The sequence below is a fragment of the Chiloscyllium punctatum genome, chromosome 39 (genome assembly GCF_047496795.1).
Source record: "Chiloscyllium punctatum isolate Juve2018m chromosome 39, sChiPun1.3, whole genome shotgun sequence".
NCBI classification, from domain to species: Eukaryota; Metazoa; Chordata; class Chondrichthyes; order Orectolobiformes; family Hemiscylliidae; genus Chiloscyllium; species Chiloscyllium punctatum.
Window position 1 is genome coordinate 26,326,523 of NC_092777.1, and position 144,179 is coordinate 26,470,701.

The 144,179-nt window shown below is 42.3% G+C and overlaps 2 protein-coding genes across 4 annotated transcripts; both read left to right on the top strand.

Moving 5' to 3' along the window:
- Positions 1–34,230: 34,230 nt before the first annotated feature.
- trim16 (tripartite motif containing 16) lies at positions 34,231–59,819 on the top strand. Its single transcript, XM_072558333.1, has 6 exons — positions 34,231–34,980; positions 38,643–38,738; positions 48,185–48,418; positions 52,948–53,119; positions 55,060–55,155; positions 58,749–59,819. Exons 1-6 carry the CDS (start codon positions 34,240–34,242, stop codon positions 59,312–59,314), a joined length of 1,905 nt encoding a protein of 634 aa, XP_072414434.1. The 5' UTR covers positions 34,231–34,239; the 3' UTR covers positions 59,315–59,819.
- Positions 59,820–71,600: 11,781 nt separating this feature from the next.
- Positions 71,601–101,650, top strand: LOC140463888 (E3 ubiquitin/ISG15 ligase TRIM25-like). 3 transcript variants are annotated; one of them, XM_072558335.1, is made up of 12 exons: positions 71,604–72,342; positions 80,295–80,390; positions 80,488–80,718; positions 82,249–82,420; positions 84,630–84,704; positions 85,288–85,392; positions 88,177–88,278; positions 89,450–89,560; positions 91,897–91,988; positions 93,397–93,484; positions 97,286–97,416; positions 100,004–101,650. In XM_072558335.1, the coding sequence occupies exons 1-12, from the start codon at positions 71,755–71,757 to the stop codon at positions 100,100–100,102; spliced, it is 1,890 nt and encodes a 629-aa protein (XP_072414436.1). In that variant the 5' UTR covers positions 71,604–71,754; the 3' UTR covers positions 100,103–101,650. The 3 variants fall into 3 exon arrangements, with proteins under 3 accessions (XP_072414438.1, XP_072414437.1, XP_072414436.1); XM_072558336.1 differs by lacking the exon at positions 97,286–97,416 and having other exon boundaries at positions 71,603–72,342; XM_072558337.1 differs by lacking the exons at positions 91,897–91,988; positions 97,286–97,416; positions 100,004–101,650 and having other exon boundaries at positions 71,601–72,342.
- The last annotated feature ends 42,529 nt before the right edge of the window (positions 101,651–144,179 follow it).

Consider the following 144,179-nt stretch of genomic DNA (forward strand, 5'->3'; position numbering starts at 1 on the left):
TACTCTGTAGTGGAGAAGCCAAATGCAGACGGGGTGACCGTTTTGCAGAATACCTCTGGTCCGTACCCAAGATTCTGAAAGGAGAATATAGAAAGTTAGGCAGGAATTTAAAAAGGAGGTTCTCGAGAGTAGTAATATCTGGATTATTCCCAGTGCGATGAGCTAGTGAGGTTAGGAATAGGAGGATAGTGCAGATGAAAGTGTGGCTGAGGAGCTGGTGTATTGGAGAAGGATTCACATTTTTGGATCATTAGAATTTCTTCTGGGGTAGAAGTGACCTGTATAAGAAGGACAGATTGCACCTGAATTGGAAGGGGACTAATATATAGGCAGGGAGATTTGCCAGAACTGCTCAGAAGGATTTCAACTAGTAAGGTGGGGTGGGGTGGGACCCAGGGAGATAGTGAGGAAAGAGATCAAGCTGAGACTGGTACAGTTGAGAAAAAATGTGAGTCAAACAGTCAGGGCAGGCAGGGACAAAGCAGAGAACAAGGTAGGACTGATAAATTAAACTGCATTCATTTCAATGCAAGAGTCTAACAGGAAAGGGAGATGAACTCAGGGCATGGGTAGGAACATGGGACTGGGATATCATAGCAATTATAGAAACATGGCTCAGGGATGGGCAGGACTGGCAGCTTAATGTTCCAGGATACAAATGCTACAGGAAGAACAGAAAGGGAGGCAAGAGAGGAGGGGGAGTGTCATTTTTGATAAGGGATAGCATTACAGCTGTGCTGAGGGAGGATATTCCCGGAAATACATCCAGGGAAGTTTTTTGAGTGGGACTGAGAAATAAGAAAGGGATGATCACCTAATTGGGATTGTATTAGAGACCCCCTAATAGTCAGAGGGAAATTGAGAAACAAACTTGTAAGGAGATCTCAGCTATCTGTAAGAATAACAGGGTAGTTATGGTAGGGGATTTTAACTTTCCAAACATCAACTGGGACTGCCATAGTGTTAAAGGTTTAGATGGAGAGGAATTTCTTAAGTGTGCACAAGACAATTTCCTGATTCAGTATGTGGATGTACCTACTAGAGAAGGTGCAAAACTTGACCAACTCTTGGGAAATAAGGCAGGGCAGGTGACTGAGGTGTCAGTGGGGGAGCACTTTGGGGCCAGTGACCATAATTCTATTTGTTTTAAAATAGTGATGGAAAAGGATAGACCAGATCTAAAAGTTGAAGTTCTAAATTGGAGGAAGGCTAAGTTTTGTGGCCTTAGGCAAGAACTTTCAAAAGCTGATTGGGGGCAGATGTTCGCAGGAAAAGGGACGGCTGGAAAATGGGAAGCCTTCAGAAATGAGATAACGAGTGTCCAGATATTCCTGTTAGGGTGAAAGGGAAGGCTGGTGGGTAAAAGGAATGCTGGATGACAAAAGGAATTGAGGGTTTGGTTAAGAAAAAGAAGGATGCATATGTCAGATCGAATAGATAGATCGAATTAATCCTTAGAAGAGTATAAAGGCAATAAGGGTATACTTAAGAGGGAAATCAGGAGGGCAAAAAGGGGACATTAGGTAGCTCTGGCAAATAGAATTAAGGAGAATTCAAAGGGTGTTTGCAAATACATAAAGGACAAAAGGGTAACTAGAGAGAGAATGGGGCCCTCAAAGATCAGTAAGGCGGCCTTTGTGTGGAGCCACAGGAAATGGGGAAGATTTTAAACAAGTATTTTGCATCAGTGTTTACTGTGGAAAAGAATGAGGAAGATATAGAATGTAGGGAAATAGATGGTGTCATATTGAAAAATGTCCATATTACATAGGTGGAGGTGTTGGATGTCTTGAAATGCATAAAAGTGGATAAATCCCCAGGACCTGATCAGGTGTACCCGAGAACTCTGTGGGAAGCTAGGGAAGATTGTTGGGCCTCTTGCTGAGATATTTGTATCATTGACAGTCACAGGTGAGGTGCCGGAAGACTGGAGGTTGGCTAAAGTGGTGCCACTGTTTAAGAAGGGTGGGAAGGATAGGCCAGGGAACTATAGACCAGGGAGCCTGATGAAAGTGGTGGGTAAGTTATTGGAGGGAACCATGAGGGACAGGATGTACATGTATTTGGAAAGGCAGGGACTGATTAGGGATAGTCAGCATGGCTTTGTGCGTGGGAATCATGTTTCACAAACTTGATTGTTTTGAAGAAGTAACAAAGAGGGTTGATGAGGGCAGAGCGGTGGATGTGATCTATATGGACTTCAGTAAGGCATTCAACAAAGTTCCTCATGGAAGACTGGTTAGCAAGGTTAGATCTCTTGGAATACAAGGAGAACTAGCCATTTGGATATAGAATTGTCTCAAAGGTAGAAGACAGAGGTTGGTGCTGGAGGTTGTTTTTTGGACTGGATGTCTGTGACCAGTGGAGTGCCACACGGATCAGTGCTGGGTCCTCTACTTTTTGTCGTTTATATAAATGATTTGGATGTGAGCACAAGAGGTATAGTTAATAAGAGTGCAGATGACACCAAACAGTGAAGAAGATTACCTCATATTACAATGTGATCTTGATTAGATGGGCCAATGGGCTGAGGAGTGGCAGATGAAGTTTAACTTAGATAAATGCGAGGTGCTGCATTTTTGGGAAAGCAAATCTTAGCAGAACTTATGGTAAAGTCCAAGAGAGTGTTGCTGAACAAAGAGACCTTGGAGTGCAGGTGCATAACTACCACCCTCACCCCCACTACAGCGTAAATGCTACCCCTCCACACTTCACATCAGCTTTGATGAAGAGTCATCTCGAGTCAAAATGTTAGATTGTGCTCTCTCCATGGATGCTGCCCAATCCACTGGAATCTCCAGCAATTTTTGTTTTCAGTCAGAACATTTCCCTCATTATTGACACTCTCATTCTCTCCTTCCCTGTCTTCCACTATCTAAGTGTTAGGATAACCATGGTTCTGAGCTAACATAAAATGGTTCACTTTGCTTTTTAGTTGAGATAAAAAGAGCTGAAGAACAATATTAGCTGAAGCAGTAATTATAGTCAGAACTGTGACCTTTATATTCATAGCAACCAGATAAAGTGTGTCATAGAAATCACAGAATGAAGAAGAAGCAAAAATGTCGCCATTACTTACACTGAGACCATTTTGATAAGAGAAGCAAAGCTTGTATTGCAAGCTAATTTAAAACTTACTATTTAATATGGGAAAAGCTTGAAGCTCGTTCATTCAGACCCTTTCGGTAAATGTAATCACATATACATCTACATTTTAATGTATTTATTCGCAAGAGGTTTAATTGGGTTCCTGTACAGCCAGCTTTAGACACAGTCCTGAAGTAGGGTTGTACCTGAAATGTTGCCTTTTCCACTTCCTGATGCTGCCTGGCTTGCTGTGCACTTCCAGCCTCCTGCTTGTCTACTTTAGAGACAGAGACTGTGTTGTTAAAAACCACCCTTGAAAAATCTGGAAAGAGTTGAATCCCAATGTTGATCTTAATAGCCAAATGTGTTCTTAATGCAGTGAAACAGTTTGAGAATTAGTTTGCAAATCCTTCCAACACAAAGCAGCATGTGGTAAGAGTGGGAGAAATTCCTGGCGTCAAAGAAACAATGTTAGCTCTGACGATCATCACCCATAATTCCATACTAGAAGATAAATGTGACAAGGGTAAAAAGATGTGAAAGGGCACATTTTCACAGCAACCTGGGAGATACATAGCACATCACCACCATTGTTGGCATTGAACTAAGATAGGCAAAGTTTCTCTTGTGTTGATGAATTGTAGAGATTTTGATTCTCATGTTATGTTGTGATCCCACCTGAATGATTTCATTATAACAATAGCAAAATACTGTAGATGCTGGGATTCTGAAATAAATAGAAAGTACAAGAGAAACTCAGCAGGACTGGCAGCATCAATGGAGAGCCAAACAGTGTTGGCCTTTCAAGTTGATGATTGCCCACCCCTGGGCGGCACGGTGACACAGTGGTTAGCACTGTTGCTTCACAGCGCTAGAGACCCGGGTTCAATCCCCGCCTCAGGCGACTGATGTGTGGAGTTTGCACGTTCTCCCTGTGTCTGCGTGGGTTTCCTCCAGGTGCTCCAGTTTCCTCCCACAGTCCAAAAATGTGCAGGGTAGGTGAATTGGCCATGCTAAATTGCCTATAGTGTTAGGTAAGGGGTAGATGTAGGGGTATGGGTGGGTTGCGCTTCGGCGGGTCAGTGTGGACTTGTTGGGCCGAAGGGCCTGTTTCCACACTGTAAGTAATCTAATCTAATATCTGAAACACAGACGCTTGGTTGGAGTTTCAATCCTCTCCAGGACTGTTATCAGATGAAAGTTTGCTCAAAATAGTCGTGTCCACTAGAATGCAGTTTCCCAGCTCCTTCCCACCAGGAAGCAGGGTTATAGAAGTGGGAGGGAGAGACAGCAGAACTAGTAGCCTACATACCACAAGTACCCAACATCACTCATTAAGAGAGTGCAATGTTTCCCAGTTAAAAATCACACAACACCAGGTTATAGTCCAACAGGTTTATTTGGAAGCTCTAGCTTTCACCTGATGAAGGAGCGTCGCTCCGAAAGCTAGTGTTTCCAATTAAACCTGTTGGACTATAACCTGGTGTTGTATGATTTTTAACTTTGTACACCCCAGTCCAACACCGGCATCTCCAAATCATTTTTTCCCAGTAAGTCTGCAGGTCCCCACAGCTGGTGAAGAACAGTTTAGTTGTCTGGACCCTCACTGCTTGCCTGAAGGCAGGAGCAATCATAGGTTTCCCTGTAGAGACAGACCCCTTGCTTCTAAATTGTTGCCTGGCTAAAAGATTTTTATATTTAAGTTTACAACATTAGAGAGAAGGCAGGTCAATATTGAATCACCTGCTCTCTTAGGTATTCTCTACTGCAGCTTGCTCATCCCTTTAAGTTGGGTGGTCTCTGACTGGCTGCCCAGCTTTAAACAACTTGCTCCCCAGCATTAATGGAGCTCATCTTCAGATGGATGAAGGAAATGTCTTTGTAAAAGTCACAACAAGTGATTGATTCACCCTGTGGGTGGGTTCAGGGCACTGAAACTGCCCTGTCATCTATTTTCCATCCTCAGTTGGAAATGTAGTCCTCTTTTTCTTTTGGGTATTTTCGCATTTTGTATAGTTATTTAGGATTTCACACAGCTAACATACAGAGATTTGTTCTTGGCTTACATGATCACTTTAATAACATCTCATCATAAAAACATGACCAGAACAAATATTACCCATCATACTTCCCTGTTTTTGTTTGTCTGAAGCTTTCCAGTTTCTGGAATAATACAGCAAACAATTTAAACCAAACACTGGATCCCTCTGTCTTTGATGACAAGGTAATCTCAGTGGTTATCCTTGGGAAGTTACTAGATTTAAAATTGGTATGTATTTTTCTAACAAAAATCATCATGTGGAATGGGATGCTCTCACATCTTTGAACTTGTTTAAAATATAGGGGACTGTCTTCTTCTGTGTGCTAACAATCCTGAAATCATATATAGGTAAAGTTATCATGATCGCACCAGACCCTAGGGCTGTTCTCTGTATTGGAGAGAGAGAAATGACTAGTGGTGGTTTACCCTGAGGGTCACCATGCCTCAGGTAAGAGAAAAGGTTGAGAAGGAGAGTCCTTCATGGTATCTCATCAGGTGCAGGAATCAAACCCATACTGTGCCTCACACTGCATTGTAAATCAGCCATCCAAGCTCACCAACAGCACCCCCACCCCTCTGCACCATGAAATTATACACATACTTATACAGGTTGGATTTCTAAATTCAGCAACAGGTAGTGCCTTTAGTCTATGGAACTGAAGGGAGAATGCACCCCAATCAAACTAAAATACCTCACAGGTTCCATGGAAAGCTGGGATGGAGGAGCAAAATGGAAACACGTGCTGAGGGAATTCTCGAGATTACAATCCACAGATTTAAAGAGTAAACATAGCAGAATGCAAGAATTTAGGATAAACAGAAGGATAGAATCAGAGGACCAAATGGCCTGAGATGGAATTTAAGATGAGAACAGCTGGTACCATCAAAGTTGTGTGAAACTGGAAAGATAGGATTGAATGAATATGATGTTGAGCTTCTGAGGTAAGATGTGATGTAACTGATGTCAGCAGACATGGGCTAGTACTCTGCGAGGAGGTTGGAATCTGTTCAGCACAACGTGTGCTGTCCTGTATCCTTCATGTGCAGTCTCTTCATAACTGCTATTCATAATTAACTGAACTTGTCTGAAGCTCTGAAGAACCCATATGAGAATGGAAACTATGAATAAATTGAGAAAAAGTTTACAATTTTGAATAAAATGCATTGGAAGACAAGCAAGTAGCACAAGGCAGCTGAGTAAGTTGCAAGTATCAAATTGCAGGTGATGAGGTTGGGGTTTGTAGATGGTGGTGTTTAGATTCCTGAATACCTGGCAGAGCTCTCCCCTCAAGATTAGTACAAAAATAATGATGGATTTTGCCTGGCAGGGATCTCCGAACTTATCCTACTGAATATTTATTTTTGCAAGATGTTTGTAATGCTTAACTAATCTAATTGGTGGCATCGTACAGATTTGAGATTTTAAACACTTGAGATTATAAAGTGTATTATTATATTTTGCAGGAACAATTAAAGTACATCACCCAAAATGATGTCTTTTTTTCCAGCTATTGCTGTATAGGTCAGCACAGCAGCAAGACCACACTGATGTGAGGGAGGTGAATACCCAATGATTTGGCTTGTTAGACCTGTTGGGTTGGGAGGAATGTTGGCTGAGCTTTCTAGGGAATTCTTCACAATCTTTCCAAAAGGGAATGAGAGGTTGTTCCAGTTGAACAGTAGATAGGATGTCAGATTACCGTTCCATCCGAAGGATGGTACATCTGAAAATACAGTAAGCTCAGTTTAACACTGACCTGCTGAAGCCCTGGGACCAACAATTACTGACTCTGAGGCAATCCAGCTACCAAGAGAGCAAAACTGGGCAACTCCAGTTTGCAACCCTGTCAGAAACTTGCTTAAAACAATAACAAAAAAAGAAATGAAAAATACAGCTGGAACTTGAAATTTGAAACATCTTTTTTTTTCAACCAGCTTCAAGACGAAAGGGTTTGAGCCATTCGTGGCTGGAGGCCAGAAGCCATGCTGGCTTCGTCGCTGCTTCTTTCTTTCCCTTGCTGAGGTCTTTGTAAACGGGGAACAACAGACACTTTTTGGCAAGGCCTGTTGTGCCGTGACCCTGTAATCCCATCACAATACGTGAACAACCTTCCAAGGAAAAGGATAATACAACTCTTTCAATCTGTGGGCAATTTCTCTTACTTCTCGAGAATAAACATGACTCACGCAGCTGTGCAGGGAGCATATAAGTGGAGATTCTCTCAATTCCTTTTGCCTATTTTTTGTTATTCCTCAGCTAGCCAGTTCTGTTGCTGTCTCTTCAGAATGCCAGCATCAAGGTCTGTGACTAATTGGCCCAGCTGGAGATAGACTGTTTTGTTCATTAATGATATTTGGCTTGAGACTTTCTGAAACTGTTTATGTGACTATGTATGTCCTGCTGACATATTTAATGAAAAAAGCCTTTTCTTTGCTTCCCCAATTGAATGTCCTATTTAGGAGAGTTCTGTGTAGCGTGGTGAACTCTGTTCAGCATTTACAGAAACATATGACTGTTGTCATCAGCCAAGCTTCTACTAGTTTTGATGGTGACTCCTATTTCATTCACGAGAAAGGGAAGGGGTGTGGAATACTTGCAATATCAATGAGGAAGGATTATTGAAACAAAAGAGAACTTCAAATTGTTTATGTGAAACAAAAACATCTTGGATACATCCAGCATCTGAAAGGCCTCAATACATTGATAAGTCATGTTCACTTCTCAAATGATCTTTATTCCTAAGGCTTTCCAACATCTCTGCTCACTTCCAGATCAGCTCTTTGGCACTTCCCTGATTTTCATCGCTTCACATTTGCTAGAAGTTCCTTCAGCTACCCTGGTCCCAAAGCTCTGGAATTCACTCCTTTAACCTCATCAATTCACTGCCTCCCTTGATCAAAAAGTCAAGGTGCTGTATGAAAGTTAGTTAACTTAAAGGGAATTTCCATAATTTCTTTCATTCCAGTGTTCCGGCACGTATTTTTGTTTCTTTTCAAATCATGAGCCATAAAATCCTAGAAATCACACACATGATTGGATGAAAATCTAACTATATGCTGATTCAAGTTTATGTAACTTCTGCGCTTTGGAACACTATGACCTTACATATAAAACCCAGGATCCTGTATGATTCATTAACTGCTCTCTCAACTTCTCTTGCTACTCTCAATGCTTTGTGTGTTTACACACCCAGATCCCTTTGCTTCTGCACCCCATTTAGAATTATATCCTTAACTTTGTATTGTCTCTACACATTCCTCCTACTGAGGTGAATCAATTCGCTCTTAAATTTCATCCGCGATATTTCTGCACGGTCCACCAAGTTGCCTGCACTTCAGAAATTCTGCACTGTCCTCCTCAATACTTTGTATCATCCACAAGTTTTGTAATAGTGCAGCAAGAGGGAGAGCTGGGAGCCTTACACAGACTCTTGGGGAATTCCGCTATAAATCTTCCTCCAGTCTGAAAAACAACTGTTCATCGCCATTTCTTGTCTTTGAAATAATTTACCATCACTACCATTGCTACTGTCACTTTTATCCCATGAGCTTTAAATGTTCTCAGAAACCTGCTGTGCAGCACTTCATCAGCTGCCTCTTGGAAATCTATACAAACGCTTATCTCGTCAGTTTTCTCATTTGTTGACCTTTCGTTGTGCCATATTTGTCTATTGATGCCTCAATGATTTGGAGCATTACGATGACGTGAAAGGCATTACATAATGCAATTTTTTTCTCGTTTTTTTGGAAGTATTGCATGGAACTAAGAGGTTTATAAAATCATGAGGGGCATGTATATCATAAATAGATAAGGTCTTTTCCCTGGGATTTGGGAGTCCAGAACTAGAGGGCATAGGTTTAAGGTGAGAGGGGAAGAACTTAAAAGAAATCTAAGGGGCAATGTTTTCACACAGAGGGTGGTGCGTGTATAGAATGAGCTGTCAGAGGAAGTGGTGGAGGTTGATACAATTACAACATTTAAAAGGCTATATGAATAGGAAGGGTTTCGAGGGATATGGGCCCAGTGCTGGTAAATGAGACTAGATTAGGTTGGGATATCAGGTCGGCGTAGATGAGTTGGACCGAAGGGTCTGTCTCCATACTGTACTTCTCTATGATTCTATGACTTTCAATACTTTACGAAGCTGTTGCAGATTATCGAAAGAAAACAGCACTGGCCCATGTTCATGCAAAAAGCAGAGAATGAGAGAGGTAGGTCTGATGGTCTAGTAACCAGCAAATGCAAGAAGCAGAAATGGAGTCAGCTAATTTCTGGTTGTTTTAGAAGGTCCAGTATGCTGAGATGGGGGAGGGTTTTGACTGGCCACCGTTATAAATTGTTAATTCTGATGAAGTCTGACTGGTCTAAAGGGATTTAGTGAAATTATTGATTGCATGCCTTTCAAGTCTGCCATATTTCTGGACTAATCCAGTTTAAGCCTGTAATGTCTCACAAGCCTTTGATCAGTCATAGGCAGAAAATCCAAATAACCCTTGCCCAACAAGGCCTGGCTCTAGGGAGAATTCAGCTCTCCAGTGGTATGCATGGGCTGGTAAATCATTGTGAATTCACAAACCAGTCTCTTAGACTCAGAGCAGATTGGATGATTGCTGCTCTGTCTGGTTCACTGTAATGCTGTCAGAATGATGAGTAATCAAAGGGGATAATTAAAAAGGCAGGATTGTCAATCAGTAGAGGTGAAACTCTAAAAATGTCTTTGATCATTGCTTAACTATCTTGTGTAGGTAATGTAGATATTTTTGAAAGGACAGTTTCACGGTCTTCAGTTATAGCTGCAAAGATTACACAAAATGTATCAGCAAGGGGGAGATCTATTCTCGAGAGTAAGTATGACAATGGTTACTTAGTATCAGTCTCACAAGGTTCCTCGTACATTCCTCACTATCTGCATGTCAGTTTCAGCATACACAATATCGCTTACTTTCCCCACAGGAATAAAAAGGAGATTTTCTAACGCGATGGTCAAATTTCTTTCTTGGAACAGTTTTGCGAATGTCACTCATGAACATTTAAGATCCTGAATGTGTGGGGATTAGCGAGTCACTGTATGACAGGTGGAATCTCTTCTTCTCCTGGGATTTTTGGCAATTTCTTTCTTTAGCCTCTTTGCTTTAAAGACTTGTGTCGATCCACAAGGCTGGCTCTCCAAACATTAAATGCCCACACACAATTTTAATTTACTCACATGAGCTTTTGTGGCTGTTTTGGCCATTAAAGTTAGCCCACCTCATTCTGAATTATACTGTCAGATGTTAGAAATGGCCACATTTTCTAAGTCTGAACAGAAGATATTAATAATGTTTGAGGAATATACATAATGGAATTTTGAAGTGTTGATGGGCAGATTGTGTTCCTTTTCTTTCATCTTTGACACGTTTAACCTGTTTATAATATGGGTGGAGCTCTTAGCATTCAATGTGTGTCCATTCAGCTTTGTGGGTCAGTAACTTCATTCAAGAATGACGGTTCCTGTAATTACTGTACGTCACAGTGTAAACATTAGAAAAAATACATAACTTACATTTATATGGCACCTGTAAAGTGAAACAACCCAAGGCTTTACGCACGAGTGTTATCAAACATGGTTTGGCACTGAGTTATAGAGGTTCCAATCAGGCACGATATAGGCAAGTTTTAAGGAGAGAGTGCTGAGGTTTATGGAGGAATTTCAAAATTTAGGGTCTAGGAAGCTGAACGCATGGCCATTAATGCAAAAGGGATAGAAATTCAGGCTATCAAAAGGCCTGAACTGGAGGAGCACAAGAGTTCTCAGAAAGCTGTAGGGATGGAGACACTGAGATAGCCAAAATGATATCATGGAAGGTTTTGAGGACCAAAGAGGAGCATTTTGAAATGGAATCAGTACTGGACCTGAAACTAATGTTTAGTCAGTAAGCAGGTGATAACGGGACAGGGATATCATGGAACTATGAATAACAGGTAAAAAGAAAGAATCAAACTTCACGACCTCAGGATGTCCCAGAACACTCTACAGCGCAAAAAGTACTTTTCAACTCATTGTAGTAATGTAGCATGTGTGGCAGCTAATTCGCAAACAATTTGTCCACACAAACAACAATGTGATAATCACCAGATGGTCTGTTTCTGAAGTTGAGGGATACATATTAGTTAGAACACCAGAGAATACCTTAACCTTCTTTGAGAATTGATAGTGAGATCGTCTATCTCATCCTTAGGGAACAGATAGGACTATAGATCAACATTGCAACTGAAATATGGCACACCTGAATGTACAGCCTTCCCTGAATGATCAGCTTGGAATGCTGTGTTTAAATCTCTGGATTGAGACTTGAACCCAAGAACTTCAAAGAGTGAGGAGAGCAGTGAAGAGTGCACTGTAATCTGGGACACACTGTAAACTGGGATACACTGTAAACTGGGATACACTGTAATCTGGGACATACTGTCAACTGGGATACACTGTAATCTGGGACGCACTGTAATCTGGGGCACACTGTAAACTGGGATACACTGTAATCTGGGGCACACTGTAAACTGGGATACACTGTAATCTGGGATGCACTGTAATCTGGGGCACACTGTAAACTGGGATACACTGTAATCTGGGGCACACTGTAAACTGGGATACACTGTAATCTGGAACACACTGTAATGTGGGATACACTGTAAACTGGACACACTGTAATGTGGGATACACTGTAAACTGGGATACACTGTAATCTGGGGCACACTGTAAACTGGGATACACTGTAATCTGGGACACACTGTAATCTGGGACACACTGTAATGTGGGATACACTGTAAACTGGGATACACTATAATCTAGGGCACACTGTAATGTGGGATACACTGTAAACTGGGATACACTGTAATCTGGGACACACTGTAATGTGGGATACACTGTAATCTGGGACACACTGTAATCTGGGACACACTGTAATGTGGGATACACTGTAATCTGAGGCACACTGTAAACTGGGATACACTGTAAACTGGGATACACTTAATCTGGGACACACTGTAATCTGGGACACACTGTAAACTGGGATACACTGTAATCTGGGACACACTAATCTGGGATACACTGTAATCTGGGGCACACTGTAATGTGGGATACACTGTAAACTGGGACACACTGTAATCTGGGACACACTGTAAACTGGGATACACTGTAATCTGGGATACACTGTAAACTGGGATACACTGCAAACTGGGATACAATATAAATATGTGAGAAAATAACAACAAGTGCCAAAATGAGGAAAACAGCTTCCTTAATGATGTGGGTTCTGGGTAAAACACCACTGTCAGAGTGATATGTTCTAAGTACTCCCCATACATAAGCTCTTGGGACACAGAAGAAAGACTGGTTTCTTGTTGAGATATCTTATTAACCACAGCATTTACACTGCTGTAAGATGTCAGATTTACACATGATCTAAATGTTGTGCTTACTGACTGCATAGAGCAAAGATACAGTCAATGCAAACTGGCTACTCCTACTGCCACTGTCACAGGAAGTGAGACAGGTGTCTTTACATTGTAAACTCACATGTTGTGATGTCATCAAGCTATCTTAAAGGTATACTGCCTGTCTGCTCCAGGATCTATACAATAATGCAACATTCCCCCATTCTTCTTTAAGAATAGGATCCCTTTCCTGATTGATATGTACAAGGATGCAGATGGATAGATTATATCTACATAGTAAACTCCTCTTCTTTAGCAGTTCTTCAGGAATGGAGATGATCTGCATTCCCTCCATTGGGCATTGGGTTCTGCAGTGGTTGAATTGTTCAGTCCTGGAACTGCTGACCCTGTCACAGATGTGGTCATTCAGGTGGCTGAATGGGACACTCGGGATTCTCCGCTGAGTGGGATAGGTGGTGTCCCGGTGGGATACTCGGGATTCTCCGCCGATTGTGCAGGGTCTCCTCATGGTCCAGTGATTCTCCAAGTGATCGGTGCCTTTGCGAATGCTGCTTTTTCAGTTTGTATATTCCAGAGTCAGCGGTTCCCTTGTGTGGGTGGGCATGTTACACTTGTTCCAGGAGCTTTTCCGGTTGTCCTTGTAGCATTTCCTCTTCCCTCCTAGTGATGAGTTCCCATTGTAGCACTTGTTGAGGGAATCTTGTGCTGGGCACAGGGACATTGGGGCTTGCCCTGGTCGTGCATGCCCCATGCCTCAACATTAGGCTTAGAATAGGATGGTCAGGTGAGTGCTCCTACCCTGTCAATAGATTTTGTGAAGGCAGTGCTGGTCATAATTCTGCAGGGATGTAAGGATTCTGCTCTACACGGGAGAGTGGGAATCACAGTTGCTTTGTAGACCATCTGCTTGGTGCTGGGTTTGAGTTCTCGAAGGCCCAGCACTCCGTTCTTCAGGTCACTGAAGGCCACACTGGGGTTCACTGCCGGATTTCATCATCATTGTCTGCTTGTACTGAAAGGTCGCTGCAAGGGAACACACATTAAGATAATGCCTTGGTAGATGTACATAATGACCAGCAGTTCGAAGCTACTTGGATGCTGCCTAAACTGCTGTGCTCTTCCAGCACCACTAATCCAGAATCTGGTTTCCAGCATCTGCAGTCATTGTTTTTACCTCTACATAATGACCAGACCAAGTCCCTATTCAACCCAAAGGTGCAGTTTACTCTGTGGTGTGCTGAATAGTAATGGATTATTTGTGGTAGAGCTGTGGGTGTCATCTGGCACCAGTATTTCCTGTTCATCATCCTGTGTGATGCCTGCAAAAAGACAACATTTATAAAGCAGTGTTTCCACATGATGCACCATTGATTGCTAAAGCAATGCAAAAACAAAACTCCCCACTGTATCAACAAGACCTTTTAGAAACAAATTCTGTACAAGTCCATTGGCATTGGGTGACTAATTGTCCACAGAGCTCAATCTGAAAACACTGCAATGTGTAACAGATGAATGGTCACAGATCTGAATCATTAAAGTGTCTCTCTTCAACCACTATCGGACCTACTGAGCATTTGCAACATTTTTTTATTTTGGAATGTGTGGGGTGGTTAGCTCAGTTGGCTGGATGGCAAGTTTGCAGTGTAGTATGACATCAGCAACATGGGTTCAATTTCCAAAGTAGCTGAGGTTACCATGTAGGGTTCTCCTTCTTACTCTCTTCCCTTACCTGAGGCATGGTGACCCTCAGGTTAAATCACCACCAGTCATCTCTCCAATGAGAGAACAGCTTTGCAGTCTGGTGAGACTCTACCCTCTCTTTTTCTTTTCAAGAGGTGGATCTTGTAGCTTTGTTCCTGCCAAAGCCTTGAAGTAGCTCTCATATCCTGACTGTCCACTTACTGTGTGTGTAACTGTGGACTTTTCCGTATACGAGGTTAGGTTTCTCCCTTGTGTTTGACACAGCGTCCCTCCCCCGTGTTAATGAAACAAATTCTCTCAGTAAAAAGCTGACGTTAGCCCCAATTCAACATCCAAATTATTGCTATTGAATCTCATCCTGCAAAGTAAAATACAGAATCTTAGTGATTTAACAGAGGACAGGCTCGGCTCTGTCACAAGGGCATTTCCACAAACATGTCTCTTATAAACGCATCAATTGTGAACCTACACATAATTGCAAATTATAAAAACAAGCCCAAATGATCGCAGAAGACAGAACGATTTGAGAAACATTGGGCTCGTTGGAAAAAAGAAAGAAAAATACACCCTCCCAAAATGCCTGTGAATTTATCAGGAATTGACAAAATGGTCAGACCATCTCGATAATTGCCAATCCAGTTTGTGCTGTGAAAGATACGCTGCCTGGATTTAATCAGACTTGCAGCTGGAATTACGGATTAACACAGATTTGACCAGATTTGTTGGTCTAGCCCAGATTTGCAGCACTTTCTTTCATGGTATTTACATATACAGCTGCGCTCATGGAAACTTGTGAAAACCATGTCAACATTGTTATTTCACTTGGGCTTTTAAAAACATTTCAGTGCTTAATAAATGGGAAGTAGTCCAATTTGAGAACAGACTTGATCCAAATGGAGGTGAACATCTAACAGTCCATTTTTTTCTTATCCCTACAGAGAAATGGAAGCCTTTCCATCTGGTCTTTGTGATTTATTGATAAAATAAGTTGGTGATGTGAATCAGAATCACTGAAACTTTGTTTATGTTGCTCTTCAATCTCTGTGTGGGGCCCTCTGGTGGTCACATGAAAACATGACCGACATCTGGGCAACTGGTAGCAATGGCAGCAGATGGCCACCAGGTGGGGGTGAATTCATTCTCTCAGTGATTTTGCCACAATATTTCACTGGGATTTTATTGCAGAAGCGTAGGTGTAGAGATACAGAGTCATGACCCTGCTCAGTATTACACAGATAGGGAAGGTTGTGGAGTGGGCTCAGGACAAGATTTTCAAAATCAAGACCTTGCTTTCTGAGAACCAAATGTGGGTCAGTGAGCGCAAAAGTAATTGGAGAAAAGGAAAGGTTTGGAGGGAAATAGACCAAATGCAGGCAAATGGGACTGGTCAGTTCAGTTTGGGAACATGGTCTGCATGAGCTAGTTGGGCCAAAGGGTCTGTTTCAATGCTGTATGACTCCATGACTCAATAACAGGACTTGCTTTGAGTTAAGACCCAGGCAGCGAGCTTTTGCAAAACCTCAGCTTTCTGGAGGGTGGAGTCTAAGGAATGCATTGGAACGGTAATCCATTCTAGAGGCAAAAAAAGATGTGAGTGATGGTTTCAGAAGCAGGTGAGCTGAGTTAGGGGCAAAGTCAGGCTCCAGCAATGTACCAGTCTCTGATGAGGCAATGCCAATGTTAGCTCACATGATATAAGAATGAGACAATCTGAACAATTCCATTTTTTTTACAGCTACTGATGTTTACATATATTACAGTCACAGGCAATTCAGTATCTGGGTTCATACTAAACTATTCAGTTCTAAATAGTTACATGTTGCTATCATGCTTCGAGTGGCCTGGGTTAAGATGGAGTCTGATACCTTTACACCCTCAGGTCGCACGCAATGATACACTGATCATGTCTTTTAAATGGCCTAGCTGTGAGACCTAACACAATATGTCGTCTTAATGTTTAATATATGGTCAGAAGCTCAGTGTTAAATATGACAGGTTGAAAGTAGACTGATTTAGTGTCAGACTGTCAGGAGCTAGAAGAATGCAGTTAGTAAATAGGGAAGAGGGTTTGGAGCAGACGCTGAAAACAATGGCTTCAACAACGGGTTTCCTCATACTTAATTGCAGGAAATGTCTGCTTACTCAGTAATGAATGTTCATTCGGGATTGGCATTTTAACATAATGCCCTGAGAACTATAATGATTATACCTTCACCAATGACAATTGCTAGTGTGACCATAAAATTAAAATTCTCCCAATGCTGGAAATCTGAAGTAAGAACAGAAACAAGCTGGAGAAACTCATCAGGTCAGGTAGCCTGAGTGGAGAGAGAAATGTTTCAGCTTTCTTTCTGCAGCCTGATTTGCTGGGTTTCTCCAGCTTCTTTCTGTTTATGGTTCAGGCAATGTAGGCTGGGAGACCTGGATCATCTCCCTGACCTGACCTGACCTGTCTAACCAGTATTGTACCTTGTTTCTCTAACAACATCCGGGTGAAATATTCCCGATGGTAAATACATTGGTGCCTCTATTAGGAGCTGAAATAAGTACTCATCACTTCTGGCTTAAAAGCTCATCGAAGTTTAAGTGCCAGCTGTAAACTGAAATTATCAGAGAGATCTTTCAAATAACCTCCTTCAACACACTCTGAACTTCTAAGCTCCTGCCAGGGATTGATGGCTGACCTTGTGTGGCATCTCCCAGTTGTGCACCCACAATCCATCAGGACTGTCTCTGATGTCATTTGTACAATGTTGCACAGGTTTTTTTTCGCTCTCCTACAGTGGAGTTGCTACAGATTGAGATGTGTCATTGTAAACCAGACGGCACAGGTTTAAGATGAGAGGAGAAAGATTGAAAAGGGACCCAAGGGACAACCTTTTCACACAGGTGGTGGTACATGTATGGAATGAGCTGCCAGGGAAGTGCTGGAGGCTGGTACAGTTACAACATTTAAAAGTCCTCACGATGAGTATATGAATACGAAAGATTTAGAGGGATAAGGGCCAAATGGGACCAAATTAATTTCGGATATCTGGTTGACATGGACGAGTTGGACTGAAGGGTCTGTTTCTGTGTTGTATATCTCTATGACTCAATGTCTACTTGAGTTCCTTTGACCTCCAACCACCAAGCTTCAGTGTCAAGCAGGCTCGGGAGCCTCAGCTAGGCTGTCCTTAGCTAGATGTACCTTCTGCTTGAGGTCAATGACATTCCAGTAGCTCGATGGTTAGCACTGCTACTTCACGGCACCGGGGGCCTGGGTTTGATTCCACCCTTGGGTGATGGTCTGTGTGGAGTTTGCACGTTCTCCATTTGTCTGTGTGGGCTTCCTCCCACAATCACAGAGATCTATAGGTTAGGTGGACTGGTCATGCTAAATCATTCACAGTGTGCAGGGTAGGTAGATTAGTCATGGGAAATATAGGGTAGGGGGTGGTTTTGGGTGAGATCCCCTTCGGAGGCTCAGTGTGGACTTGATGGACCGAATGGCCCTCTTCCACGCTGTAGGGATTAACTGATTTTATGATCTGCCTTGGGCTGGGTCTGACCTTAAACAGGCATGAATCTGAATGTGTGTGTTGCTTGGTTCCTGCTAATACCCTCATTCAGAGTGACAGTCAGGTGAAAGTCTTGTTACCCATTTCGTTCTAACCTTCACTCCCCAAGATGGAGTGAAGACTTGTCAGAAAGTTAGCAGTTCACTAATTTGGCTTCATTCAGAAAATTAGGTGCTTTTCTTCATGGTATAAAGCAACCCAGTTTCAGAAATGTGTTGGCACAAAGTGATTCTTCCTTCAGGATTACTGTCAGTTCTAGTTGAGAAGTGCTGTCAAGTGTGAACTATAAGTATCCATCTCCTTTATTTCCTTCACCTCTCTGCTTCATTCACCTCACATTTGGGTCTCCTTTGTGGTTTTAAAGCTCAGTTGTTTCTTCATTTTTGTAGCTCATGCATGTGGCTTGAGTTACACAGTTGATATCCATTACATAATGATCCAAAGTAATCCAATTACCACAGTAGAGAATGGATAAGACCCACTGCAGTTGGATAATATTTTACCCACATGTCCCTGTTATGGTAAGACAAGAGACTGACTGTACCTATTTTGTTCATAATACCCCAAATAGTGAAAAACTCCTCAATTGGGCACTTATTGATGTTGCAATTTTATTACCAAGGTAAACCTTGTTTCAACACATACGCAAAAAAATGCAATGCTTCTAATTTTGTTACTTTATTTCCAACCTGCTGTTCAGCTCACACCATTCTGTGAAGTAATTGTTATTTAATGATCATCATGAACTGTTTAAAAAGATTGAGTGAAATTAATGGCCAGTCTTCCAACAGAGTCTGGTTAATACCGAGAGGTTCCGGAAGGACACAATGTAGAGGAATGTCATCATGTCATTACTTGGTGACGCATACCTTTTGAATTTTATTTGGCTTAAGTCACATGACACCAGGTTACAGTCTGAACCAGGTTTATATGAAATCACAAGCTTTCACCCGACAAAGGAGCAGTGCTCTGAGAGCTTATGATTTCAAATTCACCAGTTGGACTATAACCTGGTGTCATGTGACTTCTAACTTTGTCCAACTCCGTCCAACACCAGCATGTCCACATCATGAGTTTCATTTGAGACTTGGAAGCCTGCAGACGAGATGGATCGTAGAAATATAGAGAGATGCTCAAAGACCACTCTTGGGTCGTTATTCAGTTTATCAAGTGGTCACAACCTGCAATGTTTATTTGAGGTTTGGAATTCATTTTGAGGACAAGGGTCAAACAATGGAGCTGAGGAAAGAGGTGGATATTCAAGAGCTTGATATGAGTACCAAAGGGACTTTGATCAGGGATTTCTCTCAGAAGTTCAATGGTTGGGAAAATTAAAAATACTATCGAGTGTGTATTATAAATGTGTGCAAAACACTTTCAGAAATCTTTGGTTTCATCATGAACTCACTCAATCTGACATCCCATGTAAATATGAATCTGCTTTTTAAGCTTGGTCTGATTATCTCAATAATCAGAATTTTACGGATTTCTATTCACAATTTATTTCATGGTTGTGAAGTACAAACCCGGCCCTGAGACAGCTGGCCTTGTTCTGTCCCTCTCCCCGGGTCACTGTACAATCCCGGCCCTGAGACAGCTGGCCTTGTTCTGTCCCTCTCCCCTGGTCGCTGTACAAACGCGGCCCTGAGACAGCTGGCCTTGTTCTGACCCTCTCCCCTGGTCACTATACAAACCTGGCCCTGAGACAGCTGGCCTTGTTCTGTCCCTCTCCCGGGTCACTGTACAATCCCGGCCCTGAGACAGCTGGCCTTGTTCTGTCCCTCTCCCCTGGTCGCTGTACAAACGCGGCCCTGAGACAGCTGGCCTTGTTCTGACCCTCTCCCCTGGTCGCTGTACAATCCCGGCCCTGAGACAGCTGGCCTTGTTCTGACCCTCTCCCCTGGGTCACTGTACAATCCCGGCCCTGAGACAGCTGGCCTTGTTCTGACCCTCTCCCCTGGTCACTGTACAATCCCGGCCCTGAGACAGCTGGCCTTGTTCTGACCCTCTCCCCTGGTCACTATACAAACCTGGCCCTGAGACAGCTGGCCTTGTTCTGTCCCTCTCCCGGGTCACTGTACAATCCCGGCCCTGAGACAGCTGGCCTTGTTCTGTCCCTCTCCCCTGGTCGCTGTACAAACGCGGCCCTGAGACAGCTGGCCTTGTTCTGACCCTCTCCCGGGTCACTGTACAATCCCGGCCCTGAGACAGCTGGCCTTGTTCTGACCCTCTCCCGGTCACTGTACAATCCCGGCCCTGAGACAGCTGGCCTTGTTCTGACCCTCTCCCGGGTCACTGTACAAACGCGGCCCTGAGACAGCTGGCCTTGTTCTGACCCTCTCCCCTGGTCGCTGTACAAACGCGGCCCTGAGACAGCTGGCCTTGTTCTGACCCTCTCCCCTGGTCGCTGTACAATCCCGGCCCTGAGACAGCTGGCCTTGTTCTGTCCCTCTCCCCGGGTCACTGTACAATCCCGGCCCTGAGACAGCTGGCCTTGTTCTGTCCCTCTCCCCTGGTCGCTGTACAAACGCGGCCCTGAGACAGCTGGCCTTGTTCTGACCCTCTCCCCTGGTCACTATACAAACCTGGCCCTGAGACAGCTGGCCTTGTTCTGTCCCTCTCCCGGGTCACTGTACAATCCCGGCCCTGAGACAGCTGGCCTTGTTCTGTCCCTCTCCCCTGGTCGCTGTACAAACGCGGCCCTGAGACAGCTGGCCTTGTTCTGACCCTCTCCCGGGTCACTGTACAATCCCGGCCCTGAGACAGCTGGCCTTGTTCTGACCCTCTCCCGGTCACTGTACAATCCCGGCCCTGAGACAGCTGGCCTTGTTCTGACCCTCTCCCGGGTCACTGTACAAACGCGGCCCTGAGACAGCTGGCCTTGTTCTGACCCTCTCCCCTGGTCGCTGTACAAACGCGGCCCTGAGACAGCTGGCCTTGTTCTGACCCTCTCCCCTGGTCGCTGTACAATCCCGGCCCTGAGACAGCTGGCCTTGTTCTGTCCCTCTCCCCGGGTCACTGTACAATCCCGGCCCTGAGACAGCTGGCCTTGTTCTGTCCCTCTCCCCTGGTCGCTGTACAAACGCGGCCCTGAGACAGCTGGCCTTGTTCTGACCCTCTCCCCTGGTCGCTGTACAATCCCGGCCCTGAGACAGCTGGCCTTGTTCTGACCCTCTCCCCTGGTCACTATACAAACCTGGCCCTGAGACAGCTGGCCTTGTTCTGACCCTCTCCCCTGGTCACTGTACAATCCCGGCCCTGAGACAGCTGGCCTTGTTCTGTCCCTCTCCCCTGGGTCACTGTACAATCCCGGCCCTGAGACAGCTGGCCTTGTTCTGACCCTCTCCCCTGGTCGCTGTACAAACGCGGCCCTGAGACAGCTGGCCTTGTTCTGTCCCTCTCCCCTGGTCGCTGTACAATCCCGGCCCTGAGACAGCTGGCCTTGTTCTGACCCTCTCCCCTGGTCACTGTACAATCCCGGCCCTGAGACAGCTGGCCTTGTTCTGACCCTCTCCCCTGGTCGCTGTACAAACGCGGCCCTGAGACAGCTGGCCTTGTTCTGACCCTCTCCCCTGGTCACTGTACAAACGCGGCCCTGAGACAGCTGGCCTTGTTCTGACCCTCTCCCCTGGTCGCTGTACAATCCCGGCCCTGAGACAGCTGGCCTTGTTCTGACCCTCTCCCCTGGTCACTGTACAATCCCGGCCCTGAGACAGCTGGCCTTGTTCTGTCCCTCTCCCTGGTCACTGTACAAACCTGGCCCTGAGACAGCTGGCCTTGTTCTGTCCCTCTCCCCGGGTCACTGTACAAACCCAGCCCTGAGACAGCTGGCCTTGTTCTGTCCCTCTCCCCGGGTCACTGTACAAACCCAGCCCTGAGACAGCTGGCCTTGTTCTGTCCCTCTCCCCGGGTCACTGTACAAACCCAGCCCTGAGACAGCTGGCCTTGTTCTGTCCCTCTCCCTGGTCTCTGTAAATGTTGCAGCAGCTGCTGATCAAGGTTAAGCATCTTCCTTTGAAAGCTCTGCTTTCACTGGGAATGGGAATCAAATGTGTCACAGTATTAGTAAAGTCCAATTTCTAGGCATGGCCTACTCTGTTGCCAAGATTTTATACTGAGACATATTTTGAAAATTGGTTGTTACTCAATATTGCACCACTATTTTTCACCTTCATGGTTTTGGCTGAAAATAACATTTGAACATTTTATTTTTGATAATGTACCTTGATCACTGAAACTAAACATATACCATGCTGTTGAGGAACAGCATTGTTTTCATGTTCCGATCTCCCTTGGAATGGAGCTACTTTCCCAATCTCTCCAAAGTGGAATCAAGTTTTCATTCCTTCACTGATTACTAACAAAGCCACGCGATTGATCCTATAAAAGCAAATTGTGAGCCATTTTCTCAATATCTGAGTGAATGCTTTGTTGGACTATTGCAGATGGCAGTTATGAGTCAACTAAGGTCTGCAGGTCTGGAGTCACACCAGAAAACCATTGCAGAGTTCCTTCCCCAATGGATATAAATACTCCAAATTGCATTTTTGCCCCCTAGGTGAATTGGCCATGCTAAGTTGCCCATAGTGTTAGGTGAAGGGGTAAATGTAGGGGAATGGGTCTGGGTGGGTTGCGCTTCGATGGGTCGGTGTGGACTTGTTGGCCCGAAGGGCCTGTTTCCACACTGTAGGGAATCTAATCTAATCCAGCAGTTACATGGTTGCAGAGAGAAGCAATGATGAAGTAAATCACTGAGAGTTTGTGAAAGAAAATAGGAGACATGCCATAATGATGATCATAATCCCAGATTATTCATAGACACATTGAACCTTTATTTACAATATCTGTTTTTTTTTAAATGGATACACAGCTACAGAATGGCAGTGGATGTAAATTCAATAGTTTTCTCAAGAGAGACCTTGGAAAGTCATGTTTGAAGAGGTTTCAACTGAGTTTCAAAGAGATAGACTCAAAAGGGAGAAATGAATGACAAATCAAACTGTAATCACCCATGAGTTATCTTAAACTGTGAACACAATGGGAGAAAATACAGCTGTCTGGGTGGCAGAGATGTTGATGTCTTCTTTCAATAAAACACAGGAAAAAAGGTGTTCTTGTGATATTCTTCAAGCTAGTTCTGCCATGGTCTGTGAGTGCTAGTGGAAAGAGGTGTACAAGTGAGCCAAGATCCTCATGTGTGTGAGTAGAATGAGGTATACATCTGTTTCAGTCTGCGCTAAAGCACTAATGTGCTGTGAAGGTCATTTGATTTTTTAGAATAAGCAATGTTTCCAATATGGGCTTTCCCCAGTCCTCCAGCACGGATGTTCCTTTCCTTTGTCCTCTCGATCAATCCCTGTAGACTGTGTATTGGGTTCCTGTACAGACAATACGGTGAGAAATGTTGCCTGCTAAAACTGCTACACTCACTTCAGAGTCTATTTAAAGTTGGCAATATGTCTGTTGTTGGCAATATATGTGTCAGAATTTAAGGGCATAGAATATTGATCTCACCAAAAAAAAGTTTTAGTTTCTGCTTAATGGAGATTGTTCAACTTCATAATACAGTTCTACGTGTGAAGAATTTTTCTTCAGGGATTTTATTTAGCTAGACATTTCCACAATGACTTATTTTCTTTCAGTGATAGCATTCTTTTTCATTTGTAAGACACTATATGTAAGACACTACATGTATATATGGGTCTTGTTGGCACCACTGCAGGAGCAGGATTTTTATGGAATCCTGCTCTTTTCCTGCTGTTATATCTTCTATTCTGGCACTTACTTTACAATCTTTTGCTTAAAGAATTGTTTCACTTCCCAGAATTGACCTTCACTGTTTTTAGGCTTAATTTGTCTCATTAGCTCTATTTGTTTTCTTACCTAGGATACAATCTTCCTTAGACTACCATATTTCTGATTGAGATTCATCTGCAATACTTATCGCAATGTGATCTCACATTAATTCTGCTTTTAGATCTCCATACTCACAACAAACTTGCAAAGATCAGTCATAAAACTACCTACTGATTCACCTGGAATCTGGATTCTTGTTGACTTTGGTGCTTTCAGAATCATGTTGCTTTTAAGGTTGAAGTAATTCTTCAAATGTAATTGATGTCATGCTAATGCCTTGTCTTGCAATACCATCATCTGCTACTTTTCTTGTGGCATAAACCTGTTGACCTTGCTGTCTAATTTTGAAGCTTCAGATGTGGGGAATCAAGCTACATAGATTATTCGAGATGATGGAAGTCATGAGGGTAAGAAAGGTAGTATAAAGCCACTTTACCTGATTGCTCATAGCATTCATAACAAGGTTGATCAGTTAACAGCACAAAATTTTGCAAGTGAATTTGATTTGGTAGCCATTACAGAGGAATGGTTCCAGGATGGTTGCGACTGGGAGTTAAATATACGGGTGTACCAGACTATTTGGGAAGACAGACAGGAAGGTAAGGTAGGTGGTATTGCTCTGATGTTCACGGACGATATCAGGGCAGTGCTGAGAGATGATATAAGTTCTATGGAGCATGAGGTTGAATCCATTTGGGTGGAAATTAAAAATTCTTAAAAGAAAATGTCACTGATAGGTGTAGTCTATAGACGACCAAATAATAACATCACGTTGGGGCAAGCAATAAAGAAGGAAATAACTAATGTCTATAAAAGTTGTACAGCAATTATCATAGGAGATTTTCATTTACACGTAGCTTGGTCGAACCAACTTGGCCTTGAGGAGGAGTTTGTTGAGTGTATCCACAACAGCTTTCTTAAGCAGTATGTAATGGAACCAATGAGGGAGCAAGCTATCCTAGATCTAGTCCTGTGTCATGAGGCAGGAAAAATTAATTACCTCATGGCTAGGGATCCTCTTGGAAGGAGCAATCACAGTATGGTTGAATTTAGAAAACAGTTGGAAAGTGTGAAGATAAAATCTAATATCATGGTCCTCTGCTTAAATAAGGGGGACTACAGTAGAATGAGGGAAGACTTGGCTAAAGTAGACTGGAAGCAAAGATCTTATAGTGGGACAATTGATGAGCAGTTGAGGACTTTCAAAACAATTTTTTAAAGTGCTCAGCAAAAGTATATTCCAGTGAAAAGGAAGAACTGTAAAAAAAGGAGTAATCTGCCTCAGGCGTCTAAGGAAATAAGGGAGGCTATCAAACTGAAAGAGAGGCATACAAAGTGGCAAAAACAGCATGAAACTAGAAGATTGGGAAAACTTTAAAGGTAAACAGAAAGCCAGAAAAGGAGCCAACAAGAAAAGTAAGATAGAACATGAGAAAAAAAACTAGCTCAGAATACAAAGACAGATAGCAGAAGCTTCTATAAATATATAAAACGAAAAAGAATGGCTTAAGTATCCGTTGGTCCTTTGGAGGATGAGAAGGGGCATTTAGTCATGGAATATGAGGAAATGGCCGAGGCATTGAACAGGTATTTGTGACAGTCTTCACAGTGAAGGACACTAATAACATGCCATTAAATGACAAAGAGACAAATGTAGGTGAGGATCTGGAAACAATCATTCTTACGGAAGGGGTAGTGTTGGGCAAGCTAATTGAGCTAAGGATAGACAAGCCTCCTGACCCTGATGGAAGGAATTTCAGGGTACTAAAAGAGATGGCAGGAGAAATAGCAGGTGCACTGGCAGTAATTTTCCAAAATTCCCTGGAGTCTGGGGCATTCCCAGCAAATTGGAAAACATCAAATGTGACACCACTGTTTACAAAGGGAGATAGACAAAAGATGGGGAATTATAGACTGGTTAGCTTAACCTCTGTAGTGGGGAAGATGCTTGAGTCTATTATCAAGGAAGAATTAGCAGGGCATTTCAATAGAATTTGTTCCATTGAGAAGAGGCAGCATGGGTTCATGAAGGGCAAGTTCAGCTTGACAGATCTTTTGGAATTTTATGAAGACATTACAAGCAAGGTAGACAATGGGGACACAGTGGATGTGGTGTACCTAGATTTCCAAAAGGCCTTTGACAAGGTGTCGCACATGAGGCTGCTACATAAGATAAGGATGCATGATGTTACAGATAAAGTATTAGCATGGATAGAGGATTGGTTGACTAACACGAAGCAAAGAGTGGGACTAAATGAGTGCTATTCTGGCTGGCAACCAGTGATTAGTGGTGTGCCTCAGGGATCAGTGTTGGGACCACAATTATTTACAATTTATATAGATGATTTGGAGTTGGGGACTATGTATAGGGTGTCAAAGTTTGCAGATGACACTAAGGTGATTGGCAGAACAAAGTGTGCAAAGGACTGTGAAACTTTGCAGAGGAACATAGATAGTTTAAGTGAGTGGGCAAAGGTCTGACAGATGGAATACCATGTAAATAAAAGTGTAGTCATCCATTTTGGTAAGAGTAACAGTAAACAAGATTATTACTTGAATAGTAAAAAGTTTCAGCATGCTGCAATGCAGAGGGACCTGTCTGCCCTTGTGTATGAATCGCAGACAGTTGGTCTGCAGGTACAACAAGTAATTAGGAAGGCAAATGGAACTTTGTCCTTTATTGCTCAAGGGATTGAGTTTAAAAGCAGGGAGGTTATGTTGCAGCTGTACAGGGTGCTGGTGAGGCCACACCTGGAGTACTGCGTGCAGTTTTGGTCTCCTTACTTGAGAAAGGATGTACTGGCACTGGCGGGGGTGCAGAGGAGTTTCACTAGGTTGATTCCGGAGTTGAGAGAGTTGGCTTATGAGGAGACACTGAGTATATTGGGATTATATTCATTGAAATTTAGAAGATTGAGGGAGGATCTTGTAGAAACATATAAAATTATGAAGGGAAGTAGAGAAGATGTTTCCATTTGCAGGTGAAATTATGACAAGAGGGCACAGCCACAAGATTAGATGGGAACAGATTTAGGACTGAATATAGAAGGAACTTCTTCACCCAGAGGGTTGTAAATCTATGGAATTCCCTGCCCAGTGAAGTAGTTGATGCTACTTCAGTGAACATTTTTAAAGCTAAGATAGATTTTTTTCACAACAAAGGAATTAAGGAGTACGGTGAGAGGATGGGTAAGTGGATCTAAGGCTACAAAAAAATCAGCCATGATCCTACTGAATGGCAGAGCAGGCTTGAAGGGCTGGACGGCCTACTCCTGCTCCCAGTTCTTCTGTTCTTATGTTCTTTATGATTGGGAGATGCCGGTGTTGGACTGGGGTGTACAAAGTTAAAGATCACACAACACCAGGTTATAGTCCAACAGGTTTAATTGGAAGCACACTAGCTTCTGGAGCATCGCTCCTTCATCAGGTGATAGTGGAGGGCTCGATCGTAACACACAGAATTTATAGCAAAAATTTACAGTGTGATGAAACTGAAATTATACATTGTTCTTTATGTAAACATGATAACAGTCCAGCAAAGGGAGCCAAGCATTACATTTGTAGTCAATTTGGTCAGTTTTTAAAATGTTGTCATTCTCAAATCACCATCAGTAGAATTGAAAGACAATAGGATTAAATGAAACCAAATCCAGGAAATAAGAGAATCATAGCTAGACTTTCCGGAATGAATCCATGATCCTGGCAGTGAATACTGGTCAGTGAATTTCGATGTAGAGCAACATTCCTCTGAGTTTAATTTAGACCCTGGAATGGGCGATAATACACTGTCTGACATGTTTAAATAAAGAAAACAAAAATAATAATTTGGCTATATTGAGCTACAGAACATCAGCATTACAAGATATATTTTTTCCAGCAGAATCTCTGTTTGGGATCGATGCAAACACAGCTGCCATCATTGTCTGAACTATTAAAGGAACATTATCATGGAAGCCCATGTTAGAATGAGAAAACATGAGGAAATCTAAAGAGTAGATCAAACCAGGAACTTCAATTATTGCTATCAAATGAGGAAGTTACCAATTGCTCAGAATGAAGAATATGTACAGATCCAAGACTGAGAATAAAAAGGAATTGTGGTTGAGAACACAAATCAGTTGAGATCATATTTGGTGGAAACATTTCAAACTATTAGAATGAGAAATTAGTGAATGGGGAATTATCAGGATAATCTATCTTTGAAGAAGGGTGTACAGTTACTGATAACTGTATAATTACCCAAGAAATGCACAAACATGACAAGAGAAAGGAGAGTGGAAATTACCAACAACCTCAGAAACAAATCTGAATAAAATCAGAAAGAATCATAAAACCACCTTGAAGACAGATCCTGTAACATCTAAGAGTTTGGAGGAGATGGGGAAAATGTAAATAATTGGAACAATAACGATGTGGGTGGGGGGAATGTGTGGGAATATAGAATAAAGAATTAACCACATGAATTGAAGACAACAAAATATAATGATGATGTCAGTCATCTGAGTAGAAAGAGCATGGAGGAATGCTGTGAGCTGATGTTCGGAAAGTTTGGAAATAAAACATTCTTGACAAAATGAACATGGATGGGTTGTGCAGACACTAACCCCAAAGGAAGGGAAAATGTGTGAGACAAAGTTAAAGTCTATCCCCCTGTGCTGAGAAAATTACTGTTTGCCAAATTAAAAATTACTATGTGTAACCTTGGATGGATTGCTGGAACAGCACAGCAGGTCAGGAAGCATCCGAGGAGCAGGAGAACCGACGTTTCCTGATGAAGGGCTTATGCCCAAAATGTCGATTTTCCTGCTCCTCGGATGCTACCTGATCTGCTGTGCTTTCTCAGCAACATACTCTCAACTCTGACTCTCCAGGACCTGCAGTCCTCACTTTCTCATGGATTGCTGGAACCTTTGGGATCGGCTTTGTGTGTATTGGAAGAAGCAGGATATATGGGGAAGCGGAAACAAAAAAAAAGCCCATGAAGGCTTTTTATTCTAACAATGATAATAACAATAATCATAGTCTAAGGGGAAGTGTTGTTGGTTTATGCCAGCCCATCTTGCAGTCTCGATTCTGAAACTGTTTTGGTGTAGCCTGTTTGGACACAATGGCAAAAATGTGTCTTAAGACCCTGAGCTCCTTTTGTCCTTGGAGACCTTTTAAGAATGTGAATCATGTGACAACATTGACATGTTGTTCAATGAATGTCCCACAGTGAGTGGAGGAAGGAAAACATCTTGCTTTGTTGATTGTAATTTCAGAAATCCGGAGAGCCAGTAACTGTGACAGACTCCGAGTTCAATACTATTGATTGGTAACCCTGCTGCACAACAATGATTTGATTAAAAATGTTTAAAAAGGGGCAAAATTAATTTCACCTGCTGCTTTTCACAATCTTTTGCCCTGGGGCACACTTCCATTGGAATGGTGGTGGAGGGAGGGTTTCCATTGGAATGGTGGTGGAGGGAGGGCGATCCAGGTCCAATCAATCCCTCCAAATATAAACAAACCACTGTATTGGTCAGTATTGGTTCTTTTCCAGTATTGGAGCATTAGCCTTAGCAAGAGATGCCCATTAAAGGATATAAAACAGTACCAGAATGTATTGGTTACTTGGCTGTATTATAAGGAATGGCAACACAAATAACTTTATGGAGCATGTTTGACTCAACAGGGCTGACAAATCAGCCCTGCTAAACCTTTCAACTACGTGTGTCTTTTGATACCACAGGAATCTGTTGCCAATAAAAGTAAATCTCACACAGTTATCGTCTGCATGTGGTTGAACGATCTGCCTGTGTCTCTCATTAAATGCTTGGAATGCACACTGTTCACTGCAGCATTCCCAGTGTTGGCTAGTCAGGAGCCATTCCAAACAATTTAAACCTTATAAACTTGTTGGAATTTTTTGATCTCCGATGATAATATTGTCCTTCTCCTCATAGAACCGCTCTGTGATTCTTCCTGGCTTCTGTTTCTAGCAGAATCTGAATAGATTTCTTCAAAGTCAAATCTTCTTTGGACGGTAATAAATCTGAATGGATTTCCAAACAAAATTAGAAAATCATAGAGATGTACAGCATGGAAACAGACCCTTCGGTCCAACTCGTCCATGCCAACCAAATATCCTAAATTAATCTACTCCCATTTGCCAGCATTTGGCCCAAATGTCTCTGAATCCTTCCTATTCATATACCCATCCAGATGCCTTGAAATGTTGTTATTGTACCAGCCTCCACCACTTCCTCTGGTGGCTCATTCCATACACACACCAACCTCTGCATGAAAATGTTGCCCCTTTGGTCTCTTTTATATTTTTCCTCTCTCGCCTTAAATCTATGGCCTCTAGTTTTGGACACCCTACCCTGGGGAAAAGACCATGTCTATTTACCCTATCCATGCTCCTTACGATAGAATAAACCTTGACTAAGTCAGTCCTCAGCCTCTGATGCTCCAGGGAACATAGCCCCAGCCTATTCAGCCTCTCCTAATAGCTCGGAGAAAGTGAGGACTGCAGATGCTGGAGATCAGAGTTGAGAGAGTTGTGCTGGAAGAGCACAGCTAGTCAAGCAGCATCCGAAGAGCAGGAGAATTAACGTTTCGAGCGTATTCCTTTCATCAGGAATGAACTTTGTGGACTGGAGGGATGAGAGATAAATGGGAGGGGGTAGGGCTGGGGGGAAAGTAGCTAGGAATGTGATAGGTGGATTAAGGTGTGGGTGGAAGTAACAGGGCAGAGGGGAGAGTGGAGCGGATGGGTGGGAAGGAAGGAAAATTGACAGGTAGGACCTTTCAAGGGGGTGGTGCTGAGTTGGGGGAAGGGGAAATGAGGAAACTGGTGATATCTACATTGAAACTGTGTGGTTGCAGGGTCCCAAGGCAGAAGATGAGGCATTCTTCCACCAGGAGTTGGGTGGTAAGGGGTTGGCGATAGACAAGGTCCAGGACCTGCATGTCCTTGGTGGAGTGGGAGGGGGAGTTTAAAGTGTTCAGCCACGGGGCGGTGGGGTTGGTTGGTGTGGGTGTCTCAGGAATGTTTTCTGAATCAATCCACAAGTAGACGTCCTATCTCCCTTGTAGAGGAGACCACATCGGGTGCAATGGATACAGTAGATAACGTGTGTGGAGGTACAGGTAAATTTCTGTCAGATGTGGAAAGATTCTCTGGGCCTTGGACGGAGGTGAGGCGGGAGGTGTGGGAGGAGGTTGTACACTTCCTGTCGTGGCAGGGGAGGGTGCCGGGGTGGAGGTTGGGCTGGTGGGGGTGTGGATCTGACAAGGGAGTTGCAGAGGGAATGGTCTCTCCAAAATGCAGATGGGGTGAGGAGGGAAATATATCCCTCAAATATCCCAGGGTCTGTTTGCAGGTGACGGAAGTGGCGGAGGATAATACAATGTATACGGAGGTTAGTGGGGTGGAAGATGAGGATCGGGGCGGGGGGGTTCTGTCCTTGTTGCGTTGGGAGGTTTGGGGTTCAAGGGCGAGGTGCAGGGAGTAGAGGAGATTGCTGGAGGGCATCATTGACCACATGGGAGGGGAAGTTGCGGTCTTTGAAGAAGGAAAACATCTGGCTGTTCTATGGTAGAACTTATCCTCCTGGGAGCAGATGTGGTGGAGGCAGAGGAAATGGGAATAAGAGATGGTATTTTTACAGCAGGCTGGGTGAGTGGAGGTGTAGGCCAGGTAGCTGTGGGAGTCGGTGGGTTTGTAGTAAATGTCCATGTTTAACCGGTCATCGGAGATGGAGATGGCAAGGTCCAGGAAGGGGAGGGATGTGTCCGAGATGGTCCAGTTGAGTTTGAGGTCAGAGTGGAAGGTGTTTGCAAAGTTGATGAACTGTTCAACCTCCTTGTGGGAGCATGAGGTAGTGCCTATATAGTCATCGATGTAATGGAGGAAAAGGTAAGGAACGGCACCGGTGTAGCTGCGGAAGATGGACTGTTCCATATATCTGATGACGAGGCAGGCATAGCTAGGACCCGTGCGGGTGGCCATGCCGCCTCTTTGGTTTGGATGAAGTGGGAGGGTTGGAAGGAGAAGTTGTTGAGGGTGACGACCAGTTCAGACAGGTGGATGAGGGTGGCAGTGGAAGGGTACTAGTTGGGATGACGTGAGAGGAAGAAACAGAGGGCTTGAAGGCCTTCATCATGGCAGATAGATATGTAGAGGGACTGGATGTCCATGGTGAAGATAAGGCATTGGGGGTAGGGGAAATGAAATTCTTGGAGGAGGTGAAGCGTATGGGTAGTGTCCCAAGTGTAGGTGGGGAGTTCCTGGTCTAAGGGAAACAGGAGGTATGCTGAGGTGAATTCGGTGGGACAGGAGCAGACTGAGACAAAGGGTCGACCAGTGCAAAACCTGTGCCCTCACCTCTGTCAAAGGCCCCAGAGGATCTTTCCACACCTGGCAGAATTTTACCTGTACTTTCACACATATTATTTTATGTATCCATTGCATCTGATGTGGTCTCCCCTATATCGGGGAGACAAGATCCAACTTATGGATTATTTCAGAGAACATCTCTGGGACACCCGCACCAACCAATCCCACCGCCCCATGGCTGAACACTTTAGCTCCCCCTTCCACTCCACCAAGGATATGCAGGCCTTGGGCCTCCTCCATCGCACCTGGTGCCTGGTGGAAGAATGCCTCATCGTCTGCCTTGGGACCCTGCAACCACATGGGATCAATTTGGATTACACCATTTTCCTCATTTCCCCTCCCTCCACCTTATCTCAGCCCCAAGCCTCCAACTCAGCACTATCCCCTTGAATGGTCCTACCTGTTCATCTTCCTTCCTTCCCACCCATCCACTCCACCCTCCCCAAGAATTGCAAAAAATATTCCAAACGTGACCTAACCAATGTACTGTACAGCCACAACATGACCTCCCAACTTCTTTACTCAGTCCACTGACCAATGAAGGAAAGCATACCAAACCCCTTCTTCACTATCTTATCTATCTGTGACTCCACTTTCAAGGAACTATGAATCTGCATTCCAAGTTCTCTTTGCTCAGCAACACACCCCAGGACCTTACCATGAAGTGTGTAAGTCCTGCATTGATTTGCCTTTCCAAAATGCAGAAACTCACATTTATCTAAATTAAAGTCCATCTGCCAATCCTCGGCTCATTGGCCCATCTGGTCCAGATCCTGTTGTAATCTGAGGTAACCTTCTTCACTGTCCACTACACCTCCAATTTTGGTGTCATCTGCAAACTTACTAACTATACCTCTTATGCTCGCATCCAAATCATTTATATAAATTACAAAAAATAGTGGACCCAGCACCGATCCTTGTGGCACTCCACTGGTCACAGGCCTCCAGTCTGAAAAGCAACCCTTCACCACCACTCTCTGTCTTCTACCTTTGAGCCAGTTCTGTATCCAAATAGCTAGTTCTCTCTGTATTCCATGAGATCTAACCTTGTTAACCAGTCTCCCATGGGGAACCATGTCAACCGCCTTACTGAAGTCCGTATAGATCACATCTACCACTCTGCCCTCATCAATCCTCTTTGTTACTTCTTCAAAAAACTCAAGTTCGTGAGACATGATTTCCCATGCCCAAAGCCATGATGACTATTACTAATTAACCCTTGCCTTTCTAAATGCAGGAACATAAACTTCAGGGTTTCAGGGATAAGTGGTGGAATGGGGTTGACTGGCTTGCTCTGCAGGGAGAAGCTGGAATTTTTTCTCATTAACGCAGAGAAGTTTAAGAAGAAATTTAATAGTGGTGTTCTAAATCGTGATAATGTAGATTTTTGATGCTTAATTCACTTCCATTACAAGTAGATAGAGGAAAGTTAATAATCATAAAAACTTAATGTTGACTAATGTCAGGATGAGGACCACTGCAAATTGAGAGAAATAAATACGTTCAACCTGCTCTCCATTGAACAATAATCTGTTAGCAAAGCCTGAAAGGTGACCCTCAAAGAAAGTTATCTTAACCTGTTATCACTTTGAAAATAAAGTTATGATTTGCCAATGGAATACAAGGAGAGGTCGAGGCCCAGATTTCCAATCGGTATTGTTAAATATTGAAATTGGCCCACTTTAATACCAATAGGGCAGGATGGACATGAAAACTTGGGGAATAGTGTGGAGGAAGGACTGCAGTCTAAAAAAGATGGAGTTCCTTCTGCTCTCGGTATGTGGATTTCCATTTGGTTATCTGCACAGAGTTTGAGTAAAGTCCAGTGTCTTTAAGTTTGAAGCATGACCTATACTTACAGCAACGAATGTGGGTGTGTTACGAATGCAATACTGAATATTTGTTCCATTGTTTCTTCATTTAATCAGTTGGAGGAACAAACTACCTGAAGCCACAGGGGAGACAGAGGGCTTCATAAATTCTGTTTCTGCAGTTTCCTATTATTTTAATAATCTATTTAGGATATTCAGACACAGTCATTCTCTGTGCTTAGATTGAACTGAACAGAAAGAGTTAACAACCTCTAGTTGTTTTTTTTTGTTTCATAGTTCAGGCGTGGTTCACTTTAGAAGCCAGTTTTGATTTGTTCACACAGCTGTTGGTGCCTGCTTCCTCAATGGCTGCTCCAGACTCCTCAATGCTGGGAAAACAGCTCACTTGTTCGATCTGTTTAGATTTCTTCAAATCTCCCGTAACATTAACCTCTTGTGGACATAACTTTTGTAAAGGATGCCTCGAACACTTCTGGGAGATGATCCACATCCACAGTTGTCCACAATGCAAGGAAATATTTGATTCAGACCTGCCTCCCCAGGAGAATGCCGCTTTGAATGGACTGGTGGAAAAATGGAAAGAAGGGATGATTGAACCTCAAGAGCTTGAAGGCAAAGTTGGACAAGAGACTGAGGTTCCGGAACAAAGCTGTCAATCTGAAGCAAGGGCTAAATTGGAAACAAGTAAGGAATGTGAGCAAGAGCTAACTTGTAAACCACTAGACACTGAGACTGAGCGTAAGGCAATTGAAAATGAACAAAGTGATGAGATTGTCACTGATCTCGATGAAGTGGCCTGCGACTCCTGCATTGATAAAAAGTTAAAAGCTGTAAAGTCCTGCCTGACTTGTATGGTGTCCTACTGTGAAAGTCACCTGAGGCCTCACCTTGAAAATGCAGCTTTTAAAAATCATAAACTGATTCACCCAATGAAAAACATCGAACAGGGAAAATGCTGTGTGCATGAGCAGTATTTAGATTTTTTCTGTAAAAATGATCAGTGCTGCATCTGTACGGAGTGCACAGTGGAGAAACATGTAAACCATGAGGTAATCTCTGTGGCAAGGGCGAAGACTGAAAAGGAGGTCAGTACGAAATAACTGGCAGAGGGGAGTGAGTTAGAAAGATGAAAGTTAAAGCAAGGTTTCACTAAACTGTAAAGCATAGAGGTTCAGTTGATGACAGAAAAGACTCACAAAATCCTTCTCCCCAAAACTCACTGACTTGCAGTGAACCATTTTCTACAGACTCTTTGACAGTTTATAAGAACACTTTGTAACAGACTCAGCAATAGGTTTTGTCATGGTTTTGAATAAAAACGTACTTAATACTGGAATAAATACCTACACTGAAAATTGGAAGCAAAATTTAATCAATTTTTGAAAGAATTATTAAAATATTTAAACATTGCTACAGTGATTTGTACTGTTCGCTTTTAAAAAAATGTTCCTGTCATGATAATTTAAAAGTTGGAGTGACTGTAATAAGATTAATCATTTCATATCCTTTGTTAATGCTTTCTCCCATTCTTTTCTTACCTGTTTTGTTGGAACATGATTTGTAGTGGGAGGTATGTGCATCTGGCACAGATATCATGAATATTTCTCAGTTTAACTAGTAAAGCCTTTGACAAGGTTCCACATTGTAGGCTAGTTAGTAAAATTCGATCACATGAGATTCAGGGTGACCTTGCCAATTGGATACAAAATTGACTTGATAGTCAAGACAGAGGAAGGTGGTAGAGGGTTGTTTTCGGATTGGAGGCCTGTGACCAGCGGTGTTCCACAGGGATCAGTAATGGGTGCACTTTGTTTGTTATTCATATAAATGACTTAGTTGAGAATGTAAGAGGCATGGTTAGTAAGTTTACAGATGACACAAAAATTAGTGGTAAAGTGTACAGCGAAGACGGTTATCTAAGATTAAAAAGAGATCTTGATCAATTAGGTGATTGGCTGAGGCATGGCAGATGGAGTTTAGTTTAGTTAAATGTGAGTAGTCGGTTCAGCTTTAATGCGTGTATCTTCAATGTGAATTTGCTATGACACGATTGAAGAATTTAAACCATTATTTGTGAACACAAACTTTTCTTACCTGTATGGCTATAGTGTAATTCTGGCCCCATTAGTTTAAATGGTGCTAATATTTCACGATTTTCGTGTAATGCGGGGTTGCATGGGAATGAAAATATCGCATCATAGCAGAACCGATTGTATTGCATTTTGGTAACACAAACAAGGACAGGACATATACAAATACTGAAAGGGCCCTGGGTGGCGTTGTAGAAGAGATTAGACCTAGGGATTCAAGTACATAATTCTTTGAAATTTGTGTCACAGTTAGAGGTTGGCCAAGGAGACAGTTAGCACACATGCCTTCATTGCTTAGGCCTTTGAGTATAGGAATTGGTAAAAGTGAGGACTGCAGATGCTGGAGATCAGAGGCTAGATTAGAGAGTTTAGGGAACATCTCCGGTACACCCGCACCAATCAACCCCACTGCCCCGTGGCCCAACATTTCAACTCCCCCTCCCACTCTGCTGAGGACATGCAGGTCCTGGGCTTCCTCCACCACCACTACCTCACCACCTGACACCTGGAGGAAGATCGCCTCATCTTCTGCCTTGGAACACTTCAATCCCAGGGCATCAATGTGGACTTCACCAGTTTCCTCATTTCCTTCCCCCCACCTTACCCCAGTTCCAACTTTCCAGCTCAGCACCATCCTCACAACTGTCCTACCTGCCAATCTTCCTTCCACCTATCTGCTTCACCCTCCTCTCTGACCTATCACCTCCATCCACCTATTGTACTCTTGGCTACTTTCTCCCCAGTCCCACCCCCTCCCATTAATCTCTCCATCCTGGAGGCTCCCTGCCCTCATTCCTGATGAAGGACTTTTGCCCAAAACCTCAATTTTCCTGCTCCTTGGATGCTGCCTGACTTGCTGTGCTTTTCCAGCACCACTCTAATGTAGGAGTTGGTATGTCATGTTGAGGTTGTGCAGGACATTGGTGAGGCCTGTTCTGGAGAACTGTGTGCAGTTCTGGTTGCCGTGTTATATGAAGAAGATGGTTAAACTGGAGAGGGTTCAGAAAGCATTTACTAGGATGTTGCGGGGAATGGAGGGCTTGAGGTATAAAAATACACTGGAAAGACTGGGATATTTTTCACTCAGGCATAGGATGTTGAGTGGTGACCTTATTGAGATTTATAAAATCTTGAGGCATATACTTAACGTGAATGCAAGAGTCTTTTACCTAGGGTGGGGGAGTACAAACCTAGGGGGCACATTTTTAAGGTGAGAGGAGAAAGATTTAAAAATGGAATGAACTGTCAGAGAAAGTAGTGGATGCAGGAAACAACATTTATAACATTTAAAATGCATTTAGTTAAGAGTGTGAATAGGACAGATTTGGAGGGATATCGGCCAAATGCAAGCAGGTGGGTCCAGTTTAGTTTGGTAACATGATCAGCTTGGAATGGTTGGACCGAAGGGCCTATTCCCATTCTGTATTACTCTATGACTTTTGTGAGGAGATCGAAATGGTTTGCTTTAACGAGTATGTCCGCCCTTTCTGTTTTCCATCTTTCAGATGAGATGTTAAGCATAGTGGGAGTTAAAGACCCTCCGACACTCCTTTATAAAGGACACGGGAGTTCTCGGAGGAGTGCTGGTCAATATTGATCAGAAAATACTTTTGTAATTATTGTGGGATTTTGTGGGATTTTGCTGTGTGCACATTGAAGACAATTTATTTCATATTACATCACAAAAAGTAATTCTTTGACATCCTGAGGCCATGACAAATGCTTTATCAATAAAAATTAGTTATTTACTTCCTTCTTTAATGGAGTTAACAATGTCTCTGACCTTATTCATGGCGTGGGCAGGGTTGTGTCTTCTGGTGTCTCCCTTAAGCGTCTATTCTTCAGCCTTATCTTTGGCAATATATAGTCCTGAGTTCCTGCTTTTGAACATTCTGCAGTGATCCTGTTGTAAAGTTGATGTAGGAGCGGTCGCTGAGTGCAATCAGAATGACAATTGGTTGCAAAACTGTTATGATATACATGTATCATACAATGCTGTCCATATATCTTACAATGCTGTCCATCATTACCCTTTATGGTTTGAACATGATGTGTAATTCTACGTAATCTGAGGGTAGGACAGTACAACAGTCCTGCAGGTCGGACATGTTTGTCTGCTATAATTGTCTGTTGTTGCAACCAGTCCCTGGGTGAGGTTCCACAGTTTGTTACGGATGTGCTTCAATAGTTAAGCTCTTGAGTGAGGTGGGAAGAACTGATTATTCACTTGTCCCTTGGATGGAAACCAAAGGGTTAAACTGCAAAGGATTCCTTTCTCCTACACTCAAATGAACAGATGTTTTAAAAGAAATCAATTTAACCCAGCTTTCTCAAATTAACAGAAAATTGAGTTTATTCATTACTAATCAGTCAATATTACTTTTTCAATTCCATTTGAGTTATTTGAATTTGGACACTATATCTGTAATCACTTGTGATTTTTGAGTAACGTGGGTGATTTTTGAGAGTACAGCTGAAGAAATAATTTCTAGTAGAATAACTTGTCATTTTAGGACTTAAATTTGGATTACTGGGTATTTCAACACTGAATAATTTTTGCTGTATTTCAGTGTGTTGAGTTCCCATTGAGATAATGCTAATGTTCCGGATATTCATAGTCCATATGTATTTCTGTGTTTTTCACAATGAATTTCCAGAATGAACTTCGAGAAACCAAGATCAATGTCGACAAGAAAATTAAGGCAGTGGAGAATGCTATTGAGAAACTTCAGAGCAACATTTCCTGCATCTTTGTAAGTAAACAGCATTCCTCTTTGTGAATCATGTCAAATTCTGAGGGGTTTTGACAGAGTAAATGCTGAGAGGCTGTTTCTCCTCTTGAGGGCTATCTGGAACTTGGTGACACAGTTTAAAAATAAGAGATCTCCCATTTAAGATAAAGATGATAGATCCATTAGTCTTGAGAATTCACTTCCCCAGAAAGCAGTGCAAGTTGGGTGATTGAACATATTCAGGGTTTGAGAGGAATTTGATTTAGAAGGGTGATGGGTGTGAAGTAAGAAAGTGGAGTTAAGATCCAAATCAGATCAGTCGTGACCTTATTGAATAGTGGAGTAGACTTCACATATTAAATGGTCTACTCCTGCTCCTATTTCTTATGTTTCCTATCCTCATGTATACCAATGCTCTGTGTATCTGGTGTGAATGCAGGTTAGAGAGATTTATTTTGTAAACAGAAATATTTATCTTTCATTTCCAATAAATATCAAGAAGGGACTGTAGGTGAGAGAAATCCCCAATGCAACGTTTTGAATATAGTCTTTTGTTTAAACTTTTTCTCAGCACCTTTCCTTACCTGAACAAACACAGAGAACTGCCCTCAAGAGTAATCATGACAGACTCAAAATGTTAACTCAGTTTCTGTCTCGACAGATGCTGCCAGACCTGCTGAGCTTCTCTAGTATTCTCTGTGCTTGTTTCGCAATTCCAGCATCTGCAATATTTTGCCTTTCTTTTTCCTGTTGTTCTCTCTCTCCTAAAAGGTGCTGTTGCTTGCCAGGTTATAATTCCACAAATACTAATTGACCCAAGAACTTCACCCGATTCTCCTGAGCCAATTGACAAGCATTGACATTCATGAAGCAAACCTGTTCCTACCTAAATCCAACTTACCTACAAGCAGACTCTGCAGCACAAAGATTTGCACAGTTATTAGGAGCAGGAAGCTCTCTTTGACTGGACTGGAGCACTGTAGTCCATCTTACTTTATCTGACCTCTCATTTCCATTGCACTGAACTCCAAAATATGTTTTCAGGCCATTCAAAGCACTCTTTGTTCAACCAGGAAATTTGCTGCAACATTAGAACTAGTGGAGATGTTGGAAATCTGTAACATAATCAGAAAAATGCTGGAAACACTTAGAAAACTTCTGCAGAGAGAGAAGCAGAGTTAATATTTGGTTCTGCTGAGAGGGCACAATCAGAAAAATGAATTTTGTTTCTTTCTTCACAGATACACACTGACTAGCTGTGTATTTCTGGCATTTTCTGTTTTTAATATTGTGTAACCAGCCAATCTTTCTCTCTCCCTGCTGGTCCTGGAATCTCCCAGATTAAAATTCTACATGTTGCTTCAAGTGATCCAAGAGAACAATCATTCAGAATTCTCAAATTGTAAATTGGCTGGTCAATCAGACCAATTTTGTTACCTCTTGTTGGTCTTTTATAATCCAGGATATGTTCTTGCTGCTGACAGGATAACAAGATGAAGAATTCTTGCTGAGCAATCTTGTTGGTGTTCTGATAACTCCTACATGCAGCAATACATACAGCACTGCTATAGTGTCATTTCTGTCTCATTTAACCTTAGCACCTAAATAAATAGCTCTGACCCATGCCACAAATTTGTGGAATATATCCAAATAAAATAGTTAGATGACTAACAATGTGGATATACCCATTTCAAACAGATATGCTGTTTTGGAAAATGTAGGGGGTGATGGATTCTCAGGGGAACATAGCACGAACAGCCAAGTGTCTGGTATTGAGACTGGCTCTAATACAACGAGGGGTACGTCGGCTTCCAAGAGATCAATTGTGTTAGGGGATTCTGTAGTCAGAGGTACAGACACTCGTTTCTGTGGCCAGCAGTGAAAAATCAGAATGGTGTGTTGTTTCCCTGGTGCCAGGATCAAGGATGTCTCAGAGAGGGTGCAGAATGGTCTCCCGGGGGAAAGGGGCCAGCAGGAGGTCATTGTCCACATTGGAACCAACGACATTGGAAGGGAAAAGGTTGAGACTCTGAAGGGAGATTACAGAGAGTTAGGCAGAAATTTAAAAAGTAGGTCCTCAAGAGTAGTAATATCTGGATTACTCCCAGTGCTACGGGCTAGTGAGGGCAGGGATAGGAGGATAGATCAGATGAATGCATGGCGGAGGAGCTGGTGTATGGGAGAAGGATTCACATTTATGGATCATTGGAATCTCTTTTGGGATAGAAGTGACCTGTACAAGAAGGACGGATTGCACCTAAATTGGAAGGGGACTAATATACTGGCAGGGAAATTTGCTAGAACTGCTTGGGAGGATTTAAACTAGTAAGGTGGGGGGGTGGGACCCAGGGAGATAGTGAAGAAAGAGATCGATCTGAGATGTGTACAGCTGAGAACAGAAGTGAGTCAAACAGTCAGGGCAGGCAGGTACAAGATAGGGCTAATAAATTAAACTACATTTATTTCAAGGCAAGGGGCCTAACAGGGAAGGCAGATGAACTCAGGGCATGGTTAGGAACATGGGACTGGGATATCATAGCAATTACGGAAACATGGCTCAGGGATGGGCAGGACTGGCAGCTGAATGTTCCAGGATACAAATGCTAAGGAAGGATAGAAAGGGAGGCAAGAGAGGAGGGGGAGTGGCATTTTTGATGAGGGATAGCATTACAGCTGTGCTGAGGGAAGATATTCCCGGCTATACATCCAGGGAAGTTATTTGTGTGGAACTGAGAAATAAGAAAGGGATGATCACCTTATTGGGATTGTATTATAGACCCCTAATTGTCAGAGGGAAATTGAGAAACAAACTTATAAGGAGATCTCAGCTATCTGTAAGAATAATAGGGTATACAAAGTTAAAAATCACACAACACCAGGTTATAGTCCAACAGTCTGAAAGCTAGTGTGCTTCCAATTTAACCTGTCGGACTTTAACCTGGTGTTGTGTGATTTTTAACTTTTTACACCCCAGTCCAACACCGGCATCTCCAAATCAATAATAGGGCAGTTATGGTAGGGGATTTTAACTTTCCAAACATCAACTGGGACTGCCATAGTGTTAAAAGTTTAGATGGAGAGGAATTTCTTAAGTGTGTACAAGACAATTTTCTGATTCAGTATGTGGATGTACCTACGAAAGAAGGTGCAAAACTTGACCTACTCTTGGGAAATAAGGCAGGGCAGGTGACTGAGGTGTCAGTGGGGGAGCACTTTGTGGCCAGCGAACATAATTCTATTCTTTTTAAAATAGTGATGGATAGACCAGATCTAAAAGTTAAAGTCCTAAATTGGAGAAAGGCCAATTTTGATGGTATTAGGCAAGAGCTTTCGAAAGCTGATTGGAGGCAGATGTTCGCAGGTAAAGGGATGGCTGGAAAATGAGAAGCCTTCAGAAATGAGACAACAAGAATCCAGAGAAAGTATATTCCTGTCAGGGTGAAGGGGAAGGCTGGTAGATATAGGGAATGCTGGATGACTAAAGAAATTAAGGGTTTGGTTAAGAAAAAGAAGGAAGCATATGTCAGGTATAGACAAGATAGATCGAGTGAATCCTTAGAAGAGTACAAAGAAAATAGGAGTATACTGAAGAGGGAAATCAGGAGGGCAAAACGGGGACATGAGCTAGCTTTGGCAAATAAAATTAAGGAGAATCCAAAGGGTTTTTACAAATATATTAAGGACAAAAGGGTAACTAGGGAGAGAATAGGGCCCCTCAAAGATCAGCAAGGTGGCCTTTGTGTGGAGCCACAGAAAATGGGGGAGATATTAAATTAATATTTTGTATAAGTATTTACTGTTGAAAAGGATATGGAAGATATAGAATGTAGGGAAATAGATGGTGACATCTTGCAAAATGTCCTTTTTACAGAGGAGGAAGTGCTGGATGTCTTGAAACGCATAAAAGTGGATAAATCCCCAGGACCTGATCAGGTGTAACTGAGAACTCTGTGGGAAGCTAGAGAAGTGATTGCTGGGCCTCTTGCTGAGAAATTTGTATCATCGATAGTCACAGGTGAGGTGCCGGAAGACTGGAGGTTGGCAAACGTGGTGCCACTGTTTAAGAAGGGCGGTAAAGACAACCCAGGGAACTATAGACCGGTGAGCCTGACCTCGGTGGTGGGCAAGTTGTTGGAGGGAATCCTGAGGGACAGGATGTACATGTATTTGGAAAGGCAAGGACTGATTATGGATAGTCAACATGGCTTTGTGCATGGGAAATCATGTCTCACAAACTTGATTGAGTTTTTTGAAGAAATAACAAAGAAGACTGATGAGGGCAGAGCAGTAGATGTGATCTATACGGACTTCAGTAAGGCGTTCGACAAAGTTCCCCATGGGAGACTGATTAGCAAGGTTAGATCTCATGGAATACAGGGAGAACTAGCCATTTGGATACAGAAGTGGCTCAAAGGTAGAAGACAGAAGGTGGTGATGGAGGGTTGTTTTTCAGACTGGAGGCCTGTGACCAGTGGAGTGCCACAAGGATCGGTGCTGGGCCCTCTACTTTTTGTCATTTACATAAATGATTTGGATGTGAGCAGAAGAGGTACAGTTAGTAAGTTTGCAGATGACACCAAAATTGGAGGTGTAGTGGACAGCAAAGAGGGTTACCTCAGATTACAACAGGATCTGGACCAGATGGGCCAATGGGCTGAGAAGTGGCAGATGGAGTTTCATTCAGATAAATGCGAGGTGCTGCATTTTGGGAAAGCAAATCTTAGCAGGACTTATACACTTAATGGTAAGGTCCTAGGGAATGTTGCTGAATAACGAGACCTTGGCGTGCAGGTGCATAGCTCCTTGAAAGTGGAATCGCAGGTAGATAGGATAGTGAAGAAGGCATTTGGTATGCTTTCCTTTATTGGTCAAAGTATTGAGTACAGGGGTTGGGAGGTCATGTTGCGACTGTACAGGACATTAGGCCACTGTTGGAATATTGCATGCAATTCTGGTCTCCTTCCTATCAGAAAGATGTTGTGAAACTTGAAAGGGTTCAGAAAAGATGTACAAGGATGTTGCCAGGGTTGGAGGATCTGAGCTATAGGGAGAGGCTGAACAGGCTGGGGCTGTTTTCCCTGGAGCATCGGAGGCTGAGGGGTGACCTTATAGAGGTTTACAAAATTATGAGGGGCATGGATAGGACAAATAGACAAAGTCTTTTCCCTGGGGTCAGGGAGTCCAGAACTAGAGGGCATAGGCTTAGGGTGAGATGGGAAAGATATAAAAGAGACCTAAGGGGCAACCTTTTCATGCAGAGGGTGGTACGTGTATGGAATGAGCTGCCAGAGGATGTGGTGGAGGCTGGTACAATTGCAACATTTAAAAGGTATTTGGATAGGTACATGAATAGGAAGGGTTTGGAGGGATATGGGCTGGGTGCTGGCAGGTGGGACGAGATCGGGTTGGGATATCTGGTCGGCATGGACGGGTTGGACCGAAGGGTCTGTTTCCATGCTGTACATCTCTATGACTCCAACAGGTACATACTCTCTGGATCTGAAATATTCACCACTGTTATCAGTCACTGTGGAGAGAACAGCCAAGTAAATAGGGGCAATTTTCTCTGAATACAATTGGCAATAAATGGTCAAGGATAATGGAGGTGGTTATGTTTGGAGCCAGAGAAAATGGGTGACATCCTTAATGAGTACTTTACTTCAGTATTCACCAAAGAGAGGGTTGTGAGGGATGTTGGGGTTAGGGAAAGGTGTGTGAATAGTCTCGCGCAGGTCAACATTATGAAGGAGGATGTGTTGGGTATTTTGAAATGCATTAGGGTAGACAAGTCCCCAGAGCCAATCGGGATCTATCCCCAGATACTGTGGGAGGCAAGGGAGGAAATAGCTGGCTCCTTAACCGATATCTTTACATCCTCTTTGGCCTCAGGCAAGGTTCCTGAGGACTGAAGTTTAGTCAATGTTGTTCCTTTATTTAAGAAGGGAAACTGAGATAAACCAGGTAATTACAGGCCAGTGAGCCTGACGTCAATGTTGGGCAAGCTGTTGGAGAAGATACTGAGAGTGGGGGTTTATTCACATTTGGAAGCGAATTGACTTGTTCGTGATAGGCAGCATGGCTTTGTGCGGGGAAGGTCATGTCTCACCAATGATTGAGTTAATTGAGGATGTGATAAGAATGATTGATGAGAGAAGGGCAGTGGAGGTTGTTGACATGGACTTTAGTAAAGCATTTAACAAGATACTTCATGGCAGGCTGGTACAGAAGATAGAGTCTCATGGGATCTGGGATGAGCTGGCTAGATGAATACAAAACTGGCTTGGTCATAGAAGCCAGAGTGTAAAGGTGGAAAGGTACTTTTTGGAATGCAGATCAGTAACTAGTTGTGTTTCACAGGGTTAGTGCTGGGACCTTTATTGTTTGTAATGTATATATAAATGATCTGGAAGTAAATGGAGGTGGCCTGATTAGTAAGTATCCAGATGGCACCAAAATTGGCAGAGTTGCAGATAATGATGAGGATTGAAAAAGGATGCTGAAGGATATAGATAGGTTGCAGATTTCGGCAGAGAAATGACAGATGGAGTTTAATCGGGTAAATGCAAAGTGATGCATTTGGGAAAATCACATTCAATCGTGTAAATGTCAGAACCATTAGGAGTATTGCCATACAGAGAGATCTGGGCGTACAAGTCCACGGGTCCCTGAAAGTGGCAAAACAATTGGATAAGGTGGTCAAGAAGGCATCCAGCATGCTTGTCTTCATCAGCTGGAGCACTGAATAAAAACGTTGGCTGGTTATGTTATATCTGTACAAAACTCTAGTTAGGCCACATTTGGAATATTGCATGGAGTCCTGTTTACCACGCTACCAGAAGGACATGGATGCTTTGGAGACGGTGCAGACAGGGTTTACCAGGATGTTACCTGGTCTTGAGGGTTTTAGTTATGAGGAGAGGTTAGATAAACTTGGATTGTTTTCACTGGAAAGCCTGAGGCTGAGCGGTGACTTCCTAGAAATCTACAAAGTTATGAGAGGCATAGATTGAATGAATAGTCAGAGGTTTTTCACAGGGTGGATAGGTCAACTACAAGCCGACTGAGGTTCAAGGTGAGGGGGGAAAGTTTAGATCAGAAGTGCAGAGAAACCTTTTCACACAGAGGGTGGCAGGTGTCTGGAACTGACTGCTACTGGAGGTGGTGGAGACAGACATGTTAGCAACATTTAAGGCATATCTTGATAGACATGAAAAGGAGGTGAATGAAGGGATAGATACTATGCATGGGTAATACGTAGTGAGTCTAACTAAGGGTTAAGAGTTGGTGCAGGCTTGGTAGGCTGAAGTTCCTGTTCCTGAGCTGTATTGTATTGTATATTCATATGAGACTGTCAATGTACTTTTAACAAAGGAATATAAGTTTTTTATACAAAAGAAAGACAAAAAAAAGGACATCTTTGAAATATTTTCACAAATAACAAACAGAAAGATACAATCCTTTTAATCTCAGTAATAGTCTTTACATCACTCAACTCCAATGTGGCATCACTCTTTTCATGATTTTAATATTTTTTAATGAATGACGAGTTACAAACGTTTCCTTTTGGGGATTTTCCGCACATTCACAAGTCCTTCTGATCTTATCTTAAAAAAAATCAGAACTCCACAACACTGAAAAGTAAAAATCCATCTTGACTCTATTTTAAAAGCAAGTTCCCATGTAATAGCGGTAATAATAAATATTTGATCACAGTTTGCAGAAGATTAATGTGTAGAAGCAGCCCCTTACTCGTAACGGAAATCATCAGAGAATAAAAATGATATTTTGTAAATAGAAATACATGGGGAAGTAAACATTACACAGGAACTTCTTCCAGATCCTGGTGCAGCCATCTAGTTCCTTACCGATGATGATACATTTCTATATTCCAATGGAGTTCCACAAATGTTCTTACCTGCCTAGAAACTGCCATCCCACTCCATACTTGCATTCAGCACATTCATCCTGGACTTCCTCCAAGATCACGGAAAATTAAGCTGGAGATTAACATCAGAAGCAAACAAGACTTGTTTGGGGTGGGGAGGTGGAAAGAGGAAATAAATAATTAAATAGTCATAGTTAAATGCCGATGATTCACCCTGTGGCTGATCACATCAATTTCCCCTCCCACTCCACCAAAGACATGGAAGTCCTGGGCCTATTCCACTGACAAATCCAAGTTACCAGACGACTGGAGAAAGAACCCTCATCTTCCACCATGGGACCCTTCAACCACACGGTATCAACGTCGACTTCACCAGTTTCCTTATCTCCCATCCCCCCAACCTCATCCCAGATCCAACCCTCAACTCAGCACCACCGTCTTGAACTGTCCTACCTGTCCATCTTCCTTCCCATCCTATCCACTCCATCCTCCCCTCTGACCTATCACCACCACCCCCCACCTGCATCTATCCTTCATCTTCTCAGCTACCTTCCTTCCACCCCCACCCTCCTCTTTATCTCTCAGCTCTCTTCCACCCCCATTCCTGATGTAGGGCTCACACCCAAGATGTCGAATTTCCTGCTCCTCAGATGCTGTCCAATCTGCTGTGCTTTTCCAGCGCCACACTTTTGGACATTGATTCAAAGGTGCACCATAACAGAACTTGGTGGAGATGTTGCAGAAAGGAGTAGTGATACTTTTTTATTGGGGAACTGAGAATGTGTGAGAGTACCTTTGTCATACTGATATCAGATTACAGATAACTGGAACCTGAGACTGTAATACTCCAGAAGGATCTCCTCTCTTACCATGCTTTTTGAATCATTACGTCTAATAAAGCTTATAAATATTCATTCAGATCAGTGCATGTATCGTCTAGTTAGATGGTCATGAAGATTTTAAAATATGGGGCTGTGAATATTTCCAATGCTGATACAGGACAATTGTCTTCCTGTGGACCTCTATCACCAGGATGTCTCCCTTCATTGCTGAGCCATCCTGCAACGTGCTACAGTGTACCAGTTACAGCACTTCATACCCTCAGTGGAAGTGAATAAGAAGAGCCCACATGTACTGCTCCATAGAAGTTACATCTAACCAACCAACGAGTACTAAATTTGTAGGGTATGCTTTATCACTCACAAGAAATTCACATTATGCTAATTTACAACTAGGACCAAAGTGAATTCCAGACTTTTATCCAGGTTAAGTTTAGTTGGCACCCAGTTGGCACCTGTATTCACTCTTTGGCCAATCTAACCCAAACAGCTTAGATCTTAACTGAGGGCTTCCGGCATTTCCAGGTCTTCAGATTTCCAATGGTTATGAAATTATTTGGTGTACTGTTTGAAATAGTGCTTTGTTCTCCAAAATCACATGAAGGCATGTTTACATTAACTCGGGTACTGCGTGGTTTTCAGGCCATATTTCACAGTTCAAGTTGGGAGAACTTTTAAGGGAAAGAGTCTTTGATATTAATACAGCGATAATTTTGTGTGTCTGAGTACATTGTCTGTTCTAGAATTCGGTATCAGAAGTGAAATCCAATGTTGAAAAGCAGTTCAAGGACCTCACGGAGGCTGTTCAAGTTGCACAGAGAGAGGTGCTTGGTTTTTTGGACGAAAGTGAACAAAAGTCACTGAAGCAGGCCAGTGGGATCCGAACTCACCTGGAAAACAATAGCATACAGCTGAATAAGACTAAGCAACAAGTGGAAGCCCTGATGAAGTTGAAGAATAGGGTGCAGTTTTTACAGGTGAGCAATACCACAGGTGCATCAGCATGTTTTCAAGTTTATTATCGCCATGGTCAACCACTCATAATAGATGTTTGGGAGCACGATTATAGAACATAATGCTTCCCTATGAACGAAGGTACTCATGGGTTTGGGATAGAGGGCTGAGTGAACTGTGTGAATTGTTAATGATAATTCCATAACCATTATAGGTCAAAGTATTGCTATAAATCAACACATTTTGTCAAAGCTCACACTTTAGATTAGATTAGATTACTTACAGTGTGGAAACAGGCCCTCCGGCCCAACAAGTCCACACCGCCCCGCCGAAGCGTAACCCACCCATACCCCTACATCTACATCTACCCCTTACCTAACACTATGGGCAATTTAGCATGGCCAATTCACCTGACCTGCACATCTTTGGACTGTGGGAGGAAACCGGAGCATCCGGAGGAAACCCACGCAGACACGGGGAGAACGTGCAAACTCCACACAGTCAGTCGCCTGAGGCGAGAATTGAACCCGGGTCTCCGGCGCTGTGAGGCAGCAATGCTAACCACTGTGCCACCGTGCCGTCCACAAATTAGCCCACTTGTTGGGCTAATTTGCATGAAATGGCAAAGTAAGGGGAAAACAATATTTTTACTGTATGAAAGCAGAGTACTCATTTGTCAACAAGTAGTTCCTCATTACATGGTGTGCTGCCAAGGAGAATGTGCTAGTTATGATGACTGATGGTTAACTGTCATAGAGTCATAGAGATGTACAGCATGGAAACAGACTCTTTGGATCAACTCATTCGTGCCAACCAGATACTAATTAATTTTTTCCCATTTGCCAGCACTTGGTCCATATCCCTCTAAACTGTTCCTAATCATATACCCATCCAGATGCCTTTTAAATGCTGTAATTGTACCAGCCTCCATGACTTCCTTTGGCAGATCATTCCATACACACACCACCCTCTGCATGAAAATGTTGCCCCTTAGGGCCCTTTTAAATCTTTCCTCTCTCACCCTAAAACTATGCTGTCTAGTTCTAGACACTCCACCACAGGGAAAAGACCTTGTCTATTTCCCCTATCCATGCCCCTCATGATTTCATAAATCTCTACAAGGTCATCCCTCAATCTCCAACGCTCCAGGGAAACCAGCCCCAGCCTATTCACCTCTCTCTATAGCTGAAACCCTCCAACCATGGCAACATCATTGTAAATCTTTTGTCAAGCTTTGTTTAAAATTTAAACAAGGCAGGTTGACTCTGATTGGTCAAAGCATTGCTCCAAGAAATGGTTTGTTGGTTGAAACAGGCGCACTGCTCTTTCGATTTGCAAGGAACAGGATCCTGTGTATTAAATATGTACAGGAGAAAGTGAGAACTGCAGATGCTGGAAATCAGAGTCGAGAGTGTGGTGCTGGAAAAGCACACCAGCTCAGGCAGCATCCGAGGAGCAGGAGAATCGACGTATCAGGCATAAGCTCTTCATCAGGAATGAAGTTTCTGGGCTGGGGGGGCAGAGAGATAAATGGGAGAAGGGTGGGTTTTGGGGGACTGTAGCTGAGAATGCGATAGGTAGATGAAGGTGAGGGAGAAGGCAATAGGTTGGAGAGGAGGGTGGAGCGGATATATGGGAAAGGTGATGGACAGATCAGGAGGGCAGTGCCAAGTTTGAGGCTTGGGACTGGAATAATATGGGGGGGGAGTGCAAATTAGGAAACTGTTGAAATCCACATTGATCCCATGTGGTTGCAGGGTCCCAAGGCAGAAAATGAGGCATTCTTTCTCCGGGCATCGGGTGGTAAGGGTTTGGCGATGGAGGAGACTCAGGACCTGCATGTCCTTGACAGAGTGGGACGAGGAGTTGAAGTGTTCAGCCATGGGGCGGTGGGTTGGTTGCTGCGGGTGTCCCAGAGATGTGCTCTGAAACAATCCGCAAGTAGGTGGATGTAAAGGAATTTCTAAAGTGGGATTGGTCATCCTGGGAACAGATGCGGCAGAGACAGAGAAATTGGGAATAAGGGATGGCGTTTTTACAGGAGCTAAGGTGGGTGGAGATGTAGTCCAGGTAACTGTGGGAGTGGGTGTGCTTGTAGTAGTTAGTCAGTCACCAGAGATGGAGATGGAGGTCGAAGAAGTGGAGAGAGGTGTTCAAGATGGACCAGGTGAATTTGAGGTCAGGGTGAAAGGTGTTGATGAACTGTTCAACCTCCTTGTAGCAGGGCTTGGAGGTCTTTGTTGTGATGGGTGGATGTGTACAGGGATGTGTTGGGGGCTGGGGAAACAAAAATCTTGGAGGAGGTGTTGGGCATAGATTATGCCCTAAATATAGGTGGGGAGATCCCTTTCACAGTGCCCAACCTCATTGTCCGTGAACCCCGCACCGGCTGATTCTACCTCCTACCAAAGATTTACAAACCTGACTTCCCCAGTCAACCCATTGTCTCAGCTGGGTCCTGTCTCACTGAACTCATCTCTGCATTCCTTGACCTGTCCTGTCCTGTCCCCCTTCGTCCAGGAACTCCCAATCTATATTCAGCATATGACGAAGGTCTCCAAGTCCTCTGTTTGTCCAGTCACGCTGTCCCAACCAGTACCCTTCTGTTGAAACCCTCATCCGCCTGGCTGACCTGGTCCTCGCCCTAAACAACTTCTCCTTCCAATCCTCCCACTTCCTCCAAACCAAAAGGGTAGCCATGGGCACCCGCATGGGGCCCAACTATGCCTGCGTGGAACAGTCATCTTCCTCAGTTACACCAACACCACGCCCCAACTGTTCCTCCGCTACATCGATGACTGTATAGGCGCTACCTCATGCTCGCACAGGGACGTTGAACAGTTCCTTAGTTTCGCAAACACCTTCCACCCTGACGTCAAACTCACCTGGACCATCTCAGACACCTCCCTCCCCTTCCTGGACCTCTCCAGCCCCTTCTCTGATTACCTACTAACTACTACCAGCCCACCGACTCCCACAGCTAACTGGACTGCACTTCCTCCCACCCTACCTCCTGTAAAAACACCATCCCTTATTCCCGGTTTCTCTGTCTCCGCTGCACCTATACCCAGGATGACCAATTCCACCTCAGAAAATCCAAGACATCCTCCTTCTTCCAAGATCACAATTTCCCTTCCCATGTGGTCGATGTTGCCCTCCAGCATATGTCCTCCACTTCCCGCACCACCGCCCTTGAACCCCACCCCTCCCAACGCAACAAGGAGAGAATGCCCCCAGTCCTAACCTTCCACCCACCAATCTCCATTTACATTGCATCATCCTCCGCCACTTCCGCCACATACAAACAGACCCCACCATTAGGGATATATTTCCCTCCTCACCCCGATCAGCGTTCCGAGAGAGACCATTCCTTCCTCGACTCCCTTGTCTGGTCCACAACCCCACCAGCCCACACTCCACTCCCGGCACCTTTCCCTGCCACCACTGGAAGTGCAAAACCTCTGCCAACACCACTCCCCTCACCTCCATTCAAGGCCCCAAAAGATTCTTCCACATCCGACAGAAATTTACCTGTACCTCCACAAATGTCATCTACTGTATCCATTGCACCCTCGAGAAATGGTGTCCTCTACATCTATATCTGCCTACTTGCAGATCATTTCAGAGAATATCTCTGGGACATCCTCACCAACCAACCCCACCACCCTGTGGCTGAACACTTCAACTCCTCCTCCCACTCTGTCAAGGATATGCAGGTCCTGGGCCTCCTCCACTGCCAAATCCTTACCGCCTGACGCCTGGAGGAAGAATGCCTCATATTCTATCTTGGGACACTGCAACCACACGGGATCAATGTGGATTTCAACAGTTTCCTCATTTCCCCTTCCCCCACATTATCCCAGTCACAAGCCTCCAACCGGCCTCCTGACCATTCCATCACCTTTCCCATATATCCACTCCATTCTCCTCTCCTCTCTGACCTATCACCTTCTTCCTCACCTTCATTCATCTATCACATTCTCAGATCCCTTTCCCCCAGCCCCACCGCCCCCCCCTCCCATTTATCTCTCAGCCTCCGGCACACAGGCCTCATTCCTGATAAAGGGCTTATACCCAAAACACTGATTCTCCTGCTCTTCAGATGCTGCCTGACCTGCTGTGCTTTTCCAGCACCACACTCTTGACTATTAAATATATATATAGCTTCTAGTACATGAAGATACATAATATTGTGAACCTGAATGTTAATCCTAAATTGGTTGCAAACCTAATTCTACGCAAACTTGGAATTATTCAGAAAATCTTGTCTACAGGTAATTGGAAACAGCTTTTCATTGAGTACATTATTATATGAATAGACTTCCTGACAGCCTTTTTAAGGTCACTCAATGATGAGAGGTGCTTGGAACCTGAGAAATATTGGCAAGAAGGCTTACTTAAGAAAGCACAAGGAATTCGTTACATTTGGACTCACTAACTAGAGATGTAAATTTCCTGAACTGTCCTTTTTTTTGAAATGGCATTTATTTACATTTACTGTTAATTCCTTGAATCTAATACTTTTCAGTGTATTATGGAAATTATTATTTAGGAATTTTGTGAATGGAAGAAAAGCAAACCTGATGATATGCTGCCCAGTGTGTACATTGGCTTGATTGACAAACTTGCTGGAATTAGTGCTGCTGTTTCAGAATCGACAGAAAACATTAAACAATTGCTACAGACTTCCTACAAAGAGAAGTTGAATGCATATTCAAAAGAAGGTTTGTTCATTATTTCTCTTTACTATTTCTTGCACTTAAAGCATTGTTCATTGAATTCTAATCACTATGCTAACGTAACAGCTCCCCCATTCATCAAGAAAAGCTGAAAGACATTGTAACACTTATTGTTCACCAGCTTATTGTACAATCAGTTTGGTCAGAATTTGATGGAGTCAGGCACATCATGGTGCAGCCAGTTAGTCTATTTCCATCACTATTCAGCTCAGAAACAATTTTCCCATCACGTTACTGAATGTGCAAGTGGTTAAAAGACAAAAACAGTGCATCCAAGACAGTGGAGAGCAAAGAGATCAACAGCGTAGCACCTTAGTTTAGGAGATTTAAAGATTTATAGAAAGGAAGGAGGAAGTGAGAATGTTCAAAGGAACATAGAAGAGTAATAAATACAGAAAAATTAAGATCAAATTGAGAGAGTTAAAAAAAGACATAAAAGTAAGAAAGCGAAATTAAAAGTGTAAATATAACATAATGTAAAATATTCAACCCCACACTTCATTTTCAGAGAAATTGATTGATGGTCATTAATCACATTGTGATAAGGGCACTAATGTTCAGATTAGATTTGCCTTTTGTGGTCAGTTTAATGGGCACTTCACGTCAAGTACAGAAATGACTTAAAACTTGTGGGCACCTTAAGATGAAGTTAATGTCCCAGACAGTTATGGTAATCAATCGTTCATGCAGTCTTTCTTTCTTGTCACAGGTTAATTTATATCTCATTATGTTTAGAATGATATTTACCCAGGATTTTTATTCTAATGGAATGTTCTTAAGTGAAATTTTAGTCACTGTGTTCCTTGAAAGACTAATTTTGTCAAATAGAACAACGAACATTTATAATTGACTGTCTGGAGGGAGTACTGCTGGTGTTGTGCTCACTCACATTGAACCAAGAAATATTGGCCTAAGTTGCACCATTGGAACTGTAAGCCTGGCATCAGGCTGATTACAAAGTGTCAAATGTGGATATGCGCATGGTGGGATATTGGTTGTAAACTTCCCAGAGGAGGGCAATTAAGAAATTTTACCAGGCACCAATCTTAAATAAAAGATGGCGGAATGCCAGAGGATGTGGAGAGTCAATCAGATTGTCCACCATGATGGCCTTGTGGCAGCACTGGTGGAAATGCCATGCGACACAAGATTGAGGCCCCAATACCGCTGATGGGGTCAGCAGCCACTTTCTCACACCCAACACTATCTGGTGGATCTGTAAAATTTGCAAGCATTATTCGCAAGACTGACAATTTCACCCTTGAATGTAACTTAAGTGTTGCATCCCAATCCTGACGTTACTTCACCCATCACGGTGGGTGGAGGAAGGGCAATGTTGGCGAGCTCTGATCAAGTGGAGAACCCAGCAGCTTTTATTGGGTAAGTTGGTGTCAGGCGAGATTGGAGCAGTGGGATGCTCTGTTCCTGTTAACAGCAATTTCCCAAGGTCACATACCTCTTCAAACACTTGCTCCTCAATGCTCTCTCAAACTTGGCCTTCTTCCCTGTTTATTAATGCCTGCCAGTCAGTCCTTACTGATACCTCAGACTTACACTGATACTGAGGGCCACTTCTCCAATCCGATACTACTGGGATAAGTGGATTGGTTGACAGATCTCTAAGGAGTGTCTTCCTGCCTGAATCGGGGAGATGGGTGAGCAGGTAGAGGTCTTGCCCGGAGCCAATTAAAACCTTGCCAACTGTCAGAGTCCTGGGCCAGTTCACCCCTTCGTGAGGGGACTGTCATTTGTAAGGGGGTCATAGGATGGAAGGGGGGTGTGGAGGGGCAGGGTACAGGGGAATTTGGAACCTCCTAAAATCCAGCTCATTCATAGAAAGCCAAGTTAAATAATTAAGACAGGCCAAATATTCAAAGCATGTCTGTATAAGTTTTTTATTTGTGTTTATTCTTCTCTGTTTTTAGAGCAACTGGGATTTAAGACAACAGTGGCTGTGATTTGTGCTTTAAAATATGGCCGACGTGAAAAGCAACCAAAGACAAGGAATGATTTTCTAAAATGTGAGAATCTTCAAACTGAGCTTGACATCTGGATAAGTGCTTAACCTAATGCATTACATTTTATTTTACCATTTTTAAGAGGTGCTTTTAGCTCAAAGTGATAGATGGAGACTATCACTGCAAACTATGGAAATAATACCTGATGTTTTAAGAGTACTATTTAGTCAGTCATTTTTATCATTGATGTATTAATCTTTCACAATTTAAGCCCTTCTGTTTGACTAAGTTGCAGTTTCTCTGGATTAAATTTGCATGGTTTGGGGATTTCTGTCTGTCATTCTGAGAGATGCAGTGTTTGTGTACTTCTTAGGATGCAGGCAGCTGAGAATACAACAAGAATCTGACAGAAAGAACATCCAACTCTCAATTGAATGTAACCCCATTTAATTTAGCACAGAATTGATTTATAATTTTCCTTTGAGTCTGTTCTATTGCATCTTCTCCATTCTGGAGAGAGAAACACCCTTTAGCTTCCAGTCTAACTTGTGGCTTGCTGTGTTAAAATGCAAACAGTAATTCTGTGTTCTGACTACATTAGATGTGTTGTTCACATCTGTAACATTGATACATCTAAGTATTTTGTACAGTCAGCCAACTCTAAAAGGATTACATAGGTTACACTTGTTTTGTGATGCTGGACACTGAGATATTAATTTATTTGATAATGTGGCGTATGAGTCAGTCATTAGCTAAATTCACCAGATAACAGATTCAGGTGTTATACAACTCATGGTCAAATTGTTGAATATTTTCTGTAGTGTGTCGGTCTTGAGTTTGAATGTATTCCAGCAAAACACATTTTTCTGTCTTATATTTTTCTTTCTCATATCTACCATGGGTATCAGCTTCAGTAGTGGCTTCACTGGCACATTTCCCGTGGCAATGAGCTTCAGGCCAACAGTGCCAAGAATTCAAAATAACACAGATACTGAAAATAAAATAAAACTGGAAATGCTGGAAATAGTCAGCAGCATCTATCAAGGCAGAGAGAGAGAGAGAAACAGAATTAAGGGAGGTGATTTTGCCTTATCGAATTGGGACCTCACTATCCTTGTCAAATGGGGGCCACAACCCTATACAATGGGCACAAAATCATTGAAATTAAATCAGAAAGTGCTGGGAAAGCCCAGAAGGTCTGGCGTTATATCTGAAGAGAGAAACAAAGTTTACGTTTCAAGTCTAATGTCTCTTCTTCACAATATCATTTGAGGTGTTGGTTGGCTTGACCTTTTTTTTGAAATTGATTCATGGGATGGGAGCATTTCCAGCCAGGCCAGCATTTATTGTCCAGTTCTAATCACCCAGAGGGCAGTTGGGTGTGGTTGCTGGGGGTCTGGAGTCACACGCAGGCCAGACCAGCTTCCTTCTCTAAGGGAAATGAATGACCCAGATGGGTTTTTCTGACAATTGACAATGATTTCACAGTCATCTTCAGATTCCTAATTCCAGATTTTTATTGAATTCAAATGCTACCATCTGTTGTGGCAGGATTTGAACCTGGGTCCCCAGAACATTATTGGTTTTCTGGATTAACAGTCCCGTAATAATAACACTAGGGCCCTGACTGCTGTCTGGGGAGCTGGTGAGATACTCGCTCTGACTGTTCCAGAGAAAGTCCATTTAACCAAACATTGATCAAACTGCGATTAGGCAAAACTGTGATTCCCCCAGAACCAAGACACCTGAAGTGGAAATACTGCCCAGTCAGACCCACCGTGAAACTAGAGGCCAATTTCTTATCTCCTCAGCAGCACCATAGTGAAAGCTGTGGCTGTACTTGGAACAGCGATCCCTCCAATCCCAGGGTCATGAAGGATTCAGGGCTAGCATAATAATCAGCAATAAGCAATTCTGAGGAACAGTGACCTGACTGCGATTTTATCCAGTGTGGGACTGGCCTCCAATGCAAATCAGGGGGCAGGTTCTCAAAATCTGGGGGCCTATAGGAGGTTCTCCAAACCTGAAGAAGCAGCAGGCTGCCTCTTAAGGATGAACGGGTGGAGGTTGTACTGGCCTCCCCTCTTGAAACTTTAAAGTAGAAAATGGATTCAACCGTTGGGCCGCCATTGTGGAGAGTGACGGCAGCAATGACCATATGAGAAGGCCATAAAGCCTATGTGAGCACAAGCTCCCATATTCACTACAGGGAGTCCTATAGGCAGCTGTCCCAGGCCCCTGCCCTGCAGGATTGACCGGAAAAATCCAATTCACCACTGATAAATTAATTAGTTTCCATAATTTGGCTACTACAACTTATGGTCAGGAAGCTCTGCCTCTCTCCTATTATGCCTCTGTAATTCTGGGGCATGGAAAAGTGTTATTGGAATGAATTTGCACACCGAGACCTGCCCTAATCTCTTTGGGAATCAAAGATTCTCCCAAAATTTCATGATAATGACTAAGAATTTAAACCTATCTCAAGGGGAACATAAACAAAGAAGTGCTAATACAGGAGTGAGAATAATAAACAGAATCATAAAGCATGGAAACAGATCCTTCAGTCCAACTCGTTCAGGCTGACCATCCAAACTTATCTGAACTCGTCCCATTTGCCAGCATTTGGCCCATATCTCTCTTAACCCTTCCTATTCATGTACCCATCCAGATGCCTTTCAATGGTGTAATTGTACCAGCCTCACCCACCTCCTCTGGCAGCTCATTCTGCATATGCAACATCCCTCAGATCCCTTTTAAATCTTTCCCTTCTCACCATAAACCTATGTTCTATAGTTTTTGACTCCCCCACCCTCAGAAAAAGACCTTGGCTGTTCATCTGATCCATACCCTCATGATTTCATAAACCTGCATAAGGTCACCCCCCCAACCTCTGACAGTTCTTGGAAAAAAGTCCCAGCCTATTCAGCCTGTCCCTACAGCTCAAATCTTCCAACCCTGGCAATATCCTTGTAAATCCTTTCTGCACCCTCTCAAGTTGAACAACATTTATCCTATAGCAGGGCGACCAGAATTATATGCTGTATTCTAAAAGTGGCCTAACCAATATTCTGCAATGTGACATCATAATTCCTATACTCAATGTTCTGACCATTAAAGGCAAGTTTGCCAAACACCTTCTTCACCACCCTGTCTACCCTGATCCCACTTTCAAGGAACCATACATTTGCACCCCTAATCTCTCTTTGTTTGGCAACACTCCCCAGGGCCCTCACATTAACTGTGTAAGTCCTGTTCTGGTTTGCCTTACCAAAATGCAGCGTCTCACATTTATCTAAATTAAACTCCATCTGCCACTCTTCGGCCCATTGGCCCATCTGCTCAAGGTCGGACGTTGGGCGCCTGCTGACTTTTTGGTGAAGGCATCTTCAAAGTTACATTGAGAGAACTTATCTCAGGACTTAACCTGTGTTTTACTGGATATCCAAATGCTTGAGGCTGCTAATCACAAGTGTTATCATATCCTGATGGGCAGATTAAAACTACTTTGAATACAGTCTGGTTCTGTCACCTATCTTCCATGTATTAACTGATATACGGACAGAATAACATTTTAGTCATGTAGAAATAATTTCATGCTTTATTTGCAAATGCAATACTTCTGATTCCACTTTGTGTAAATTGGCCTTCGTTTCCAGATGCTGCTACTTTGGCATTTGACCAGAATACAGCTCACAGATATCTTCGCTTCATCAATGACAATCTCAAGGTCTCCAACACTTCACCCTGGCTGCATCAGTATCCTGATCACCCTGAGAGGTTCGAACACTGGCGGCAAGTGCTGTGCACAGAGAGTTTTTACATGGGCCGATGTTACTGGGAAGTGGAGATCAGTGGAGAGGGGAGCCATGTTGGCATGACTTACAAAAGCATTGATAGAAAAGGAGACAAAAACAGTGGCTGCATCACAGGCAATGATTTCTCCTGGTGTATCCAGTGGACAGGTAAAGAATTCTTAGTCTGGCATGGTGGTGTGGAAATACCAGGGAAGGATGAGAAGTTCAGCAGAATAGGAGTGTACTTAGATTATCAAAACAACATCCTATCATTTTACGGTGTTAGTGAAACTATGAACTTGATACACAAGTTTGAATCTTCATTCACAGAACCATTATGTCCTGCATTTTATCTTGCAAAAAAGGAAGCATCAGTTTCTCTGCTTTTACTTGATGTAGAAGCTGCGCAGAATACAAAACCGATATAGAATCAATTTTAGGCTTGTATTTAATGGTGTAGTATTCTCCCCCTCTAGGTCTACACATTGAGTTCAATTTCACATCACACACCATAAGCTCACATTCACCTCACCTGTGAGAACAGCAATAGTTCAAAGAGGAAATGGTCAGTGAAGTAGAGTATTGCAGCAGTTAAGTGATTGATCTGAAAATACTATTTCTTTAAGTACCACCTCTCGAAAATCGATCCCATCTTGATGATAAATAATTGAATTACACAAGCAACAGAAGCAGGTCATGCAACTCCTCAAGCCTCCTCTATAACAACTCTTATATTTAGGGTATATGTCACTCATGTTTCCAGCTTTTCATTTTCTCCTATTTGCAAAGTGTCTGCTCTGTTTTGTCTCTTCATTTGTTGTGTGATGAATATTTTTCAACAACTGCTCCAGTCAACCAGATGTTTTAAAATGATAACCAATTCTTACTATTAAGGTGTAAACTACGTTTTTTAAGAACGAGAGCGAATAATAAAATGACTAAATTCTGTTCTGCTTCCCAGTTATTTCTTCGTCCTATGTTTCACATGGATCAGGGTCCAGAATTTTTCCTTCATTCGGGAGTTAAAATTCTGCTGTGTCCAGACGGATAAAGGCATGCTGTATTAGTGGTTGGTGATAACTTTTAAAGTCGGTGTTGACACATTAGAATGGTTTTGGTATACAGAAATGTGATCCTCTATGCAAATGGATACAAGGATCTTCCAGAATCAGGTTTTGAGGAGACTTGAATTTGGGCACTTAGCTCACAGCCTATTGTGCTGTTTGTTGTATTCTGTTCTGATGTTAAAATTAGACTGAGACAAGACTTCAGGAATAAGTAATTAAACCTCTCAAAAACCAGAGGAGTTTTGGTCATGTGACATTGTCCATGCCCATGTCAATTAGTTTAATTAGGCAAATTTCTACGCCTCTTTTTAAAGCCCATCATTCACTCCAGGGATTAGCTATGGGCCGTTAGCATCGCTGCAGGCATAATGCATAGTTATTACAAACCAAATTATCTTTGCTAAGAAATGACATGCTTTGGAATAATTCTAGGCAGAATGGGCAAATCAACAATTCTACAACTAGTCTGGTGATTTGAAATTGTTTTGTTCTAAAACAATGGAGTAAACCATCAACAGACATGTTTGCTCAACTGCACCTAAAGCCCACATGTGAATTTCTTGAGACTGAAACAAATTACAGATTTTGCTAAATGACTTTTTAGTGAGTTTTGAGAAGATTTGTAGCTCAGGTTGAGGTTCTGGATATGGGTTTGCTTGCTGAGCTGGAAGGTTCATTTCCAGACGTTTCGTCACTCTACAAGGTAAAATCTTCAGTGGGCCTCAGGCAAAGCATTGTACATGATTCCTGCTTTCTATTTATATGTTTGGGTTTTTTTGGGTTGGTGTTGTCAACTCGACACCACCCTCCTGATCTGTCCATCGTCTTTCCCATCTATCCACTCCACCCTTCTCTCTAACCTATCGCCCTCACCCCCACCTTCGTCTACCTATCACATCCCCAGCTACCATCCCCCCCACCTATCCCCCTCCCAATTATCTCTCAGCTGCCCCCCCACCCAACCCACAAGCCTCATTCCTGATGAAGGACTTATGCCCAAAACATTGATTCTCCTGCTTCTCGGATGCTGCCTGACCTGCTGTGGTTTTGAAGCACCACGCACTCAACTCTGAATGCTGGATCTAAAGTTTGAGTGCACAGTTGTGCTATGTAACTTGCTTCAGTGTACCTGTGTAAAAATGAAATTAAACCATATGACCTACTTATGTGCTGATACAATAACATGCTTGATCCTACATTCCCCTCGTTTCTTTTCTTTTAATTGAGGTAAGAACCTACCTGAAATAAGCAGTTGCTAAACGTTCCTTTTTTAAAGCTCATTTCTGGCCATTAACTCTTTAAACTGAGCGTCCATTTTACTTTCGTATAAACCCACAGCAGTCACAACTAGTTTTCACATATTCAGATGATTTAGAAGATGGGTTTTAAATAAACGTTGGAGAAAAAAATGACTTTCAGAATTGACAGCAATCATTGATTATTTTAAAAGCATACTATAGGTGCTCTATTGATGGATAATTAAGTATCAACTGGAACAGAAGACTGCCTTTCTGTTTTAAAACTAAAATGCTGCACAATTTCATACTTTATTGTACTTTCTCCTCTTGTATCATGGAGGCGCTGACTCTCACTGGGTTTGGATTTCATAGGCTACCATGTGACTAATCTTTATGTGAGACCCCAGAGAGCCTGCGATTCATCTAGTTTTATTTGTCTCACAGTTACACCTGAACCTGCCTCATCCCATAGATAGGGGTACCCACATTAGTAGGTTTCTGGCTAATTGCTCTTTGCCAACCTGGGGTGCTGATGTTAATTCTAACATCACAAAAATGATCTGGGCTAAGATCAGTTAACCCAGAACAAGAATTAAATCCACAACCTTTCAGTTTGTGGAGTAGTTGCTTTTAGGCATGATCTTATTTGAGCTGAATGTATTATTAAGAATGCATTTTAAAAAGTGTCATTGAAAAACCATGAACTGTTGCAGCTATGGTATTTTCCCAGATGACCACGCCTGATACTTTAAGGTATTTGCCACCTCTACCAGTATGTAGTAGTGGGTCAGGTTTGGTTGAGATAGTTCACTGTCACCAATCATCCTCTGTATTTGTTTATCTTTGGTCTATTAGGTGATTAGTGCTAGAAGAATCCGTTCAGAAGAGGCACTGTTCTTCGATAACAAGAAGGATTACTATATGATTGTAATAAATAAGATAACATTTTGAGTCATGGAGAAGTACAGCATGAAACAGACCCTTTGTCTAACTTGTCTATGCCAATCAGGTATTCTAAATTAATCTAGTCCCATTTGCCAGCACTTGGCCCATATCCCTCTAAATCATTCCTATTCATATACCCATCCAAATGCCTTTTAAATGTTGCAATTGTACCAGCCTCCACCATTTCCTCTGGCAGCTCGTTCAATACAAGCACCACCCTCTGCGTGAAAAAGTTGCTCCTTAGGTCCTTTTTATATCTTTCCCCTCTCACCCTAAACTTATGTCCTCTAGTTCTGGACTCCCCCACCCCAGGGAAAGACTTTGTCTATTTATCCTATCCGTGCCTCGCATGATTTTATAAACCTCTATAAGGTCACCCTTCAGTCTCAGACCCTCTAGGGAAAATACCCCAAGCCGATTCAGCCTCTCCCTGTAGCTCAAATCTTCCAACCTTGGCAACATCCTTGTAATCTTTTCTGAATCCTGTTAAGTTTCACAAAATCCAGAATTTGTGAAATTTAAAAGGATTCAGAAAAGATTACAAGGAGACCAGAATTGCACACAATATTCCAAACAGCCGCAACATGACTTCCCAACTCTGAGACTCAATGTTCAGACCAATAAAGGAAAGCATATCAAACACCTTCACTATCCTATCTACCTGCGACCAAACTTTCAAGGAGCTATGAACCTGCACTCCAAGGTCTCTTTGTTCAGCAACACTCCCGAGGGGCTTACCATTAAGTCCTATTCTGATTTGCTTTTCCAAAATGCAGCACCTCGCATTTATCTATATTAAAATCCATCTGCCACTCCTCAACCCATCTGATCAAGATCCCATTGTACTCTGAAGTAACCTTTTTTGCTGTCCACTACACCTCCAATTTTGGTGGCATCTTCAACTTACTAACTATACCCCCAATGTTCACATCGAAACCCTTTATATAAAAGATGAAAAATAGGGGAGCCAGCATCAATCTTTGTGGCACTCCACTGGTCACAGGCCTCCAGCCTGAAAAGCAACCCTCCACCACCACTCTCTGTCTTCTACCTTTGAGCCAGTTCTGTAACCGTGGTCAGGCATAACTACTAGGACCAAATGGAGCTGGTGCAGGTACATCTGCTCCCTCCAAAAGATAAAGTAGAACTTCCTGTCATCAGCCAGAATGTATGCAACATCAGTGGAATGGGAAGAGCCAATTGAACGTGAACATTCATCCTTTCAGAACCATTAACTAATACAACAGGCACCCAATACATCATTTAACTAGAGAACATAATTGACCTTGACAATCAGAATGACTAGACAACCCAACATCTGGTTAAATCCTGCTGCATTTGATAGCAGGGTGACTGGGTATTTCAATATAATTTTCAAGTGTGCATATACAAATGTTACAATGCACAAAAAATGTAAAAATACTTAATTTTAAACAAAATATACTGTATGCTTCTGTATATCCAGTGTTTCCATTCTTCACTTATTCAGATTTCATTTAGATCTACCGTAATTTTATGATAAATGTTGAATTTTCGTCTTCCAATTTATTGGTTTATAAAGGCAAATTTCCATCTGGTGTCGTTCCTCGATAGACATGTGGACACGTCAAAAAATTACCACCTGCTCAACTTGGATTCAGCAGAAAGCAAGATCAAGTGGTGTGTGCACCAAGCAGCTAATTCATCTCAGCCTGCACTGCAAACCTGAAGTGGGATCAAGAAATAAAAAAAAGTGGTCAACAGAAACAACTTGAATTGATTACATAGCACTTTCAATTTAGAGAAACTTTACCAAATGAAAAATGTTGTGAAATTTGAAAGGGTTCAGAAAAGATTTACAAGGATGTTGCCAGGGTTGGAGGATTTGAGCTATAGGGAGAGGCTGAACAGGCTGGGGCTGTTTTCCCTGGAGCGTCAGAGGCTGAGGGGTGACCTTATAGAGGTTTACAAAATTATGAGTGGCATGGATAGGACAAATAGACAAAGTCTTTTTCCTGGGGTGGGGCAGTCCAGAACTAGAGGGCATAGGTTTAGGGTGAGAGGGGAAAGATATAAAACAGACCTAAGGGACAACTTTTTCACGCAGAGGGTTGTATGTGTATGGAATGAGCTGCCAGAGGAAGTGGTGGAGGCTAGTACAATTAAAACACTTTAAAAGCATTTGGATGGGTACATGAAAAGGAAGGGTTTAGAGGGATATGGGCTGGGTGCTGGCAAGTGGGACAAGATTGGGTTGGGATATCTGGTCGGCATGGACGGGTTGGACCGAAGGATCTGTTTCCATGCTGTACATCTCTATGACTCTAATATCTGGGATCTGACATAAACTGCTGTTCATTCAGATCTATTCTGCCATCATGATTTCCCATAAATGCAGTGATGGATATTTTTAACTTAAGAAATGTCTTTGAGATAAATCTTAACCTTTATGTCAGGAAGCAGCCTAATTATTTTTATATAATGCAAGGTAACTGGACGTTAAATGTTAAGTCAAAGGAAAGCAAGTCTGCCTTCTGATTGTTTACTTTATAAGTCAGTTCTTACATAATCATTTTGCTGTTAGTCTACTGAATGCTTTGAGATGTGGGGCTGTGTTGTCTACAGGTGAAAATTCTGCAAATGAGATTGTGGAGTCCTGGGAGTCTTTTATTAACAAGCTGCTTTGAACCATACTGTTAACATGATGTGATACCTGAAATCTGGGAGTCATTTCTTTATTAACTGCCTCTGCTACTCTCCCCTCATAAGCTCCTGTAAATGCAGTGTACCTTCAGAAAGTCATTTGTACCTGATGTTGTGACACTTAGGTTAGCTCCTAGAACATCTCGACCTAGGTAACATAGACTGAAGAATTTAGTAGACTTTTATTAAGCTCCTGGTATCTACATGTATTCCAATAACAGTCACTTATTGTGTCCCCGGGTTAAAGTGAAGCAATTCAGCCATCAGTGGTCGCACACTTCCCTCAGTGTGTCATGCTGTATGAGCATTCAGGAAAACGGAAACGGAGATCTTTATACCATCACCTCATATGCTATGATGTTTCATGATGTCACAAGTGTATTCTTTTTAAAATGGTATATATCATATTAGCAAGGAGATATAACACACCAGGAGATATCATCTAAATAATGGGGGTGGTGGTGCTGACAGCAGAGGAATGTTAGCAGAAAGGAAAGCCGAAGGTGGGGTTGGGGGGGGAGGTGGGGAAGGAAGGGTTGTTTTTAAGCATATTCTCCCCTTCAACTTGCCAGGATGCTTGATTAGGAAATGGAAGCTTTTGAATGAATCCCCCTGGGTACCCTCAGCAACTCCAAATGAGTTTGCTTCTTGTACTCCATATATTGTGGGCACTCTGCCCATTGTAGCCCAGCAGAAATAGGATGAAAACTTTAAATAGGCATAAATTGAGCTTCAGTAAGGTTTTGACTGATGGTGGGAGAGGGCGACTGTCATTGGCACAGTGACATTAACTTCCCGACATGCCTTTCCACCACAGACATAAATCAGGGTCACCACCTGCCGTTCACACCTAATTCGATGTGCCCTCACTACCAAACCTACTATGGTGAATATATGATTCTGGCCGCAGAGTCTTTGAGTCAGAGAGGGGAAAAACACTCCTCCTGCTGCTGGTAACCTAAGAGTTAAGTTCAAACTGAAGAAAATTTCTTAATCTGTCAATGGTCGTGGATCCAAGATGGCGGCGACCTAAGAAGATCGCACTGCAGAGCTCTGCTTTGCTGCACAAATGGAATGAACCCTCAACTCACCCAACCCGGACCATTGTGATATCTTGGGACTCCGGAAAGACTTCTAAAAATTAACTTACCTGCATTTCCTGCCATCCAGTTATGCTGAAAAAGCGAAGAGGAGCATCCGAAGCTGGGCCTGCAGACCAGCTACAGGATCCTCCAAGTCAATTACTTTCCAGGCCCTGGTGAATGAGCTCACGAAATCTTGCGAGATGTTGGGGAAACAGATTGAAGGGAAGCTGGCTCCAATCTCTCTCATGCTGCGGAGGCATGAGCAGCTGCTGGGAGACCTGGAGAAGAAGACGGATAAGGTGGAGCACAGGGTCACAGTGGTGGAAGCTGATGCCAGTTCATCCAAGGATAGGATCCAAGCCCTAATACAGGTCCATAATTTGCTTAACCAAGTGAACAATCGTGAAAACAGGGGTAGGAGAAAAAACATTCAGATCATCGGTCTGCCTGAGGGTAGGGAAGGTGAGTGGTTTGCTGAATTTGTTGAGGATTGTCTGCCAAAATTCCTTAACTTGGGGCTGGCATGAGAGAAATGAAGATAGAGAGGGCTCACCGGGTTGCAGCGCGGAGATTGGATCTGGGTCAATCTCCTCGTCCTCTCATGGTGCGGTTCCATCACTATCGGGATAAGAAGAGAGTCATGAAGGCATTCAGAGTCTAGGGGAAGGATCCAAAGGCCCTAATTTATGAGGGCTCTAAGATCATGTTCTTTCAGGACTTCTCAACAGCGGTGATCCAGAAACGAAAATCTTATGACAGTGTCAAGAGAAGACTGAGGAAGCTTGGGATTCAGTACTCCGTGAGGTATCCGGTGGTGCTCTGATACACCTTAGATGGATCTGTACATCTCTTTGACACATCGGAGAGAGGAGGAACCCAAACCACAAATCGCTGAGCCTTAATGTCACATGATCCACCAAATATAAAAACTACATAAACTAAAATCACTACATTTAACAAACTTACAAAATTATTAAAAATTAGAAACAACAAAAACCAAAAAACAAATTAACCTAATTTTGAACAAATTTAGTATGTATAAATAGCATTGTTCGGGTATGTCTTTATCGTTTTGTAAAAGAAACGGAGGAAGTCCGGTTGGACCTTTATTTTTCTATTTATTTCCGTGGATAATGATTTGGTTTAAACTATATTTGGTGGCGGTTGAGATGTACATTTTCAATTTCTAAGTTAGGATATACCAAAGGATGAGTAGGGTATTTACTCCTTTTTTTAAAAAAGATGTTTTTTTTCATTCATATTGGTACTCGATGGTGTGTTTACTCTTTTCTGCTTGTGTTTGTGGTGCGGCTCTAGCTGGGAGAAGTGAAGATTGGGATGGTTAGATGCCTACTTATGGGCAGTTTGGGATGGGTAGTTGCCCCATCTGGGCAGGGGGTGAGTTCCCCTACTTAGCGCTGTTGGCGCTTTATATGTTGGTTTGTTTTTTGGTTTTTGTTGTTTTTAATTTTTAATAGTTTTGTAGGTTTGTTAAATGTAGTGATTTTAGTTTAAGTAGTTTTTATATGTGGTGGATCATGTGACACTAAGGCTCAGCAATTTGTGGTTTGGGTTCCTCCTATCTGGAATTTAAGTGTTATTGCAGAAGGTTATGGCTAACAACTTGATTAAATGGTTTACCTGTAATATCAAGGGAAGTCACTCACCAATTAAGAGGAAGAAGGTACTCTTGAGTCTTAGAAAGGAGAAGGTGGATATTGATTTGTTACAGGAGATACACTTGGATGACAAGGAGCATCTGAAATTACAGCAGAATGGCTTTGACTGAGTTTATTTTTCATCATTTAATACCAGAAGTAGGGGAGTGGTTATATTAGTTAGGAAGCATCTCACATTTAAGTTGTTAAAGACACACACGGGAGGTTTGTAATTCTTAAAGCCTTTATAAATGGGTAAGAATATGATGTTTTAAATGTTTACTGCCCTCCAGCTCATCATCCCCTTAAATTTTTGGTAGATGCTTTTTCTAAACTGATAAGTCTCGTGTCCCAGCACATCATTATAGTGGGAAATTTTAACTGTCTCAAGGATCCCACAGTAGACAGGTTGCCCAAAGGCCCTCTCTACAAACTAAACAGTTAGTAGATTTGTGTGTGGACTTAGGCTGGTGGTGTCTCCACCCTACAGGCAAGGATTTTAAATTTTTTTCCAATTCACACAGATGTCACACTAGAATTGATTTTTTTTCTGACCCCTGCGATAACCCTGGATTTGGTGGCATCTTGTAGGATTGAAAATATTACCATCTCTGATCCTGCTCCAGTGGGTTGCAGTGGGTCTCAGACACTGGCGAATGGATCCCTTTATCCTCAAGGATAATAAGTTTGTGGAGTATTTCTCTAGGGAATTTCGGGCATTCCTAGACATCAACTTAGGCTTAGTTGGTAGTTCATCCGTTCTCTAGGAAAATGCCAAAGCCTATGCTCAGGGGTTAGTTATTTCATATTCCACCAGTAGGAAGCGGGAGAAGGGTGAGCAGCAACATCTCCTTGAAGCTCGGTTGAAGACAGCTGAGCAGGCCTACTTTGACAGGTCAAGCTACAGAGGATTACGGGGCTGCGGTCTGCATTGAATTCTGTGCTCAGGCAGACGGCAAAGAAGAAGCTAGCTTTTGCAAAGCAAAGGTTATATGAGGTGACAAACCAGGCAAGTACTTAGCATATCTCGCCAGGAAAAGGAGTGCCCCAAAAGCCATCACGGCAATTAGGGAAGGGTCTGGAACTGAACATGTGACTCCAAAAAGATTAATGTGGTGTTCCAGAGATTTTACTCTAAGTTATACCAATCCAAGGATTGTGAGGATGAGCGGGCAAAAATAGAATCTTTTTTTAAGGATCTGAGGCTCCTGGGCGTGACTGCAGAACAAACGTCCTTTCTCAGTGCCCCCTTATCTGAGCAAGAAGGGCAGGAAGCTGTGAGGCAGCTTCAGAGTGGAAAGGTGCCCGGTCCTGACGGACTTCCCAGTGAATTCTATAAGGAATTTATAAGTATGCTGTCAGGCCCGATGCTCAATATGTTTAATGATTCATACAGTCATGATTGTCTCTTGCCGTCTCTGAGAGGGGCCAATTTTTCACTTATTCTTAAAAAAGCGAAGAACCCGGAAGACTGTGCTTCGTACTGGCCCATCTCACTCTTAAATGTGGACTTTAAAATCCTCCCTAACACTCTAGCCTTAATGCTGGAGACTGTGTTAACTTTTATTATTAAAGAGGATCAGACGGGCTTCATAAAGAGTCGCAGAGCCTCCAATAATGTTAGGAGGCTGATTAATGTAATTCTAGCATGTCAATAACAGCCAGTACAGGGATTGGTGATTTCTCTAGATGCAGAGAAGGCATTTGACCGAGTTGAGAGGCTGTACCTTTTCTATACTCTGCAGTTTGGTTTGGGAGAAGTGTTTATAAGATGGGTGACACTCTCGCTGCGGTCATCACCGATGGGTGCGAGCAAGCAATTGTAACAATTTTTGGAGCAGCCAGCAGGGCTGTCCCCTTTTGCCGTGCTTTTTACATTGGTGATTGAACCATTGGTGGAGGCCATTTGTGAGGATCCCAATGTATCAGCTCCAGAAGTGGGGTCAAAATTACATAAGATTTTGTTGTATGCAGACAATTTATTTATTTAGTTAAATAGCTAGTTTGGCTTTTTTTATTCTATACTTTTCTAAATATGTTAATACATTTGTACATGAGAATGGGTTGGGCTTTTTTTAACTTGTGTTTTTTGTACTGTTTTGAATTGTATTGTATTGTTTTGTACTTGTTGTAATATTTAAAAATCTATTTTTCCAATAAAAGTATATATTTTTTAAAATCTGTCAATGGTCACCGAGCTCTTGTGGCACAATGCTCATGTCTTTACCTGTGGCCGAGATAGCCTAGATTTAATCCCACCTGCTCGGGAGGTGTGTAATAACATCTCTAAACAGGCTGATTAGAATGCATCTATATTGGTTGCTCCCCATTATTAAACAAAAATGATTCCTTCTTCTGTGATCTATGGCTGAGCTGCAGGCAATGTAAAACGCCCTTGATTTTAAAGTTAATGTCATGGTGCCAATGACATACAAATATAATTAGTTCTTGGCAGCTTTGTCCAAGGTCTGGTTGGGTGGGAACATAACATTTTGGAGTTGGAAGTTAGAATTTTCAAATATTAAACTCTCCCATGAGCTGTTCTAACTGCAAGAGAGGTCGTAAAATCTCAGCCAAAATCTTTAAATTAAATAAGAGAAACATGCAAATAATTCAGGCCACCAGGAGTCCAGTGTTTAAAAGGTCAACCAGAACATTTATAAAGGCAGACTGGGTGACTTATTAATTACAGTAGGCACCAAACAAATACCTTTGTTTAGTCTTGTACTAACCTCAATGGTTACTGACGCCATCATCATTCAGGTTTTATTTTCTCTGTTGTTTGGTTTGTGGCTTGGCAAAGTGGACGTAATTTTGTAATAAATGAACAAGTGAACCCATCAACCTGTCAGGATCATAGTAACTACACAACAACACGAGTTGCATATAAGAGATAGATTGTTTCTCAGTTTGAAAAGTTTGGATTCACTTTCAGTTACAAGCATGTATTTCAGTGGATCTATTTGCAAACCGTTAACTTTGTAAATTAAATATTGGTGAGGATTTAGGGACAAAAAGCAAAACACTGCTTATGCAGGAAACCAGCAGAAAATGCAGGAGAAACTCAGCAGGTCTGGCAACATCTGTGGAGAGGGAAACAGAGCTAATGTTTTGAATCTGATATAGACTCTTCTTTTATCTGACTGCACTATTGACAGCAGAGAGAAACAAATAGAATCCTGCACATGTGGAGATTGTCTCACACACACATTCTCTCACTCTCTCTCCCTCACATGCACACATATAAGTCTAGGGGTGAATTTGCATTTTCAGATTTGTATTTGCGGATACATTCTATTTTGTTCAAAAAGCACACAATCTCTCGACAGTCAATTCATGTGATATTTTATAAAGGTTCTAACTTTGGAAACAGAACCAGTTTGACTCAAGGTTGGGATACAGACAGACTCTAACCTCATACCTTTAACGGATTGTCTGAGTTGAGATGTCACTTTATTTTTATATAACCCTAAGTTATCTAAGGAATGTGACTTGAAAGAAGTTCTGGGATTCCCAGAATTTATTGGAAAAATCCCCAGTCTAAGTGATTAAAGATGCACAGCAATTTCGGTTTGTTCAATACATCAGTTGTACGACACTATGATCTTTTGCTATAAATTCTGTGTTCTATGACCTTGCTCCACAGCTACCTGACGAAGCAGAAGTGCTCCGAAAGCTAGTGCTTCAAAATAAACCTCATGATTTGGAGATGCCGGTGTTGGACTGGGGTGTACAAAGTTAAAAATCACACAACACCAGGTTATAGTCCAACAGGTTTAAGTGGAAGCACTAGCTTTCGGAGCACTGCTCCTTCATCAGGTGGTTGTGACCTGATGAAGGAGAAGTGGTCTGAAAGCTGATGCTTCCAAATAAACCTGTTGGACTATAACTGGGTGTTGTGTGATTTTTAACCAAATAAACCTGTTGGACTATAACTGGGTGTTGTGTGATTTTTAACCAAATAAACCTGTTGGACTATAACTGGGTGTTGTGTGTTTATGTGGAGATTGCATTTTGAGATTAATTTGGTCTCCCCTGTGGATTGTAGCGGTCGCCTTTAACCTTCAGGAGGGACAAGGGGAGCTGAGTGGTTGAGGAGGAGGTTAATCCTGTGCCTCTGGCAGGGGGTGTGGGTCAGGCCTGCGGGAGGAGGCTGCTCGGCCCACTCCAGCCCTGCTAGCAGGTGCGCGGTGATGGCGGCGGCCGAGCTGCTGTCCCTGGAGCAGCAGTTGTCGTGCTCCATCTGCCTGGAGGTGTTCACCGAGCCGGTCAACCTGCCGTGCGGGCACACCTTCTGCCTGGGCTGCATCGACAAGAACTGGCAGCAGAGCCCGGCCAGCGCCTGCCCCCAGTGCCGGGCCACCTTCACCCCCAGGCCTCCCCTCCGCAAAAACATCGTGCTGTGCGGCATCGTCGACGAGTTTAACCGCCTGGGCCAGGCGCAGGCCCGGAGGCCGGAGCCGGAGCCGGCCTCGGCCTCGGCCTCGCGTGTGCCGTGTGACCGCTGCGGCGACGCCAAGGCGGTCAGGTCGTGCTGGGCCTGCCTGTCCAGCCTGTGTGAGGCCCACCTGCGGCCCCACTACCAGGACGAGCAGCAGTACCGCGGGCACCAGCTGACCGAGCCCGTGGCCGGCCTCAGCCGCCGCCGGTGCCCGCTCCACGGGAAGCTGCTCGAGTTCTTCTGCCGCAGCGACGGCGCCTGCCTGTGCGGCCTGTGCATCCTGCACCAGCACCGGGAGCACACCGTCCTCGGCGCCGAGGAGGAGGCCGCCCGCCTCAAGGTACGAGGAGCGCGGCCTCTCCGTCACTGACCAACCACCGCACCCTCCCGCCCCCCCCCATCTCCCCCCCCCCCATCTCCCCCCCCCCCATCTCCCCCTCCCCCCCCCCCCCCCCCCATCTCCCCCTCCCCCCATCTCCCCCTCCCCCCATCTCCCCCTCCCCCCATCTCCCCCCCCCATCTCCCCCTCCCCCCATCTCCCCCCCCCCACACTCCCCCTCCCCCCATCTCCCCCCCCCCACTCCCCCTCCCCCTCCCCATCTCCCCCCCCCTCCCCCATCTCCCCCCCCCTCCCCCATCTCCCCCCCCCTCCCCCATCTCCCCCTCCCCCTCCCCCATCTCCTCCCCCCCCCATCTCCCCACCCCCCTCCCCCTCCCCACCCCCCCTCCCCCCCCCACCTCCCCTCCCCCCCCACCTCCCCCTCCCCCCCCCATCTCCCCCTCCCCACCCCCCCTCCCCCCCCACCTCCCCCTCCCCCCCCACCTCCCCCTCCCCCCCCATCTCCCCATCCCCCCCCCATCTCCCCCCCCATCTCCCCCTCCCCTCCCCCCCATCTCCCCCTCCCCCCCCCATCTCCCCTCCCCCCCCCCATCTCCCCCCTCCCCCTCCCCCCCATCTCCCCTCCCCCTCCCCCATCTCCCCCCCCTCCCCATCTCCCCCCCCCTCCCCCATCTCCCCTCCCCCCCCCCCATCTCCCCCCCCCCACTCCCCATCTCCCCCTCCCCTCCCCCATCTCCCCCCCCTCCCCCATCTCCCCCCCCCCTCCCCCATCTCCCCCCCCCTCCCGCTTCTCCCCCCCCCTCCCGCATCTCCCCCCCCCCTCCCGCATCTCCCCCCCCCTCCCGCATCTCCCCCCCCCTCCCGCATCTCCCCCCCCCTCCCCCATCTCCCCCCCCCTCCCCCATCTCCCCCCCCCATCTCCCCTCCCCAACCCCCCATCTCCCCCTCCCCACCCCCCCATCTCCCCCTCCCCCTCCCCCCCCATCTCCCCCTCCCCCCCCCATCTCCCCCTCCCCCCCCATCTCCCCCCCCCCCACTCCCCATCTCCCCCTCCCCCTCCCCCATCTCCCCCCCCTCCCCCATCTCCCCCCCCTCCCCCATCTCCCCCCCCCTCCCCCATCTCCCCCCCCCTCCCGCATCTCCCCCCCCCTCCCGCATCTCCCCCCCCCTCCCCCATCTCCCCCCCCCTCCCCCATCTCCCCCCCCCATCTCCCCCTCCCCACCCCCCATCTCCCCCTCCCCTCCCCCTCCCCCCCCACCTCCCCTCCCCCCCCACCTCCCCGCCCCCCCCATCTCCCCCTCCCCCCCCCCCCCATCTCCCCCTCCCCCCATCTCCCCCCCCCCACTCCCCCTCCCCCTCCCCCATCTCCCCCCCCTCCCCCATCTCCCCCCCCCTCCCCCATCTCCCCCTCCCCCTCCCCCATCTCCCCCCCCCCCCCATCTCCCCCCCCCATCTCCCCCCCCCCCATCTCCCCACCCCCCCTCCCCCCCCCATCTCCCCCCCCATCTCCCCCCCCATCTCCCCCCCCATCTCCCCCCCCATCTCCCCCCCCATCTCCCCCCCCCCCCTCCCATCTCCCCCTCCCCCTCCCCCATCTCCCCCCCCTCCCCCATCTCCCCCCCCTCCCCCATCTCCCCCCCCCTCCCCCATCTCCCCCCCCTCCCGCATCTCCCCCCCCTCCCCCATCTCCCCCCCCCATCTCCCCCTCCCCCCCATCTCCCCCTCCCCCATCTCCCCCTCCCCCCCCCATCTCCCCTCCCCCCCCCCATCTCCCCCTCCCCCCCCATCTCCCTCTTCCCCCCCCCCCGTCTCTCTTCCCCCCCCCCCCGTCTCTCTTCTCCCCCCCCGTCTCTCTTCTCCCCCCCCCCCGTCTCTCTTCTCCCCCCCCCGTCTCTCTTCTCCCCCCCCCGTCTCTCTTCTCCCCCCCCCGTCTCTCTTCTCCCCCGCCCCGTCTCTCTTCTCCCCCCCCCCCGTCTCTCTTCTCCCCCCCCCCCGTCTCTCTTCTCCCCCCCCCCCGTCTCTCTTCTCCCCCCCCCCTCTCTCTTCTCCCCCCCCCCGTCTCTCTTCTCCCCCCCCCGTCTCTCTTCTCCCCCCCCCCTCCCCCCCCCGTCTCTCTTCTCCCCCCCCCGTCTCTCTTCTCCCCCCCCGTCTCTCTTCTCCCCCCCCCCCCGTCTCTCTTCTCCCCCCCCCCCGTCTCTCTTCTCCCCCCCCCCCGTCTCTCTTCTCCCCCCCCCCGTCTCTCTTCTCCCCCCCCGTCTCTCTTCTCCCCCCCCCCCCCCGTCTCTCTTCTCCCCCCCCCCCCCCGTCTCTCTTCTCCCCCCCCCCGTCTCTCTTCTCCCCCCCCCGTCTCTCTTCTCCCCCCCCCCCCCCGTCTCTCTTCTCCCCCCCCCGTCTCTCTTCTCTCCCCCCCCCCCGTCTCTCTTCTCCCCCCCCCCGTCTCTCTTCTCCCCCCCCCCCGTCTCTCTTCTCCCCCCCCCGTCTCTCTTCTCCCCCCCCCCCCCCGTCTCTCTTCTCCCCCCCCCCCCCGTCTCTCTTCTCCCCCCCCCCCGTCTCTCTTCTCCCCCCCCCCCTGTCTCTCTTCTCCCCCCCCCCGTCTCTTCACCCCCCCCCCGTCTCTCTTCTCCCCCCCCCGTCTCTCTTCTCCCCCCCCCCGTCTCTCTTCTCCCCCCCCCCCGTCTCTCTTCTCCCCCCCCCCCCCGTCTCTCTCTTCTCCCCCCCCCCCCCGTCTCTCTTCTCCCCCCCCCCCCCCCGTCTCTCTTCTCCCCCCCCGTCTCTCTTCTCCCCCCCCCGTCTCTCTTCTCCCCCCCCCGCCCGTCTCTTCCCCCCCCGCCCGTCTCTTCCCCCCCCCCCCGCCCGTCTCTTCCCCCCCCCCCGCCCGTCTCTTCCCCCCCCCCCCGCCCGTCTCTTTCCCCCCCCCCCCGCCCGTCTCTTCCCCCCCCGCCCGTCTCTTCCCCCCCCGCCCGTCTCTTCCCCCCCCCCCCGCCCGTCTCTTCCCCCCCCCCCGCCCGCCGTCTCTTCCCCCCCCCCCGCCCGTCCTCCTCCCCCCCCCCCGCCCGTCTCTTCTCTGCCCCCCCCCCCACCCCCCCAACCGGCTCTTCTCTGGCCCCCCCCCCCACCCGTCTCTTTCCCCCCGCCCCGCTCCTCTTTCCCCCGTCTCACCATCTCCCCCTGTGAGCACAGTTTGTAGAAGGGGCCCCCAGAACAGAGGGTGGACCCCCAGGGTGCGTGGGGTGGGGTTTGGGACCCCAGTGTGGGTTGTGGGAGGGAGGGTGAGAGATGCCCCCCCCCAGGATCAGAGGAAGAAAGGGTCCATGAGTGGGTGATGTGGGGCCCCAAAGGGGGTAGAGAGGATTCCAGTATAGGGGGTGGGGTGTGATAATAGATAATAGACAATAGGTGCAGGAGTAGGCCACTCTGCCCTTCGAGCCTGCACCACCATTCAATATGATCATGGCTGATCATCCTTAATCAGTATCCTGTTCCTGCCTTATCTCCATAACCCTTGATTCCACTATCCTTGAGAGCTCTATCTAACTCTTTCTTAAATGAATCCAGAGACTGGGCCTCCACAGCCCTATGGGGCAGAGCATTCCACACAGCCACCACTCTCTGGTGAAGAAGTGTCTCCTCATCTCTGTCCTAAATGGTCTACCCCGTAATTTTAAGCTGTGTCCTCTGGTTCGGCACTCACCCATCAGCAGAAACATGTTTCTTGTCTCCAGAATGCCCAATCCTTTAATAATCATATATGTCTCAATCAGATCTCCTCTCAGTCTTCTAAACTCAAGGGTATACAAGCCCAGTCGCTCCAGTCTTTCAGTGTAAGGTAATCCCGCCATTCCAGAAATTGACTTCGTGAACCTACGCTGCACTCCCTCAATAGCCAGAATGCCTTTCCTCAAATTTGGAGACCAGAACTGCACACAGTACTCCAGGTGTGGTCTCACCAGGGCCCTGTACAGCTGCAGAAGAATCTCTTTGCTTCTATACTCAATCCCTCTTGTTATGAAGGCCAGCATGCTATTAGCCTTCTTCACTACCTGCTGTACCTGCATGCTTGCCTTCATTGACTGGTGTACAAGAACACCCAGATCTCTCTGTACTGCCCCTCTACCTAAATTGATTCCATTTATGTTGTAATCTGCCTTCCTGTTCTTGCCACCAAAGTGGATAACCAGACATTTATCCACATTAAACTGCATCTGCCATGCATCTGCCCACTCACCTAACTTGTCCAGGTCACCCTGTAATCTCCTGACATCCTCATCACATTTCACCCTGCCACCCAGCTTAGTATCAACAGCAAATTTGCTAATGTTATTGCTAATACCATCTTCTATATCATTAATATATATTGTAAAAAGCTGCAGTCCTAGTCCTGATGCCTGCGGAACCCCACTGGTCACTGCCTACCATTCCAAAATGGAGCCGTTTATCACTATTCTTTGTTTCCTGTCAGCCAACCAACCTTCAATCCAAGTCAGTACTTTGCCCCCAGTACCATGCACCCTAATTTTGCTTACTAACCTCCTATGTGGGACTTTATCAAAAGCTTTCTGAAAGTCCAGGTACACTACATCTACAGGATCTCCCTCATCCATCTTCAGAGTTACATCCTCAAAAAATTCCAGAAGATTAGTCAAGCATGATTTCCCCTTCATAAATCCATGCTGACTCTGTCCTATCCTGTTACTACTATCCAGATGTGTCATAATTTTATCCTTTATAATAGACTCCAGCATCTTTCCCACCACTGAGGTCAGACTAACTGGTCTATAATTTCCTGCTTTCTCTCTCCCACCTTTCCCAATACCAATTCCTGGCAAATATAAATTCCCTTAAGTTCAGGTCCTTCAGCCACTGTACCTCAGGGAGATTGCTTGTGTCTTTCCCAGTGAACACAGATCTGAAGTACCAATTCAATTCTTTACATTAAAAAAATTAAATATTAATTATTAAAAAGAATAAAAAGATTAAAAAAAGAGTAAAAAAATTAAGAAAAAAAAGAAAATAATTATTAAAAATTAAAAATAAATACAATAATCATGTATAAATATAAAGAGATAGATTGAGTATAAAATTGAAAAAAGTACAATAAATTAATCTACCATTTCTTTGTTCCCCGTAATATATTCCCCTGTTTCTGTCTTCAAGGGCCCAATTTTAGTCTTCACCATTTTTTTTGCCTTCACATACCTAAAAAAGCTTTTACTATCCTCCTTTATATTATTGGCCAGTTTACCTTCGTACCTCATTTTTTCTGTGTATTTCCTTCTTAGTAATCCTCTGTTGTTCTTTAAAAGCTTTCCAGTCCTTCCACTTACCTTTGCTATGTTATACTTTTTCTCTTTTAACTTTATATGTTTCTTAACTTCCCTCATCAGCCACAGGTGGCCAAATGCTGGAATATGGAACTGGATCAATTTAGGATATTGGTTAGCATGGACAAATTGGACCCAAGTATCTATTTCTTAGCTCTATAACTGTGACTCATGACAACTACGCAACCACTGTTGATTGCTTAAGAACCTGTTTCGTCCTTTAGTGCAGGCTCCTCTTAGCTTGATGACATAAATTACTTTGAAAACAATACGAGCCAAAAACAAAAATGGTCATTCTCTGCAGTACTTCTAATAACTTAGGACATGGTATTGATCAAATCGTTTTATAAGTATTACTTCTGACAGGGACCTCCAGCTTCTGTGAGTAGGACCTTGTGTGATCTACTCCCTTTGATTCAGGCTAATGCAAATCGACATTAGAATGATTTAGTCATGATGACTGGAAACTGACCTGAATTGCAATAAAGTGTACTGTCACTTTATTACAATTAAAGTAGCCTTGCAGAATCCTGCTGGGGAAGTCTCACACCTTCAGAACACAGCACAGGTTTTTATGAGACCCCTTGATAAGTCAACTTAAAAGGCAATGTGATTTACAGAAGGGTCAATTGCTTATCAGGGCACCAGGACATCTCATAATATCCTTCAAAGGAACACCAATCTGCTTGACCCTAATCTTGTCCACTAGACTTGACAGCTTGGATATAGTTGATTTAAACTTGTATTTATATAGCTCCTTTCTGTCTCAGGAGTTTGGCTGTACAGCACTTTACAATGTCATGAAACTTGTGTTGCAGGAAATATGGCAGTCATTTATCACCAGCAAGATCCCACAAATAGTACCGAGGTAGTCTGTCTTCCAAATCTTTCTTTGCAAGTTGCTGATCATTCACTTTACAAAGGTAGCAAATAATGGAGTAAATCAGCACTTTGGACATTGACCTGACTTTGAAGGCTCAGTTACATTGTTCTTGTGCCATTAGTTTGTGAAGCACTGTTGGCAAGTACTACACATGTTGTATTGTAATGTAGGATCCAGCAGGTCCTGTTGCTTTTTTTCCTAACCCTAGTAAACACCCTGCTCTGGCAGTTGTATGATCCCTGCAGTGACATCAAGTTGTGAGTTGTTAGCATATTTTTGCACAATGTCCTGTGGCTGGATCTTGCACACACAGCCCTCTGCCACAACCCCTTCTCCCCCAAGTACACATCAGCATTAAAAAATTGTAATTATTTGACTTTTGGAACAGACACTTGATGTCTGAGCATTTGTGGCAAGACTCTTGTGATTCCTTGAGAATTTTTCTATTTGTCCTTCATTTGATGTGGGAGTTCCTTTGTTGTTCATCAGTAATTGATCCTGGGAGAATGGCTTGCCAGGCCATTAATGAGCCCATCATCTTGCTGTGGGACTTGTCACATGTAGGCCAGACCAGGTGAGGACAGTCGATTTTCTTCCCTAAAGGACAACAGTGAACCAGATGAATTTTTACAGTGATTAATAATAATTTCATGGTCACTATTACTGAGACTAGTTTTCAGTTCCAGGTTAAATGAAACGGTGTATGGGAAGAATGTGGGTGAAGTGGATGATCCACAGGGGAGGCTTATGTTAAGATCCTTTGAACTGGAATTTTGCAAAGTGCTGTGTTACCTTTGGCAGGTAACAATGGTTTCTGAATTTCTGTTAAAGTTTCAACATGAGAGAACCTGTGTGGATGTTCTCCTCTAATGTTAAAAATATGCCACAAGAGGTACATGTATTAACGCATAATCCACATCACTACTAGCCTTTAATCTGTATGTTAATAGAATTTCATTTGTGGTTGTGTGATGCTGTGATTAATATAAGAGAACTTTGATTTCAAATGGACACTATCTTTGAATTGTAAGTAAATAATGTTTATATAAGGTAACCATTTCAAACTTGCTGCTCTGTATAGTGTTGCCATTACAAGGAGACCTTCACCTCTTTAGTTGAGCCATAGCTCTGTGTTGTAGAGTGGTTTCACTTCACAATTGCATCAAACTGCTAGGAGCACGTTTCCCCCATTACAATGGTGTCTGTGTTTCAAAATGCTTTTATTGGCCATAAACCATTTTAACATGCCCTGATCAACGTTCCCACTGATATTGTTATCTCCAGTGCATGGGTGATTTGTTAAGGAGTGCGGTCTTTTGAATTTTAGTTTTATGGCCACACATGCATGGTAACTTCAAGGATCCAGCTTGCACGTCCCAAGCACGGACCTTTAAAGATTTTAAGCTTACAGGGAGCAGTAAACCTAAGGTTGGAAGGGTGCTATCTAAATGGAAACTGTATCATTTTAAATATGGACTCTCAGCTTAGCCTGGTAAAATGAGGCATGCTGCAGGAGATGGTCTGACTACTACGTCTCTGAATCCTTGACTCTGCATTTACCCATGACAAGTTGAACATCAGCATGGAGTGAAAGTGCTTTGCACACATAGCAAATGTGGCGGTGAATGGTGTAAATGAGTGTATTGTGATTTAAGGTGGTATCGAGGATGTCATTGTTTTGCATACGCAATGTACTTCAGCAAATGTTTTAAAATGCTGTTTTGTTTATATTGTATACTCTATATAGAAACTTCTTCAGGAAGAAAAAATAAGAAGGCAGAGTCAGATTGAAGATATCAATACATCAATTAATAAATTAAAAGAGAATGTTACTTCCATCAAAGTGAGTACCAGCCCATCCATTTGCAAGCAATTCTAACAATGTCCCTGCTCCTTATTTCAGTTCTGTCTGAACCTGTAACTTTCTCTTCTTCATCCAGGAAACCACATTCCAGGTGAGGTCTGACATCGATAAGCACTTTGGTGATCTGATTAACTGTATTAAAGAATCTCAGAGTATTGCAACAAACATTCTCGACAGTGAGGAGGCTGTCGCCTTGGCCCAAGCTGACAGTATCCAGAGCTGGCTGAACCAGAGGTGCAGTGGGCTGACCAGGAAGACTGATGAGATAGACCGCCTGTTGAAAGCTGACAATATCCAACTCTTGAAGGCAAGCCCAAAATTGAAGCTATTTTCAGATTTGTTTATTTTGCAATGCGTAAGATTAAGGATTAAGACATCAGGAATGTTGCTTGGGCAGTTTGAACTTCATGTTTAAATTGAGGAATTCCATTGTGCCTTTCCAAACACCTGAAAAATAAACTATTACACTTCCTGTTCTGACGAAAAGACATCAACCTTAAGTCGCAGCTTTGTTTCTCTCCGCACATGCTGCCCGATGTGTTGTGTTTTCAACCATTTGTAGCATTTTTCTGTCCTGGTTCATTTCCAAATTCAGTCATCTGGGATCAGCTTCCTTCTCAGTGAAGATTTCTTTATGGAGTTGTGCACTTTTCTCTAATAAATTTACTTTAGATGTTTATTTGCTATTGTTTTTATTTCTCATTCCTTCAGGCTCAAAATATTCCTTTGTTCAAGATTTATCAGTAACCACATCTCATTTCTTTGAGTTTGTGTGTTTCTAATAGTGTTCATGTCATAAGGTTATTTGCCATCTCTTAGCTGTTAGATGGTTCCAGTATCTCTCCTTAATTAACATTATTTTCATACTTTGGTTTGTTGTTGTCATGTCTCTTCCCAAGGCCTTAATTTTAGTTTTTAAACTATTGTTTCCTTTTGTCTGTCCTTTATTAATAACATACATGTGTTGGCTCCATGTCTACCTTTAGGTCTATCCTAATTTCTGACTTGCCTTATTAAATCTTTAATGCTCAAGTCCTCCATTAAGCTTTAAGTTTTTCATATTTATGTGTGTTCTACCTAATTGGTTATGCTTATTTTTCAGTCGAACCTATGTTTCTCAGTATTATTGGATGTGGGCTGTCCAGTGGAGCATAAGGCTGTTAGAGGTTTGGTTCCAAACTTTGACTCAAAAAATAATTCTGTTTCTCTGTCCGTAGATGTTGCTAGGCCTGCTGGGTTTTTCCAAGATTTACTGATTTTATTTCAGATCTCCAGCAATTGTAATGTTTTGCTTTAATTTACTTTAAAAGCCTTGCACTGTTCACATACAGCAGCTGGAGCCTTGACATGACACATGTTGAGTGCAGTATATTATTATTGAAGTGAGCTGGGTTCTGGCTGCAGCATGTGTTGCTGGACATCTGGATCTGTTTGTTCCATGGGCCAAACCTATATGGAGACTACCTTCCACAGTTATCTAGAAGTCCTTTCTAATTGTAAAGATGCAAATGCTTGGAGATGATGTCCAGGCCATCACATGCCAAAACTGCTTCTGTTGCTGTTGCAAATGAACCCCTGATCTTTGGTGCCATTCACCATTGACAGAAAGTCTACATTTTATGTAGCTGAGAGAGAGGTCCTGATCAGGGAACAAGACATACTACTCACTTAGTGGTGTCACATGATCTATGGAAGCAGCAGAGTTTCACTTGGCAATGAACCAGCAATGTAAAAGGAAGCATTGTGTGGTTTCCTTTGTCTTCATCTTGTGCCCTACATGTTTTATATGAGGGTGAGTCATGCTGAGGAATCACTCTTGTGATGTCTTGCCTTGCAGGAGTTTCAAACTCTAGAAGCAATAGAGATGGATCTGGTGTTACCTACGTTAGACACAGACATTGATAAGCAGCTCTCCTGTTTGAAGAGCATCGTTCTCGAACTGACTACGAGTATTATGCAGCAACTGCAGGAGGCCCACAAGGAGAAGCTACCTGCAATCAAAGAAAATGGTTTGCATGTTCTTCAGTTTTTCTCCAGGGTTAAATCTATTTCTATCTCCACAGATGCTGCCAGACCCCCTGCATTTCTCTAGAACTAGTGGATTCAGTTTTTCTATTTAAGATGTATGAACATTCAATAGGACCTGTTTGTGCTCTGAATTCATATTCCCGTCTACCCCCAATGACCTTTGATTTGCTTGCCTACCATCATCTTAAAAATATTCAAATTCCCCGCCTCCATCAGAAGTGAGGATAATTTTTTTTCTCAGGGTCATGGTCTGAGGAATTTTCTTCCCCAAAGTGTGGTGGAGTAAGGCTCATTGAATATTTTTCAGGCAGTAGTGGATAGATTCTTGACTAATGAGAGTCACGGGCTATCTGGGGCAGACGGGACAATGGAGTTGATCAGTCATGATCTTTTTGAATAGTGGAACAGATTCAAGACGTTAACTATCCTATTCCTAATTCAAATGTATGTATATACTTCCTTCTCCAGCAAACCTGAATCCAATTTTATTCCTTTATCCTCTTCCTCTTTCTGAAGAGTCTTGCCTGATATCAGTTAACTCAGCAAAGACTAGGATCTTCCTGGTCTCTATTATTCTATGTATAACAAGTGAAATCCTAATTACTTTAAGCTGCCATTTTGAAATTTGTGATACATTCAGAAATGAGGAAAGCAAAAATATAAATGAACAGTTTTGAGCTGTGACGATTTTAATGCTGAAAGTCATATCATTTTATTCCCTTTGGCAAACTGCATTTGTACTGCATAAACCAACGTCTCATTGTTGGATAGTGTTTAAAAACTGTGTTTTATTTTCTGTATTTCTGTTTGTGGATTAAAATTGGAAGTTGACTTTTTGTTTTAAAAGAAACCAAGGATTGTGGTTGCAATCACTGCACTTAAAAATGAGTTTCTGAAGCTGTGTTTACACTGGTGCTTTGTACAAGGGAGACTGTAGACAAGCTTGCACCTGGGCTGTGTACAAGGTAAAATTAATCTGGGAATAAATAGCCGGTTGGCTCATGGAGTTGTAGATGACAAATGCCGTCAGCCTGGCAACAACTATGCAATTAGCTGCACAGCTTGTAGGTGTGAACAATACCAACAGATGCCTCTCAACCTCTGGAAAAGGAGATGGGTGTGTATTTTTTCTCCAGTAGAAAACCTGAAATCTAAAGAAAGCCAGTTATTTTCCCTCACTAGTTGCTGTAAGCTGTGGCTTTCTTCAAGAACTAAGAAAATGTTCAGTTAGTGTACCAATTACCCGTGCCTCCTGCTAAGAATTGAAAAGGACCTGAAGAAGAGAGATTGAAGAATAACATGTTCGAGCAAGTGAATCCTGTGAACTGGAGCCATTGAACTAAATTCCAAATTTCTTCCTTCTACCCATAACACCAATTTTTTTTTAGTGTCTGCAAATAAGTGTATAGGAATGCTTTAGAAAGTTAGCGTTTTTAGCTGGTTTAGTAGCACATCAACAGTTTTTATAGTTGCTTATCTGTGACTAGAATCTATTTATTTGTAATAATTAACAGTCATGATTTGGAGGTGCTGGTATTGGACTGGGGTGGACGAAGTTAAAAATCTCACAACATCAGGTTACAGTCCAACAGGTTTATTTGGAAGCACTAGCTTTCGGAGCGCTGCTCCTTCGTCACAGCCACCTGATGAAGGAGCAGCGTTTTGAAAGCTACTGCTTCCAAATAATCCTGTTAGACTATAACCTAGCGTTGTGTGATTTTTAACTTATTGTAGTTCTTGTTAATTACAGAGTCTTGGTCCATGTTTTCTGTCAGCCTGGTCTATCTGCCAGGTAACTTGGGAATTTTGCGTACGTTGATTAAAGCTTTAGTGATTCCTGTGGGAGTAGTGGAACTTGATTTCCGCAATGCTGCCCCAGTAGGACATGGCTATAGTCATATAGAAATGCATACTTTGGAATAGGTTTCCTTGCATTCTCCTTATCTAATGCTAATTTATTGCATAAAACATTGTAGTTTGTATACCACCTTGAATTTCTTTTCAACGATCATTATAAAATGTTAAGTTTTCAGAGTTTTTTGATCTTAGCGTATTATTTCTAGCTAATTCATAGCAATTGCAAAATCCTGTCCTTTGCTTTTGTATTTCCAAGACAGATGTTTTGCTGTTCGGCCTCGAATAAGTTTTCATGTTATTGAACAAAATGTTTTTTTTTCTGCTGTATTTCAGGTCCCTGGGCTAATAGTCAACCTCCCAAATTAAATCAATCATGCAGTTCAACAGCTGGAGCATCTCCCCAAAAGAGTAAGTTTGCTTCGGATTAACAGTAATGTGGAGGTGCTGGGTGGACAAGGTCAAAAATCATATGATGCCAGGTTATAGTGCAATACAGACAATGTATTTTAGGCATGAGTTCTTGTTTGGAGTCTGTGCATGTATTTCTAAAGTAGGAGTTTATAAAATGCTACATTGACTGACTGTGTTCAAATTGAGTGCTTTTTGAACAAAATAGAATTTATCTGCAAATACAAACCTACAAATACAGATTTACAGATGAGTTGTGCGTATCAAGGTTCACAAATACAGGTTTTACTGGAATATCCAGATTTTTAAATAGCTATAGGAGGATGTTTCTCCTTGTGGATGAGTGTAGGACTGGGAGCACAGTTTAAAAAGGATGTAATCTGGGTTTGGAAACTTTGCACATTGACAGCAAGCAGGAGGTGAAGCTTTAATTGATGAGAATCTTGAGCCAACTGTTAAAAGAATTTGAGTAGAAAGTTTTTGCCTGTTATCCTGCTTGTAATATTCAGTGGAAAAGGAAAGGCTTGTCATACTTGTGTGTTGAATAGTGGTAGCTTCATATATAACTTGTTTGCTGTTTCAGGTGATTTCCAGTCTGTATCATCCGCTAGTCTTGGTGGCACTCCTCAACCTTTAGTAGCATCTGTCCCTCGAGGTTTTTGGTCAATTCCAGCTGCTCCAGTAACTGGTAAGGGATATATACAATAATTGGATATTTGATGAACATTACCACAGTAGGTTCCCACTTGATGTTGACTCAGTTAATGTTCCTCACTGTAATGTCAGTCACCATATAGAGACCAAATAGCCAAATAACATTGCAACGTTTGTCGTAATGTCATTTAATACTGAGTTCATGTTCTCTGACCTGTCTGATCCACTGGGAATGTGGCATCTTCTCTCTGCTGTTGGGCTTAGTGCATCACCACTGAGGACCTCCTTTGTTGCTCTTCTACCTGTAACCTCTACTCTCAAATGATGCTATTGTCTAAGTGCTCAGAGTCCACTTTCACTATTTGAGACTTGGTTAGCCTGCAGCTCTTCTGCTCTGTGTGTGTTCTCTCTCCTGCCATTACACAGCATTTGGTCACTCTAAAAACCAGTCAGTGTAATTTTTTAGATTTTATTTGCATTTATTCAGTATTTCTTTCTTTCTTATAAATTGATTTTAATGGTTGTTTGATTTAGGAATTAATCCATTAAGGAATAAACAATATCTCACTTACAAAATTTCAGGAATTTATTTTTGACAAAAGAAAAGACTGAAAGACTGACTACAGTTTGGTCTTCGTTGTTATGGAAGAATCAGGTTCACTTAACATTGTTTCATTTAAAACTTCCTTTTTCAAAAATGCAATTACAAGATTAACTACAGAATTACTGTAATGATTTATGAGAGTGGACCATTATACTGCTTTGTGTTACTGATTTTAAAATCTGCCATTTTTAAAAAATTGAGGTATGTGAAGATGGTTTATGTCCGTAATCTAGATTGAAGTGGTCTCATGTACTCAATTTATCCTTAAGTGTGCTCTCACCTGGCTGAATGATCTCTGGTCCAGTAATTCTAGTTAACTTCTCAATGTATACATCATCCATTTGAGCAAAGTAAACAGAAATTCTGCCAAATTGAGTGTGTTAAAAAAGGATAATACTATGGATACCAGAAATCTGAAATAAAAGCAGTAAGTTCTGGAAAAACATAGCGGGTCTGGCTGCACTTGGAGATAGAAACAGTTATTTTTTTGAGTCAACTATGACTCTTCGGAGAACTCAAGTTTTATTGGGCTTGATATTATTTGCTGGGTGATGTTAATCCAGAGATCTAAATAACGTTCTGGTTACTTGGTTTGAATCCTGTCACGGCAGATGATGGAATTTGAATTTAATTAAAAACCTGGAATTTAAAGTCTAATGAAGACCATGAAACCATTGTTAGTTGTCAGAAAAAAAATCCATCTGGTTCACTAATGTCCTTTTGGGAAGGAAACTGCTATCCTTACCTAGTCTGGCCTACATGTGACTCCAGACCCACAGCAATGTGGTTGACTCTTAACTGCCCTCTGGGAAATTAGGGATGGGTAATAAATGCCGGCCTAGCCAGCAATGCCCTCAACTGTGATTAGATTTTTAAAAATGTTAACTGTTTCTCTTTGCACAGATGTTCCAAGATTTAGTTACTTCACATTTTGAGTTTAGTTCAGGTTTCCAGCATCTATTGTATCATCCACTTGAGTCACCACTGTATCTTTTCTTTAATTTAAAAATAAATTATTGTTTATCTTAATTTTAATCCATTAACTTTATATTCGCTTTCTAGAATTAAGCCATATTTCATAATATTGTGACCCACTTGTGTGTACACTTGGCTGGTGCTTCAAATTGAATAAGGAGGAATCTGGATCAGTGTCAACCTTTGTAGAATCAAAAGGAATATGTAACCAACAAAGCACATTAATCCTCAGCCAGTTTTTTCTGCATTGGATTAATGTCTCATGACAGATATTCAAATTTTAATCACGAGGTTATGATGTAAACTTGTATTTGAACATGCAAGTATTTGTTCAGTTATATTGGACAGTAAGATGTAATTCCATTTAGCTAAATGCTAGTAATTAGATTATATATTGAAGAAAGATACTGTGTCCTGATTCACTCTGGTATCAACATATGTTATCACTTTCTAATAATCATGTTTGTAATGGAATCTATTTGGGTTCCAAATCTAAATAACGTTCTGGTTATGATTTAATATGTACTGCCTGAGTGGTGGCACTGTCGTTTCATGTTGCCTACCTTCCACCTTCCAGTCCTGTTGAATTTCATGTCAATCCACTTTGCAATTCACTGTACATTTTGTCGCAGTATGTAAAAACAATGACCGGATCATTGGCTTTCAATTTTATCAGTATGAACTAGTTCAGTCTACATTCTTTCGCATGAAGGTCTCACTCAACTTTCACTTCTTATTTGCAACATTGCAAATGAGCATCTAAAGAAAATATTACTTTTTTTTTGACGAGGTCAGAGATGTTACATGCAGTAATTAACTTTTATCCCATCATTTAAAAACTCTCATACTCCTGAAAGCCCCATCCCTAATTTATTCTGGTGTATTTAGTGAGGAATTCATAGGTCCATATGCTGATTCTGCAGGTGTTTGTTTCAGTACTGAGTTTATTAAAGAGGATTGCAGCAACTCACGGTGTGAATGAGTGAAGTAAATCTGACAACAGGTTCCAGATTTGCACACTTTCATCTCCGATGTGTGTTTGTGAGAACTTGGTACCAGATTTGTCTCATCATCAGAGTGAGTGCTGTTAGCCTCAAGTTAAGTATGAATTCCATCCATTTATACAGGTATAAGTATCCCATGCACCTATTAGATTTTAAATTTTGTGTCATGATTTTTTAAAAAAATTGAACTTTTTTTTGATTTTTGAGGAGGAGAATTTTTCTTTTACTTTTTCAGCTGACTTCCAGCCTGTGTCAAATCCTACTCCGCATGTCACCCATCAGCAACCTATAATCCCATCCCCAGGCCTGTGGGCGATGGTAACTCCTCAGATAAATGGTAAGTAGCTCTGCAGTTATTATTATTATTATTAGCTGTTTATTTGCATGTAATTCAGCACCTAGATTACAGTAAAAATGGCAGGAGAGTGGGTTGTGCTGTCAGCAGAATGTGAGCCTTTCACCACTGGGTACTGGGTCCAAATCCATCCTAGCTTGATGAACAGAGAGCCGCCTTCAGTCCCAAAAATCTACGTGAAGGTGTCTCAACCTTGTTGACTCAGTCCCTAGTGGGCATGAGCTCAAAGCTTCCATTTTGGCTCTAAATTGGCAGTCTGACTGAGACAGATGGTTTGATGGCCGGTGTGAGAAATGGAAAATCTCAAACTGGTCTTTGAGCAGCATCTTGATGAGCATAAGATGTCCTGTAATGTGAAAGCTGCAATGATAGAGAAACACTGAATGGCTAACACCAAATGGCTTTCTTTATATCAAATGCTTAAAAACCAAATAAAACATTCTTCTTTACATTCTAATTTGTTTCTCTGCCTTCTTTTGTGGATTGTCTGCATGATAGCACTGCAGAGATATGCTTTCTGTTGAAGTATTGATGAGAAGTATTTGGTATGACAGAAAATCTATCGTCTTCACATTTGGGTATACTTTTTGATGTGTTTGACATTTATGTGTTGTCAATAATCAAATATAGTGAATGCATTGTGTTCTTCAAATGAAATATAATAAAGTGAAACACTGTCTTTAACATGCTCCACAAAACAGTAGAAGTGTGATTTTGAGTGCCACTCTGCTTAAAATATGTGGAAATTTATAGCTTGTCCAGGAGCTGGTGTAATAATAAGATCTCATTCTTTGGTCTTTTGAAAGTGGGGAGAGGAAGTTATGTGAAAGAGCAGTACCGGTTTTTGAAGGAGTTTAGCGCAAATAGCAGAAAAAGCACGCAAAGTTAATCAAATCCAGTATGTCAGCATTCACTCTGGTTTACACATGTTTTGACGCAAGCTTCAAGCGGAATGTGAGCAACAGTCTTTGAGAAAGAAATATCGAGGCAGGGTTTTCAAGCTGTTGAGCTATCTCTGCACCTATTTTTAATTAAATGTACATGAATATGGATTGATTTAGAAAATTTAATGTTTTTCACAAATGTTATTGATAGAAAATATTTTAAAATATCAAAAAGTGACATTCGTGTTAATTTTTTTTTTGTCTTTTAGCTGCTTTCCAATCTTTGCCGAATGATGCTCACAGGGTCATGTCTTGGCCTCCACCGACCTCCATGACCAATAATCATAGTCTTAGGGGATTCCCGGACAATCAGCAAAGGGGTAAGGATGGAAACGTTCTGTTGAAGAGTGAAACACAAGCATGCAAGAAGAAAGTCTTGCATTTACCTAATTCTCTTCTCAACCTCTGGTTTTTAACAAAGTGCTTTACATCCAAGGGAATGCATCTCGAGCATTGCTGTTGATATTTCAGAAACATAACTAGTTTGTACAGAGCAAGATCTGCCCAACAACCCTGAAATAATGACCAATTCATTGAATTTATTTTGTGATGCTGCTTGAAGGTTATATATAGAGCAGGGCATTTATTGGTGAGGGCTGAAGGGAAGAGGACAGAGTCCCCACCCTTTTCCAAAAGAGTGCCTTGAAATCTATTCTGTTGCCCAGCGAGGACAGATGGAGCAGATCGAAAATTCTAAACTGCACCACCCCAGTTTGGTTTGCTGCACTATTGACAGCCACGCTTTCAGATGTGAAAGTGAGGACTGCAGATACTGGAGATTAGAGTCGAGAGTGTGATGCTGGAAAAGTACAGCAGATCAGGCAACATCCAAGGAGCAGGAGAATCGGAAGGGCTTTTGTTTGAAACATATATTTTTTTCCTTTTTGTTTCTTGCTCCTTGGATGCTGCCTGACCTGCTGTGCTTTTCCAGCACCACACTCTCAGCTGCTTTAACTCTAAGCTTTGGGATTTCCTCCCCAGCGATGAGAAGTTAATAAGATTGGGAAAAAAAAGGCGCAGTAGTAAGCCACTCAACCCTTTCCACCTGATCTGCTATTAAGTACAATCCTGACTGATCTCATTGTGCCCTTAAACCCACTATCCTAACATTCTCATCACCCTTCATTCCCTGGTTGATCAATAACCTGTCTAAATCAGTCTTAAATGCATGTATTGACTCATACTCGCACTCACATCTGGGAGGGACAATCTCAATGACTTAGGATTCCCTGAAAGTAGAAATTCTTCCTTATCTCTGTATTAACTGAAAGATTCCTTGGTTTAAACTACGTCCTTTAGTTCATACGAGGAAGCATTCTGCCAGTACTTATTCTATCGAGCTCCTTCAGAATCTCATATGTTTCAATATGACAAGGGAGCATTTAATAGAGGAGTTCAAAATCATGCAGAAAGTTGCTTGATTAAGTGAAGGAGAGACTACTTTGAATAGCAAAAGGGTCAGTAACCAGACAATACAATTTAAAGTAATTGGCCAAAAAAAAAGAAATTGAGAGAGATTTTCATGCATGGGGTTGCTATAGTCTGGAATGCACTCCTTGAATGATGATGGGTGCAGACCGAAAAATTGGATTAATTATTAGGAAACGAGCAGGGAAATAGGACTAGTTTGAATTGTTCTTTCAAAAAGTGAGTGCAAGCAGGATGGGCTGAATGGTTTGTGCTGTTTAAATTAGTAATTCTGTGCCAAATGGTTGGTTACTTACACTCACTCTCTCTCTATTCCTTTTAAACTCATTCCTTAATACATACTTGTGTTTTCAAGCTTTGGTAACCTGTTTTAAGATTATGTCAGTTAGGGATTAGACCACACCATTCAAAACATTCTTGAGCAGGCAACTCAGACCATAACTTTGCAATTTGTTTCGGTAAGTGTACAGTTAAAAGTTACCTGGAGTAACTTAGCGAGGTTGACTACCAGGTTATAAAGCAGACAAAATTTTATTCACAAAATTACACAATGAAACACACACAACCGAATAAAAAACCTCTACAGAGCTCAGTCTATCCAAGCCAGACTTAATTATGCTGTTCAAAATATACACAACAGTCTCAGTAAACAAACCCCCTATAAACACAGTAAAAATGAAACCAAGGCTTACAGGTCGAAGTTAGAAGGGCAGAAGGAGAGAGAGTTTAGCAGCCTGTTTCCACACAGCTCCACAGCTGAACTCCCTAACTAGTTCTGAACTGAGCTGCTCAGCTGGAGAGCTGGCCAAGCCCCCCTGACTTTTACAGGTGACTTGTAAAAACATAAAAGTTTCGGCGAAAAGTCTAATCTGTTTATGTATAAACAAAAAGGCCTTTTGTCTCTGGAACAAACCATCATTTCAGAGCCTGGCCTGTTTATGACTCCTCTGAAAAACACCCAAGGGCACAGTATCGTTGAGAAAAAGACCAGCTTTATGACACCTCAGATTGATGTGAATTCTTTTCTGATTATACTCCTGTGAAGTGCCCTACTTTACTATGTTTACAAATGCTGTTTTGAAAGTAACAGTTGTGCGTGTGTTTAGACGTACTTCATCCATCTCACCTGGAAGCATCCTGAAGATCCACGAGAAGAAAAGTTTTCCAATCTTTGAACTCCTCTGTATCGCAACTTCTTATCCCTAAAAATATAATCCTTGTATTTTAGGTATGGTACTGAGTGGCCAGTACAGTATTACTCCATGCAGAGCTCCTCTTGTTTTCCCGACATTGCCTCAACCAACTCGTGTTAGACGCCAGGTATAAGCAATCTCTTTGCAATAACCTTTGTTTCTCAGCATTTTGATTAGTTTTCATTTGTTTCCTTGCATTTCATTTGGTTCAATGAAATACTTCATGTAGCACTCTATATTCAAGGACAATTCATAGTGTTTAATACTTGCATATGTGACTGATGCTGTGATGTGACTTTACTTAAGATGAATCTTGAATATTGCTGCAAGCAGAAGCACATGCTGAAGCTTTTCTCTTGTACATGTCCGGACAAATTCAAAATCACAAGAATTTATACGGCTGGAGAAGAGTGTGCTGATTAGTTAGCAGGTCAACTCCAGTTGAGGCATTTTCATGGAACAAGCAGTGGGGAACTGTAAGCTCCCCATTCTGCTGGCTAATTTTGAAAAGGCATTCCTTTTGATTACAAAAAATGACTGCCTTGTGTATCAATGTTAGTAATTTAGTTCCATGTTGTTTGCTTGATCGAGTATCTTAAATTGGTCATTGGTTAGCACACTCAGAATTATCCAACAAGGGTTGTCCAATCACAGAATTACATCCAAAGGTAGGCATTTTACTTTATACCGATCCACAACCTACAATTTTTAAGACCAGGCAGTTGACTTGAGTGCGTGGGCAATATGACAGCATTTAAAAGGGCACCTTTTTTTTTTGTTTTCTCAATGAGTGGTCAGTCTCCTGTGGCTTTGCATGAGGCATGATTAGATGGAGTCTAAAGAGTTGTTGGATAGGCGATTAGTGAGCCAAATCCACAGATATATTTTAATCACCAATTTTGATACTTCATTTTGTTATTTTTGTATGATAAATTCATACTTTTTTATATTTATAAATAATATAGAACTTTGCAAAGCAGAGTTGGTTGAAATACTTAATGAGTCAGCAGGACAGTTTGAGGTGTCCCAGCACCACACAGGGATGAGCGTATTGTTCATGAGCCCTGTTTGTGGGAAATGCGTACAGGGATGGAGAGTGGTAAGCGCAGATATTGAGGGGTGACAATGTGACAACCAGAAGTAGGACATTTTAGATAGCAAGTGTATATAGACAGAAGAATTTGAATATACAGTATAGGAGATCCTCAGTTAGCTTTACCACATTCAGCTCAAAGTGCATGTGCATATCATTGGAAATGAAAGGCCTGCAGATCTTTTTGAAGGAGGTGAAGCCCCTGAAAAATGGGTGGAGAAAGGGTGCTTGGGTTGTATTGAGTGATACATTGTTCCATTTGTCCTGTATTTTCAAAGTTGTTTGCACAGCTTGACAGAAGGTGCCATTGGTTTGGAGAACCCAGAGAAAAATGCCCTGCCATCTTTATAAAGGGCATTGTGCAGTATGGCTTATGTGCGGTTGGCCAGTTGCATGACCTGATTAATGTTCCATGAATTCGCTTACTGTTTGTTTATTGCAGCAATCTAGTACATGTGTTAAGGAGCAGGAACCTCTAACAGCTGCAATGCTTTCGGCACTTCCGTTCAAGGAACAGAAGCAGCTGTTGGGTAAGTGAAATTTACTCAATCCAGAATGTTATCTTTCGGTGAAAATGAAGAAGTTGAATAGAAGCTGTCCATGATATTGCCTCATCACAGGATAAACCCAAACTATGTAATCCCAGCCATTTTACAGTCTACATGGTTTACGCCCCCTTGTGCTACAACAATATCTGGCATTTATGAAGTATTTTTAATACATTAGAACCTCTCCATTGCAATATCAAACAAAATTTGACACCAAGCCATATAAAAGTAGGTAGCATGAAGCTCCTTTAAAAAGGTAGGTTTTAAGATTATCTTAATGAGGAAAGAGGGGTAGAGAGGCAGGGATACGGGGAAACACTACACAGTATGCCTTCCTCACAGCAGACTCCATAATATCTACCTGACCTTACTATCCTATATTCTCTTTCCCCTTTTCTGCTTTCATTTTACAATTTATCCAAAACATTCTTGATCGATTAACATAAATATTGGAAATTTATCAGGTGATATTATCTAACTAACACTGGTCCATGGAGAAAAATCCAACACTTGCCCTTTGTGGATCTGAAAACATATGGCATTAAAGTTATGTTTATCCATTCAACAACAGCAATTTAAATTTATTCAGTACTTTTAACACACTGAAATGTCCCAAAGCACTTCACGGACATTCTAAAATCACACAAGGAAATATTTTCTGGTGTGTTGGAGACTGAGGGGTGACCTTATAAAGGTTTATAAAATCAAGAGGGATATGCATAGGATGAATAGGTAATATCTTTTTCCTAGGTTACGGGACTCCAAAACTAGAGGGTGTAGGTTAAGATGAGAGGGGAAAGATTTAAAAGGGACCTGAGGGGTAACTTTCTCATACAGAGTTTGGTGTGTGTATGCAACAAGCTGCCAGAGGAAGTGGTGGAGTCTGGTACAATTACAACATTTAAATGTCATCTGAATAGAATAAAATGGCCTTTACTGTCACTCGAATGAGTGCAGTGAAAAGTTTGTGAAGTTGTTGCTTTGATGCCATCTTAGGAACTGAGTACCTAAGTGTTTTTTTACAGAATTGAAAGAGTGGAAAAAGATGTTTAGCGTAGGAATATAAAGTTTTAAAAAGTGCTCAACTTACTCAAAGTCCAGAATAAGAATAAAAGCATCTTTAAAAAGTACTGAAATTATTGTCCTTTTCGCTGAGCCTGTGCCCACCTGGCTTCAGGACATGAGGCCTCGTTGCTTCCACGACTCTCCTCCTTCCAGGCTTTGGCTCAGGACTCCCCTCTGGGACCTGTCTCTCGGGTCTGGGCTCAGACTGCACGCTACACTGGGCTCCTGTGGGACCAATCTCCCAGGCTGGCCTGGGCTCAGACTGCACGCTACACTGGGCTCCTGTGGGACCTGTCTCCCAGGCTGGCCTGGGCTCCTGTGGGACCAATCTCCCAGGCTGGCCTGGGCTCAGACTGCACGCTACACTAGGCTCCTGTGGGACCAGTCTCCCAGGCTGGCCTGGGCTCAGACTGCACGCTACACTGGGCTCCTGTGGGACCAGTCTCCCAGGCTGGCCTGGGCTCGGGCTGGATCCCAATCTGGGCTCCTGTGGGACCAGTCTCCAAGGTTGGCCTGGGCTCGGGCTGGATCCCAATCTGGGCTCCAGTCCGTGACTCGCGTATGTGAATAGAAAAGCTATAGAGTGATATGGGCCAAATGCTGACTAATGGGACTAGTCAGATTGGAATGTCTGGTTGACGCAGATGTGTTGGACGGAAGGATCTGTTCCCATGCTTTATGAATCAATGACCAAATGTTTGAGCAACAAAGTAATTTTAAGAAATATCTAAAAGCAGGAACATGTGCCAGACGAGTGGAGAGGTGTAAAGATAGGTGTTCTAGAGGCTAGGACTTTGACTGCTGCAAGCAAGATTGGAAGTGGTGGAGCAATTAAAATTGGAAATGGACCAGATTTAGAGCATTGCAGATGTCGTGAAGGGGTGTGGAGACTGATTGATTGATTCTTGTGAACTCTTCATTCCACGTTCACCAAATTTGAGCCTGAGACCCTTACACAATGAGTGGATTTGTTCCTGCCTGTTAATTAAACCATACTTTTCATTGGGTTTCCATTTCAGTGTATTTGGTTCCACCATCTGCGTGAAATATCTCACAAAGCACATGGAACAAATGAAAATTGTTGTCATGGGAGTGTCATTTGACAAAGTGCTAGTGAGATTATCTCCCCGGTTAAAGCACCATGGATGCTGCTAACTGTGGAGTAGGGCATAAAGTGAAGAAGGAAACTACCTGCAGTTGGCATTCCACTTTCTTTTAGAAGCTATTTGCCAAATACTGAGTTCCTCCACTCCTTCCCTGTGTCACACAGTCTGGAGGATTGCAAATTACCTTCTCCAGAGCTGAGCAATTCCATGATCAAAAGTTCAGATCTGAATTCTGCAGCCCTGCTACATTCAATTGTAAATACTGGTGGACAATTAAACAACTAACTGGAGTAGGAGACTCTACAAATATCTCCAACCTCAATGATTGGGGAGGCCAGTACATCAGTGCAGAAGACCAAGACTGAAGCATTTGTATTCACCTTTACCCAGAAGTGCTGAATGGTCAATCAGCCTTGGCCTCCCCTTCTGGACCCCAGCATCATAGATATACCAGTCTTCATTGAATTTGATATTTCACTGAATATTAGTGAAATATACATTGACACCTGTAGTCCCTGGTCACTACAAAGGCCACGTGCCTGACAATATTCCTGATGAAGGGCTTTTACCTGAAATGTCAATTTTCCTGCTCAGATGCTGCCTGACTTGCTGTGCTTTTCCAGCACCACACTCTTGACTCTAATCTCCAGCATCTGCAGTCCTCACTTTTGCCTAATATTCCTGCAATACTAATTCTGCTACCGAGACGACAAGAGCAGGAAGTCATACACCACCCTGACTTTGAGTTATATTGCCAATCCTTCCCTGTCACTGGATGAAAGTCTGGTGTTTTCTCCCAGATAACAGTGTGGGTATACCTACACTACATAGAGTGCAGTCCCACAAGGAGGTGGCTCATCATTACAGTCAGAGCAGCACTAGGAGATGAGCAATGAATGCTGGCCTTGCATGTGATGCCTACATTAGAAGCAGTTCAGAGAAGGTTCACCAAACTAAAATACCTGGCATGTATAAGCTGGTTTGAGAGGAAAGGTTGACAAGCCTGGTGTAGAACAGTAAGGTAACTCGATTTAAAGCATTTAAGGTCCTGAGGGGTCTTGACAAGATCGATGTGGAGAGGATGTCTCTTACGAGAGAACCAATAATCCTGGGTGACTTTAAAATAAGGGGCCACTTATTTAAGACTGCGATATAATAAAAAATAGCTTTTTCTCCTCCGAGTCAAGAGTCTTGGGAGCTCTCTTCCCAAAAGGCTGTGTTGTGGAATTTGTTTAAAGCCAGGTGTAGGATGATTCATGATGGACAAAGTGGCAATGCTGCTTCTAAATTTTCATCGACTTCTGAAAGCAACTTGGGTAGAACCCTCAGAGAAACCTTGGAGTGTGGCCATACAGCTTCGAGTGAGCGTTGTAGGGGGTTGAAAGGTTATTGCAGGTACCAGGAATGTGGAGTGGTCAGGTCAGCCCTGATCCTGTGGAAGAGCAGTGTAGGCTGAAGGGGCCAAGAGACAGACAGCTGTTTCTAATTTGCATGTTCATATCAAATAATTTTCTAAAATGTAACTAGGAAACATGAAATATTTTTGCCTTTTGCTGCAATAGTTACATTAATACTACTAAGGTCTACCTCTGTCCTGCCGATACATTTTCAGGTGAGCGTCTTTTCCCCTTGATAAAAACCCTACACCCTTGCATGGCGGGCAAAATCACTGGAATGCTGCTGGAGTTGGATAATGCGGAACTGCTACGGTATTTGGAGTGCTCGGATTCCCTTCGGTCAAAGGTAACATTAAAATGGAGTACAAAACCAGGAATTGCTGGAAAATCCTCAGCAGGTCTGACAGCATCTATGGAGGGAAAACAGAGTTAACGTTTCTGGTCCCGTGAGTCCTCATCAGAACTGATTGTCTCACAGATTTTAAAATGGAATAGATCAGAATGGAAGGGGTGGAACCTCCTGTGGGTACGATTTCAGTTCTTTGGAAATAATCTACAAATCAAGAAAGGGCTAGTGTTAAAAAAGACTAAATATTTAATTTATCACCATGACATCTTGAGTGACGTCATATGAAATAATTGGGTTTGCACATTTTAAAATACTACTCAGAATTAAGATATAGCAAAGTAAATCAATGAGTGAACTGAATATGGGAAGGAAAATGGTTAGTTCAAAAATTAATGGTTTCCTTTTTGTTTTTACCATTGCTTATCTGAACTCAAATGGCTGCACTGATTTTTCTAATTTAAAATCAAATGACTTGTTACATTTACCACTGAAAATAATTCCACAGGCCAATTAGTGTGTGTTGGGGGGTCCTCTTCCTGCCTCCTGGAGGTGGAGGTGGAGGTGGAGGTGGTCCTGCTGTTGCCTTTTTTTAAAAATTGCTCATGGGATATGGGTGTTGCTGGCCAGGCCAACATTCATTGCTCATCCCTAATTTCCCAGAGGGCAGTCAAGAGTCAACCACACACTGCTTTGCATCTTGAGTCACATGTCGGCCAGACCAGGTAAGGACAACAGATGTCCTTCCCTAAAGAACATTAGTGACCCAAATGGGACTTTAAGGCCATCGACATTAGTTATGTGGTCACCATTGGACTGTTTTTATTGAATGTAAATTTCACCATTTGCCATGGAGGGATTCAAACCCATGGTGCCTCAACATTAGCCTGGAGTTCTAGGTTACTAATCCAGTGACATGACCACTGTGCCCCTTCCCTCTGCCCTTCACATGGTGATCCTGCTGCTTTTCGGTTTCAAGATGGTTTTCTGATGTAAACTGAAGATTTATCTGTTCTGGATAGATCAGTTGCTGAGTTGAATTTTTAAAAAAAACGCTGCTGCCTGTGTCACCTGGACAGTCAAAGTCAGCACACCGGTTTCAACATGTGCAATCTGGAGAGAGACAGGAAGACAAAACCGCTTGAGTCATTTCAGCATTTAAGTTGCTTGTCCTTTTCTATAGATAAAGCAGTTCCTTAAAATACATAGAAAGCTAATAATCATATGATCTGCCAGAACTGCCTCATGATTTACCGAAGGTCATGGCAAGGGCAAGTGTATTCCTATTGCCATATGTATGTGGTGAGGTCAAATTTGAGCACATTCTACTGTCCCCAAAGTCTCATTGTCCGAGTAAATATTAGTTTGTCTCTAACTCACTGACTACACCAAAATGCTGTGCTGATGGAATAGGAGTAGACCCCTCATTCTCACTCAAGGCAGCTGTTCTTAGTGTAGCTGTTCAGGCAGGTTGTCTCCTCCTTTGAAGTGTTTACAACATAAAAAGTATAGTGGTGTAATGTGTAGCCATCTCTGACTGAGAGTTCAAATTACTAAAACACGGCTTTGGCATTTTTATTGAAAAAGATATCAATTAGGAATTTTTAACCAGTAAATTTCAAAATCATTTTTTTGACATAAAGCATTATTTCATAACCAGATAATCTTGACTTTATCAAAGGTAAGTGATGGGAGGCCAGAAGCAGGTAGGAATAGTCAAGTCTAGAGCTAACAAAGGCATGGATGAAGGTTTCAATAGCAAGGAGAGACTGAGATGCTGGTGTATTCCGGGCATGGCACAGATATGTGACCAGAAACTTATTCTATCGGCAGATACGACACCGAGGCTCTGTGCACTCTGGCTCAATCTTAGCCAGAGATTGAGGTGGACTAAGAATCATAGAATCCTTACAGTGTGGATGCAGGTCATTCGGCCCGTCGAGTCCACACCGACCCTCTGAACTACATCCCACCCATACCCATTCTCTCCTCCCCCATCCCTACATTTTCCCATGACTATGCCTCCCAGAGCAGACATCCCTAGATGGGCAATTTAGCATGGCTAATCCACCTATCCTGCACATCTCTGGACTTAGTGGCTGGGCAACAGATTTTGTGGCAGAGACCAAAGACAATATCTCTGCTTTCCAAAATTTACTTGCAGAACATTTCTTTTGGTCCAGTGCCAGGTATTGGTAATTTATATTAATGGAATTGGACTATATATAGATTTATACAAGTAATGTTCCCCACTCCTCCTAACTGCATTCACCAGCTTGACACCAAAATCATCAGATTTTAGGGTTTTATGCTGATTTATGCCATGGCCATTGTATTTTTAGATGGTGGAATCACAGCCATGCTACCTGTGGGTTATTTATAAAGATAAATTCTTGTTAGTCAACTGAAACGATGATCTCTGTTAAAACTGAAGCTAAGTAAATTAAGAATTCACATTATTGGCCTAAGTCATGTGGAGACTTCTGTTTAATCTGATTAATAATTTAAAGGTAGGATTAAAATATCTTGAAGGCCATGTTCTTCTCCTGTCTAGTTTACCATCTTTCTGGTCTGTGGTTCCACTTAGGTCGATGAAGCTGTGGTGGTTTTGCAGAGACATCAGGCTCAGAAAGACTTCCTTCAGAAAGCAAATTTGGCTACAGCTACCTCGAAACAGAAGAAATGAGTTGGTAGGACAGCTGTTGCAGTCAGAATGCTGCAGCTTGCACCAAGGAACTGATGTGTGATTCGTTTACTGCAAGGTCTCAGCTGCGAATGGATTCACGCACCACTCTTGCATTTCCACAGTTTGCGGTGGTAGAACTCTGATGACTAGCAGGTGAATTTGGAAGCCAGTTGATGTTAATCGGATATGTAGCAAACAAAAACTGCCCACCGTCCAGCACTGGTTAGCGCTGAATTCTCAATCTCACTTGGAGAGGCCCGGTGTATAACTAAGGATGGAATTATCATGATATACTGGGAGATGTTTGAGACCGGAGTTGAGATACACTGTTGAAGCACAAAAAACACCGAGCCTAACCCTGCATTAAAACTGAAAGTGCTGGTACTGGATGTGATAAAATGAAAACTTGTACATTCCCCAGTACGGAAATTCTTCATTTTGACTAATTCACCTTTAAAAATGGGAATTTTTAATAGATGTATATTTTTTTGAAAGCCGTAAGTAGAATCAGTTTTTTTTTTACTTTGACCTTTTGGCTGTGGCACCATCATTCCTCAGAACACAGCACATTTTGTAAGTACAGTTTTAAGATTGTTTTATACTGTGAAATACATTTTAGTATTTGGAGTCATAAATCTTTGTCTGAGTTGTTGGAAGGTTTCCAAGCATGTTGATGGCATGTGTAGCTGCACAGCTTAGAGAGAACATTGATGGAAGTGATTTTCCATGAATTTGGCCAATTAGTAGCTAGAATTTGGCCATGCCATCCAATTAAGGATGGCGGGCAGACTTTCAAATATGCAGCTATTTTCTCACAACAGAAAGAGGGGCAGCAGGTTCCCTCCTTCCCTGTCTTTTAAAAAAAATTGTAATGGCCAATTTGGCTAGACATGTTTGATTACCTCTGACTCGGATAAAAGCTGCAGGGTCTCAGGAATGGGAAATGCCCAGAATATTCAGTGCCAGTACAAGTCAGAGCAACTTTGTTCCTTTCCAGGTTTCCTTTATTGCAAAGTCATTCCATTTAGAACTTGCCGTCCATCAGTTACACAATTGTTAGCCTCCAGTCTGATTGCTGTGGATGTTTTGATTTACTACTTTTTTGGTTAACAAACGGATGAAAAACCCATATAATTGTGTCATCGAATTGAACTGAGCTCCGTGGCTCTGAGGTACTCGGGCTGAATTTTCCCAGAATGTAAGCAGGGCAGTGTCCCTTGATTATTTGTTTGACCAATTGTTGGGATGCTGGGCCTATCAAACACTAAATGTTTATGATTACAGTTTGTTAAATAAAGATGCCCAGAGCATGATGTGAATGCTTTGTACTGGTGTTTGTGACATGCTAATGAATTATTCTGAATACTTGACCCAATTTTTCTGCTAAATGGAGACCTCAGCAGCTGTACTCGATGATAGCAGAGGCACGGAAATATTTTTCGCAAGGTGTGTGTTTTATTGTCAGTCATATATTTGTACCCAATGCTGCCTCTGTGTGTTTATATGAAGTGTGATTTATTTTTAAATAAAATATGTATTTGTATGTGAGTTCATCCTCGTGGGCTGTGATTGATTCAAGTAAAACATTTTGCAGTCTCAGGGTATGGGCCATATCTGGCAAAGCCTACATTTATGCCCATTCTGTAGATGGTGCCGACTGTAGCCTCAGTACTCCAGTGATGGAGGGATTGGATGGTTACACTGGTGAATATTGCCCTAATCTGGTTTGATCTGAAGCGTGTTGAGATTTTTGGGTTGTTGCATCATCCAGGCAAGAGGAGAGTATTCCATCACGATCCTATTATGCGTTGGGAGTTGTTGGCCATGAGATGAACCATTCACCACAGATTCTGATCCTAACCTACTCTTGCAACTTTATTTATATAGCTGGTCTAGGGTGTAGGTTTGCTCGCTGAGCTGTAGGTTTGATATCCAGACGGTTCATTACCTGGCTAGGTAACATCATCAGTGGCAACCTCCAAGTGAAGCGAAGCTGTTGTCTCCTGTTTTCTATTTATATGTTTGTCCTGGATGGGGTTCTTGGGGTTTGTGGTGATGTCATTTCCTGTTTGTTTTCTGAGGGGTTGATAGATAGCATCTAGATCTAATGTGTTTGTTTATGGCATTGTGGTTGGAGTGCCAGGCCTCTAGGAATTCTCTGACATGTCTTTGCTTAGCCTATCCCAGGATAAGATGTGTTGTCCCAGTCGAATTGGTGGGTTTTTTTTAATCCATGTGTAGGACTACAAGGGAGAGAGGGTCATGTCTTTTTGTGGCTAGCTGATGTTCGTGTATCCTGGTGGCTAACTTTCTTCCTGTTTGTCCTAAGTAGTGTTTGTGGCAGTCCTTGCATGGAATTTTGTAGATGACGTTGGTTTTGTCCGTGGGATGTACTGGGTCTTTAAAGTTTGTTCGTTTTTGTTTGTGTGTTGGTGGGTTTGTGTGCTACTAGGATTCCAAGGGATCTTAGTAGTCTGGCTGTCATTTCTGAAACTTCTTTGTATGGTAAGGTGGTTAGGGTTTCTGGCTGTGTTTAATCTGCTTGTTGTGGTTTGTTCTTGAGGAATCCTCTTGAGAAATGACAGGCTAAGCAAAGATATGCCAGGGAATTCCTAGAGGCCTGGCACTCCAACCACAACGCCATAAACAAACACACAGATCTTGATGCTATCAACCCCTCAGAAAACAAACAGGAAATGACATCACCACAAACCCCAAGAACCCCATCCAGGATAAACCTATAAATAGAAAGCAGGAGACAACAGCATCGCTTCACTTGGAGGTCGCCACTGATGATGTTACCTAGCCAGGTAATGAAACGTCTGGGTTTCAAACCTACAGCTCAGCGAGCAAACTTACACCCTAAAGCTAAAACTGAGCTAGAAGGCTTGCAAAGCTGGTCTGATTAGGCTTCTGATCCATAATGATCCTCAGGTTGTTGTCAATGGGCATTTCCACAGTAGTAATGCCATCAAATGTTGTTTGTCTAAGCCTGCAGTTCAGCACCATGAGTCAATGTATGAATTGACTGTCAAAACACAGGAACACCTCCATCTGGCTTTGGCACATGACCTGCTTCATCAGGAAGAATATAAAGTTGAAAGGTGAGGTTATGTTAAGTTCTATAGCATCTGGGTGTATGTCACTCAAGTGCTGCTTGGTACCTAAAAGAATAAATTAAGAAAAGATGAGAACGGTAGCTCAAAATAGTTGGTTTGTTAACGTTTTGATGTTTTTCCTGTTGAATAAGTGTTGCTACACAATGAAGTCTTATCACAGGACACACGCTGCTACTTCTGGTGCTTATGTCACTGTAATACTTAGCCAAAACTGTGCTTTCAGAAGTGATCCTTCGTTTATCTGTTGCTAATTTGGCTTCCAAATACTTTTCAATGCGGAAAAAGTCCTTCAGGCAAATTGATTTCATTCTTACAAAATACCAGAATAGTACTGCATCTACATGTCTCTCGGTGACCTGATCTAAACAACACTTTCTAATAATTTATTGTAGCTGTTGATTATCCTTTCTGTGAAGACTTCTATATGTTCCCTACATTTTGACTGTCCCAGCCCTGAACCAGAGTCTTCTGTTGACCTTTGCTTTGAGAATTTACTCACTTAATCATCTTATACAGCTTGATATGGTGTGGTATATTTTATCTTGGATCTATGTAGTGGTGTTTAACAAGTTTTTTTTTATTCACATTCAGTTCGTGCTCCTAGCTCTGACTTCCACTTCCTTCTACTGTTTGTTTATTTTCTCTAAGGAAATAAATCTGTAACTTTAGCCCTTTGACCTAGAAAAGAGGCTTTGCAGAGCAACCTGTATGTAGTTTTCAATTCTAGGTGTTTGGTTGGTATCAGCACTGATTATAATCACAAGATTAAATACAGTAAACGTGAACATGACATCCAGGTGGATCTGTAATTGCTCTTTTCTAGGTCAAAGCACTACACTTTCTATGATCTATCTGCTTTCAAGATGTTTACCCCATGCTTTTGCTCCCACTCTTAGTCCCCAGAGCCTTCCTACTGTCTCTCCCCCTGCCCTCAGTCCATATTCAACAACCCTCCAGCACAGCCCCTCAAACAACATGCAGTTAGTTCTGTCTGTATGGACCTACATTTCCCACCAGGTGGATCCAGGTCAATTGAAAACTTCACCGAGTGAATGCAATTTTTACATGGTCTGTATTTTCAATTTCTGTCATTTAAGATTAAATTGCATTTCTACGGTTTTACATTTATTCTAAAGGTTTTTTTTTGGTACACAATTTCTACTTAATACCTGAAAGCTGTTTTCTGCCAAGCAACGACCTGAAGTAACAATCATAGAAAACACTCAAGAAACAGCATCTTGGGAGAGAAACGGAGTTAACATTTCATCCTTGGGTATGACTTCAGATCTGAAACAAGTTGGAAAATGGAGGTTTTGATTTTTTTTAGGCAGAAGCAGTATAGGGGCAACACATGGTGTAGAGGCCTGATGCAACAGACAAAGCCTTTCTAATAGGTGTGAGAGTGAAATAGAGATGTAAAACATTTGTAAATTAAGCTGTGAAAAGGTGAAACTGGGTCCTCTTGGCTGAAAGCAAGTATACAAGATACAAACAAGAGAGGTCTGTTTGGCTGGGAAGGGGAATCCAAGACAAAATGGAGGTTAGACGTCATGATGCCAGGCTGTGAAGCTGTGGAATTGAGTGCTGAGGTCTCGAGGCTGTAAAATGCCCAAGTAAAAAAAGGTGGTGTTCCTCGAGCCTGTGATGGAACATTGCAGTAGGTCCTGGATAAAAATGTTAGCATGAGAGCGATGTGGCTTTCTTGAAATGGCCACACATCTGGAAGGTCATTCCAATTCTAATAGACAGAGTGAAGGTGTTCCGCAGCATAGTCACCCAGATGTTTGTTCCCAGTGTAAAGGAGAGTTGAAGTATTTACCAGTAAACTGTTATTTTATGTTTAGCAATTTATTTCACAATTTATTTCTGCTACAAATACAGATTTTTGATTAGCACATTGCATCTTTGAAAGAAGAAATTGTCACAGGAACCTAACTCTGGCTGTAACATTGATTCCTATTGGAAACCATGGTTCATGATGTTCAGGTATTCATTCGTAACTTTGTGAGGATTTATTGTAGTTTATTTGAAATTGACTTTTGCATTTTGTCCAGTTGAGGCGAGCGTGCACTCATGTATCAGGTTGCAATGAATGAGAGGTGATCCCATTGAAACCTACTTAAAGGCATAGACAGGGTAGATGCAGGTAGGATGTTTCCCAGGTTGGGGAATACAGAACCGGGGTGTGAGGGTGGGTACATGTTTAAAAGGAAAGGCTTGTCATTGAGGACAGATTTGAGGGATGTTTCTTGTCAAATGGTGATGAATCTTCGGAATTGGAGTTATGATGTGGAGGTGCCGGTGTTGGACTGGGGTGGACAAAGTTTAAAAATCACACAATACCAGGTTATATAGTCCAACAGGTTTATTTGGAAGTGCTAGCTTTCAGAGCGCTGCTCCTTCATGTTCATCAGGCTGATGAAGGAGGAGTGATCTGAAAACTAGTGCTTCCAAATAAACCTGTTGGACTATAACCTGGTGTTGTGATTTTTAACCTTATGGAGATAGTGTGAGTAAAAGGCTTTGAAGTGTTTGATTAGCCATGATTGTGTGGAATGCCAGACCAGTATCGACAGGCTGAGTGGCCTACTCCTGTTCCCATGTTCCCACCAATAGCAGGCTTCTTGGAAAAGAATAATGAAGCATCTACGTTTCTTAGCTGGTGCAATTCTAATTCTAAATGTCTCTGACTGAATATATAACTTCCTGTCTCAAGAAGTCTCTCCTTTCTTTTACTTACCCTTGAATAGTGTGCCTCCTTGGTATTGGCTCCTTTTAATACATGTTTTAATATAGGTGTTTCTTCCATAATCAAAAGCTTAATTTTGTGCTCTTTATTCATCTGAGTATTGTGTGTGTGTTGCGTTGGGGGGAAATGGTAGAGTGTGGAAAATGTATTTTATTTTTTGAATACAAATCCCTGAAGCCATCTTGTTTACCTTAAACTAAGCAATTTGCCCACCACTTAAAGGACACATTCCTTGGTAATGTTCAGTGTTGCTTGTGTCTCCCCGCAATTGTATAAGGGATTTGTACAACCGGTGAAGGTTGCTGCCCAGGGCCTTGGCTTATCCTGAACCTATTTCCTAAGGTTCATTCTCACCATGTCAGTTCAAAACTGCAATCTGACAGATAGGGTTTGTTAAGAGGACCTTGTTAGTGATTTCTGTTTTTTTTTCCCATTCCTTGAGCAACAGGAAGTTTGCTCCAAATGGGGCACTAAGATTGAATGTTGGTTGAACAAGTCACTGTGGAGTTGGTAAGTGATGTGCAGCATGGATGGTTTCAGCCAGCTTGTGCTTTTCTGCCACTCTGATGTGTAGGGGGGTGATGGTTGTGAGGGCGTGGAGCCAGGGGAGGTGGATTGACTGTAGGGTCCACATTGTTGCATTCAGTGCCAACAAGACGTGTGTGTGTGTGAGATGACCCTTGCCGGCAGGTGCACAGTCCTCTGCTATGGAGTGTGATAGGTAATAGCAAGGACTGCAGATGCTGGAAACCAGATTCTAGATTAGAGTGGTGCTGGAAAAGCACAGCAGTTCAGGCAGCATCCTAGGAACAGGAAAATCGACGTTTCGGGCAAAAGCCCTTCATCAGGAATAGAGTGATAGGCAAATGCTGAGGACTGGAGGGTTTTGGTAGCAGCATCCCATGTAGGTTCAATGAGATTTGGTTAATGGGTCACTTCTGGTTTTGATCATTGCTGTTACTGCTTTCCTCAGATGTTCCTGGGAGGACAAAGTCCTGTCTCGAGTCACTCCCAAGTACGTTGGGTTGGAGTCTGCCCATTTTTTTTTAACCATCCATGTAGATATACAACAAGGTTTTGACTTTCTGGGAGTGGAATACACTGGATTTGATTTTGGGGGAATTCAATGCGAGATGCCATGACCTGCAGTAGTCTGTCTGCTTTTAACACGTTCATGAAGGCCTGGACCATGGTTTGGAAGGAGGAAGCTTGGTTCGTACAACAGAAGTCACCAGCATGGAGAAAGTTGTGACACCTAGTTGTTGACAGGCCATTTGTATACAATAGCTGGAGCTAGCGCTGAGCCTTGTGGTAGGCCGTGGGCCACGCTGCTCTGTATACTTCGCTCTTACCCAAACAGGACTCTAGATCAATTGCTGCAAAGGGATGTTTCAATGATTGCCTTGACCCAGGTTGAAATCACTGTGGAGAGCTTTAGGAGCCACCATTGTGCCACACTGTAAATTCAGCAGCTGGTGGGGTGGAGGTTGGGAGGTGGTCCACCAGCACTCTGCCTGCCTTCAAGTTCCTTTGGAAGCCATTTTTGTCATAGGTGCTATGTGTCAGAACTTGTTCATGAACGATGCATGTGAAATTAATCCACTTTAACCAGAAGAATGGAAAGTGGATTTTATTTTAAAAAGGTGTGAAACAAGTTTTAATGCAGAAGGAATTGGGGATCCTTGTTCATGAATCTCAGGTAAGCTAACATAACATTGCCTTTCTAACTGCTTGTTATGTTTGCCTTCCTAGCAAAGAGTGGAGCATAAGAGTAAGGAAGTCTTGCTTTGGTGAGACCACACTTGGAGTACAATGTGTAGTTTGGTGGTCTCGCCTCAGTGTGCAAAGAAGGTCTTGAGTGGAAAGGGTTGTCCTACAATTAAGAGAATGTGCAGATTAGGCCTAGATTCCATGTAGTTTAGAAGAATGAAAAATGATCTTACTGAAATATACAAGATTCTTTAAGGTCTTGGCAGGAAGCATGTTGAAAGGTTGTTTTCCCTGTTGGAGAGTGTGGAACCAGGGAATTAACAACTTCAACATATGGACTCAGGTGACAAATTCTTTCAGGCAGAGGGTTATGAATCTTTGAAACATTATTCAGAAGTTGTATGGATGTGCAATTAATGCATACATTGTGGATTTTTGGTTACTAAGGGAGATGGTATGGAGGTAGTTTCACTTTTTCCACACTGACATTGATGAGCAGCTAAGATCTTATTGAACAGTGGAGCAGACTCTAGTGTTTTGGCCTTCTCCTGCTTGTATTCTTTATGTTCTTCTGTCATACCCTTAAAAGATAATCAAAATAAATTGATGAACCAATTGATAAAAACCTGACCGGTTATAGATGGTGGAATCTCAGTATTATTAGCAGCTTGGTGACAATAAACCACTCCCTGGAATGATTTATTTGGGATAATTACTAACACATGTCACAGCCACCCATGGTATAAATCATTGTCCGAGCTGACAGACTAAGCAGAAAGTGTTGGTTTATAGTCTTCAATTTGGGAAGACACTTGCACTAAGTCCATTATTTATATTTAATCAGACATCAATGCTCTTCAAGTTTCAACTGCATATTGTTCAATATTTTGTTTTAAACTAAATATTAAAAAAAAACAAATTCCCTTTTGTCGAGTCTAATGGTATTAGTCTGTCCATTGGTACACGGCAGAGTGTGTCAGTGTCGAGAGTGAAACCCACAACATTGACTTTCTGGGTTGTTTCTACCATAACGACTCAAACAAAGCCCAAAGTTACTTGTCTTCTCTGTTAAAACAATAATTAGATTGTATTACATTCTTTTTGAGATATTTAAAGGAAATTTTATAAATTAACAGAAAATGTAGAGAGTCTGATATTTTTAAATGGTAATAAACAAGGTTAGATGTTTCCAAAAGTAACAAAAAATTGAATATTTTTAATTATTTCAAACTGTCCATTCCGTGTTGGGCCTGAGTGCAAGGATTCTGGATTGTACACACCCTCCCATCTCTTATATTCCCAAGACAAAAGTTTATTTGAGAGTCTGAACACTATTACCTCATTTCTCAATTATTAGATTTTGTTTTCCCTAACTCCAGGGGCTTTCTTGCCAATTACTGGGACCAGTACCATTTTCTCTTTTCTGCAGTTGTTAGCAGAACCCAGTGCTCATAAATAAAGAAGTTAAAATGTTACTGGAGGTGTGGGGGAGATTTCTGAATCTTGGTCTCATCACATGGAGTCGATTAATTAGAATATAATCTATTTTTCATTGGCCCACAAGTTGCTGGAACGAACAGTGCTATGAGTTGGATTTTTTTCCCCACATCTTTTGCATCTTTCATTATTTGTTTGAAGTATGAATTAATATCCTAGCATCGTATGAATTAATATCCTAGCATCTTATGAATGTCACACCCAGCGGCCAGTTTCCTAATCAGTTAGCTAAACAGTGAAAGACTGAGGGCAAAGGAGGTAAATTAGGGTCAAATCAGTTATAGACAGAGAAGTAAGGAAGGATTGAGCGAGAGATGGAGGTGTAGTTATAATATTGCTGGATTAGGAATCCTGAAGGCCAGCCTGATATTTAGGGATCAACTCCCATGGAAACTGCTGGAGTTTAAGTTCAAGCAGTAAATATGAAGTTGAAAGCTAGTCTCAGTAATGGTGGCTATTGATGACAAATAACATTAATTGTTGCAAAACGTCATCTGCTTTGCTTAAAGAAGGAAATCTGCCAGAAAGTGTTGTCTTTGTCAGCAATGTACAAATCTGAGAGGGGAAAAAAAACTAGGAATAATTTACTACTGCAGGAGTGATACTTTGTTGTTTTATTCTCATTTTGGGCCCTACAATTTCAGTTTTAGATATTTTCCTAATCGACCTGTACAGAGATGTTATTACGTACTTTTGGAGGAGGTCGGACTTGAACCCAGGCCTCTTAGCTGAGGACTAGAATTACCACTGCAGCACAATAGCTCAAAGTTTCAGTTTTATGTCAAAAGCATGAAGTACATCACTGATCAGTTCTTTCCCAGTTCTAAATGCCTTTTGTGAGAGAATGGATATCAATGGCAACAACTTGTGATTTGCCTTGTTTGGCACAAACTCTCTGCTTTTTGTTTTACACACTGAAGTTATCAATTGGCTGAAATTATTACATCCATTTCTCGCTCTTGTGTATTCCTCCCAGAATTTTTCCAGTTATATGCTTTGTGGCACTTGCAGGCACTGGAAATTGAGAAGCTGGTCTACTCCAGCCACACCCACCCTCTTACCTTCCTCTGGATCTACTTTACAAGAGATGGTGAAACCAAACTAGAAGCTTGCTATGAGCAATTTCAGCTTGTTGAATATTTTTGCTACTGAAAAATGAATGGAAATTTGAGAGAATTTGCTTTTGCACAGGGAAATTTTGGAAAACATAAACGCTTAACCAAAAGAGACAGTTAAGTCTCTGAACTTATCGATTTGTATTTCATCGGCTGATTGCGCTGACTGGATCCCATCTCCAATTTGAAGTCCATGTCCTCCTCAAATATCCAGGGGAATGGCATTCAATCTTGGGCTGATTAATGGCAAGTATTGTTAATGCCTTGTAAATATTAAGCAATGAGAAGATCATCGTTGGAGTTGTGCTTATCCAGGTAAGTGAACAATCTTCCACTCCTAAGTTGTGCCGAGAGAAGACCATTGCTAACATTTAGAGTCCATCTTGCTCTCTCCATGGATACTGCCTGACCTGCTGTGATTTTCAGCATTTTTTATTTTTCGGTACAGATTTTAGTATCTGCAGTAATTTGTTCCTAAGAGAAGATCATTGTTCCCTTGACACTCAATGGCATCATCATCATCACCACAGAATCCCCCAATATCTGTATTCTGGAGGCTATAAGGGCAAGTTGGGTTTTGGGAATTCTGCAGTGAATAACTTCACCCCCTGCCACCCCAAAGCCTGACCATTATCTGCAAGGCAAAATTCAGGAGTGGAATATTGTTCACTTAACTGGATAAGTACAACGTGAACATTGGAAATGTTGACATCATTCAGGAGAAATAGCCCATGTGAATAGCACCCTCCTTTACCATCTTTAAACATTCACTTCCTTCATTACCAGAGTATAGTGCATCAGGCTACATTGTTTAAGATATGCTGTAGATGTTCACCTTCCCAACCCATTCTTCTGTTACCTAGAAGAACAAGGGCAACAGATACATGGAACGCCAATACCTCCAAGATCCCCTCCAGGCCGCTCACCATCCTTGCAACTATATCATCCTTCTTTCACTGTCATTGGGTTAAAATCCTCAAATTCCCTTTTTCAGCACTATGGTGTCCCTATATAGCCCAAGGACTTCGGCAACTCAAAGATGCAGCTTACTATCACCTCCTGAAGGCCAATTAGGAACAAGCAATAATTACTGGCCCAAACAACTGCAAGGAAATCCTAGACTGAAGCTGGAGGGTTGGTCAAATGCTTTGGAAGATGCCAGGAGGAGATACTTTGAATTCCCATCATATTAGCATGGGAAATCAATGCCCACCATAAGGTAGCTAATTGTATATATTAATTGCCCAATTACTGGCCAACTTGTCCACTCCTGTGGCATTTGACCAACCCTTGCAGTGGTGACTTGCAGTCAGAAACTTCCAAGTAAACCCTGCCATTCCTAATGGGATCCTGGCAGGGACTGTCTTTGATGGCTGTTCCATATCCCATCAAAAGGTCCCAGGTGCAGTGGCTACCTTCCTGGCTATGGATTGGCTGCTAGAAGGCTTGACCAATCTCTGGGGCCTGGCGAAAGTAGAAGTCAGTCTTGTCTTCAAAGATGACTCTGCATGCTCGTGTCCTCTCCATGCTCCTGCTGCTTCAGCAGGGTCCAGCTGTAATGCTAACCACTGCCAGGGTGCAATGCCATTGGCCCTCGAGTCAGGCCACTTACCAGGGTTCGACTGTCACCCTGTGGCAGCACTGCCAACCAACTGAGAAAATCCAGTGCAGTGAGATAATTTCAAATGGAATTAGCAAGGCCTTTGTAATGAGGGAAAGTTATATTGGCATTGAAGACAGTCCAGAGAAGATTCAAAAGATTGGTCCTAGGTTTGGAGGAACTGTCTAGAATTTAGAAGAATTTCTTCTCTCCAAGTGGTGAAGCTGTGGAATTTCTTATGCCAAAAGCTGTGGAGGCTGGGTGGTGAAGTATATTTAAGTGTGTTTTTAATTTGTAAGGGAATCTGAGGTATTTGGACAGGCTGGAAAGTGGAATTGCGGATGGATGATCAGATCACAGTGCCACTCACTCACTCACAGATCACTCCCAACCCCTCTATTGGTTCTTCTCAGAGTCCCATGGTCACAGAGCTCATTCCCCTTGCCCCCATCAAAGCTCGGTGATTCATTCTAACCCTGGCGATGGTTCTGATAAGATCAATTCCTGAACGTGGGGAGTGGCACTATGACTGGACTGATGCTGGCGCAGCCTATAGAAGCTGTGTTTTCTCTACAGACTCAGCTGGATAGAAAGTCATGTTTTGTGGAACATCACTGTTACTGATTTTCATTCCCTTACAGAAGTGACGTCTTCCCATGCCCCACTATCAAAACAACAGCTGGAAATTGAGGGATTTAGGTGAAGGTATTTAGTGCCAGTTACAGAGCTGGGAATGTTTTTGGCACAGTGGGCTGGATGATCTTCTGATGTTTATAATTGTGCAGTCTAATACAGTTCAGCTACAGCATAGTTATCACACATTAAAATGCTCCATACAGATAATTTTTACTGGGATGCCCTTGCTTCAGAATCTCATACAGCAGGTACCTTAAAGTACCAGAGAAGTGCCATCAGCATTGCTTGGCAAAATCTTTCTAATTCATTGTAAAGAGAGCTGATCTGACAGTAGTGTCCTCTCCCCATTCAATGTATTCAGCAGTAAGGTGCTAATCACTTGAATCCAGCTGCACTTGGTGGAACATGTTGCTGTTGTGCAGGGATGCTGGATTCCTGACGTGGCTGCTCCATCTGGAAATAGCTTACAGCAGTAGAGTCCAAGGAAGACACCAGTGTCCTTAAAGCAGCCCTGAAGAGACCACACATCCCTGCTGAGTCATGATATTTTGCCTTGACCAATAAAAGGATCACCTGGATGGGGTATTGATCACAAGTCTGTACGAAGCACAGAGGAAGTTCAGGTATCCTGAGAAGCACACCAGACTCCACAAACCTCCTATCATTGACCATTTGAGCATGATCTACTCCACAGGTAATGGTGCCTGCAGAGCATGGATTGGATTTATCACCCATGAGAAACCCCACTGAAGTAGAGTGGAAACACATCATTTTTGATCACAAGAGACTGCTGATGCAGAAGTTTAAATCCATTGTGAATGTTAACATGCCTTTTCCATTAGCATTTGCAGATCTGTTGTTTTTCCCTGGTTCAGATTTGTAACACCAGGCCTTTCTTTTCTCCTCTGTTCGGGCTTGCCCATTCGGAAATTTATCCACTAATATCATTTATTGTATCCGTCGCTCATGATGCGGTCTCCTCTACATTGGGGAGACTGGGTGCCTCCTAGCAGAGCACTTTAGGGAACATCTCTGGGACATCCGCACCAATCAACCACACCATCCCGTGGCCCAACATTTCAACTTCCCCCTCCCACTCTGCCGAGGACATGGAGGTCCTGGGTCTCCTTCACCGCCGCTCCCTCACCACCCGACGCCTGGAGGAAGAACGCCTCATCTTCTGCCTCAGAACACTTTAACCCCAGGGCATCAATGTGGACTTCACCAGTTTCCTCATTTCCCCTTCCCCCACCTCACCCCAGTTCCAAACTTCCAACTCAGCACTGTCCCCATGACCTGTCCTACCTGCCTATCTTCCTTTCCAACTATCCACTCGACCCTCTTCTCTGACCTATCACCTTCATCCCCTCCCCCATTCACCTATTGTACTCTATGCTACTTTCTCCCCACCCCCACCCTCCTCTCATTTATCTCTCCACCCTTAAGGCTCTCTGACTCTATTCCTGATGAAGGGCTTTTACCCGAAACGTCGATTTTCCTGCTCTTCGGATGCTGCCAGAACTGCTGTGCTTTTCCAGCACCACTCTAATCCATTCTGAAGTTTAGACATGCTCTATATCTAGTTGTCATGCACAGCTATAACCTGCAGGTGGCACAGTTGCTCCATTGTGTACTAATACAGTCAACACTCCATGAACACACTCTGATTACCTGCAGTTTATTTAAGTTGACAGCTGTTCTCTCGCGCCAACAGATTTTTTTTGCTGCAAATCAGTGCTGTACTGTCGTTGTTACCTTTCCAGATTGTCACAAGTGCATTCACAGGAATTAGGATAATGGATAAAATCCGGTTTTCTTAACTTTAGTAGCAGTGAGGGAGATAAAAACAACTGAGACTTCAGATCATTGGAGAACACAAATCCCAACTCTGTTCAAACCTCAGTTTGGCTGCAGGATCAGTTACAATAGGCAGAGCTTTAATGAAAAATACTTAATTTTGTTTTAGAGCTCTTTTCTGTCTGTGGAAGCTGACCCTGTTCATTTGCCTGTCTTGCTTCATGTTGTATTGCACCTCCCTTATTGCCAGTTGAGACACAGCTACGTGGAAGAGCATGACCAGTATAATGGTAGTGGTTAGCAGTATAAATGAAAGGGCTGAACTCCAAACATGTAAACCATATCAAAGTGTATGTACGTCTGATTTCAATACAATCTCTGAGCTTGGCTGGCTTTGTACATCGCTTTGTTCTTGGAGATTTTGAAGCAGTCTGTTTCTGCCTCCTTCCCCAGCAAGACTTTGTCTTCCTTTAAATCTCCTAATATCATTCTGGCTGCATTTGGCTCAATTCCATGTCCTAGATAATCAGAATATAGGCAGACTTGATGATTGGTCCACAGTTTGAAGTATTTAATTAAGATTTAACCCATTACAAAGTTGATTGCAAATGATTTTTTTCAACTTTGAGATGGAGAAGGAACTAACTTGAGTTGACTTCAGAAGGTGTGTTCCTCATGTTGTGGTGATTCCTGGTTCATTAGAGCTCCTGCTGTTGTGTTCAACCAGTGCTTATAAATTCATGGTGAGCAGACCGATGCAGAATGAAAGAATATAAGTTCTATCATGTGTGATGATGCCAATGAAATTGTGAACTTTCCACCAGCCCTATTTTGTGACAGCCTCCGGTGTTGCCTTGGCACAAACAGTGCCAAGCTCTTTCTAAACCAGAATGAAGAGTGCTGCCAACTGGGCCAGCCTGACTTTAAACAAATGGAGATTGTGGGACATTAATTAAAGGAATACATTAAGGACAAGTAGCAGTTAAGTTCCTTCTTGGACTGTGTACAGGGAAGCACCAAGTGACTTAGTATTAGACAGTCAGGCAACTGGAACATGATGTGGGGGGAAAATCCAAAAGCCAGCACCTTCAGTTGCTTTGAACATATCGGAAATGTATTTTTTAAAGCACACATGTTAGTGTTCTGCGACGTCTGGTTTGACTGTTTCTAGGGAAGAATAATTAGTTTTACTGTAAATAATTACAGGGCACACTCACTCTGTTGCCAGCTTGAGAGCAGAGCATTTGGAGCAGATTGTTTGAAAGCTCCCTCTTGTACTAACTCTGCCTCTTTAAATGGCCCCAGCTTGAATGATAAACATAAACAACATATTGAATTGATAACTGAAATCAGCTCCAGCCCAGAGAGGGGCACCTTGATTTATTCAAACACATTTGTACCATTAAGTGATATTAGAAATATGTCAGGTTTCCACAAGACCACTGAGCAATGTTAAGATCAAAGGCAGCTGAACTTAATGAGACAATAAATAAAACAGCAGCAACAACCCTCAAACAATTCTCATTCTTTATGATATATATTTATTGCACAATAAATTGTTGAGGTGTCTTTAATGTTCTGACTGTGATGCATCATGCTAAACGTTATTTTATTTATGAAAATCGGTCAGATTTACTGCTTAATCCTTGAGAGGAATGCCAGACAGGGTGTTCCAAGTCTAACAGGGGGGTGACTGTGTAGTTCAATCTCTTAGAGTTTCTGAATAAAATCCTTTAATGTGCTGGGTCTGTAATTTGTGTATAATATGGGAGCGATTGTGGCATGGGTTTGTTTCCACTTTAATGAAGTAGCTGTTATATAATATTCCAACAGGTGGTTTTACGTCTTAATAAAAGGGGGATTGAAAATTGTTCAAAACAGATTGCTGCAATGATATCCCACTGTTGATCAGCAGTGCTAAATGTTCCTAAAGCTCTTGCAGAACTGAAGTAAAATTACAAAGCTGCACTCTAAGCATAATGGACAGCAGTGGGGATCGCAGCTGGTGCACTGTGAACTTTCTGCAGAGCTGCTTCACTGCAGAAGGCTGGAACCTGCTTTCTGATTGTCCCAAGGAGCTGGCGTACCATAAAACTTCCCACTATGTGGAGATTCCCTTCGAAATGGAGAACCCAGCTGTTTCCTGTCCCCTCCTTCCTTGCAGGCAGTAATTCATGCTGGGATAGCATTGAATGCCAGCTGCTCTCCAAAATCACGGTGTCAGCCATTGCTCAGTCAGTGGCAGCATACTTACCTCTGAGTCACAAGGTGGTGTGTTCAAAACCCACCCCAGCGACTTTGAAGCTCAGGTTAATAGTTCAGTGACAAACTGAGGGAATACTGCACTATTGGAGGTGTTGTCCTTCAGATGTGATGTTTATGAGAGGTCCAGCATGCAGTCTCCTTTTGGATGTGAAAGATCCAATGCATTAACTTTTCTCTACACTATTACATTATGACCTTTTTATTAGTGGGATTTTGCAATGTACAAATTGGCTGCTGCATTTCCTACCTTCCATCTAACCTGAAGAAACATTTTGAGATAACCTTGAATCATAAATTGCAAGTTCATTCAAACCTGCTGTTTGATTTGCGAACATAAAACAATGAGTGCTACCAGGAATTTTAATAAGTTGAGTCTCATTCTGTGCTCACGTGAAGACCTGACACAGAGAGACGCCAGTGGTGAACTTTGTGTTTTGATTCTACCTTTCAGCCAGTGGGTCTGAAGAATACTTGTTATGTTCTCAATAGGGCTGGTACACTCTGTTCAGATGTGGGAGCTGTTCCAGATCCTTGGAGTCTGAGCAGTGCACCAAGAGATGGTTTTTCCCAATGACCTGAAAAGTGAAAAGAAACCCAGAACTTGCCAGAGGAACTGAGCAGGTCTGGTAGTATCAGTGGAAAGTCTGATCTTAGAGTGGGATAAAAGGCCAGCACAACATCGAGGGCTGAAGGGCCTGTAATGTGCTGTACTGTTCTATGTTCTATGAGAGAGAAACAGAATTAATGTTTCTAGTTCAATGACTCTAATGAAGCCAGTACTGAAAAAAAGCCCCATAAGATCCGAAATGTTAACTTTGTTTTTATAGATACTGCCAGACCTACTGAGCTTCTCCAGCATTTTCTGTTTCTATTTATGATCTCCGGTATCTGGAGTGTTTTGCTTTTATATAGCCTTTGAGTTGTGTTAGCGTTTTTCTAAAGGGGATTTGATGGTCTTTGTATAAGTTTATGAAAAGTAAGAAATCCCAGAAATAGGGAACAAAGCAACACAGGACATGAATGACTAATACTGTTATGGAAAAGGAGACTGGAGTCAGAGGAAATGATTGACCCATGGTCTTTAGATTTTTATGTACCTTAAAGAGGAAGTAACTTAAATGACTGTCCATAATTGTTTGTTTTACAGAGAGTGATTCATGTGTGGAATGAACATCCAGAGGTAATAGTTATAATGTCTAAAAGGCATTTGGATAAGTATATGAATAAAAATGTTTAGATGGATAAGGGCCAAGGGCAGGCAGGTGGGACTAGGTTAGTTTGGGATTATGGCCAGCATGGAGTGGTTGGACCGAAGGGCCTGTTTCCATGCTGTGTGTCTCTATGACTCTGTCTTTACCCACCATAGGATTTTACATCACATCTTGTCCTATGCCCTGTGTAGGAGGAACAAAGCACCAGTCCTACAGGATAGATATGTCTAGATAACAGTCCAGACATCATTGTCTGTGTAGAATTTCACCTTCAAATAAAGAAGCAACATTATAGCATTGCCAATCTTTATTGGATAATTGGTACAATGATGAGCAGATGAATGCCTCATGCTAGTAGCAGGGTGTGATTTTTGAAGGTTCCACTGAGCAGCATATAGGCCTCAAGCCTATGACATGAAGCAGAAGACTTAGTGTGGCAGTGAAACACTATATACTTAACCAGAGCTCCCCTTTGTGATGAAACTAGGAGCAACAATTACTGTATACTGTCCATGATAGTGAATTCCATCTTTTTTGCTCCATTGGTTTGGAATGGTCAGGTGTCCAGTGGAGTAGGGTTTAGAGAATAATACCTTTAATCACTGTCCTACAATGGCTTCAGGTCCAGTAACAATTTTATTTTAAACTTATTATTCCTGTGTTCAACAGATCCATCCATCCCTATCCTATGAACATAGAAAGATATGAATTGGAAGCAACAGTGGGCCACTTGGCTTATCCAACCTGCTGCTATTGGATAAGATCATGACTGATCTAACTCTACATTGCTGCCTGCCCTGATAACTGTTGCATTCTTTGTTAGTCAATAACCCTGACCCTACTGCTCTCTGCTGAAGAGGCTGTCAAGGATGAAAAGAATTCTGGGTAATCCAAGATGGAGAACAGGAGAAAATTATGGCTAGAGGAGCTGCTGCTTTTTTGAGGTTTTGTCAGTGCTTGATTGGAGCAGTAATTACTGTTGCATTGTTTTGGAACTTGCAGAAAAAAATAATCAAACCAATGGTACTTTATAATGGGAGGAAGAGGGAGAGCAGGTACCACATGGGAGATGATCAAAGGAGCAGTGAGCCTGTACAGCTGACTGACCAGGAAGTGAACTTTCACAGCTGACTGCCTGTGCTGTGTACTTACAAGCATTTCTGGACATTGAAGTTTGGTAAGGCATTTGGTTGCGTAAATGAATACGAAGGGTTCAGAGGGATGTGGGCCAAATGCTGGCACATGGGACTAGATTCATTTAGGATATCTGGTAGCATAGAAAAGTTGGACCAAAGGGTCTATTTCCATGCTGTACATCTCTATGACTCTATGATTCATGATTTCTCTGAAAGAAAAATATCCTCCTCATCTCTATCTTAAATGGGAGACCTTTCCTGTAAAATTGTTTTTCTATTTCAAGTCACCCTCACAAGGGGAAACATCCTTACAGCATCCACTCAGGCAGATTCCCTCAAGGTCTTTTACAGTTCAATAACACAAATCTTTGCAATGCCACCAGTCTTGCATCCCTCTGAGATCTTTGTGATTATCTAAATCTGGCCAGAAATTCCATCAACAAACCATTTGTGCCTATCCCTCTTTTTCTTTTGAAATCTCATCCTACAAGGTATTGCTACCCCCAGTTTTTGGTAAGTTGTCTGACTATCTCTTTGGGGTGGCACGGTGGCACAGTGGTTAGCACTGCTGCCTCATAGTGCCAGAGACCTGGGTTCAATTCCCGCCTCGGGCAACTGTCTGTGTGGAATTTGCACATTGTCCCCGTGTCTGCATGGGTTTCCTCCGGTTACTCCGGTTTCCTCCCACAGTCCAAAGATGTGCAGGTTAGTGAATTGGCCATGCTAAATTGCCTGTAGTGTCAGGTGAAGGGGTAAATGTAGGGGAATGGGTCTGGGTGGGTTGCTCTTCAGAGGGTCGGTGTGGACTTGATGGGCCGAAGGGCCTGTTTCCACACTGTAAGTAATCTAATCTAACCATATTTGCTCGATGTCAAGTTTTATTTGCTGTCCTTCCTCTTGAGAGATATTTCTTCATTAAAGGCACTACATAAATATTGTTTAGTCATTTAGGGGTTGCATTGTTATCTTCCAAAATCAAAAGAGACGATTCTGTAGCTATTTGCTGTAACTTAGGCTTCAGAAATTGTTCATTCAACAAAATGCCAGACGGGAGGAACCTTCTAGATTGCATAAACAGATGGAGAACATTAGCAAGATGGAGAAGATTGTACTAAAGTTTGTCATGTAAAAATAGACTAAATTTAAGGGTTGTTCAGTATAACATTTTGTTTCTGGCAATCCACTGTGTTTTATCAATATCCAGTGGGTACTAACAGTTATAAGTCATTGAGGTCAGGGCAAGATTTATGTGCATGGTGCTTTTTGCTAAAATCAGAAACCTCTCTTCTGAAGAAGTTCAATGAAAAATGACCTGTTTTCTGCTTTGGGAACAATTCGTGAATAAAGGCAGTGTGTGTATAATGGCACAGAACTGCAGTTACAAATGCTAACAATCATCTGAACAATGCAGCTGTCTTTCCAATGGTTGTATCTAGTCTGATCCAGTAACTTGAAGTGGGTTCATGCGAACCACTTCACCGCCTCAGGTCAGGAAATGTCAACTTCACTAAGTTAAGTCGGTTAGTCTGTGGGTTCGACAGGATTCTAGCTCAGCTGCACTAACAGTTACGTGGATGTGTGTGAATGTGAGGTGAGGAGAACTGGAACGCAAATCTCAAATTTGGTTTTGCAGAGTTCTGAGGGAAGGATAGGAGACTGGATAATTGGATGGCCCTTTCAAATGGTCAAATGTTGAATACTGTGTCAATTTTATATTCCTACACTCCAAGACATGGCCAACAGTCTTGAGAATAGCCAAGCCACATTTGGTCTAGACATCAGCTGTGAGGAGACCAACACATTCATGACTGGATGGCATAGCTACCACCACCCTACTCCCTTCCCCCAGCTCTGCTATTCAAGAAGCAGCCTCTTCAGGGTGGCTGGTGATTGACGTCAACATAATCAGCAAAGAAGCCTCAATCTTCCAGCAGCTTCGCAACTTATAGCATCCAACACCTTAAAAGATGATAGGAGCATTTAGCCCTTTGACTGTTCTCCCTAATACAATAATAGCTGATCTGACTGTGGTCATAGCTCCATTTTCTACAGCCCATAACCCCTAATTTCCTTGTCAATCCCTTAGGGCTGTGATGACATAGTGGAAATGTTAGTAGACTAATAACCCAGAACTCCAGGCTAGTGTTCTGGGCACATTGATTTGAATCTCAACACGGCAGGCAGTGAATCTGAATTCAGTATCAAAATTTAAAAATTGAAAGCACGTAGAATAAAAATCTAGCCAATTGCAATTATGTAAGCACTATTGGTTGTTGTAAAAACCCCACCTGGTTCACTAATGTTCTTTAGGGAAGCAACTTTGCTTTCCTTACCTGGTCTGGCCTACATGTGACTCCACAATTACAACAATATAGTTGACTCTTACTGGTACACTGGCCAATTAGGCATTGCGCTTGCTGTTTATTCCTAACTAGTGACATCCACATCTCATTAATGAATTTTAAAAAATCAAAATTTGATCTAACTCACTTTAAAATCAATGACTGACTCAACTCACTGCATTCTCATGAAGAGAATTTCATAGGTTAACAACTCTGAAAGGAAACAAAATCATTTGTGACTTGAAAGGGAGACAGACTTAAGAATAAGCAATGTTCCTATTCTTCCCATGAGAAGAAACACCTTGACATATTCACACTACCTAGTCTTCTCAAGATCTTAATAATATCATGTCATTCTTTTAAACTTTGATAGATGTAGGCCAATCAACCTTACTTCATAAATTAAGCCCTTCACCCCAGGAAGGAGTCAAGTGAGCCTCTCTCTGCAATTGTTTTGACAGAAAATATTTTTTTCAATTGAGGCAACCATCCATTAACTTGCATTGCTACTTGTAAAAGTTATTCTAAAATCTATTCCAACAAGATATGGAAGAGGCCAGCAAAGCTATCGTGGAAGTTGCACTCTTTCATTAATGATCCGAGCAAGAGAATCCTTTACCACCCAGATGCACACCTTACCAGTGTGGCTGTAGAATAGGTACCAGCAGATGGAAGAGGATGAAGGCAGGCCTGACCCAAGAGGACTTGATGAAATAGATTGAAGGAAGACATCTAGGAGCAGGGTGTCACCTTGAGTGGGCCAAAAGAGATTGTGATGAGCTGGGCTGGTGGCAAAATCTTGCTGTCCAGGACTATCATTGTTAACTGGATCCCAAATCAGTTGTTGAACTGTTGAATATTACACTTATAAAATACAGCAGTATGTATGTGAAAGGATAACCAGGCAGATTGAATCAGTTTGTCTAATGTTATACTGCACAGACTGCATCTTCCCCTCAGCTACATTCTTTGAGGGAATGATATGTAAGTAAGAACATAATTGGATACTTTCACAGTAAGTACTAAGAAGATGAGTGCCAAGAGGCTTTTACAGACTTTATTATTCGACGAGATTTCAAATGGATTAGAAGATCTTTGTTCCCTGGGATTGGGGTATGTGAGCTGGCTTCAGTGCTATTAGTAACCTGGTTCTCCCTCCGGTGAGACCAATGCACTCAGCACAGCCCAGGAATTAATGTAGCACCGTCTCAGTCTGTATGGCTCAGTAACACAGAACAGCACTAAACCACTGTGCAGCAACAATTGTATTTTAAATAGGAATTGTATTATTTTTATCCCCAGGGTTAAACTGCTACATGCAAGTAAGAAAACATTTCATTGATACAATGCCTTAAACTATCAGAATCAACTGGATGTAAAGAAGACAACTAACTGGATTAGATTAAAGTAGAAGCTCAGGAATTGAAAGAATTGTGACTGTAATAACAGAAAGATGCCAAGGACAGATATTGGAAATGAAGACCCAACAGCCTTACCTTGGCAATGATTGAAGGAAATTGAGGATTAAAACAAGAGGAAGAACAAAAATCTAACGACCGAGGGTGGCACAGTGGCTCAGTGGTTAGCACTGCTGCTCACAGTGCCAGGGGCTCAGGTTCGATTCCACCCACGGATGACTGTGTGGCATTTGTGCATTGTCTCCGTGTATGCTTGGGTTTCCTCTGATTTGCTCCGGTTTCCTCCCACAGTTCAAAGATGTCCATACTAGGTGGATTGGCCAAGCTAAATTCCCATAGTGTCTGGGGATGGGTAGGCTAGGTGGATTAGCCATGAGAAATGCAGGGTTACAGGGATGAGTTAAGTTTGGGTGGGATGCTCTTTAGAGGGTCAGTGTGGACTCAGTGGGCCAAATGGCCTGCTTCCACATAATAAGGATTCATTGTATGCCTGTATAACATTGAGATGTGGTCTGAGGGAAACTTGAAGAAACCCAGAGAAAAATCAATATGAAATAAATGGCCCCACTTAAGGCCATGGTGACAACAAAAAAACAAAATAACCTGAAAATTTCCCAAAGCATTTTTGAATCAATGAAACACTTTTATTCTAAGGTTCAGTGATAGAAGAAATCTGGCAGCCATTTTATGCATAGCAAGTTGCCACATACAGCAATGTGATAATGAAATGATCATCTGTTTTGGGGAGGCTGACTTAGGGGGTCAATATTGTCCAGGATATTGGATGTAACTCACCTGTTTTCCTTCAAATAATGTCTGGTTAGACGTTGACCTGAGAGCAGATGGTGCCAATTTTCCCTAGAACCAAATATGCAAACTATTAGCATTTGTTTACCATTTGCCTGCTAACTTTTTGTCTCAGACAGTTTGACAGCAAGTGATCAACATCTGAGCGACAGTTTGTCCAGTTTCTCAAGCACTTTCAATTAGGAAAACATCTTCTAGGATACAAAATTTTAGCCAACATTTTTAGCTACATTTTATGGTATTAACTGAGCTGGAAAGAAGTGTGAAAACAGTAAGAAGAGTTTGATTTTTGTTCAGAAGTTTATTTTTTTTTAAAGTAAGAAATTCCAAAACTGTGGTTTATGAAATGAAAAATGGATTATGTCCATGTAGACTTAAGTAAACATCTTTATTCAGGTAATAAGAGGTTATAATTTCTCGCCATATCAGAAATGACACAAATCTCCACAAAGTGTATCTTGTCAGGGAGTATTAATGTACTGTTCTCTGTAAGTGCAAGGCTTTTAATGCATGTGCTAATAGAATCTGTATTTTTACAAAACTGCCCGATTCTTGTCCATATGAGATCATTTCGCTGAGATTGCAAACATACTTGCAACTAAAACTGAGAAAATTGATGGATGAGAACTTTCTTTTTCATCAAAAGGGGATGTGCAAGTTGTATAAGACAGTTTGTATCTGAAAGGGCTAACTGACATTGCAGGAGAAGTTGGCTATGAATCACTTTTCTGCAGAGGAGCTAATCATAGTGCTTTTAAAAATTCATTCATGCAATATTGATATCATTAGCTGGGCCAGAATTTATTGCCCATCCCTAGTTGCCCTTGAGAAGATGAGAGTGAACTGCCTTCTTGAACTGCTGCAGTCCATTGCTCTAGGTATACCCACAGTGCCATTAGGGCGATTTGACCCAGTGACAATGAAAGAATGGTGATCTATTTCCAAGTCAAGAAGGTGAATTTCTGCAGTACATCTCTAGATAATAGACACTGCTGCTACTGAGCTTCAGTGGTTGAGGGGCTGAATACTTATGAATGTGGTGCCAATCAAATGGGCTGCTTTATCCTCAATAGTGCAGACTCTCTTGTCTTGTGCTTTTGGGAGTCGAGAGGTACATTACTCACTGAAGGATTCCTAACCTTTGACCTGCTTCTGTAGTCACAGTAATTATATGGCCAGTTCAGTTTCTGATCAATGCTAGCTTTAGAATATTGATAGTGGGGGATTTGGCAATGGCCATTGAATGTCAAAGGGTGATGGTTGGATTCTCTCTTGGTGAAGTTTTTTTTTCATTGTCTGGCACTTGTGTGGCGTAAATGTTATTGGTCAATTGTCAGCCCAAACCTGGATATTGCAGGTCTTGCAGTGTTTGAACACTGACTGTTTCAGTATTTGAGGAATGTTGACCACCCTTGTCATATATGCTGGAATGTTTCAATAGCTGAACATGTTTCTATACTTGAGTATAGTCCAAGCTCTTAACAAGCACCTATGTATCTCTGATATAATGCAAACAGCTGTTAAGCACAATGAAATAAACCAATTTTGTTTCTCATGATTGAGCCTGTCTTCTGCTGGAGACATTGTAGGGGCATGTTAATTTTGCCACATGTACCTATCTGCACTGACAACGAGGAAAGTAGGACAAGGACAACTCAAAGATACCAATTGGTGAGAGCCTTTTCTCAGACACAGAAAGCCTTTTCTGTGAGCGTTGCTGGCTAGACCAGCTTTTATTGTGAATCCCTGGTTACCCTTGAACATGTAATGTTGAGCTACCTTGTTAAATCAAAGCGGTTCCTAGGTGGAATGTAGAATGGGGAGGTAGTGCTGTTAGGAAGACAGTTCCAGAATTTGACCTCGTGATCGTGAATGAATGATGATGTAATTCCAAGTCCAGATGTTTTGTGATCTGGAGGGAACGTGCAGGTGGTGGCATTCCCCTGCATTGTCTGTCCAAATGGTAGAGGCCATGGGTTTGGAAAATGCTTTCAAAGGACCTGATGAGTTGTTGCAACGTATCTTTTATATGGTGCACACTGTTGCCACTGTGTGCCAGTGATGGGGAGAGTGAATGTTTAAGGTGGTGGATGGAGTGCCAATCAAAGTGGCTGCTTTGAGATGGTGGTGTTGATGTTGACACTTCTTAAATGTTGTTGGAGCTTCACCCATCCAGGCAAGTGAAGAATATTCCATCTCCTCCTCTCTTGTGCCTTGGGGATGGCTGACAGGCTTTGGAGATTTAGGGGGTAAATGATGGTATTGATACAGAATATAGAAGTGAGCTTCAACCCTGTGTGTGTTAGTAGCCTGACATACTAATGTCTAAACTAGTAGCAGTGAGGGTCATTGCTCAAGTTATTTAAACAGAAGGGAAAGGGGTTTTAAAAAAAAAGGACTCATGAGTGCTGCCGGTCAGCAACTGCTGATAGAAATCAGAGTCAAAATGTTTTGTTGTGATTATAACGGAGGTCAGCTGAGTGGACCTCAAAGAAAATGATTGCCTGATTGGGGCTGTTAATCTCTTCCAATCAGGGAGTCCTGGTTGACAAATATCCGCGCACACACATGGGTGCTGGAGAAAAAATAAGCACTACCACAGTTAGGCGGTAGTGTGGGGATAAAAAACAAAAGAAAAAAGAACAGGAATGTCAGAGGTTGTGGTCACTCTGAGAGCTAGCTCTGAAGGAGTATCCAGGTGGAACTAAAGGGTGACTTATTAATGGGATAGAAGTGTCTGTGGAGAAGAAAAAAAAAGAACAGCCTGGGAAAAGCTCAGACAGTGCTGTGGTAGTATCACTACCTCTGAGCCAGGAGGCCTGGGTTCAAGTCCCACCTGCTCCAGAGTATGTGATAACATCTCTGTACAGGTTGATTAGAAAATACAAAGAACAGCCTTGGAGTTGACTCTGTTGAGGCTGTACCAGAATCAAGGACTTTCCACATGTATATAAGCATTGATTTGGTGATGGGATATTGGTTTCTGTGATGTTATTTCATGTTTCAATCAATCCATAAAGACAAGAAACTCAAATCCACTGTGCAGTTTCCAACGTCAATCTACTGGTAACATTCACTCCAAAGACTGTAATGTTCAATTATTCACTTTTCACAAACAGTTCAGAGAGTAATCTATATGTCCTTTTTAACATTTATCTTTTGGATTTACCTCTTGTTCTAATCTGTTTGTAATTGTGTTATGTTACCATTTCATCTCATCTTTAGTAATTAACAAACTCTCACTGTTTTTGTTATTTCAAATAAGTCCAATTAAATTGGCTCCTTTTAAAACATGTGTTCATCTGGGTCTGGGAGAAAGATATCCACAGAGAGTCAGAGGGGCATGGATAGGATGAATAGCCAAGGTATTTTTCCCAGGGTAGGGGAGACCAAAACTAGAGGGCTTAGGTTTCAGGTGAGAGGAAAGATTTGAAAGGCACCTAAAGGGTAACTTTTTCACATAGGTGGTGGTGCATATATGGAATGAGCTGCCAGAGGAAGTGATGGAGGCTGGTACAATCACAACATTTAAAAGTCTGTCTGGATCGGTGTATGGATAGGAAGAGCTTAGAGGGATATGGGTCAAATGCTGGCAAATGAGACTAGATTAATTTAAGATATCTGGTTGCCACGGATGAGTTCGACTGAAGAATGTTTCCTTCCTGTACAACTCTATGACTATGAATATGGAAAGTAACTTGAGAACTGTAAACAGCCCCACTTACAATTAATTTATTTTACTCTTCCACAAACTGTGGGACACCCCTCCAAAATTAGTCTTTTTTTCCCCAACTCTAATTGCTCTTGAATCGAATGGCTAGCTTATCCATTTTGCATGGTACTTAAAAATCAAACTCTTTGCTGTGTATCTGGGGTCATATGTAAGTCTGAGCAGCTAAAGTTGGCAGATTAACTTCCCTCATTAGGTGAGTCGGATGGGATTTTGCAACAATTGATAATAGTCACAATGATAATAATCACTAAACTATCTTTCAATTAAACTCTACCAGTTGCCATGGAGGGATTTGAATGATAACTCCAAATCTTTAGATTGGCTCATTGGATTATTAGTCTAGTGACATTAAAACTACCATCTCCCCTTTGTGTTGCATCATTAGTGTTGTACTGTAATTTTTTTTTGTTAAAGTGATTTTCTTCGAATTGAGTTTACCTTTAATAAATTTCTGTGTACAGCTGAAAAAAGAGGCATGCTGTCAAAGCTTTCTTGGTGTGTTCATCAGTACAGGTGCAGGAATACCAAATTCCAGATATTGTGACCTTTTTGAACTAAAATAAAATGCTTCAACAGCATAGCTCTTGTTTTCTTCATTACTTAGGTTCTGTACATCAAAGCAAAATATTTGTGTGTCTGTGTCTGTGTGGATGAAGAGAAAAAAAGAATGTGAAATCAGCTTGATAAGCCAACGGTTACAAAATATTGTAAGATTTATCAATAAATAAGATATGGCAAATTGCATATTGATCTTGCAGTAATTACAATTGTAATCAAGAAAATCCAACCAAAATGACACAGGAAATCTCTATATAATCACTAAGACATGTCTGAATTTGTCACATTTTGGTTTATGCTGCAAGAAGTCTATCTGGTGTGGCTAAAAGTTCAAATAGCTTAGTTTAAAAAAAAATCAGTGCACATCAAGTTTTATTTAACTGACTGGTGAAAGTTTGAACATTCTCCAAAGTAAATGATTCTAAAAAAAAGTTAGTTTCCCTATATAGACTCAAATTCCCAATGAAGTCACTTAATATTTTCAAAATACACACAAGTTTAAGAATACATAATTGTGCTGATAATACAAATACTTCTATAATGACAAAAATATATCGGAGTTTAATTATTTTCTTCAGATAGCATTTCTCACCCAGTCTGATAAATAGCAATGGAGTTCGTTGAAGGAAGAACCAGTATTAATACATAGCGATATAATAAACAATGATAAAATATATTGCAAAACATATTGACCCAAATCCTATAAATGATTTTCATCATCTTAAAAATACCTTTGCGATTTGTAATTTTAATTCTGCTTTTTAAATGTTGTTTTTTGCTGATGATGGATTTGGCACCAAATGAAAAAAAACATGTTTGCAGAGAGAAAGTGTGGAAGAAATGTTAAAATTCTTGTAATGGTAATATTCCACAATCTTTAATTTATTGTATGAACAGGTTAATTTACAGGAGCCCAATTCTAAGGACTAAAAATGTCAGAGAGATAACAGTCAAAGATGCCTGGTTTGTAATATTGTTGGCAATATGATTTCACTGCTTTCAGATGTGGTGCAGGATATGTTTTCTGCTTAGAATCTGTCAGGGTATTTGCTCAAACATTGCTAAAACTGTGGCAAGGAATGAGAAAACCAGATCACGATGCAGTCATCACTTTGGTCATCTGCTCCATAGAAAACTATAGGAAGGCTGGGAAGAGATCCAAATAGAAATGTTATACATACTTGAATTACAGGTCAAGTAGCATTTTCCATTTATTTTACGGTACTGAGAGGACTGTGCTTATTAAATTAAAAATTATATTTGAAACAAAGAAAATCATTGGGCCTCTTCTCAGATAATTTATGAGAAAAATATGTAACTGCTGCCAGTGTGGTTTTAAATATTTTAAATGTTTAACATTTTTTTCAGATTGGACAGGAAGGTTGAAGCTCACAGCCACTTAATACACTGAGGCTGGTTCAACAGGATGCACTGTTTTAATGATAATCTAACTGCAGCATATTGACTTCAAAGCACTATTCCCACCTCCTCATACTGTGTCGATTAAAATGCCAATGATGTGTTTGTTGAGGAGTTAATGGAACTTGTGCAATTGCAGGAGGTGGAGAACCCACATCATTCTTTATCAAAAAAATGCATACAATACTTTATTTCACGGGTAGCTTCTAATTTCTCGGTGCTGACAGCAAGAAGTGCTGTGGACAGTGGAGGCTCTTTGTTTAACACGAATAGTATGCACATTTTGTATGAGCAATTAATGAGATAAATTTTGTAGGGGAGTGGGTCTGTAGAATGTTTTCTGGCAATGTTTCATTTCACCAGCAATGGAATGCAATGACCTTGCTACCAGGAATGAAAGATAGATAATGCGAATAAATTGAAATGACGAACAATAGTTCAGTAATACTGGAATTAAGCCTTTTAATTTGTATACAACAATGCAGCAATATTAACAACACATGAAGGGCTAAAAGGGAAGGAATGTTTAAAAAGTCAAGAAAAAGGAAATCCTGTTTATAAGTGCCAGGTTTTAAAAAAAAGTATCTGTTTATTGAATAGGTGGCAGAGCAACATGTGGGCTCCTCAGCCCAGAAGCCTAGAGCTCGGCTACAGCGCCAGCTTTATTTATTTTTCTTTCTTTTTAATGTTTCTATTTATTATTGAACCTTACCTTCTTTTAGTGACTTCTGCGGAAGGCATCTTCTCCCGGCCCCGGCCCAGTGATAAGGTGATTCCAGCGGCCCAGAATGGTGGGATAGGCCTGGCATGGCCTAGTGATCTCGGCCCAGCTTCGCAGTCTTGGCCCGACCCTGCGTGGCAGTTTTGGCCTGGTTTTCCAGCATACCCAGAGTCCAGGAGTTGTTAATTGAACTGTGATTTACTTTTACTTTTTCTTCTCAGTGATGACTCTATCATGAATTTATGCACAATATTACGGCAATTCATAAAAATGTTCATTGTATTATTTTTGGTAAAAATACACGTGACTATAATTTGCTATTCTATTCTGTATGTTTTCTTGATGAATGATATCAGAATCAAATCCATCTCTCTGGAATTTAGGTAGGGTTGTCAACAGGGTGTAGAAAAGATGGATAATGGTTGCAGTTAAAGTAGAGCAGGGATTCCCCCTTTTTTTTTCCACTTGGTTGAGTGCAATTTTAAACTGTACGCACCAAGGGCTCCGACCTCAAGATGCTGGGGTCCTCTTTAAATATGCATCGGCGCATCCTCCATCTGAACATAAGGAGTGAGCAGCAATGGTTTCCTCACAAGGCTAAAGGAACCAGGAACAACAGTTGTTAAGATCTTTGGACAGAAACAATTCTATATTCAGCCAAAGATGTGTTAAATTAAAACAACATGGGTTATAAATGTGGATCCTTCATCAGCTCCACTATCATATTCACTATCTACAAGGAAGAAGTCAGGATTATAGCGGAACATGTCCCACTAGCTTGGATGGGTGCAGCTTGGACGATGCTCAATCACTTATGTTACCTCAACTAAGAAACTTTACATCATCCAGACTTGGCAGTCTAATTGATTGGCACCTCATCCACCACATTCATCATGCACTCCCATCACCACTGATGCACAGTAGCAGGATTGTGTACCACTTATAAGATGCACTGCACCAACATGCAAAACTTCCTTCAAAACCACCTTCTAAATATGTGACAGCTACCACCTGGAAGGAAAAGGACAACAGATGCATGAGAAGGTCACCATCTGCAAGTTTCCCTCCAAGCCACACACTTTCTTGACTTGGTACCACATTGCCATTCTTTTAGAATCTGTAGGTTAAAGTCCTTCCGAACAGCAATATACCTGTCCTTACACCTCAAGGATTGCATTTTTCCAGGGCAGGTATAGCTGGACATTCAGCACTGAACTGTCTACATCTCATGAACAAATAATAAGACAAGCTTTTCTTAGCTGACTCCCTCTTCTGGTACGTAAGGGTATTGTAGACCAAAGTGGATAAAATGCACAATGCAATTTTCAATATTTAATAACAATCAGGGTCAGAAGATGTAGGGTTTTTTTGTAATAAATTCACAGGATGTGAGTGTCACAATTGACAATAGGTGCAGGAGTAGGCCACTCTGCCCTTCGAGCCTGCACCACCATTCATTATGATCATGGCTGATCATCCTGAATCAGTATCCTGTTCCTGCCTTATCTCCATTACCCTTGATTCCACTATCCTTGAGAGCTCTATCCAACTCTTTCTTAAACGAATCCAGAGACTGGGCATCCACTGCCTCCTGGGCAGAGCATTCCACGCACCCACTACTCTCTGGGTGAAGAAGTTTCTCCTCATCTCTGTCCTAAATGGTCTACCCCTTATTTTTAAGCTGTGTCCTCTGATTCGGGACTCACCCATCAGTGGAAACATGTTTCCTGCCTCCAGAGTGTCCAATCCTTTAATAATCTTATACGTCTCAATCAGATCCCCTCTCAGTCTTCTAAACTCAAGGGTATACAAGCCCATTCGCTCCAATCTTTCAACATAAGATAGTCCCACCATTCCAGGGATTGACCTCATGAACCTACGCTGCACTCCCTCAATAGCCAGAATGTCTTTCCTCAAATTTGGAGACCAGAACTACACACAATATTCCAGGTGCGGTCTCACCAGGGTCCTGTACAGCTGCAGAAGAACCTCTTTGCTTCTATACTCAATCCCTCTTGTTATGAAGGCCAGCATGCTATTAGCTTTCTTCACTACCTGCTGTACCTGCATGCTGGCCTTCATTGATTGGTGTACAAGAACACCCAGATCTCTTTGTACTGCCCCTTTACCTAACTTGACTCCATTTAGGTAGTAATCTGCCTTCCTGTTCTTGCCACCAAAGTGGATAACCGTACATTTATCCATATTAAACTGCATCTGCCCACTTACCTAACCTGTCCAGGTCACCCTGTAATCTCCTAACATCCTCCTCACATTTCACTCTGCCACCCAGCTTTGTATCATCAGCAAATTTGCTAATGTTACTATTAATACCATCTTCTATATCATTAATATATATTGTAAAAAGCTGCAGTCCCAGCACTGATCCCTGCTGGTCACCGCTTGCCATTCCGAAAGGGAGCCGTTTATCACTACTCTGTGTTTCCTGTCAGCCATCCAATTTTCAATCCAAGTCAGTACTTTGCCCCCAATACCAGGTGCCCTAATTTTGCTCACTAACCTCCTATGTGGGACTTTATCAAAGGCTTTCTGAAAGTCCAGGTACACTACATCCACTGGATCTCCTTTGTCCATCTTCAGAGTTACATCCTCAAAAAATTCCAGAAGATTAGTCAAGCATGATTTCCCCTTCATAAATCCATGCTGACTCTGACCTATCCTGTTACTGCTATCCAGATGTGTCGTAATTTCATCCTTTATAATTGACTCCAGCATCTTTCCCACCACTGAGGTCAGACGAACTGGTCTATAATTTCCTGCTTTCTCTCTTGCTCCTTTCTTAAAAAGTGGTATGTTATTAGCCACCCTCCAACCTGCAGGAACTGCTCCTGAATCTATCGAACTCTGGAAAATAATCACCAAGGCATCCACGATTTCTAGAGCCACCTCCTTCAGTACAGGAGATTACAATTCAGTTTATAATACATTTCTCCTTTTCAAGCTTCCTTGCCACCTTCATGTATGACATTCTAGGTTCCCTTTCTAGGTAGCTATTAAATTTACATCTGCAGTCATCTTTTTAGCCAAATTACCTCTCTTGAAGAAAACACATGTAGTATTAAAGCTTCAATACGCCCATACTTGATTAATAGTCATGAAGTATCCGACTCAGTCTACCCCACCCATGTTTAAATGTAAATGTTTTTCTCCCCAAACACTGAGAAATCCCTTCTATCCATATAGAGGCACAGCTGCTGCTATCAGAATTGCCATAACACACAGTAGAGGAAAACATTCTGTCAGTGCTTGATGATTTCTCAGCTTATTCTTAGTAGATAAAATGTGTTCTTACCAATGCTGCAACAAGGAATGGGCCCCAGATGTCCTTTGGTAGAAATGTGATAGTTGTTCTCTGAAGAGACACATACCATATTTTATATTTTTTTAACATTAGTGGTTATGTGGCACGGAAACTGAATGCAATCAATCGGAACTGCAAAATTGACCCTTGTGGTTACTGAGAGCATCAGGGACATGGAGAATTTATAATAGGATATTCAAAACCATTGCATGAATCCAGTGCTCATGTCAGTAGCTCTGGTTTTATAAGTAATGACTAACCTCGCATTTGAGCTTCTGCATAACCGAGGCAGAGTTCCAGGTGAGAGGTCTGGAAGAGAGCGTGCAACTATTTGCTTCTGGAATTCCACATAGACCTTCTAGATTAATGATATCAGGAAGCTGGGGGATGAGAAATGGTCATTCCAGCTTCACAGACCGTGTGCAATCAATTGCCTCATGGATCTCACCCCATCATTTCAACTGCTGGGGGACAGCCCTGTCTTAATATTCCCCAATGCCCAGACCTTTAATCAAACAAACAAACAGCAAGTTTATCTGTTGTAGCATCTCTAATGTTGAACAGTATGCAATGCTCCCAGCACAGACCAAGTGCCTTGTTTCTCTCCCCTGCCCCAGCTCCTGGCTGCCAGAACTGTTGTGTCACTTCATCTCATCAGGATTTCTAGAGAATGCAGGCCTGACCTGCAATTAGATTTCACTGATCATCTGATCTAGTTCCTTGCTGACTGTTTGAAAAATGTTCCAATCTTTTAGGGGAGGATCAAATCCCTGAAGGATGACAGCCTAAGCCATGTAGTAAATAATGTACAGGAAATAGAATCTGGACACAGATGTACTCACTCCTGGAAGAAACAGCGTGAAGCATGTTTTAAGTATTACGTTTGGCGCAGTGCAAAATCAATGCAAGCCATTCAAAGTTCCGTGTTAGTTCAAAATTCTTGTGCCTACTGAAGTGGAGACAATAGACTGAGGAAATTGAATAATTTTCACAAGTGCACTCAGATCAGAGTCGTGCAGGTGAGTTATAATATGGACCTCTAACCTCTGCCCTCACTGCCTCAATAATATGTCCAGAAACCCAATATGTGAGGAACTCTTCTCACTGCTCCAGTGGGACATTTCACAGGACTTGCAGCCTTGAATTCTCATGGACAAAGTAGCAAATCTATACTTTTAAAAAAATGCTTGTGTTGCCCCCTCCAGTCTACAGGAATGGGATTTCCCAAATTCCAAAGAAATACATGGAGCAGGGAAGGCTAAAGGGCTGACATGATTGAGGTATACAATATTGTATGGGGTAGAGGTAGGCAAAGTGTTTCCCTTGGCAGGGATTTAAAAAAACCAGGGGTCATAGATTCAAGCTAAGTGCTAGAAGGATTAGACAGGAAGTGAGGATTTTTTTTTTACGTGGAGGGGTGATGGGTGTCTGGAATTCATGGCCTGAGTTGGTGATGGAGGCAGAAACCCTAAACGTTTTTAAAAAGTACCTGTCAGCTGCAGGGCTGTGGGCCGTGTGCAAGAACTTGGGATTAGAAAGGGCATATGGGTGTCTTTGGATCAGCAAGAACAAGATGGGTCAAATGGCCCCCTTCTGAGCTGTACTATTTCTATGGTTCTAAATGGTTGTGAAATGAAGACTTTGAAAAAGACATATTTTGTTATGCATTGTGCTGCTTTAAGCTTGCATCAACATCTGTTGAATACTAGTAAGTTTTGATATTACACACTTGGACAATGAACATCAGCAAATTACTGGACAGAGGAAAGATAATACTGGCCTTGGAGGCAGTGCAAGGAAGATTCACCAGATTGATAGCAGGTATGGAGGGATTTTCTTATGAGGAAAGGTTGATGAGTTTGGGCTTATACTCTTTGGAGTTGGAAGAATGAAAGGCAACCTTACTGAAACATGTGAGATTCTTAGGACTCTTGATAAATTAGGTTGTTTCCCCTTGTGGGAGAGTCTGCGAGTCAAGGGAATCATCTCAGAGTAAGATTTCACCCATTTATGACAGAGAAGAGGAGGAATATTTTTCTCTCGGTAGGGGGGGGGGGGGGGGGGGGTAAATCTGTGGAATTCTTTACCACAGGGGACTTTCAATGCTGTGTTTTTAAATATATTCAAGGCTGAGATAGATTTTGAATCGGTAGGGGTTAGGGGATAAAGGTGGGAAAGGCTTATCAGAGCAGCCATGATTGCATTGAATGATGGAACAGACTCAATGTGCTGAATACTTCTGCTTCTATCTCTTCTGGTCTTATGGATGTCACAGTATCCTCAGCCAACCTTTTCACTTTTAAGAATGTTAATGAGGAAGTAGCACCCCTTATTACTTATTATTCTTCTCCTTATCCAGACAGTGATATTTGATAGCCAAAAAAGTTGAAATTAATTAAATGCAATAAAAGCAAGGATTCAGCCTAGGACCTCCTGTAGAGGCACCGATATGCAGTTTTCAGCCACATGCAGCCAGTGGACAGAGTGTTTCTGACCCATCTATCTTTATCCATGATTTTAGATGTTCCCCTGGTGGGCTGCCAGGACATGAGGCTCTTCTATTTTTTTAATGACATTGTCACTGGTGCAAGTATCGTTATTTGATTTGTTTTCGAAAAAATGTAGTTTGTAATCTTGGATGGTTTGGATGACACAAGGAAGCTCCAATGGATGAGGTTTCCATTTCAAAGGGCAATTGTTGACAAGGTGCTCAATCAGGAAGAAACCAATTGCAATATCCAAAACTAAAGGGTTTCAGTGAAGACAGCCTGGAGATCTAACCCAGGAGCTATTCTCATGGGTCTAGGTTGTGTATTTTTCCACCAAGTCTGCAGAAATATCTTTAGTAAGGAAACTACCTATGTCTAGTTTCACATCCCTAAAAAAAACTTCAGAGCATGTTAATATTAAGAAGTCTGTGTAAACTTTGTTAGCAAACTGGAAAATAATGGTTGATTTTAACAGTGTATGTTTCATGCTACTGTTTGCAGTATCTCTCATTAACAGCATGGTTCTCCCTGCAGGAGTTCTGATCTAGAGTTGGAGTTTTATTTCTCATTTAGTTGGAATTTTAGTTTTGAACAGGCAAATGCTATTATGTGAAATCCTAGTCTATTTTTCATGTCCCATTGTGTCCCCCTCCTCCCCCAACCACTAGAATTCTGGTTTCAGTATGCTGTGGGATAACACTTGGTGACCTCTCAATCTTCGCTGGACAAGGAACTTTGATATAAACTAGGGAGTCAGAGGCAGGGGAATGACACTGGTGGAGACCTAATTGGAAATGACATTTTACATTCTACAGAAACAACAGCTAATCAGTTTATGAAACCTAAATTGTCTGGGTCCCATTCCTTTTAGGTTACATTTCAAAATTAAACTGATAATTTCTTACAGATAGTACAAGGAGTCTTCCATACCAGGATGATTTCATCTTGCTTTTCTTCATCTACCAGCTGTGTTTAGAAGTTCTCTTGCTGCTATTGATATATGGAATGGTTTTGAAGTTGTTTTTATCATAATGTTGTTATTTTAATCGCAGGCATAATTAAACAGTAAAGTTTCAAGTTGCCTGCAGAAAGATTTTGTGGTGCACCAGGAACATTCTAGGCCAAAAGCTGCAGGTTCAAGGCTCACCTCAGAATGTAAAGGTGATGAAAGTTGATCAAAATGCAGCCAAACAGGCTGATTATCATTGGCAACTCTTCCCAAAAGCACCTTCAGTGTATAGTAAGAGTTAGAGAGTTCCCAGCCAGAACTCAAGGGTAGCTACAGCCCAACAGCCTCAATAAAAGATATTGAAAGGTATAGGAATTTGCCATAAACATTATCATCTCCATTCCACACATAGACTGCCTATTCCCAAATTAATATATGACAGGAAGAATTTCTAAGATATAGCTTTGAAGAAGTAAACCAGATTGCTTCAGTCTAATGTATTAAATAACAGTTAACAAGCTTCCTACAAAACTAATAACTGAGAACACTTGGAAAGCTAACAACTTCAGTCCCAAATCAGCTCTGAACATATGTCCTATGATGATGTAAAAAGAGAGAATTTATAATGAAAGTGTGTTGGGATATTGACCTATGATAAATTTACTTAAACTCAAACCAAAAACTCAAAGCAATATGTTCTTGGGCTGTCATACTTCCAATCAGCAGCAGGGGTTAGTGAGTACCTGTTGTGTATGCTCCAGCAACAAGCAAACAGTATCAGCTTATGGATGGGGGATCTTGTTGCTGACATCATCTTTCACTGACTGGGTTGAAGGTTTACTGTGCTAGGGAAAAATCACTAGTGAGGCTTAATGTGAAAACAAGATTTTTTTGCATGATAGTAGTCTCGTACACATAATGTTAATAAGTTAGATGATGGTATTAAAACTACTGGTGAACCTATGGATTTAAGTCTTTACCCGACAGGATCCACCTACATTCTTATGACATCATCAGATTGGGTGGTGCACAATGCAGCCTCCGAAATTAAATCGTTCAGAACCATGATCCCAGATTTTGAACACTTTATTAGAAGGCAAGATAACATAAAAGTACACAAAGAAAACACAATCTACAGCAGTGATCATTTCAGATGATGCTCATGTGCAGTGAAACTGGATCAATTGCTAAACTTTTAGAATTTTTTGAGAAGGGGAAGCAGCAGATGTATTCAAATTTTCAGACAGATTTGATAATGTCCCACACAGGAGGTTAGTAAATAAAAACTAAGCTCATTGGATTAAAAGTATTATTCTAACATGGACCAAGGGATGATTAACTGGAAGAAAATGGACAGTAGGAATCAATGGGTTATTCTCAGGTTGGCAGGCTATGACCAGTGGAATACTGCAAGATTCAGTATTTGGACTCCAGATACTCATGGTTTATGTCAATGATTGGATGTGGGTCCAATTGTAATATTTCCAGTTTTGTAGATGATGTAAACGTCGGTGTGAAGAGGAGTTGTCAAGAGGGTCCAAAGAAGTTTCAAGGGAATTTGTTCTGGCTGAGTTAGTGGGCAAGTACACTACAGATGGAATATAATGTGGATAAGTGTGAGATTATCCACTTTGGCAGGTTAAAAAAGGGAAGAGTTTTTTTATATATGGTGAGAGATTACAAAGTGCTGATGTCCAAAGGAAACTAGGTGTCCTTGTTCACAGGTCTCTTAAAAACTAGTATGCAGATGCAAGAAGCAATTTGGAAGGCAAATAGTATATAAATGCCATATAGACCATTACCATGGCGAGATCTCTGCTTTGTGTTAATCTCAACCATGCTTCTACACATGCTGACACAATTGACTTCAATATAACTGGCTTAGATAGCAGAAATCTAACCACGGGTGTTGGCGCTGAGCAATATCCTAAGCATCTTGATGAAAGTGTATATCTGGACATCAACAAAGAATATAATTGGACTTGGTTGAAACACCACTCCACAGTATTCTAGTCAAAGACAAAAGCTTTCCTATGAATAATGGCCATTAGGGTTCGATTGCAAAAAACTGCCTTTGGGACAGTGCTTTCGAGAAAACAAGTGAAGGAAGAAAATTGCTGAGAAAGAAAAGTTGAAGCAAATGATTGTAAGTAGTGACAGGAATGTTTTGTATCCAGCAAAATGAATGACTGCAAATCTATCACAAACTTCTGGCAACATTTTGGGCAAAATTAAAAAGGGTTATTATCATATTAGTATAGTAATGGTTAGGTTGCTATAAGGGAACCTTCAGCAAGATATCAGGGAAATTGCTTTTGAGAAATTCGAATATAATTCTTGTAAAAATGCTTCTCTCAATAATTGCTTGTCACTGTTATGATTAAGTCATCATATATGTGGATGATTGAATGGCACAGGTTCACTGTGTTATTGCTCTTTCAAATCCTTTTAAAATATTCTTGGTCAAGATGCTACTTTAAACAGTGTGGACTTTGCAAATTTGAATTAAGAGTCGAAAGTGATTGAGTGAACATTTTTGATATGTATTAATGGAACGGTTCAATATTAATCAAATAGTGAATCAATGTGAGCCCCAAGGTGAGGGTTTGAAGAGGTGAATGATAAAATTGTGGAAGACTGTAGTAAGATGAAACTCCAATATACTCCCTCCACCAGGCAGGATGGTCAGGAAAAAAGATTGGAAAATGTAATTGAGTCTATTAAGTATTGATTGAAAGTGAGGCAATAACAGATTAAGAAGGCACCTATTGAGTAGAGCTGCATTTTTAAACAAATAGTCTGACAGTCAATTAAGCAAAGGTTTGAACATTCTGAGCTGCATATCAGAGGCTATTTATTGGATTACATCCATTACAGTCATTGCATTGAGCAATAGGGCACATGGAGGCATTGAGTTGAGCCCAATTCTCAATGGGTGATCTGCACTCTGCGTTTGACTCCTTCAATCACAAAAACAGGTTTAGCCATATGGAGAAGTCCTACAAAAGCTAATTAGGACGTTTTGTGGTATGATGATAGCATCTCTCCCTCGAGGTAACTAGCTCCCTGTTCAAGTCCCACTTCCGGATTTGACATTCAGGTGACTTGCATATGACTGTGGGACTTCATGCAAATGGGAAAATCCAGCCCACTATAACAATTAGTTATTTTCTGGTTCTCCTCTGATTGTATCAACCCAGTCAAGTTGGATATTTCCCAGAAATGTCCCTTTCTGGCATTTACCTTCTTAACCTTCAACTCTTTTATCTATTTCCTTCCATTCCAAGAAATTATTAGCTTTTATGGTTGTTGTATTAAATGTATGAGAAGGTCACCATATCCAAAAACAGTTAACTCACATATATTTATAACTCCCACATTGTTAAAGAAATCAAACAAACTTCCCCCTTGACAAGTTATCCTTTACCCTTATAGTTATAATTTATTGCATTTCATCCATGGCCTTTTATTCATAGATTATCACAAAAACTTCAGCAATACAGAAAATACAGCCTAAAAAATGGACCATTTGGTCCAACTAGTCAAGAGAAAAGGTTGAAAAAACAAATCAGCAAGTTAGCCAGAAAGAGGAAAAGAGCAAACATTTCAGGCCTGTGACCTTTGGTCAAAATTCATCATTCTGATGAAAGGTCTCAAACCTGAAAAGTTAATTTTATTTCTCTCTCACACACATACTGTCTACCTGCTGAGTTTTCTTTTTCCAGCATTTTTTGTTGTTTCTTTTGCGATTTCTAGCATCTATAGTATTCAGCTGTTTTATTGGTCTTATTGGTGTTCAAGCTCCAAAGCAGCCCTTTGCTATCCTATTTCATCTGACCCAGTTATGGATTATGCTTTTGTGTAAGTGGTATTTTTGCTAACGGGTGGACCAGTAAACAGGAAATTTGTTCAATTTCAAAGGAAAACAAATAATTTACTGACGTCCAATACTGTCTCCTCCTCCTGAGGCAGTCCCTTGGAATCAAGGGCAAGTTGCCTCCACTCTGGCTCTGTACTATATTTCAGTCACACCCGATTAAACTCCCCTGTTTCACAGCAACCGTGAGGCATTTGTCATGAATCTTAGGTGGACTATGGTAGACAATGCGTACCTTTAGAACTAGTTGTATTCAGTTCCATTTTGATGAGTCTATGATACAAACCCATTGTTTTTTGTACACTTATCTGTTCCTCTCTTAATAAAGAACTGCCCACATCACTAATGATTCCCCTGAAGGTAAACTTGAGCATGCATTTTCTTTTTAAAAAATGTTTTTTTTATCTCAATCTGAATTATTGCTGAGGATACTAATTGACAAGATGTATGTAGTTGACTGTGCAGGGGAGATGAATTAGTGTACACAGATGAAATGGCACATTCTCTGAAGCATTGATAGCTGGCACTATTTCTACTGTTATTAATTTATCTCCCTTCTTCTGTCAACCTTGATGATTTCTTCCAGTCAATTCAGTGCTTAATACTTCAACAAACAATTCAAATCAATCAAAGAAATCCCAGAGCTGTAGAATGGCTAAAAGCAAAAATGTACCAAAGTTTGTCCTCTATGTTTATAAAAGTTTGATTTGTTTGAACAGGTAACTCATTAAAACTCTAATGAGGAAACTGATCCAAATATAAACCTCTGAGTTCTGTGAAAGGGCTTGCTTTTATTGGCACTATAAAACTGCAGGGAATGCAGATGGGGATGGCCTCTGCTGAGCTAGGACAAAAGTTTCATGTCAGGATTTGAGCTTGAAGTCTGATTAAGTTAAACTACGTGAGCTGGAAAATAAACAATGCTCTCGTATCCAAATTGATCAGGGAAGAGAAAGTAATATGTTGTGAAGTTAAAATATCTTCCACAAAGGGGATAGCAAAGATTGAATGAGAAAACATGGAACAATAAAGAGTAGTGAATGAAAAAAGATGAGGTGAACACAAGCAAAGTATATTTATTGAAATATTTTAGGTAATTTATTTTATAATTTGGGGTTCACAGACAGTACATACATTAAGTCCAATGTCTAAGTACCTTCATCTATGAAAGACAAGTATTTTTATATTACAGTGAACAAAATAATCAGCTAGATGTCAGAGACAGAATTTTCTCTGAATCTTTTCATTTAATAATTCAAAACAGTAGGCATCACTGACTATCCCTAATTGTTCTTAAGAAAATGATGGTGAGTCTTTTCTGATCCTACTTCAGCCTATGTGGTGTCGGGACATCCAAAATGCTCTTAGCAAGGAGATGCTGGTTTTTGACCCAGGTTTGGAAGGAATGGCAATATGTTTTCAAGTCAGGATGCTCTGTCAATTGAAAGGAAACTTGTAGATGGTGATGTCCGCATGTACCTACTGCCCTTGCTCTTTATGGTGGTAGGAGTCATGGGATTAGAAAATGGAGTCAAAGAAGCCTTTTAGTTGCTGTGCTCAATCATCTGGTAGATGTTGCACACTGTTGTCACTATGCACCAGTGAAGGCTGGAGTTAATATTTAAGGTGGTGGACGCAGTGCTAATCAAGCAGGCAACTTCATTTTGAAATGTGTTGAGCTGTTGGAACTGCATCTCTTTAGGTAAGTGAGGTACATTCTGCCACACTCCTGAATTATGTTTTGTGGCATTTCTAATAGGGGCTCAGAAAGTCAGGAGGTGACTTATCCATGGCAGAATCCTCAGCTTCTATCCTGCTCACGGTATTTGTATGCTTGGCCAGTTATGTTTGTGTCAATAAAGTGTGGAACTGGAAAAAGCATAGCAGGTCAAGCAGCATCAGAAGAGCAGGGAAATCAACATTTCAGGTTGGAAGCTTTCATCTGGACTGGGGAGGGGGCTGAGAAATAAGTAGTGGGAAGGGGGTGGGGCTGGGGAAAGGTAGGTGGGATGGCGATAGATGGATGCAGGTAGGAGGTGATTGTGATTAGTCATTGTGAAGGATGGAGTGGATGGGTGGGAAGGAAGGTGGACAGGTAGAGTCAGGTCAGAGAGGGAGGGCTGGGCCTGGGATGTGGTGGGGGTGGGGAGATTTGAAAGCTGGTGAATTCTATGTTAAGACCATATGCTTGTAAATTCTCAGGGTGGAAGAGTAATCACTGGTAGGCTTCTAGGATGTTAATGGAAGGGGGCTCCAGGAATGCTAATGCTATTGACAGTCAAATAAAACAGAAGATTATATTTTTTCTCATTGAAGATGGTCATTGCCAAGTGCTTGTTGGCACAAATGTAACCAAGGAATAAACATAAACCATTCCGAACTCCAAACCTGTCTCACATTCCCATTGAATGTGAATCTGGCTGTAAGACTGAGAGTTGACTTAAAAAAAACTCATCTGTACATCTCTTACAATTTTAGGCATTTGCAAAAGAAAGCTATTTCGAGACTAGCAGGAAATAATTAAGAGGAAATTACAAAATAATACAAAATGTGCTTAAATTATTCTGTCAACTTCAATACAAGTTTGAGATTTTCTGACTACATAATTCTAATAACAATATAAAGCAATCTTTCATTATTTAAAAAATTGCATTCATTAAAGTATCACTGCGGTTGATTCAATTGCTGCTTTTAACACAGTCACCATGGTGAGCAGGATTATATTAAGAATTACACATCACAATATTACAATAATTATTATCATGCCATTTATATATTAAAAGAAGGTCACTGTATTGCATAACCCTTCTGAATATATCGTTTTTGGAAGCTGATTAGGGTAATAAAAAGCACAAAGTATGGTTCTACTGCCATGCCAATATTTTGATTCTTTTATATTACCCTTTTAGATGTTGTTAGTTCTCCCGCATTTGAAACAGATTAAAGTCCTTCAATGTATCCACTATGAACCCTGCTTTGTTAAATGAAAAATTACAAATGGTCCTGTTCCCTCTTAATAGATTTAGATGTGTGCATTATGAAGACCATGTGGCTTGTATCTCATTTGAGAATCACTGGCTAATGCATTCCATTTCCACACACTTGCGTTGTTTACTGCTACTGGTTCCAGGTGCTACCAATAATTCATTTTCATGCAGTCTGTTCTGTTTCATGTCTTTCATCTTACACATTGGAAGTCGCAATGTACAAAATATTCCTTAATCACTCCCTTCTTATCATGTAAAAGACTCATTCTTTTGTATAGATTTATTTCCAATACCGTAATCCAATGTGGTCATAAAATGGAGGGAAAAAAAATCAAACATTTGAAATCTGAAGGAAACTCAAAATGCTGCAAATGCATGTCTTTCAGCATCTGAAGAGTAAAAGACTAAAAGTAAATTTTATCATTGTGCAAATCAGTCTCTGTGCTAGCAAAGGATCTACATCTAAAAATTAACCTGCACTTACACTTTAGAATTGTTGATGGACCTGCCATACTTGTTGGGTTTTTCCATAATCAAACTCAAAACTCCACTTGTTTTGCTTAATCATTTTCTTCAGCCCATGTAGCTTTACCTGTATAACAGGAAATTTATAAACATAT

What these genes read in the sequence shown, in the direction of transcription:
- trim16 (XM_072558333.1), top strand. Translation starts at nt 34,240, where the DNA reads ATGGCTGCTCCAGACTCCTCAATGCTGGGAAAACAGCTCACTTGTTCG. An exon ending in ATAGGGTGCAGTTTTTACAG is followed by an intron (nt 48,419 to 52,947) that starts GTGAGCAATACC and finishes ATTATTATTTAG; the next exon opens with GAATTTTGTGAATGGAAGAA. An exon ending in AAGGAATGATTTTCTAAAAT is followed by an intron (nt 55,156 to 58,748) that starts GTGAGAATCTTC and finishes CTTCGTTTCCAG; the next exon opens with ATGCTGCTACTTTGGCATTT.
- LOC140463888 (XM_072558335.1), top strand. Translation starts at nt 71,755, where the DNA reads ATGGCGGCGGCCGAGCTGCTGTCCCTGGAGCAGCAGTTGTCGTGCTCC. An exon ending in TCCAGCTGCTCCAGTAACTG is followed by an intron (nt 85,393 to 88,176) that starts GTAAGGGATATA and finishes TTACTTTTTCAG; the next exon opens with CTGACTTCCAGCCTGTGTCA. An exon ending in CGGATTCCCTTCGGTCAAAG is followed by an intron (nt 97,417 to 100,003) that starts GTAACATTAAAA and finishes GGTTCCACTTAG; the next exon opens with GTCGATGAAGCTGTGGTGGT.